The 144,179-nt window shown below is 40.8% G+C and overlaps 6 protein-coding genes across 12 annotated transcripts; 2 read left to right on the forward strand and 4 right to left on the reverse strand.

Moving 5' to 3' along the window:
• Positions 1-11,615: 11,615 nt before the first annotated feature.
• Positions 11,616-16,459, reverse strand: rapsn (receptor associated protein of the synapse). Of its 2 annotated transcripts, XM_022754699.1 has the most exons (8): positions 16,192-16,459; positions 15,136-15,474; positions 14,252-14,410; positions 13,302-13,400; positions 12,975-13,097; positions 12,717-12,770; positions 12,422-12,621; positions 11,616-12,149 (listed from the first exon to the last, which is right to left on the reverse strand). In XM_022754699.1, the coding sequence occupies exons 1-8, from the start codon at positions 16,414-16,416 to the stop codon at positions 12,077-12,079; spliced, it is 1,272 nt and encodes a 423-aa protein (XP_022610420.1). In that variant the 5' UTR covers positions 16,417-16,459; the 3' UTR covers positions 11,616-12,076. The 2 variants fall into 2 exon arrangements, with proteins under 2 accessions (XP_022610420.1, XP_022610421.1); XM_022754700.1 differs by lacking the exons at positions 12,717-12,770; positions 12,975-13,097.
• A 1,249-nt stretch (positions 16,460-17,708) lies between these two features.
• kbtbd4 (kelch repeat and BTB domain containing 4) lies at positions 17,709-21,489 on the reverse strand. Its single transcript, XM_022754528.1, has 5 exons — positions 21,434-21,489; positions 19,974-20,448; positions 19,742-19,883; positions 19,274-19,380; positions 17,709-19,155 (listed from the first exon to the last, which is right to left on the reverse strand). Exons 2-5 carry the CDS (start codon positions 20,433-20,435, stop codon positions 18,295-18,297), a joined length of 1,572 nt encoding a protein of 523 aa, XP_022610249.1. The 5' UTR covers positions 20,436-20,448; positions 21,434-21,489; the 3' UTR covers positions 17,709-18,294.
• Positions 21,490-22,919: 1,430 nt separating this feature from the next.
• Positions 22,920-23,756, forward strand: fam180b (family with sequence similarity 180 member B). Its single transcript, XM_022754721.1, has 3 exons — positions 22,920-22,929; positions 23,241-23,314; positions 23,412-23,756. Exons 2-3 carry the CDS (start codon positions 23,273-23,275, stop codon positions 23,754-23,756), a joined length of 387 nt encoding a protein of 128 aa, XP_022610442.1. The 5' UTR covers positions 22,920-22,929; positions 23,241-23,272.
• A 124-nt stretch (positions 23,757-23,880) lies between these two features.
• On the reverse strand, positions 23,881-29,824 carry ddb2 (damage specific DNA binding protein 2). 2 transcript variants are annotated; one of them, XM_022754584.1, is made up of 11 exons: positions 29,733-29,824; positions 29,486-29,627; positions 29,280-29,389; positions 27,217-27,408; positions 26,508-26,674; positions 26,118-26,217; positions 25,793-25,970; positions 25,207-25,352; positions 24,592-24,747; positions 24,463-24,508; positions 23,881-24,346 (listed from the first exon to the last, which is right to left on the reverse strand). In XM_022754584.1, the coding sequence occupies exons 2-11, from the start codon at positions 29,616-29,618 to the stop codon at positions 24,084-24,086; spliced, it is 1,491 nt and encodes a 496-aa protein (XP_022610305.1). In that variant the 5' UTR covers positions 29,619-29,627; positions 29,733-29,824; the 3' UTR covers positions 23,881-24,083. The 2 variants fall into 2 exon arrangements, with proteins under 2 accessions (XP_022610305.1, XP_022610306.1); XM_022754585.1 differs by lacking the exon at positions 26,508-26,674 and adding an exon at positions 26,851-26,996.
• A 1,526-nt stretch (positions 29,825-31,350) lies between these two features.
• Positions 31,351-43,872, forward strand: kif23 (kinesin family member 23). 2 transcript variants are annotated; one of them, XM_022754478.1, is made up of 23 exons: positions 31,351-31,424; positions 32,157-32,223; positions 32,427-32,555; positions 33,570-33,675; positions 34,028-34,164; positions 34,281-34,393; positions 34,487-34,657; positions 34,841-34,885; positions 36,102-36,214; positions 37,051-37,172; positions 37,295-37,397; positions 37,479-37,558; positions 37,639-37,758; positions 38,010-38,169; positions 38,604-38,765; positions 38,869-39,035; positions 39,128-39,301; positions 39,485-39,700; positions 41,532-41,765; positions 42,189-42,277; positions 42,384-42,462; positions 42,997-43,067; positions 43,169-43,872. In XM_022754478.1, the coding sequence occupies exons 1-23, from the start codon at positions 31,411-31,413 to the stop codon at positions 43,182-43,184; spliced, it is 2,688 nt and encodes an 895-aa protein (XP_022610199.1). In that variant the 5' UTR covers positions 31,351-31,410; the 3' UTR covers positions 43,185-43,872. The 2 variants fall into 2 exon arrangements, with proteins under 2 accessions (XP_022610199.1, XP_022610200.1); XM_022754479.1 differs by lacking the exon at positions 34,841-34,885.
• A 61,454-nt stretch (positions 43,873-105,326) lies between these two features.
• Positions 105,327-124,445, reverse strand: LOC111228389 (protein groucho-2). 4 transcript variants are annotated; one of them, XM_022754227.1, is made up of 21 exons: positions 124,425-124,445; positions 123,347-123,494; positions 122,683-122,783; positions 122,396-122,459; positions 120,975-121,019; positions 116,807-116,869; positions 116,418-116,522; positions 112,579-112,783; positions 112,147-112,154; positions 110,463-110,585; positions 110,256-110,306; positions 110,001-110,153; positions 109,392-109,524; positions 109,106-109,281; positions 108,899-108,972; positions 108,560-108,809; positions 107,852-108,099; positions 107,574-107,721; positions 107,319-107,469; positions 107,005-107,081; positions 105,327-106,702 (listed from the first exon to the last, which is right to left on the reverse strand). In XM_022754227.1, exons 2-21 carry the CDS (start codon positions 123,368-123,370, stop codon positions 106,595-106,597), a joined length of 2,307 nt encoding a protein of 768 aa, XP_022609948.1. In that variant the 5' UTR covers positions 123,371-123,494; positions 124,425-124,445; the 3' UTR covers positions 105,327-106,594. The 4 variants fall into 4 exon arrangements, with proteins under 4 accessions (XP_022609948.1, XP_022609950.1, XP_022609949.1 ...); XM_022754229.1 differs by lacking the exon at positions 124,425-124,445 and adding an exon at positions 124,004-124,379 and having other exon boundaries at positions 116,481-116,522; XM_022754228.1 differs by lacking the exon at positions 124,425-124,445 and adding an exon at positions 124,004-124,379 and having other exon boundaries at positions 116,448-116,522.
• Between the last annotated feature and the right edge of the window lie 19,734 nt (positions 124,446-144,179).

A 144,179-nucleotide genomic window follows, 5' to 3' on the forward strand; every position in this document is an offset into this window, starting at 1 on the left:
TTTTTTATGCCTTATCATACTATGACTTTTTCATGCCTTACTATATTATGACATTTCATGCCTTACTATAGTGTGAGTTTGTGATACCTTACTATACTATGACATTTTTAAGCCTTACTATACTATGACAGTTTTATGCCTTACTATACTATGATATTTTTACTACGTACTGTACTATAACTTTTTGATGCCTTATCATACTATGACTTTTTCATGCCTTACTATATTATGGCATTTCATGCCTTTCTATACTATGATATTTTTACTACGTACTGTACTATAACTTTTTGATGCCTTATCATACTATGACTTTTTCATGCCTTACTATATTATGGCATTTCATGCCTTTCTATACTATGATATTTTTACTACGTACTGTACTATAACTTTTTGATGCCTTATCATACTATGACTTTTTCATGCCTTACTATATTATGGCATTTCATGCCTTTCTATACTATGATATTTTTACTACGTACTGTACTATAACTTTTTGATGCCTTATCATACTATGACTTTTTCATGCCTTACTATATTATGGCATTTCATGCCTTTCTATACTATGATATTTTTACTACGTACTGTACTATAACTTTTTGATGCCTTATCATACTATGACTTTTTCATGCCTTACTATATTATGGCATTTCATGCCTTTCTATACTATGATATTTTTACTACGTACTGTACTATAACTTTTTGATGCCTTATCATACTATGACTTTTTCATGCCTTACTATATTATGGCATTTCATGCCTTTCTATACTATGATATTTTTACTACGTACTGTACTATAACTTTTTGATGCCTTATCATACTATGACTTTTTCATGCCTTACTATATTATGGCATTTCATGCCTTTCTATACTATGATATTTTTACTACGTACTGTACTATAACTTTTTGATGCCTTATCATACTATGACTTTTTCATGCCTTACTATATTATGGCATTTCATGCCTTTCTATACTATGATATTTTTACTACGTACTGTACTATAACTTTTTGATGCCTTATCATACTATGACTTTTTCATGCCTTACTATATTATGGCATTTCATGCCTTTCTATACTATGATATTTTTACTACGTACTGTACTATAACTTTTTGATGCCTTATCATACTATGACTTTTTCATGCCTTACTATATTATGGCATTTCATGCCTTTCTATACTATGATATTTTTACTACGTACTGTACTATAACTTTTTGATGCCTTATCATACTATGACTTTTTCATGCCTTACTATATTATGGCATTTCATGCCTTTCTATACTATGATATTTTTACTACGTACTGTACTATAACTTTTTGATGCCTTATCATACTATGACTTTTTCATGCCTTACTATATTATGGCATTTCATGCCTTTCTATACTATGATATTTTTACTACGTACTGTACTATAACTTTTTGATGCCTTATCATACTATGACTTTTTCATGCCTTACTATATTATGGCATTTCATGCCTTTCTATACTATGATATTTTTACTACGTACTGTACTATAACTTTTTGATGCCTTATCATACTATGACTTTTTCATGCCTTACTATATTATGGCATTTCATGCCTTTCTATACTATGATATTTTTACTACGTACTGTACTATAACTTTTTGATGCCTTATCATACTATGACTTTTTCATGCCTTACTATATTATGGCATTTCATGCCTTTCTATACTATGATATTTTTACTACGTACTGTACTATAACTTTTTGATGCCTTATCATACTATGACTTTTTCATGCCTTACTATATTATGGCATTTCATGCCTTTCTATACTATGATATTTTTACTACGTACTGTACTATAACTTTTTGATGCCTTATCATACTATGACTTTTTCATGCCTTACTATATTATGGCATTTCATGCCTTTCTATACTATGATATTTTTACTACGTACTGTACTATAACTTTTTGATGCCTTATCATACTATGACTTTTTCATGCCTTACTATATTATGGCATTTCATGCCTTTCTATACTATGATATTTTTACTACGTACTGTACTATAACTTTTTGATGCCTTATCATACTATGACTTTTTCATGCCTTACTATATTATGGCATTTCATGCCTTTCTATACTATGATATTTTTACTACGTACTGTACTATAACTTTTTGATGCCTTATCATACTATGACTTTTTCATGCCTTACTATATTATGGCATTTCATGCCTTTCTATACTATGATATTTTTACTACGTACTGTACTATAACTTTTTGATGCCTTATCATACTATGACTTTTTCATGCCTTACTATATTATGGCATTTCATGCCTTTCTATACTATGATATTTTTACTACGTACTGTACTATAACTTTTTGATGCCTTATCATACTATGACTTTTTCATGCCTTACTATATTATGGCATTTCATGCCTTTCTATACTATGATATTTTTACTACGTACTGTACTATAACTTTTTGATGCCTTATCATACTATGACTTTTTCATGCCTTACTATATTATGGCATTTCATGCCTTTCTATACTATGATATTTTTACTACGTACTGTACTATAACTTTTTGATGCCTTATCATACTATGACTTTTTCATGCCTTACTATATTATGGCATTTCATGCCTTTCTATACTATGATATTTTTACTACGTACTGTACTATAACTTTTTGATGCCTTATCATACTATGACTTTTTCATGCCTTACTATATTATGGCATTTCATGCCTTTCTATACTATGATATTTTTACTACGTACTGTACTATAACTTTTTGATGCCTTATCATACTATGACTTTTTCATGCCTTACTATATTATGGCATTTCATGCCTTACTATACTGTGAGTTTGTGATACCTTACTATACTATGACGTTATAATGCCTTACTATACTGTGACAATTTTATTACGTACTGTACTATAACTTTTTTATGCCTTATCATACTATGACTTTTTTTGCCTTACTATACTATGACTTATTTTGCCTTACTATACTTTGACTTTTTCATGCCTTGCTATACTGTGAGTTTGTGATGCCTTACTTTACTATGACAGTTTTATTCCTTACTATACTATGACGTTATAATGCCTTACTATACTATGATATTTTTATTATCTCCTGTACTATAACTTTTTTATGCCTTATCATACTATGACTTTTTTGCCTTACTATATTATGACATTTTTTTGCCTTACTATACTATGACTTATTTTGCCTTACTATACTATGACTTTTTCATGCCTTGCTATATTATGACATTTCATGCCTTACTATACGGTGAGTTTGTGATGCCTTACTATACTATGACAGTTTTATGCCTTACTATACTGTGACGTTATAATGCCTTACTATACTGTGATATTTTTATTACGTATTGTACTATAACTTTTTTATGCCATATCATACTATGACTTTTTTTGCCTTACTATACTATGACTTTTTCATGCCTTGCTATATTATGGCATTTCATGCCTTACTATACTGTGAGTATGTTATGCCTTACTATACTATGACACTTTTATGCCTTACTATACTATGACGTTATAATGCCTTACTATACTATGATATTTTTATTACCTCCTGTACTATAACTTTTTTATGCCTTATCATACTATGACTTTTTTGCCTTACTATATTATGACATTTTTTAGCCTTACTATACTATGACATTTTTATACCTTACTATACTATGACGTTATAATGCCTTACTATACTATGATATTTTTATTACCTACTGTACTATAACTTTTTTATGCCTTATCATACTATGACTTTTTTGCCTTACTATATTATGACATTTTTAAGCCTTACTATACTATGACATTTTTATACCTTACTATACTATGACGTTATAATGCCTTACTATACTATTATATTTTTATTACCTACTGTACTATAACTTTTTTATGCCTTATCATACTATGACTTTTTTGCCTTACTATATTATGACATTTTTTTGCCTTACTATACTATGACTTATTTTGCCTTACTATACTATGATTTTTTCATGCCTTGCTATATTATGACATTTCATGCCTTACTATACCGTGAGTTTGTGATGCCTTACTATACTATGACAGTTTTATGCCTTACTATACTATGACATTATAATGCCTTACTATACTGTGATATTTTTATTACGTACTGTACTATAACTTTTTTATGCCTTATCATACTATGACTTTTTTTGCCTTACTATACTATGACTTATTTTGCCTTACTATACTATGACTTTTTCATGCCTTGCTATATTATGACATTTCATGCCTTACTATACTGTGAGTTTGTGATGCCTTACTATACTATGACAGTTTTATGCCTTACTATACTATGACTTATTTTGCCTTACTATACTATGACTTTTTCATGCCTTGCTATATCATGACATTTCATGCCTTGCTATACTGTGAGTTTGTGATGCCTTACTATACTATGACAGTTTCATACCTCACTATATTATGATGTTTTTAATGCTTTACTTTACTATGAAGTTTTTAATCCTCACTTTACTATGAAATTCTTATACCTTACTATGTCTTTTTATGCCTTACTTTAATGTGACTTTTTATGTCTTATCATACTATGATGTTTTTATGCCTTACTATACTATGACATGATAATGCCTTACTATACTATGACATTTTTATTACCTACTGTACTATAACTTTTTTATGCCTTATCATACTATGACTTTTTTTTGACTTACTATACTATGACTTATTTTGCCTTACTATACTATGACTTTTTCATGCCTTGCTATATTATGACATTTCATGCCTTACTATACTGTGAGTTTGTGATGCCTTACTATACTATGATGGTTTTAATCTTCACTATACTATGATGTTATAATGCCTTACTATACTATGATATTTTTATTACCTACTGTACTATATATTTTTCATGCCATACTTTACTATGACTTGATGCCTTAATGTAATATGACGTTGTGATGCTTTCCTATACTATGACATTTTTATACCTTGCTATATTATGACATTTCATGCCTTACTGTACTGTGACGTTGTGATGCCTTATTATACTATGATGTTTTTAATCCACACTATACTATGATGTTTTTATGCCTTACTATACTATGACGTTATAATGCCATACTATACTATGACATTTTTATTACCTACTGCACTATAACTTTTTGATGCTTTATCAAACTAAGACTTTTTTTGACATACTATACTATGACTTTTTCATGCCTTGCTATATTATGACATTTCATGCCTAACTATACTGTGACGTTGTGATGCCTTACTATACTATGACAGTTTTATGCCTTGCTATACTATGACGTTATAATGCCTTACTATACTATGATACTTTTATTACGTACTGTACTATAATTTTTTTATGACAGTTTTATGCCTTACTATACTATGACGTTATAATGCCTTACTATAGTATGATGTTTTTAATCTTCACTATACTATGATGTTTTTATGCCTTACTATACTATGACATTTTTATTACTTACTGTACTATAACTTTTTTATGCCTTACTTTAATGTGACTTTTTATGCCTTATCATACTTTGATGTTTTTATGCCTTACTATACTATGACGTTATAATGCCTTACTATACTATGACATTTTTATACCTTACTATACTATAACGTTATAATGTCTTACTATACTATGATATTTTTATTACCTGCTGTACTATAACTTTTTTATGCCTTATCATACTATGACTTTTTTGCCTTACTATATTATGACATTTTTTTTGCCTTACTATACTATGACTTGATGTCTTGCTATATTTTGACATTTCATGCCTTACTATACTGTGAGTTTGTGATGCCTTACTATACTATGATATTTTTATTACGTACTGTACTATAACTTTTTTATGCCTTATCATACTATGACTTTTTTTTGCCTTACTATACTATGACTTGATGTCTTGCTATATTTTGACATTTCATGCCTTACTATACTGTGAGTTTGTGATGCCTTACTATACTATGACAGTTTTATGCCTTACTATACTATGATGTTTTTAATCTTCACTATACTATGATGTTTTTATGCCTTACTATACTATGACATTTTTATTACTTACTGTACTATATATTTTTTATGCCATACTATACTATGACTTGATGCCTTAATGTAATATGACTTGATGCTTTCCTATACTATGACATTTTTATACCTTGCTATATTATGACATTTCATGCCTTACTGTACTGTGACGTTGTGATGCCTTACTATACTATGATGTTTTTAATCCACACTTGATGCTTTCCTATACTATGACATTTTTATACCTTGCTATATTATGACATTTCATGCCTTACTGTACTGTGACGTTGTGATGCCTTACTATACTATGATGTTTTTAATCCACACTATACTATGATGTTTTTATGCCTTACTATACTATGACGCTATAATGCCTTATTATACTATGACATTTTTATTACCCACTGTACTATATATTTTTTATGGCTTACTATACTATGGCTTTTTATGTCTTATCATACTATCACGTTTTTATGCCTTACTATACTATACTTTTTTATGACTTACTATACTATACTTTTTTATGCCTTACTATACTCTGACTTTATAACTTACTACACTATGACCTTTTATGACTTACTATACTATGACTTTTTTCATGGTGTGGCACGGTGACACAGTGAGTAGAACTGTTCCCTCACAGTAAGAAGGTTCTGGGTTCAATCCTCAGGCCTGGCACTTTTCTGTGTTTGCATGTGCCTCCATGGGTCTTTCTAGGTACTCTGACTTCGTCCCACAATCCAAAGACATGCACATTACATTAATTGCTGACTCTAATGACTTTTATACTGTGACCTTTTTATGCCTTACTCTACTATGACTTTTCATGCCTTACTTTACGCTGACTTCTTATGACTTACTTTACTATGTCGTTTGTCAGCCTTACCTTACTATGGCATTTTCATACCTTACTATAATATGACTTTTCCTGCCTTACTATACTATGACAATTTTATGCTTTGCTATACTAGGACTTTTTACACCTCTCTATTCTATGACATTTTATACCATACTATACAATGACATTATGCCTTAATATACTATGACTTGATCCCTTAATATGATATGACGCTGTGATTCTTTTCTATATATTATGACATTTTTATACCTTACTATACTATGATGTTTTTATGCCTACTATACTATGACTTTAAGCCTTACTATACTATGATCTTTTATGCCTTACTATACTATGACGTTGTGATGCTTACTTTACTATGACGTTTTTTAATCCTTACTATACTATGACTTGATGTCTTAATATACTATGACATTGTGATGCTTTCCTAAACTATGACTTTTTATTCCTTACTCTACTATGACTTTTTCATGACTTACAATACTATGACAGTTTTATGCCTTACTTTACTATGATGTTTTTAATCCTCACTATACTATGACGTTTTTATGCTTGACTATACTATGACGCTATAATGCCTTACGATACTATGACTTTTTAATTCCTTGCTATATTATGACATTTCATGCCTTAATATACTATGACAATTTTATGCCTTACTTTACTATGACGTTCTTAATCCTTACTATACTATGACATTTATATACCTTACTATAGTATGACTTTTTCATGCCTAGCTATATTATGACATTTCATGCCTTACTATTCTAGGACTTTTAATGCCTCACTATGCTGTGACATTTTATACCATACTATACAATGACATTATGCCTTACTATACTATGACTTGACGCCTTATTATACTATGACGTTGTGATGCTTTCCTATATTATGACATTTTTATGCCTTACTTTACTATGATGTTTTTAATCCTCACTATACTATGACGTTATAATGCCTTGCTATAATATGACTTTTCATGCTTTACTATACTATGACATTTAACCATACATTCCTATCTTTTACATTTAAATACAAACTGAATATATACTGACATATAATACAGTATAAACAGACATAATGAAATACGTTTCCCATAGCTAGACATATATGTCAATAAATGATATTGTTCCAATTTCTAAAAGGTTTCATATGTAATGTTTTACATATATAAGCTATACTGTATATACTTATATGGTTTTATTTTCTATGTACATATATTTCATATATTGAAATCTAACACATATTACATTTGCATATGGGCATTTCTGAATATTAATTCAGATCTTATATGTTAATAAACCGTTTGGCTGAGGGCATTCAAAAGTCACTCTCTTAGTTTTGGAGGGGTTGTTGCATCCCTACTAATAATGAGGCCAAACCTATGCCTTTGGTTGGCGTAGTGACCATTTTCAACCTTTTGACCTTAGAAAGAGCAGACTGGGACTGAAGCATTATCCACACCATAAGTTTGTGGTCTAGAGTCAGTGTTCAAGCGTTTATCTTTTCACAAAGATTTAGGGAAATGGCCATAATGTTGTGTTATTAACGACTGTAAATGTACCTGTAGAAATGGTAAATCCTTTGCTCTGAGGGCTGTCTCAATATCATTGATGGTGGAAGAGAGAGTTTCAATCTGGCCCTTGATGTTTTCCAGCTTTTCACACATCACCTGGGTCTTAATCTCCTCTTCCTGTTTGAGCACCTTCAGTTTAGTGTTTTCCTCCTCCCAGAGGAACAGGTGCAGCTTCTGAAACTCCTCCTTGATCGCTTTCTCATTTTGATTTGCTTGTGTCTACAATATTGAGAAAGCTAGTTGTTTATAGCAGTAAACAAAAGGAATGTTTGTGTACTGTTCCAAGTGAATCTATGAATCACTCTTCAACATTAAAGCAGTTAATATCCACAAATCCTGAAACATAAGTGCAATAAGATGTACTACTATGTTCAGAATGATACAAATTTTTACCTGTATATAGGTTTTTGTTTCCTCCCAGTGCTCCTTTGTCTTGTTCAGTATTTTGAGATTTTTCCTTAAAGCCTCCAGCATGGCTGAAATTTCTGTCTGTCACAGAAAAATCAAGACTGTTTGAAGATCCCTTATGACTTATGTGAAATTATGATGGACATTTGTAGCTATTTTCTGACATTTATATAGACTAAACGATGAATCGATTAATTGAGAAAACAACTGGCATACTTTTTCATAAAGATAATAAAGGAAAGAATTGTTAATTGCAGTCATATCAAATATTCTTTCACCCCAAAAACTAAAAACCACAGCAGCAGCAAATCTCTTGCTCTCACAGATAACCAACTGAATCCTGTGTTTCTTGTGTTGCCGTGTACACTTTTCTATTTTTACTCTACCTTTTTCTGCTGTGCAGCCTCCTCCACTGGGCAGCACTCATGAACCTTATGTTGCTTTGATGTCTGGCAGACGAGACAAATGGCCTCTTCGTCATTCTGACAAAAAATCTTCAACTTCTCATTGTGAAGAAAACAAATCTCTCGATTCCTGCTGGCCTGTAGCACTTGATGTTTATCTGCAGCTATCTTTAGTGCCAAATTGATAGGAGGCCTCCCAGGGACGGACACAGTGCGACACACAGGACATTCCCGACATCCTTTCCATTCCCAGAATTTCTGTAAACAAACTCTGCAAATGTTGTGGCCACATTTCAAAAGAATGGGAACACAATAAATCTCAGAGCACTGTGGACAAAGTAAGTCCTCTTCAGAGAATGAGCTCGTTGCTGCCATCAGTTTTAAGTTTTCCTATAAAGTGAGGTTACAGGAAAACTTCCTTCCTGCTTCTCAGGTGTTGTGACCGTAGGCGGTACGACCCCGAAGGCCCGGCTGAAATTTCAGTTGAAGTTGGCAAACTGGTATGACTGGTTAAATCGGCATAAAGTATTCCACATAGCCAACTGTGCATTTATGGAATACTTATGTCATTGCTAAAGCATTGTACGTTAAATCACAATTATATCAGCTTACAGACATTCACTTTTGTTTTGAAAATTAGCAACAAAACTAATTTAAAAACATTTATGAATATAGCATGTTATAAAAAAAACAAACAATACACATAGTAAATAGCACTAAAATCACAAAATAGCAACACTTAAATTCACTTTCAGTGTACTTTATTTTGTCTCCATATTCGACACAGTACCATGGATCGACTCAATGCATAAATATATTAACAATGCATTTTAGTCAGACTTAGTATCATTTAAATCACGGTTATATCAACATGATGTCTAGAAAAACATAATAATTCTACATGTATTTAAATGTTGTGTTATTACTGCATTAATCCTCTGAGGAGGAGTCAAAAACAGAGGTAGTTTAAACCATTAAAGATGAGTGGCTGTACTGTCAGTAAAATCTTTTCTATGCCCCACACGACAAGAATAAACAGTGTAGATAATATCTGTGCTTTACAAGAGTTTTACATTGACTGTACGACAGGTAAACAGACAGTTAATTAACATTAGTTTGGATGGAGGGACCTTAAACAAGAGCCAGGAGCTGTTGTGTTCTTACAGTGAGAAACATAAGTGCTTGTGCAGTAAAGGTAAATGTGTTGGTCTCTCTCCTCTCATGCTGTCAACCGACTCACATGAGGTAACAAAGAGAGAAAACAAAATAGCTAAAGGTTTTGTGTGTATTCTTCAAGTTCGTCTGATGAAATAAGTTTGTCACCTCTTTGTTTTCACAATAAATGTTTCAAAAAGGGTTCATATAATATAATTATTTAATGTTCAGCATACAATTGAACTTATCGATGTTTTAAAAGAGAACTATAAAGAAATTTAGTGTGATGAGCTCACCGCTTTTGAGGAAAACCTACTGTTTATGAAAAACCTTGTGTAAGCTGTGATAATTTTGATTGATGTGGCTTTTTTTTTCCAAATCACAAAATTAAATGTTTAAAATGAGCTAAAGAAATATAAGTAATATTAATGATAAAAGCCATTGTATATTAAGAAATACTATAACAAACAATTATGAAATAAGTAAATACGCAGTTACATGGATACATAATTTGATGTAATCCAACCTTGTTGCTTGGTATTGTAAATAAAACATGCAACAATTGACATTTCGCCCTCAAAATCACCTTGAAATTACAATACCTTTGCAAGAAAATAATCTCAATTTGACTATTGAGATTTTACCAATTGATTCATATTTACATATGACTACAAATATGAAAAAACTACATTAAAACAGACTGTATGCATCTCCTCTAAATAATTATTTGACAAGTGTGTGATTGGTCAAAGAAGATCCTTTCCCAATAGGTTTCCTTCTCAACAATAATTATCAATATCTGCAACAAAACTATGTTGATGTCAGAGTTAAGAGTAAAACATTTCCAGAAAAGGAATTTCTATGAACACAATGTGTGTTGAGTCTGCTCCTTAATCTTTGTGAAGAAGGAAAAAAAACAGCTGCATGTACCTGTTTTGTAAAGACATACTAGTTTTTGAATGGTTAAGAGATTTTAGTTAGTTTTAGGTTTTACAAAACACCACAAATAAATCAAACTTTTAAAACAAATGAATATGAGAATAGTATGTACATTAATACAATAATAAATATACCAAGTATGAAATCAGTTGAATTCAGAAATGGCTCTGTGTTCTGATTAAAAAAAAAAAATCAGAAAACTGTTGAGCAAAGAACAAGCAGATGTGGTGTAAAAAGTAATGTTGAATTTGAAAGACAAACCCTGTGACTAAGATTACCGAGATTTCAATTCTCATTTTAACTAAACAATTCTAATGCACTAAATAACAAATACACCAAGTTATAACTGCTCTTTGGACGGTACATACTCCTCTCTGTTTAAATTCTGCAACAAATAGCCAGTCGACAGAGACACTATAGGTTCTTTCTTCTTCAGCTTATATTGAAATGTAACTCTGTCATTTATACCTCTTCAGTCGGCTTCAGTCAATCACAGACTGGTGTCTGTAAATAAGATGGACGCCTTAATTGCGTCCGCAGAGCCGCACTCTGAGACACTCTGGGTTCAGTTCAGCATCCTCTGCACAGAGCAGACTCCTCAAACATCTTCAGCACATCCTGAGGCTGCCTGCTTCTCTCAGATCAGTCAGGAGCCTGTGAGGCATCACGCTGTGTCTGCAGATCCAACGCACAAACACCGTCTCACAATCACACAAATCCAGGCTTCATGGAGGATTTGAAACATTTAGGGCAACCTTTTGTTCCGTTTGTTTGCAGACACCTGAAAGGATAAAACAGCGCAGTGTCACCAGCTTTATTTGTCAGCCTGTAAACGTGCGCTCAAATAATAATACGCTTATTTAAGTACATCTGTGACTGAATATCTTCAAGAAACCAGATGTGAAAGCCTACTGTAGTCACAGCGGATGCTTCTTTGGGAGGAAAATTTACAAAAAGCATTAAAATAAAAATCAAAGTCAACAATTTATGTTATTTCTGAAATGTACATGTCAAAAATAATAAAAGGCAAGAACACACTGCTCAAACACCCACCTGAGATGGAAAATGTGGGAACAGGGCAAGGCCTGCAGCTTTTGGTCCCTGTCCCCGATGGACTCTCCACACATGCCACAGTAGAGCTCCAGCTCCTCGACACACTGGAGGAACTTCACCACCTGCTCTGTGAGCTCCTCCTGCTGCCCCCGGCTTCGATAAATCCCCTCGCTCAGGCAGTGAACCTTCAGTGTGCACAGCTTCAGATACACACAGGAAAAAAACTGTCACCGTGATATCAGAAATAGATCTGAGCGATTTGTCCTGTAGGTTGTAATCAAAGGACATTGGATACCTTGTTTCCCATTCCATCGGCTAACTCCTGTGCTCGCTGCAAAGAATCAAGAGCCTGGAACAGTGAGGAAGAGTGTGTCAGAATGACTACATAAATACTAATTAAGAGAAGCAATAAAACAGCAATGGGCCTGACCATCAGACTGAATTTTCAGTTTTTCATCGATTCATTTCATTCATTATGTCGTGTATGAATCGCTGAACAAATCAGATATTTGAGAGGCAATTCTGAATTTTTTTTAAATATAATTATAGGTACCTTGTCAAATTCTTTCTGCAGAAGCCAACACTTTGCAACGCCCAGGTAGACATACGATTGTCCAAGACGGTTTCCAATCTCAGTCATGATAGCCAGTGCAGACTCGTAACGAGGGAATGCTTTCTGGATGAAAGAAGATAAACAGCACATAAAGCTAACCACACACTGTAGTAGTAGTAGTAGTAGTAGTAGAGTGACACAGATGATTGGATGGAAATACTAGAGACAAAACATTTGAGTTTCAAAAAGTTTAAAAAGCAAAGACAGCATTAGTAACAACCTATTCTGAAAGACGTAAACAAATTTGCACAAATGGTGGCACCTTACATCAGTGTCACGCCTGCAGCGGTGTATGTCTGCAAAGTTCAGTAAGCACAGAGCCTGCAGAGGACGGTCACCATGCTGCAGAGCAATCTTCATAGATTCCTGTTGAAGCAGGAGACAGAGCTAATGAAAAACTAAATAATTAAAGAGGAGTCCTACTGTGTCTCCTGTGACACCAACATACTGCTGAGGTGCAATTGGAAATTAAGGGAAACATGATTTTGAAGTATGGCAGTGGCAGTACAGCACTGTAAAGGACTATAATGTATAATATGTTTATAATGTACTTAATTTGGTGTAAAACCCAAACCTTTATGCTTTTCTTAAGCAGGGAATTGTTTACCATCACAAGACTAAAATGTAACTCCTCACACTGAATGCTGTCTTCTACAGTTACACATTTCATTCAGTCATTTTGTATTTTGCAGTTTCAGTATCACCATATTTTCAAATGAGGGTTACGGTGACAAGTGATGGGGAATGTGAGACATTGCTGTCTCACTCCTCTTGTACTCTGGTATTCTAATATGACAAGATGTGTAAATTATTTGGCTAAATGTGTTTGGCAAATGTAATAAATCTGAAATGCATCCGGCTGTCTTGTTACTATACTTTTACACTCCAAGGCAATGTCATCAAGTTATTTTTCACCCACAGTACATAATTAGAACAGAGTAAAGACCTAAGCCACCCTCTTCATTAACAGTGTTAAACCAGTGCCTCTGTGAGCATATTTTTGTCGAGGTCTGGGGCCTGGTACAACACAGCAACTGGCACTTGCACCTGTCAGCGGCACAACGTCTACTGTATCCGCAGCTCCGACATCCCAACAGCCAAAGGCACCGGGGGGAGAGCAAGTTGGTGAGGAAACCAAAACTGTGACATTCTCCATAAGTTATGTAAGTTTGTCTATGAGGACAGCGATCATGTGTTGGCCGGTTATAAAACAATACCTCACAGCACTCCATGGCGTCTGGCAGGCGCTCCAGTTTCCTGTAGGCTACAGACATGTGGTACTGGCTCATGGCTCGATACTTTAGGCTCCAGCCCTTGCCGTAGTCATTGACGAGCTCAGCTGCTTTGCAGGGGAAGAACAGGGCTTTCTCATAGTCCTGTTGGCAGACGTGGACAATGAGCAAGCACCTCTAATGTATGGCACTACATCCTATTTAGATACAACTGACTTGCAAAACTTGGTTTGCAATTCTTTAATGATGACAATTTAACTTTTGACAGTATTTGAATAAAGAATCTGACTAGAAACCGTTGTGTGTTTGTTGCCCTGTATGCCCCAGTGTCACTAAAAAGCAGATTATAATTTTTGTTTGATAATGTGACATATGAGTGCATTCTTCTAACACCACTTCATCACAATCCCATTGAAACCAATCCTCCCTGGGAAGCCGGGGGATTACTCTTACAAATCTCTGATGTCAAGGGTACTACATAAGCCCCCTGCCAGCCAGCCTACTCACTCTGCCCTTGTTTTACAATGCCCAGCACTACATGAGCTAACCATTGATGATGTTTGCTTGGATGCTCCGCAGTGTTATCATAGCCTGCAAATACGCTGGCAACATCAGTACTGATTGCGCAATCAAGTCGCACGTGCAGTCTGATGAATGTTTCACCCAAATAACATAGCTGAGATGTCTGCAACCATCTGAGTATTTCAGATTGTTTTTAGCAGGGTTTTATTCAGTCTGCTTATCGAAAATGTCTCATACAAGAACAAAGATTGGGATTGTATTTATTTAAACAGCATACATCAAAATGAGCTTACAGCCACATTTAGAACAATCAAATCTCATTTGAGTAAAAGCAGCATATTCTGTACCTTGAGGTGGACGTAGATGTTTCCCAGACTGCAGCAGACTCTGCACTCCAGCATCTTGTCATCATTGTTGTGTGCGTAGCGCAGGGCCTTCTCGTAGCTCTCCAAAGCTTTCTGGAAGACACTGAGGCCCAGGAAGGCGTTGCCCATGCTAAGACATACCTGTCCGTTGAGCTGCAGACTCACAGTGGTGCCCTGCATGTTTAAGCAGGTCTTACAGTAGGAAACCGTTTTCTGGAAGTCGCACAGCTTCTCGTTGCTGCGCGCCAAGTTCAGGTAGCCCTCCGTCAGGTAGTCTGGGTCCTCCATCTCTCTGGCTGTGTCGATTTGATCGAGGGCGTACTGCAGGGAGAGAGTGTCAGTGCAAGGTGATGGAAAACTTGCAGGTAATCAGTGGATAGTATTAGATTTAAATAAATACTGAATGAAAGAGAAATTATCTGATGAATTCAAAGACATGAGGCCCCTACTTCATAACGTCCTAAGGGTAAGAGTGGGTGCTGCTTGAGTAAAGATGATTATGTAAACAAGACACCCCACACTCATACTCAGGTTGCATGGCACTTATTTACTCTGCATCGTGTGGAAGCCACAAATTAACCCATGCTTCTCAAGATCACTGTAAATGGAACGAAAGCAAGTGACCTTTGACCTCTTCTCGATCAGTAATCATTTGGACATTGCTGAAATGTTAAAACGCTGCAGCAGCATGAAGCCAGCAGACATGATGACATAAAATTGACGAGTTATTCAGTGGTATTCACTCATTACGATTGCAACCTCTCACTCACTCACACATACACATCCTACTGCTCGTTGCACAACACAAAAAATGATCAGTATTAAAAATGTGACTTGACATGAAATATCTAAACCAAGTGATCACAATGTTTTTCAGAGTGTAAGAAACTAACATTGCATAGATTGACATTTTCCCATAATTAAAACTTTAAAGAAATGCAAGACTATACTCATCAGTATTTACGGATTGTATTTTACTTGGTCAATTAAATTGCATGAAGTTGTTGTATGTGGCACACTGCTGTTTCAGAGGCTTACCTTGAGCATATCTTTATATTTTCCCATCTCTGAGTGAGCTGTGATCAGGCACCCCAACACCCGAAACTTCCCTCCGGGATCTGAGGTCTTCTCCAGCACTTTTGTCCACACATGCAGGGCTTTGTCTGTCTGATTGGACTGATACAACCTCAGGCCCTTCTCTATCTGCTGCTTGGTTTGGTCCTGGCCCATCTCTGGTGCAAGGCGCCTCATAAAAATATTCATTCGTTTAGGCCATGCAATTTCAGTGAGGCAGCAAGAAAGTAGATCCTTGCCATGCACAGTACAACTCCAAAGAAGATCCCTTGAAGATGATCCTCTGAGAGGTTGGTGCCAGAAGGCCTACCAGATCCCGCTCTCTCAGCTCCGACTGTGCTGAGATGGAAAGGAAACTGGATCCACCAAAGTAAAACGGCGACACACCAAGACCATTATCACCAATCGCTTTGTGGAGAGCTGGAGGGCCAGGAAAATATCTTCCCCATTTAACCCTGCAATGATCCCCACTCACCATCAAGTGTTCAAAAATTCTCCCTCAGATTTCCGTTTGAAAAACGCCAAAGAAACACGTTTCCCGGTGGAGTGCTAGCAGTGATATCCCAGAATATCTGCTCCCTCCACACCCCAGCGAAAGGAATTCTCAGCACCCCCGTGTCCAACCCCCTCCACCTTCCTCCTACTGCTGGCGCTACAGCAGATGGCCTTGTCACTCTAGACCATGTGTCACTTCAGGAATTCTGTCCTGCCCTCAGCAAGCAGTCCCAAGGTCACTACAGCTCCTAGCGATCTGCCTTCACACTAAACCTCACTCACTGACCAGACACTGGATTACAAGGTTTTTCATCACAACCCTCTGGAGCATTAAAAACACTCATCCACAAATGGATCTGATCAGACTCTCACATGTGGGACTGTGAACTGTGATACGGGGGCTATAAACAGCCTTATTTCCCAACATTAAGGGACTGCATGTCAGATGGTGCTTGACGCGGCCGTCAGTTCCTATTGGGAGCTCTTATGGAGGCGCATATGTGGCCCCAGAAACCCCCCACCCCTCATCTCGGCGTCAGCAACTGATGCTTAGAATAGTTCACAAAGTCTGACATGTTACTGGGCTTGGGTTTCAGCTGCACAGCCTCCTGAAACACATCAATGGGATCAAAGTTTTGCCCTCTCTGTAGTAGCTTTCTACTTCCTCACCCCCCCCCCCCCCCCCCCCCCATAACCCCCCCCCCTTCCAAGGACACAAACAGGCACCTTTACCACCTCGCCATTCACAAGATGCATTACCAATCCAAAGATAAATATGGCTAGAGGTTATCTCTTTGTTGAGGCAAAGCTTTCAATAGCTACACAACAAAGGGTGCCCTTTCTTAATGCATTACTATTATTATAATTGATATAAGATATATATCCTAAATCCCTGTTAATAAACATAGTATTAATAGTAAGAGATAGTTAATGCATGAATGCTACAGAGCCATAAATATCAAAACAAACAGTGATAACTACAGCGATATATTTGACATGGATGCTAACAGTTTAACTTCAACATGTACATTGTACATCAAAAAAATACAATCTTAAGACAAGAAACTGTGAAAATTTGAAAAGTTAGAAAACATTCTTTGTTATCATGTTTATGCACATTGACTTCAAATATGACATCTGAGGATATTCAGCCTACATCATCATGATACACTTGTTCACATACAATATACTGAAGGATGTTTAATGTTAAGTAAAATTTTTTACGTTGAAGTTGCTCATGCGTGTCAATATACAAGCACGGGAAACAATGTTGATTAGTTCATCACTGGTTACAGCATCACCACTAACTTCTTTGACTTCTCAGCTAAGGGATGCACGATGAGACACACTGTACCACAAGCAGTTGACACACACCACTGAACTGTTTTTACTGGTCGGGTGGTGGAGTCTGAATGGAATGAGTGACACAGAAACGAGCTGAGTAAATACATATTTAGAGCAGGTCTCCTCACAGGATGTCTGAACAGTGAAGTCATGGTAAGTTATCCCACAGTCTTCCCTGATTCTCAGTGGCGAGTGTGTGGACCACAGTGTGAACATCCAGAGGACAGTTCAGGCCAAAACAAACTGCCAGTTTGTGAGGAGGATTTTTATACCCCTGATAACAGTCACAACAGATGTAGCCGGGTTAAACTTTAACGTGTTTGCGTCACCTTTTTTACATTTGTCCCTGAAGACGTATATGCAGCCATTACAGCTGGCCACCTTCCACAGCGAAGGGATGCAGCTCCACGCCTCAGGGAAGCGCAGACGGGTGAAGCTCTCCAGCAGAGGGTTGTAGCACACCAGGGAGTCTCCTTCTGCCACGATAAAGATCACGTCCATGTGGACAGCAGCGTGCATGCAGCCTGCGAATGGCAGCATGTAAGGTTTGATCTGACATTTCTGGGAGGAGGTGTCAAAGCACTGAATGAGACGGGATGGCTTTGTAAAGAAGTCCATGTCATTCTCCTCCCCTCCAAGCAGGTAGATGGTACCTCCCAGGTTAACACCAGCAGCCCCGGACACTGCAGTGTCCAGCTGGCTGGTCTCTGTCCACATGTTGTCCTTCACTGTGTAGTAGATGACGGCATTAGAGAGTGTGTCCTGCAACGTCTTACCTCCTAGTGAGTAAATGGCATCCTCAGTAGAGACAGAGACCATGGTGTGGTGGAGGCGGTCTCTGGGCAGTGGGGCACAGCGCTCCCAGTCCATGGTGTGCATGTTGCACTTCCACATGCGGCGAGGGATAGACCCCCCCACCACGTACAGGTCCCCTCCGTGTTTACAGGCTGCAGTGATCTGATGGCATAAACTGTTTTGGCCGCTCACGCTGATCGCATCGTCCTCGTCACAATGAAGTGACACAGCCAGGGAGTGAGTCCTCGTCTCCTCTTTACCGATCAGGTAGATGTGGACATTTTCACCAATTTCCTGTGGACATATAAGATAATAAAATATCATATATCACAGATACAAATCATTTCAACAGGCATAAAATGAAAACACCCTCTTGAAAACTATTTTTCAGCTCTAGATGAAAAAATGTTACCTTGAGATTTTCTTGGAGGATACAAGAAAACTCCTCTCTCTCCACCTTGTTGTGGTTTATCCACGACTCGATTGCCACTGTTGGATTCTGGGAGCTCGGAACACCATCTGACCACAAAAACAAGACCTTCATGAATCAAATTCATGGAGCCGCTCATTTTGAGATAATTGGGTACAGTAGTTTGTAGAGACATTACACTTAACTTGAGACAGACAACCCACCAGAGTGAACATAATTTCTACTTTGTAAAGAAAATGCTGGCACTTTAAACAGTCTTACTATTTAATACAACTCAGGCCGACATTTTCTTTATCTTGTTGACCCAGCCACGACCATGGACCCGATACAGTGCTCAGGATTTGGAGGATAACAGTAATGTTAAGTGTATGTGGCTTGTAGCAAACAGGCTTAATACAAAAAAACACTGGTTAGTCTGCCACATGGCAACAGAACAGGAAACATGAATACCTTTGATGATGTCCAAGAGCAGACAGAGAGGCAGATTGAGAAATTCTTCTGTCTGATGCAGCTGGGCCAAGTGGATTTTAGCACAGTGCTTGGCAGCAGTGTACAACTCCTGATCGCTGTGTCTGTCTGCAAGCCACATCACCTGGACAAAAAAAAGTAACTATGACACTGATCCTACATAATTATTGCTAAGTAGCAGACATGATTAGGTCTGTGAAAAACAGTGACTTACCTGCAGGCAGCTCTTGATCTCCACTGTCCGTGAGAGAAAGCGGGAGCATTCCTCAAACAGAGCAGTCAGCTGGTACATATCTGCCATCTCATAAGTGTCCTGCAGCTCCTCCACCCTCAGTTTAATTGTGCCGTGGTAGATGTAGTCAATCAGCAGCTGAAAGACAGTGGCACTGACATCTTTCAACTCAATAGCGCGGTTGTGGGACTCTTTGAGGTTAGAGGTGAACATGGAGCGGAAGAAACTGCTCTGTGCTGAGAGCACAAGTCGGTGCAGGTGAAACTCTTTGCTGTCCACAGTGATGGTGACATCGGCAAATAGGCCGTCCTCCAGGCACAGGTCCATGATGCTCTTCACCACACGGCTGGAATGGGAGCGGTCGGTGAAGGTGTATCCCAAGAAGTAGTTCTCCTCTCCCATAGAGCCCCCAACACTGAGGCCCCCCTCCTCACTGGACTCCATCTTTGCTGCTCACCTGACAAAGCCACCACACAGCATGTCAACCATTTACACTTAGATGCCGGTTTATTAGGTACACCTAGCTATAACTAATGTAGTCTAATGCCCGACTGATAACTATATGTTGGCCAATAATGTTTTTTTACAAATAAATAAATGACATATACAAACATTTTTATAAGCATTTCTCTTTTTTTCCTTGTGTCCAAGATTTGTACAGAAAACATTTTAGAGTTGAAAAAGATGCTTATCAGTAGTCTTGAATGAGCAAACTAAATGAGGACACTGTTTCTAAACTACGTCAGACCATTTTTAGCATTCTTATTTTTATATTTTTTGTTACTTGTCAGTTGATATATCAAAACATTACTTCTAAAATACGTCAATACTGGCGTGGTTGATTTATCCCTCTAACTTTGGTGTTGATTCACCATAATGGTGGTTTGGGAGGCGGCAGTTTGTGGTGTTAAAGTTTAGCTAGACTTATCTTCCAAACTCACAACTGAATGTATAACAGAATAACATGCAAAAACACAGAGAAAGCGTTTCAGACGTGTGTTCATACTGCCATTAAATTAACGGATCACACCTTTTTAGGGGAGTTAATGTCAGCGAATCATACACTCCGGGGTGTATTGTAATGACTGAGATGCTATTAGAAGACAGAATCGAGATTTCTGCAAGTTTTTTGATGTCCCCTCTAACCTGACTTTACTTCTTTAATACTACAGACAGCGGATAATCTGCAGACGCTAATTCACCACAGTCCACAGGCCTGTTCACATTCACCGACTGTTTATGATACGTTGTGTTTACGGTTAGGATTAGCTAGCTAGCGTTAGCGCCCACAGAAGCTAACTGGCTAACGCTCCTACTTGTTTGAAAATTTAACTGTGATATTAAGGAGGTAGAGTTTTTACTATAACTGTACACTAGGCACAATAGTCGTAATGTTTAAAAAAACTAATTATAATTATTATTATTAAAAGAAGTGTTGTTACCGTAGTCTTCACTATTTTATCATTCAGGTGCAAATGAACTCTTCACCGGAAGTACATAAATTCGACTCACTGAACTCAACTGCTGCTACTGCAACCACGTGGTGGAACTGTGTTACTACAGGCGCCAATTTACTATACAAATTACACTGTGTTTTTATTCTTCTTTCTTCCCCCAAATAGTTTTATTATAAAATATAGCACACCACAAATAAACAATAAAACAACAACAAAAAGACATATTTCCTTCACATATTCATCTCATAGTTCAGGTCCATCCGCCATTGTTTGTGTCACCTTTGACCCAGCCTTAGTCGTTGTGAACATGTATAATACCATTATTCTGTCCTGAATGTTTCCAGGTCAAGAAAGAGAGTCCCTTTGACAATAAAGGTATACTGTGTGTTGGAAGATAGTTCGTGTGTGGCCTCAAAATGTTCAGAAATGACAGAAACACAGACAGACCCGGTCTTCTCATGTGGTGACAGTTGTTCTTGATGTCAAATATGCTGTATGACACCCAAGTCTCAAGGGATAATATGTTAATTATACATCAGTAGTATATAAGTCAATTGAACTGAGAAGAGTCAGTTATGTAGGTTAGACAGATAGCTTTACTTAGCTACAAATCTGGTGGCTCCATGGCATGTTGTGGTAAAAATGATGCCTTTGTTACAGCATGTACTGAAAATGTTCTCCAACTAGATGAGCATTTAAGGGTTATTTTATATATTTGTCTAATCCAGAGACAAGACATATCTTAAACTATCAAATGACATTTATACATGCAATTCATTATTGCATGGAATATGTAATTGGGACAATAACACCTGGTGGATTCTGTGAGAAATATACAGTATCAAGACTGTAGAGGGAATTAGTGCAGGAATTCTATTTTCTTTCTTTTTAGATCTGGTTTCACAAACTGAATGTGGTGTCTGTCAAAGCTAGAGTATTTATGAAGGAGAAAAAAATGGATTATGTGATAAATAATCAGACTTTATTGATACAACATTTATTGTTGTAAATACTCCCTGAATAAACAAATGGAACTAAGCTTACTTGTAAAATCTTCTCATCTTCTCTTCTCATCTCTCATAAAGGACAAAAATGGTCAAAACTCTCTTTACTGGACTTATTTATAGTGATTTGTGAAAGACCTTTAGTCAATTTACATTAATTTAATGGATGATTGTTTTTGTTTGTTTTGTACTGTTGAACATGAATCTACTGGGGGAATCTATCATTGAAGTTAAGCTTTAAATCTCATTGCTTAAATTTTGTACAACAAAGGGTGAAAAGTGTTGGTTGCCTCTGTGAGTCCTAATAGCTCACAGGTTCGTACGGGATAAGAAGAACCAGTATTCTGAAATATTGCTGTCTGCTCTGCATCACAGCCAACTGGCTTTTGTTGCCTTTTTCCAACTTGGAAAAATGCACGGTATTCAGTCCGAGTTGCTGCTGCCTGGATTCACAAGAGAGAGCGAGGGAGAGCAGAGGTGAGAGGGATGCAGTGCATATCTGTCGGTAATAAACAAGAGAAGAATGACCGTGAAAATACAACTTAAAATCTGCTTCCAGCTCCTTTTGTGCCTTTGGTCTGAACAAATGGTGCAGGGTAAGTAGAAACAGAAGATCTTCTAAAGGAGTGGTGGACAGAAATTCTTAATGTTGTTACATAATGATGCTGCATGCAATATGCATAAAAACTAGCAAAAGGGATATTTTAGTTTTCAGAAGTACCGACACTTTACCTGCAGTAACTAATTTCATTTATGTCGCAGTTAAACTTTAGTCTTTTCTACTTTAGATGTGGCAGCAGGCATAAGTCCAACTTCTCAAATGACTGGCTCACCCATCTCTGATGCAAACCTGATGTTTGAGGTACTTTCTACAAAAGTCTTCATGCAGATATATTAAACATCTTGCCATGTTTTACTTGAGTAAGTGATGAACATTTCTTTTTCTCTCCTGTTTGCAGTTTTTGCTGGGCGGGGTAGAGCTCGACCAGGACAACAACATCGTCCTGCTTGACAAGGAGATGGCATCGATGAGGCAGGGGCGGGCGTTCATGTCTAAGATCAACGACGACATTCCCAAAAGTCTGAGCTCCATGGTGCAGATGGTGACCGCACTGGAGGGGCAGAGGAGGAGGCCGCTGGCTCAAGCAGAGTTTGAGAGTCTCATCCTGAGCATGGTGTACTCTGCCCACCAGGCCTGGCATCAGGAGAGAAAAGAGGAACAGGAGGCCTGGGGTGGGGTGCTCCTCCAGCTGGCCAATGTTACTGTCCATGAACTACGTGGAAATTATCTTTTCAGTTACTAATAATACACCGACTGCCAGTCTGTACGTAATAAAAGGAGGATGCAATAAATCAATTCCCTTAAATCTTCCTGTAATATGGATTTGTAACTTATTCTAAAAGATATCTAAATGAAGAACTCAATCATTAAGAAAACATGAACATTTTTATTACCATACAGTAGAAAAACAACTGTGAGAACGTACAGGAGTTCCAGTTCGAAAATGGTTTATAAAAGAATATGTGAAATTTTCTTTAACATTCAAACGATCCCTGCAGTTAGAGGCGCAACAAAAGGTAAACAAAGAAATATATACATGGACTTTTTTAAGACACTGACTTTTTACAGTTCACTTTTTCCTCATCTGCGCTTGTTTTTGTTTAGTACACCCAGTCTTGGTTTTTGTTTTGGTCTTGGTCTCAGATTCCTCCAGAGAGGCCAGTTTTTTCTTGAGCTTTGTATCCACAGCAGGACCTCTCCGTGCCCTGTTGGAGCGCTGCTGACTCCTCCTCTGCCCTCTCAGGTTGCCCACTGAGGTTGAGGTGTCCTCCTTCAGTGTGTGCCGATCACTGATCAATGACTCGTTTCTGTCCCAGACTAACACCGTCACACCTGTGAGTGAACGTGATGCAGCTTTAGTGAAACAATTTGACATTTTCTCTCAGAACTGATTTAAATCAAGTCAAGTGAGAGCACATATATTGATACTGTGCTTCAGAGAAACTCACCCATGCCAGATCCAATCACATCACCCATCGGATTGAATTTGTTGATCTGAATAAACAGAATTCCAGGTGTTAATAAGTTCCGCTTTAGTGTCTTTACATTTTTGGCTGGTGTTTTTAAAACATACTCACAGATTTAATCCCTGTAGCGGTGGGATCGTGCAGCTGACACACGAGCTCCGCTGTGTTGGAATCAAAGATGTCGATGGTCCTCTGATCGCCAGAGCAAACGCGGTCATCAGGGTAGCGGCCAGCCACAATCAGGTCGTACACCGGGTGCCATGTGGCCTACAAAACAATAACAAACAATATTATTTTGCCACAGATGGTATCCTACCACATTAGCCAAGCACATATAAGCGATAAGATATTGCTTCCCCCTAGCATGTCTCTTCAAATACCACCTGGTCCAGTATTATCTTAAAAATAAAAGTGAATTTTCAATCAGAGAAGAGCGACAATCCTCTCCGTGCTCGACAATGGAGATGTATCCTGTATATAAATGCTGCCCATTCCACTAAAAAAATTAAATGAATGCAGTCTATCACTGTGTCTGCAACAACATGGTCAGTATATAAAAAAAAAATTAAAAAAAACTATTCACAGCCCAACTGTGGACATATGTACTGATGCCTGCGTCTTATTCACAGGCTGTTCATGCATGTGTTTTTCGCTCCATCAGGTTGGTTGAAGTCATGATCCCCGCAGAAGTTACAAGACAACACACACACACCTAAAGAAACAAACCTTGATGGGTGTGAGATGCTGAAACTGTCTGTGTGGATGTTGGATGATATGTTGAGGCTTCGACCAATCAGGGGACGAGTAGACGCGGATCTGGTCATACTGATCTGTGGTGAGCAACTTGGTGCAGTCCAGCGGGTTGAAGTAGGCTGTGAGGAGACGGCAGTAACAGCTTTGTCAAACGGATCTCTTTACTACCTGCAGTCATAGCAACTGTATTACAAATCATGGCCGTAAACTTCTTTTAGTTTTTTTTTTTTTCAATCTAATCTCTACATTAATGCACCCAGAACTAAAAGACACACAAAGTTCAGACTTGGACTAAATGGAACAACAAAGAAATCACTCGCATCTTACACCAAAAATAACACTTTTAACTACTACTTCACAACTATTTATGATCTATATGAATGGGAAACAGATTATGAGAGGTCCCTTCAAAAGTCAGGACGTTACACTTAATATATTATTTATTTTTATACAAATTATATTGTACAAATATCATAATGACTGTAAACTGCAGAGTTTTTGAAAAACAGTGTATGTTGCAATGATTGAACTTAAAGGTTTTTCTAAAAGAGAGTGTTACCTGAGTTGACGGCCCTCTCATGAGGCATGTCATGCAGGAAACTATTCTTGTCTTTTATGTTTCTCAGGTCCCAAAGTTTCACCGTGTGGTCGACCGAGGCCGTCGCCAACAACCAATCACATCGGGAGTTGAACTCTGCATGGGTCACTTTGGCTTTGTGGAGTTTGTTGCTGAAAATCTACAATGTAGAAATGTAACCCATGATTCTTTTTGTTATTAAAATATGTTTTGGTTTGTATGAGAAATATAGACAATAGAAGGCCTCTGTTGGTTCATTCACATACAGACATATGATTCATCTCGACCTCACTGAGTGAACACACACCTTTTGTCCATCCAAGCCAAGGAGTAAGAGCTGTCCCATATTGTCTCCTGTCACAAGCATCTGTCGGCTCACAGACACATCGACACAGCAGTACCAATAACTGTGTAAGACAACAAGGAACAAAGTGAATTCACTGGATACAACAAAGGAAAAATTTATGAAGCTGAGGTTTTCATGGTTTAGAAAACTGATGGTACAACAGAGAAAATCTACTGATCAAAAATCATAAAAAATCTGGATTTTCTTTTGATAGTTTTTCAAAACTAATAAGAAAATAATAGAATAGCCTAAAATGTGATGACATTTTGGTGAAGTATTATTTTGGCATCAAATTAAGAGATCACAGCATCTCTCTTTGCTGAGCATCAGTCTTCTTTGCAGTTTTCTCACCAAACATTGTGGTGATCGTGACCACAGTCTTGAGTTCGGGACAGTATGGTGGGTGTGCGGCCCTCAAAGCTCTGCATGGTCAGTGTACCCTCACCAGAGGCCACATAGACTCTGGAGAGGTCTGTGGGGCAAAACTTCATCCCTCCGATAAAGTCTCCTGCACCATTCTGTGCACACAAACACAACAGCAGGCTGATCACAGGGCAGTTACTAGCAACACACTACCACTCACACATGCTTAGCATTAAACCAGCAGTGGGACCTGATAAGAAGACTGATGCTAGACTGATCATGCCTGAAAGCTAAAACCATTTTTTTTTATCTTTATTTTATTCAGTCTTACTTCAGTGTGTCAGTGTTGGCAAACACTGTTAGAGTTGTCCCATTGAAATCTCGCAGTGCTGTCGTACCCCGCATAGACGAGGTGAACAGCTGAGTGGGATTTAACTGGTTAAACTTCATGTCTGTAACTGAGTCTCCAGCCCCCATCTAAGCAGAAAACCAATTAAAAGTTTGAAGTCACATAAATCTAAATTGCACAGTTTGGAAATTAACTACAGACTCAAAATGTAATAGTCCTTGACCTCAAGTGTTACATAATTTAAAAAAAAAGAAAGAAAGAAAAAAAAAGATAATTTGTTGAACACCTCGCACTGTTGATCATTCAAGTATGAGGTAAAACAAGCATCACCATCATACAGGAACTCACCCCTTGAATAAAGGTTTTATTTGTGGGGACCTTAAAGTCCCACAGATAAATGTCTCCACCCTTGGATCCCACCGCCATAGTGGTGTGGTGAACGGGGTTCCACTCCAGACAGGTGATTCTGCGGTCGAAGGGGCTGGTGGCACTGTGGAAATGATAGGCTGACAGAGAACGAACGAAAGGCTCCTGGAGACACTGAAAGAGAGGCAAATGTACAACTCACCGTTATCAATGAAAACACATTTTCTGTGTAAAAAGATCAAATATTCACCCGACTGACTCCCTGACTTTGTACAGAACTAAGAACTAAGTGTAAGGGCTGAGCTGTGGTGTGAGTGATTTGACAGATCTATAGTGCTGTGAAAAAGTATTTTCCCCCTTACAGCTTTCTTTTGATTTTTTGTCACACTTACATGCTTCAGATCATCAAACAAATTTTAATATCAAAGATAACCTGAGAAAATAGAAAATGCAGTTTCTAAAATGATGATTTCATTTAAAAGCTATCCAAACCAACCTGGCCCTATGTGAAAAAGTAATTCCCCCCTAAACCTAATAACTGGTTGTGCCACCCTTGGCGGCAACAACTGCAATCAAGCGTTTGCGATAACTGGCAATGAGTCTTTCACATCACTGTGGAGGAATTTTGGCCCACTCTTCTTTGCAGAATTGTTTTAATTCAGCCACATTGGAGGGTATTCGAGCATGAACGGCCTGTTTAAGGTCATGCCACAGCATCTCAAATCGGATTTAAGTCCGGACTTTGACTAGGCCACTCCAAAACTTTCATTTTTGTTTTTTTTTTTGAGCCATTCAGAGGTGGACTTGCTGGTGTGCTTCAGATCACTGTCCTGCTGCATAACCCAAGTGCGCTTGAGCCTAAGGTCACGAACTGATTGCCGGACATTCTCCTTCAGGATTTTCTGGTAGAGAGCAGAATTCATGGTTCCATCAATTACGGCAAGTCGTCCAGGTCCTGAAGCAGCAAAGCAGCCCCAGACCATCACACTACCACCACCCTTAATAAATGAAATCATCATTTAAAAACTGCTTTTTGTATTTACTCAGGTCATCTTTGTCTGATATTAAAATTTGTTTGATGATCTGAAACATTTAAGTGTGACAAAAAAGCAAAAACAAAAAAATCTATAAGGGGGCAAATACTTTTTCACAGCACTATAAATGTTTCAGATACATGCTGCATATAAAAGACTAATTAATTCAACTTTTAGTCCATATAAAAACAGAAACTGACTGACTAAAAAAAATTAAAAAGGAAAACAGAAGACCGTAATGACTGGACAGAGCTGTAAATGACTTTTTCAATTGTCAGTCCAAACCCAAAGATGTCAAAGTTACAATATCAGAAAAGTGATAAGAGGAAAATGATGCTCACATTTGAAAGGCTGGCACATTGTTAAAATCTTTGACACATGACTTTAGCCACAAACTGATTTACACAACTGTCTGCAATTAGTTTTCTGCCAGTTGATTAATTGTAGTTGTGACAGAGCTTCTTCTGAACATGGGTGGAGAATTTATTTATTTATTTTTTTTAATTCCTCCGCATACATTCAGTGACCACTTTATTGAGCACACCTGTAATATCTAATCAAATCAAATACAAAAGGTTAGCCACAAATTCTACCTCTAGGATTATAATGTTTGGTTTTGACAGACACTGTCAGAGGGGTGTTCATTTAACCATATGTTTATTACTGAAGTTGTAGTTTGCAGTGGTGTTGAAGTGGACTGTATTATATTGCCCACCCCAAATACAAACATGAGGGAGGAAGAATACTGGAAACACATCAATATGACACAATCCAAAACAAATTCCAAACATCTAGAATTAGTGGCACATCTGTTGCATTAAATTGTATAGGTGAACCTGATAAAGTGGCCAGGAAGTGTATATTCCTATACAATACACAACTACATGATGCAGAGTCAGTCACTTGTATGACATATTGTAATTTAAGTTATGGCTTTATTTCAGTTCACATTAAATTAGTGTCAGAATTGAATTTAGTCTGTACAGCCTATGTGAATCCCAGCAGTCTTACCTGTCTCATCTGTGAGTGAAGACTTTGTCCCAGAGTGCTCTTGTAAATGTAGTGCAGGATGCTCCCATACCCGCCTCTCCTCTGGACTCCTGCAGACTTGAGTGGAGGCCCTGCGAGACACACACACACAGCAGTTAGTCAACTTAACTGTCATGACAGGAGTTTCATTCACGTGGGATTGTCGCTGTCTTGTCAGGGCTGCACACCTGGTTTAGAAGCTTCTCCATCTTTCTTGTCTCGTAGTTTTTTGGAGAGAGTCGGACCAGAGTTCTCCGCGGGTCTTTTCTTCACTTTACCCTTTGGTTCAGATGCCCCTGACTTCGTAGGTCTAGTTTTCATTTTCCCCAACTAAAAAAAAAAAAGACAACTCTTATTGCACAACACACTGCACGGAGCTTTTTACTCGATAACAGATCCGCTTGTTTGCATCAGTAAGGTTTAGACCTTACATACCTGTGGTGTTCAGTCTTCAGTGCAGCAGAGGAAAGGCAGGAACTAGTGTTTGCATAACGAAGCAGTACACGTGAGTGTATTACATCTGTTTTGTAATTTGTGTGCTACTTCTTCTTCGTGTGTATCAGCGGATCGCAAACCAGCTGGAAAGGTGTATACCGCCACCTACTGTGTCGGAGTGTTTAGAGTCATGGGATTAGAATAGAATACTGATAGGTCTCTAGAAGATGTCCTAACTCTGCCTGTGATATATAACCTGTCCTGTGCTCAGGAGTGATTTTATACTGCATTCCTGCCTTGTCTCATCCACTATATTTCTCTCTTTGAATTATATTTACTGTAATTTATGATCATGTGTTCTCCATACTCCAGAGTGTTTGTCTGACAGATTTGTTGACAAAATGTACATACCCAAGCCTTAGTCCTGTTATGATTACTTGCTTTCAGCAGTTACACTATCCTCCTTTAAACTGTTTAACATGAAATTCTGTATATTATAATAACGTTTGCCTTTATTGTCTGTTTTCCATTCCATCTGCCAGGCGTTAAGGTTAGTCCATTTAATGATTTCGACTCTCCCCTACCATAGGGTAGGCTACTGTTTTAATTTTGTTGTCATACACTTAAAGAGCGTTCTTTACCAACTGTTTGCCTTTTTTTTCTTCTTTCCTCTCTTATGATGCCTTACATTTATTTTTTTTACCTATTGGAGGGGCCAAACCCCCAGGTTGAGAACCACTGGACTAAATTATCTACCTCTATAGTTAAATTAGCTGCACATGGATTAGCTACAATGGTGCTACAACACTGTATACATATGGTTGCATCTATATTAGCAAATCTCATAAAGTAGACAAATGTAGTAATATATAAGTCACAGGGGACATTTTACAGTGAAACAAATACTTTTACTGACACTTTTCTATTTTGGTGTGGAGACAAGAATATTTTGGTGTGGATACTTTTGTACATTTATTGAAGTAAGATTATGAATGGAATATTTTACTTGTAATGGAGTATTTTTACATTATTGTATTGGTACTTTTACAAAGTAAGGGATCTGGGTACTTCTTCCAACTGAAATAAAGTAGCCTACTCTATCCATCAATCTATCTCTGTGTTTTTATTTAGTCTAACTTAATGTGTTTACAATAGTACAACCTTCACAAAAAATATTTATGCATGTATATATTATTTTCTTTCTCGGATTAGCTAGTTAAAACCTAAATCTGACCAATATTTTTACTAATCAAAATGTATAATCTCTACGACCCTATTAAATTACTTACTTATGTTGGCAGCATCTGAAATAAACCCCTAATCTAAAATGATAAAATATTCTGTCTGTCATTATCTTAAACAAAAAGAAATTCATTGTGAAAATTCCAGTTCTGCTTGTTGCTGTTTATTTTTGTTTGCCTGGTTTCTCAGGATCAGACTGTCTGCTGTCTCGTCTGCTGGTGCCAGAACAATCTCAGATAATCTGATGACTATTGACATATCCGACATTGTTTCCGTAAAAGGCTTGGAAGAGCCGGCGGAAACACGTGTTTGTTGTCCTGAAATCTCATTGGCTGTTGCCGGCTCGTTTTGAAAACGTCCTGTGATTTGAGGCGGAGGGAAAGTTCAAACCTGTAGCAACAGAAACGGTAAAAACCATAACAAGCAGCAGGCTACAATGATCAGACAAGCGTAAGTACTGTATCTTAGTATTTTCCATCCATCGTATTAAAAGTATACTGCCTACAGGTACGTTGCTGTTTGAACGTTTTACACTTTACGGGCTTGTGGAACGAAATCAAACAAGTTAACTAACTTTAGCAGTAACGTTAGCCGGAAGCTAACAGGCAGTCTAGCTAGTGGCTTTGAAAAATGCTAATTCTCACGGGGTATCCGCACGTATTAGAGTCTTAAAAAGCTTTTGTTCAGTTAGCTCAAACAGGCGTTAAGTATATTAAAAAGTTTTGAATTGGATTAAAGGTTTCCCCTTGCCTACTGTAGTTGGTTATAAAATGTCTCTGTGTAATTGCGGAAGACGTTAATAATGTAGTTATAAACTAAAATTGGGATTGCTGTGATAGTGGATTGTGCTGCAGGCAGCTGTTTAGAATAATTAATCTGTAATTGGTTTATCCATCCATCCACTTTCTGCGCTTATTTGGGTCCAGGTCACATTCATTCAATTCTATCATTAGTATTTCTGCGAAATACTGAAAACAAATGTCATATAATAATAAATAATCAATATCACCCCTTTTTATTTTCCCTCATACTTTCATAATTTTACCAGTGTGATCATGAAACACACAATAACTTGCATTTTATGTGGGTTGAAAAACGTTTTTACAAGTCTTAAATTTAATGTGGTGAACCCAGCAGACACCATTTGAACTGTATTAAAGGTTAATGATGTTTTTCTTTCAGGAAGGGTAAAACCCCCCGCAGGCCCCCTCCTAAAAAGCCTTCCAGCAACCAGAAAGACCCTGTTGGGGTGAGTTGTCAAAGAGTTAGCTAACAATACAAATGGTATTATTCATACTTTTGGGAGGTGATACGCAATTGTTTGGCAAGTTGTAGTTTTAAGGTAATGCTTGTTATTGATCTAATTTTTTCCAAACGTTACAATGATCAAAGAGTGTTAAATGAAGCAGTACATCCCTTTGGAACATATTTGACTGATATATTTTTACTTAGGTGTACTGCCGTGTACGTCCTCTGGGTGGAGAGGATGAAGAGTGCTGCATTGAGGTGATCAGCAGCACTACCATCCAGCTGCACGCCCCTGAAGGCTTCAAAACAAACCGCAATGGAGAGTACAAAGAGGTAACTAATGTAGTGAACCAGGAGTAGTTTTTGTGTTTGTTTTTTTTTACCCTATTTTCTCCAATACAGACAAAATTTTGAGGTATTTATCATCATTTACATTATCTATCCAATATAGATTTCAAGGATTAAACTGGCAATATTCAGCATTTTTCTTATTGCATGAAAAGACCAAAACCAACACTGAAATGATCCAAAGAGTATCGTCTGTGTAGCCAAAGCCTGATATAGCTTCTTCCTTTGTGCCACTGAGAGCAAACCATTGACCTGAAACTATTAAAGACAAATCAGTGAGCCACACTGTTGCTCTGGAGGACATGTTCCTTAATTACGATGAATACTTTCATTTTCATTAAATCAAAATAGCATCCACATACACCATCTCTCTTCTGTAAATACTCCCTTGAACACTCACTAGTGCATTAATCTGTGGTTGAACATGGTTCCCTAAAAATGCATTACTAAATAATGTTTTGAAACACGCTTGCAGAAAAACTGCAGTGCCCTGTTGTTTTCCTTCCAAGTCCATCCATCCACTTTCCGCCACTTGACCATTTCCAGGTCACGGTGGCAGCAGGCCAAGTAGGATAGCCCATATATCCTTCCCCCTATCCACATTCTTCAGCTCTTCTCAGGGGATCTCGATGTTTTCCCAGGCCTAATGGGATATCTAAGCATGGAGCTAAAACATTAAGAAGGAACTCAGAGTAAACGCACTCCTCTTTTCCATTGAAATACGCCAGTTGAAATGGTTTGGGTATCTCATAATATTGGGTGCCTCCCTGTGGAGCCATTACCAACACGTCCAAGTAGGAGACCCTGTAACAGCCACAAAGTGAAACTATATATTTACCACAGAACGTCTGGAGAAGTCAAAGTATTAAGAGACAAAATAGAAAAAAAGTTTGGTCTTTTTATGATTCACTGACAATGAGAAACGTATATAATGCTAGTCTCATCCTTTAATGTAATCAAATATGCTTCTAAATTTCAAATCCCTCTTTTGCTTCTCAGACACAGTGTTCCTTCAAAAAAGTCTTCGGGGTTTCAGTATCTCAGAGGGAGCTGTTTGAGTATGTGGCTAAACCTCTTGTTGACGACCTTATCCATGGAAAAAATGGTAAGAACACAGGCTAACTGATTTTATATTATTGTATTAATTTATTTTTGAAACAATAACAGTTCAGTGAGCTTCATACTCTGTCTGAACTACATATCAGATAGTCAGCGTAGGGTACCCAAGTTTTTAAACAGTATTGCGTTTCCCCTCTCTCTTCTTGGTTGGTATTTCAGTCTGCATTTGAGTGTGGCCTTTGGAACAAGTAAAAAAAACATTTTGTTTCTGACGTTGTCGGACAGAAGGTCTTTCCTCTTACTGCCACGTCTGAATTTTCCATGTGCAGGAGGCTATACAGAACTGTTTAGATTTGAGAGTAGTATTGGCTGTTGATTCTCTCTACTGATTGTTGCAGGCCTGCTCTTCACTTACGGGGTGACCGGAAGTGGAAAGACGTTCACTATGACTGGCTCTCCAGGCCAGGGTGGACTTCTGCCTCGCTCCCTTGACATGATCTTCAACACTATAGGCCCCTACCAGGCCAAAAGATATGTAAGGGAATAGTAATCAAGAACAGAGCTGATCATCTTTTGTACCCACATAATTTAATAATACTTTGTGAAATCTGTACATGTGTTTATCTAATTTAATTCCCCTGTTTTATTCAGGTTTTTAAGACGGATGATAAAAATGGTATGGATGTCCAGAGTGAAGTTGATGCTTTGTTGGAGCGCCAAAGGCGGGAAAACAACTTGCCTGCTCCTAAAGCGACCCCCTCAAGGTAAGTTTGAGTCCCGGAAAACGACTGATCTGTAATGTAATGTAATGTAATATAATTTGATATGTAACATGTAATTCGTGAATTTGATTTTAGACAAAAGCTTGATCCTGAAATTGCTGACATGATTAAGCCAGAGGAGGCTTACAAAGCAGACGGCATGGATGAGGACAGCAGCTACAGCATCTTTGTCTCCTACATAGAAATCTACAACAACTACATCTATGATCTCCTGGAGGAAAATCAGGAAGATGCAATCAAACCAAAGTGAGTTCAGAAAATGTAAATTGAAAGCAAGATGTTTCAGACATATGAAAGTGCACTCAGCATCATGTTTTAACTGTTAAGAGCAGTCAGTTATTAAAAATATTAAATGTAGTGGTTTTTAGAGCTAATTCTTTCAGGTCAGAGTAGCTGGAAGACAAAATTATTATGTTTTCTCTTTACTAGGTGGAATGGTGGAGGCACACCTGTGCGCCAGAACACTGAGTTCATGTATGTGACCAGTGGATACTCGTACATCAGACATCAGAGTAGTGGCCTGATTTAGATGAACTTTCCCTGTTACACACAAATACACAGATTATAAATGAAATGTCATCAACACTGGACACATCCTCTAAGTTACACAAATGCTTTGGTGTATGGATAAAGGAGCTATATCTAAGTTTTTGCTATTGCTACATAGCCAACATTAGCATTAACAACTGTGTTCTTACTAGTCTAGAAGAAATGTTGCTAGTTCAGTATCAAACTTCATTCATTCCTTTACTCGCCAAGAGCTGTCTCCAGTGGTGGAAAGCACTTCTTTTCTCCTACATGCCAACCAGTTACCCCCAGCCTGGCCGGACCACCTTGTCACTTTTTGATAGCATGTCACTGTAGAGTCCAGGATGCCCTGAACAAGTAGAGAACGTATTATAACTTCTTGTATTGGAAACACAACGATAGCTGAATCTCATGGCAAGCAGCCATTACCTCCACCCACTCCTGGCAAGAAACCATGTTTGGAAAAAAAGAGAACTTGCATATAGCCCCTTTTTTAAAATGTTTATTCATGGTAGTAAAAAAAAAAAGATCCAATCTAGAACCAGTTAGCACAACAACTAAAATTTACTGAAACAGAGGGCGGGGTATCATTTTAAATATTTTTTATGCCAGTGCTGACATGACACCAGAGTTTCAGTACAGATTTTATTTTATTTATGGATCAAAATTCATGGTATTATGCTAAAGTGACTAGATGGTCCCAGCTGATACTATTTTTTGAGAAATATTTTTTTTGACAAAAAAATAAAAATCTTTGTTAAAAACCCCCCCCTAAATTTAGCTAAAATGATTGCTGCTATACACACATTCAGTCGGTACCAAGAAAATATAGAGGTTCAATACCCAGCCCTACCCAAAAGCAAGACTAACAGCTGCACATGTTGGGTACACCTAGTGATGTCACCAGTGTTGATGAGTGTTTCTTCAATCCTAAAAATCATTAGATTACCCCCTGCTGCTTGTAGTGTTATGGCAAAGCTCCTGAATGTCTCTTCTCTTGCTCTGAATGTCGCTTCATGATTGTAGCTGTCTGATCACTTTCCATGGCTGTAATCAAGCAACATTAATACCCCCCCATTTCAAATGTTTCAACCTCACATCTGTTGCACGAAAAATGCCACTCTATGTCTTCAGTGACTAACGGTTTATTGTCTCAATGTAGACCACCCCAGTCTAAAATCCTCAGAGAGGATCAGAATCACAACATGTATGTGTCTGGTTGTATGGAAGTTGAAGTCAAGTCTGCCGAGGAGGCATTTCAAGTATTCTGGAGAGGTAAGTTGCTTTTGGATCAGCATTTAGAAATGAATGGGATGGGTCAAATTTAAGGGAGGGAAAAGCGGAAGGGAAAAACACTGCACTGATGACTGTAGATGTGACTGACCTGGTATTGCTGGCCTGTGGGTTGGCTCTGACTGGGTAATGACCTCAGTTAATCTTCTCTCTGAGCAGCTCATGGAAGAGTTTTGTGCCTAAAATAATTTAGAGACGCTGAAATTGCATGTTAAGATGCTCTGAGTGAAAAACAGGGCATCTGCATGTCTTGAAAAGTCTTAATGGCACATATTCACTTTAAAGGGTATTTAAGTCCTGAATATTTTACAGATGTCTTAAAAAAAAATTCTAGCATGCTTTAGGCAGTAATGTTAATTATAAAATATTTTTGTGAGTAATTTTAAGCAAAACCTAGCTGGAAATTCTCTAGTAGCATTATTCTAGACCTCTGGCGTTTATGTGGAATTCATATATTGACATCAAATGAATAGGTAGTTTTTAAAAATTGGTTAATTCTATTGTCCAGTCTGCCGCTTACCCAGCTCCAGATCTAAGTATTGATTAATGATATCTGGAATTATTAGTATATACAGCCTAAGGAGTGACAAAAATATGATAAATGTTAATATACTCATACACTTGGGAAATAATTCTTGGCCATATCGTTCCTGTTCCTGTGTCATTGATAGCCTTCAGACTTTTGCCAGAATTACTATGACACTGATGTTAAGCTGCATTCTGTGTGGTCTTAAAAAGTTTTTCATTTAACTTGGTAAATGCTGAATGAAACCCTCAGTTAACATGGTTGAAAAGTTGCCTATACTGTGTCGTTCCAGGTCAGAAGAAGAGGAAGATTGCGAACACCCGGCTGAACAGAGAGTCCAGCCGCTCCCACAGTGTGTTCATTATTAAACTGGCTCAGGCTCCTCTTGATGCAGATGGCGATAACATTCTCCAGGTCAGTTTAAATTGAAACCAGATTTCTGGTCCCAGAGTTGAGTGCAGCTCTATAATTCACATTTGGATGAATTATATGCACCAGTTTTGATATTTAACAGTTTTTTTGATGTGGTTTATCAGGATAAGAGCCAGGTGAATGTGAGTCAGCTGTGCCTCGTAGACTTGGCAGGAAGTGAGCGCACTGGTAGGACGGGGGCAGAAGGCACTCGTATACGTGAAGCAGGTTTGTTATCCGACCATCAAGATTTGGTTTTACCATTTACCCTTGAGGTTCATGTGGGATTTAACAGCCTCCCCTCTGCAGGTAACATTAATCAGTCTTTGCTGACTCTGCGGACATGCATTGAGATACTTCGAGAGAACCAGATGTGTGGCACAAACAAGGTATGAATTACAAAACTAAAGCTGAGCACTCATTCTATTCACTGATCAACCATGTAGTTGATGTGAGTTTTCTTTCACAGATGGTCCCCTACAGAGACTCTAAAGTAACCCATCTGTTCAAGAACTACTTTGATGGAGAGGGAAAAGTCAAAATGGTTGTTTGTGTCAATCCCAAAGCTGATGACTACGAGGAAACATTGGTAGGTTCATTCCACAGTTTTACCATAAAGGACCAGTGTGTAGGATTTGTACATTCTGGGCTACTGTAGAAACATGGTGGGGCAACATGATGGGCTCCATGGAAAAGGACCCGAAAACACTATGATTCTTAGTTTCAGGTGATTATACATGAATGAAAACACATATATCCCCTAAATCCTAAACACTGGTCCTTTAATGAACTTGTAAGTTGTTTGTTGTCTGACTCACAAGACGTGCTCTGCTTGTTCAGCTGGTGATGCGGTTCGCAGAGATGACCCAGGAGGTGGAGATAGCTCGGCCAGTGGACAGGCCCATCTGTGGCTTCACTCCTGGCCGCCGTAATAGAAACCAGGCCTTTAAAGAGGAACTGTCTCGCAAGCTGGAGGAGCGTGGCGGTCCAGTAGACAGGGGTAAGATTCGTACACCATATAAGCCAAATCTGCTAAACGAGACAGGTCAATTATGACACTTTTCTAAATTACCCTGTAAGATGAGCCTGATTTATATTTACACTCTAAACAGAGGCAGATATAATTAACATCTAAATACATTTTCACATTAAATAAATAAGGAACATGAAGATGAGTTATTTCATTAAAACATAGCAAACATGTCAAACCAACCTGCAGCTTAAATTAATACATAACATAAGTCCACAAATTTATTATGAAAATATACAGCATTGTGTTTTACATTTGGGTCAATACTGCCAATACTTATTTTGAACAATGTTTGTATTGAAAATGCGGCCAATACTTCATAAATGTTTCATTCATGGAATATTTTGTATGCTTATTAAAATACAAAATGGCTTTTTGGAGTTTTTAATTCTCCCTTTCTGCAGATGTGCCCTCTGTTATAACCCACCTGGTGCACAGCCTCCCACCGCTACCCTCCTCTGAGCTGACCGATCCTCACGATGACATCACCCTGCCCAGGCTGATCGAAACTCTGCAGAGCAGACACAGGATCAGGCAGATGATGATTGAGGAATACAACAAAGCAGGTGCCTCCTCATTTTAGCTCAACTCTCACCTTGTAGCTTTGACAGTAAAACTTGAATTTGATTTCTTATGTCTCACATTTTGTCTCCTTCATATGATTTTTAGCCAACATGATGAAGTCTATGCTTCAGGAACTGGACAGCAACCTCATTTCCAAAGACAACTTCATTCATGAACAAAATGGCAAACTGTTCGAGAAAGACAAAGTCATCCAGACCAACAAGGCAGAGATTGAACGCTTGGAGAAGAAAACCAAGATGCAAGAACACAAGGTGAGAAACGAAAACATCCAAACTTCCTCAAGAGTGCTGTATGTAGATATGATGTTTAGTTACTGAAATGGTCTCACATGGCCCTGTTCCAGATCGACATCCTGCAGAAAACAACTAAAATCTATGAGGATGACAAGCGCTCACTGCGGCAGGAGCTGGAAACCAGAGAGCAGAGGCTGCACAGGGAGCTGTCTGAGAAGAGACGCATGGAGCAGCGCATGCATGGTGTGGTCTCTGACACCCAGCATAAGTGGGAGAAAGAATGTGTGAGTTACCCCTCTTATAACACAGATGTTATTGAATTAGGTAGCCTTTTGTTTACTATAGCCTCTTTAAGTAGCACAATCTGTCTGCTGCCTTTGGCTATTTTTGTCATGGCTCAGCTTTGCCAGCAATCATTTATGCAGTCAGAGGTGTTTCACTTCAACATTATGCCTCTTGCTGTGCAGGAGAGACGCGTAAATGCGATGCAGCTGGAGATGCAGAACAAGCTCTGGGTGAAAGACGAGAAGCTGAAGCAGCTCAAGGCCATCGTGACAGAGAGCAAGACTCCAGGCCGTCCTGATCCTCCACCGCGTCAGACTCAGCCTCAGCCTCAGCCTCAGAGGCCTTCCAGAGAGGAACGCCTGCCTGCAAAGAGATCGGCCTCGCCCTCACCTGTCCCTGTATGTTTTGATGAAGCACATGTGGAATAGCCCAGTCCCTGATTAATTAACTTGTTACTAAACATTGTTAGACGACATGACAACTATAATGTAGTTTAACACTTTTCTGTCCCTTTAAGTGAACAGCTACTGTTCTGTACAAACCAATACACCACTGAGTGGACCAGCATTACAAATCCTACTGCAGTGGTAGTTAACACATTATCATCAACAGCTGCATGTTATAATATAATCCAATGCTTTAATCTGGTAGCAATAACTAACCCTGTGAAACAAAAAATTTTAATATTTCTGATGAGAATGTCACAGGAGTGTTGATTCAACCCTCCCGCAATGAATCTTTCAATGAACTTTATTAATCATTTAGTCTATAAGATGTAAGAAATGAACAAAACATGTCCATCACAACTATCCAGAGTCCAAGGTGACATCTTCAAATGTCATATTAATCTCTCAATTATATAAAACAGAAAAGCAGCATATCCTCAAAGAAGCAGGAACTGACTGATTTTTATCTGATAAATGACTTAAAATTTGCTAAAAACTTATTATACACATATACTAATTTAATTGATTAACAGAGTTGTTAATTATTTCAGCAATACACTGAAATTTATTTAAAGGTGTTGGTATTTTTTTAACTCACATTTACATACATTAGACATCAAAATAATTAGGTCTGTAACTAATGATTATTAATTTAATTCGATTTTTTGGTCTACATAACATTAGGCGCATCATGAGATGTCTGATTTAGTCCTAACAACAGTCCAACAGCAAAAAATACTCAATTTAATGTAATGTAATATTCAACCATTTGAGAAGGTGTATTCATCAAATGTTTGGTATTCTGACTTGAACAATAATTTAAATGATTGATTGACTGAATTGAATCATTGACTAATTGATTAATTGAGCTCTAAAAATAGCACCACTCTTTCACACGGTGTCTGTGAAAATGAAACATTTTATCTCCTCACAAAGGTAGAAAGCATTTCAGAGCTGTTGTAATTGATTACATTATTATATATTAGACAGTGACAGACAGACCTTACTCCACCTCCTACTGTAACATTTAATTGCCATGTGGTTTTTGTGTCTATTACTAACTGTATCTAACTATGTATTTGTGCAGACTTGGCACTTTGCTTCCCAGTGCCCTGTCGTCTCACCCCGTGTCGAGCCAGAGCCAGGGCCAGGGCCAGGGCCAGGGCCAGGGCCAGAGTCAGAGTCAGAGTCAGAGCCAGAGTCAGAGCCATTCAGCGTCACTAGAGTTGAGGAAGTTGAGACAAGCCTAAGGCCTGCCTGTCCAGTCCCCAGTACCAGTATCTCTTTGTCTGTGGCTAGCTGCATCTCTGCATGGGAGCAGCGGGCAGCTCAGGATAGTCAGCTGGGTCACCATTCACCTACTACGCCCACGAGAACTCAATCTCCAGCAGCACCTTCAGCCAGCCGGGCCAGGAGGAGAGCTCTGTGTTGGGCTAGAGAGGAGGAAGAAGCCCACTTCCCATCCCCTATGTTTGATCTAGACCTAATTGAGAGAATCTACAGGGTCAGTGAGTTAGCTATAGGCAGAAGCATGAAGTTGTAAAGTGAAAACTGGTCTCTCTGATCAGGGTATTTTTCCTTCCTATAATTAACTGGACTATCTGACACAGTTTTCCCCATATTTGGGTTCTACAAGTGAAAGTATCCTCAGCCAATTAGCAGTTTCATGACAGATATCTTTGTTAAGCTTTGGTGTAATCATTTGACCAAGTTTTTTTTTTTTTTTTTTTTGGTTTGTTTTCCCCTCTTTGCTGCTGCTTCCCCACTCTGCTGATCTGAGTAGACGGCGACACCCGTACGCCCGTTGCACCGTCGCTCCCGGTCTGCTGGCGGGGAGAAGTGGGTGGACCATAAACCCGCCTCCAGCCTGGACTTGGGTACAGTTTTGCAGCCTGTCATCCCCAATGCCATCCAGGTGTCTGCACCCAGCGAGAAGGCCCTGTCGAAATGTGACAGATATGTGTTGACACACCAGGAGGTCGCCTCTGATGGCGAGATACAGACCAAACTTATTAAGGTAAGTGAGCTATAACAGGGTATTAGACAAATTTAACGAATAGAAAATGCTTTGCCTGAATGAGTAATTAAATAAAATCAAACAGCAAATCACTCTGTCTGACATCATGTTTATGCTGTTTTCTTTTTGGGAAAGTAGCAAATGACATATTTGTCAAATCCAGGTTCAGTAGATACAGAAACTGATGCTAGAAGCCGTTGATGGTTTTTCACCTCTTTGTCTTTGTCCATAAAACACGGAGCTCGTCAGTGGCTGCATATGCAAGAGATCATGTTACTTCTGTTATAGACAAATGTCACATGCTGCACTTAACCTGACCTAACTCACCGTGTTTTATGTGGAAAAAATGAGTAACCAGATAATACCAGAATTTTCACTTTGGTTGATGTACTAATAAAAGTTTTTTTGTTGTTTTTTTTTTAGGGTGAGGTGATTAAAACCAGGGGAGGAGGACAAGCTGTCCAGTTCACTGACATCGAGACTCTGAAACAGGAGCTCACCACAGTTTCCAGGTAGCTGATCACTGCAGGTTAATAGGTGCTGGTAAACCAGCTGTTATAATATTTATATTATGATGATGATTAACATCTTTTTGTCACTACACATTTGTCTCTGAAGCCGCAAGAGGAAATCTTCAGAAGGCACTCCAGCCAGCGGAGATCGAACAGATGGAGCTTGGACTGATGTGGAGACAAGGGTAAAATTATAATATTATAAATTACCATTGCATGTGTCTTTAGAAAGGCGGATAATGCGATGAACTTGACTTTGCTTGAGTTTGGAAGGTAAAGGTGGCCAGCCTAAAACACACCCAAACATATGCCTCTTGTTGCAGTTTTAAAATCATAAGATTGGATAAAATGAGTCATATTTGAAAGTTTCTAATATTAATGGAGAAACAAATTTAGGTCAAAACATGAGAAACACCTTTAAGATACTTAAAGGGCTACAAACAACAATTAGTTTAATTATTTATTTTTTTCCTCCACAAATTAATTACGACTTTGGACTATAACATGTGATGTCATCAAATGCTTGTTTTGTTTGCATGCCACTTTATGTAGCACTCTTACCATTACACCGCCACTGACGGCATAAACAAATGTTAAACAACAAAGTGTTTATCGTCATTGTGTTATTGCTAAAATTGGCATTCTTATTCAGATTCATGTAGTTTTCCGACTCTTCAGAGAAGATTTGGGCCCCAATTTATCTTCTTTTTTTTTTTCAGTGCTCTGTGGCCGTGGAGATGAGAGCTGGATCAAACATGGGTCCAGGTTTTGAGCATCATGGAATCACCAAGTAAGCCAATGTCCTTACAGATTGTATCTGAGAATATTACATTTATTTTTCTCTGCTGTACACAGTTGGGAGTTTTTGATTGACTCTGTTATCTCTTACAGGCGGAGAAAACCTTAAAAGCAGTTGACAGCTGCTCCAGTGATCACTCCCCTTCTCACTATCCTCACCTGGCTGTTGTGCAATAGTCTAACTTTTTTATATTTAGCTCTAGTGATAATATTTAAACATTTTTCCACACTTTTTTTTATATATGCAGAAGTGTATATACATGGGTCACCAAAGCTATTTTGTAAAAATATTTTATATGTTGTATTTGAACCAATAGAAAAACAAGTGTTACTTGATTTAGTCGTGGATGTTGGCAAATATTTAGTTGCTGTGACCCTGCGGCTGAAAAGAGTCTTTGCACATTTGTGTGTAGTCACATTTGTTACCTGGCACATGCGGAGTCATTGTGAAGCTGCCACAAAACTGATTTTTGTCTTTCACATACTGTTTCTGTCTCTTGATCAGTGAGTTATATTCAGTTTCAAATAGAGTTTGAAAAATCCAGTTCTTTGTGAATTTCTGTCTTTACATATAAAACTGAGCTTCCCTGCTTTCAATGTACATGCAGGAATAAAATTCCTTTGAAGCACCACTTTGTTGTGAGTGTGTGTGTTTATACACAGAACACAACGCAAAACTGACAGTACAGTGCAGAAGATGAGATGACTATCGCCAGGATCATTTCTGAACACTAGATGGCAGCACAGGACAGCAGTACATTATAAATCTTGACCATGAGTTCAGTCTCACTGCATGAATAAGAGGCACTGGATGCCTGACGGTTATAAGAGTGCATCCCTCATACCCCACTAGTCTTTATGCATGTTAGCAATATGACGAGAAATGTTAATTCTCTGAAGCACAAAATTTAAGTGTTTGTTGCAACAACCAATTCTGCGATGCTTTAAACAATCACAAATCCTTAGCTGTCAACAACACTGTAGATGGGTTTGGAGAAACCCCCCTTTTATTTTAAAATGACGCTTGAAAGGAGATTTAATGTTGAGTTAGAGCTCTCCTGTGCCAAGAGTGTGGCAATATTCTCTGTCATATAAACAAAGTCTGCTTTCAATTACTTTGCTGAAATTGCTTTCCTGTACTCATGCTTGATTAGATATTCATTATGTTAAACAAGACACCTTGTATATAAATCCATATTAAATTAGGCTGGTTGGCTGCCTTGAGGCCGAGTCAGCTCCAAGAATTAAAATGCCTGAGTGTGTCCTGGCTTCCACTGTTTTGTGGTTGGTTCGTGACTTAGTTTGGTCATAACTGCTTGTTTTTTTTTATATCTATTGTTTTGACAGTTGTCTGCAAACAAAGGGATAAAGGTCAATGGTGGAATGTGAGAAAAAAAATATTGAGAACAAAGGTTCTCAATATTATTGTGAAAAGTAAAAGTAGCAATACTATCCTTAAAAACACTGCATTCATAATTTAGTAGAAGTAAAAGGAGGAAGTAAAATAAAAGTATTCATTAGGTGACAAAATATTAATGAAATGTTAATAATTGTTGTATCATTGGATTGTATTTAATGACAAATTACTGTGCAAGTAGCAATTTGTAGCTGGTGAAGGTGGGGCTACTTTTAATGTCGTATACTGATGTGGAGAATACATAATCTATAAAAAATATAGATGTAGAGGAAGGGGCGACTTGTGGTTCAACTGCTAGGGCATGTACCACAAAGGCTTAGTCCTAACCGCAGTGGCTCATGGATTTGAGTCTGACCCATTGCCCTTTGTTGTATGTCACCCACCCCCACCCACCCACCCACCCACCCAACCTTCCTGTCTATCTCTCACTGTCAGGAAACTGAAAAGAGAGATTGGATAGTGAAATCATTGATTTGAGAAATTTGTGAAATTGCAATTTGAAAATAAAATGTGACATTTAAATTAAATATATAAAATAGCATGAAATTGAGGTACTGAAATACCTCAAACTTGTACTTAATGTCAGTACTGGTGCACTTAATTACTTTCCACCACTGTATTTGTGTTTTTGATAATTTGGGTAATGATACTGAATATATTTCGCCTTTTAATCATATAGTACGACATAAAATGCTATTTTATTATACATATATAATGTAGCATTTTTATTGATTGAATCACAATCTGAAATGCATTTCAAACCACAGCAGACACGAGTGTGAGAGTCCTATTCTTGAAAACTAATCTAGCAGAACTCAAACTTACTAAAATGTCTATGTCCAGTTTCACTGTCTCTTATCAGCTGAGCATCAACAATGTAATGACCAGCTAAAGCTAGTGGTACAGTCATCCAGGCTTTGAGTAGACAGTTGAAATCTCATCTACTACCAGTCTGGCTGGCTTTCAATTGGAAAGCACTGGAGAGTGACTAACATGGAGCCTCTTGGAGAGGGTCAAGAGTCCAGAGCAACCAGTGGCCATTAAATTCACTCCTATGAGATATTGAGTGCTTTGCTTTTTGACCAGGCTCTGTTTGATGTGCTGCACCACACTATTATCCCCAGCTCCTCACTGCAAGCCCTCCACAACCAAGTGGCGCGAGCATTATAAAGATGTTATCATGAAACTCCAGTTGAGCCACTGATCAACATTACCAGTTTCAAAGAGACACTTGTGGAAAATAAACGAAAACTACACACAAAGGCGAGCAATAAGCATAAACCGGGTCTTAAAGACAACACTTCATCCAACTGTATGGTAAGAATACAACATTCTACATTTCAGGGCTTCAAGCTCATGATTATACAGCGTGCCGCTTATCAGTGTTATTAAACTTGCTGGAGGGAATTCTGATGTTCTACTTGAATACACACAGTCAATTAGACCATCTCACATTTTAAAAGAGCAAGCCTAATTGCAATGTTTTATTGACTCTTTGCTTGAATGACTCTGATAAAGAGGTCTTAAGCTGCCTTTTGGCACAGGCAGGATGAAATAATTTTCACACCAATCTATGATGCTGATGAGGGCCATTCATAATTCAGTGATTCAAAATATCATTGTAATATGTCATACGATCATTTCCTCAAGTTTTATCTGATCAAAATTATATTTTCTACACTATTTTAGTCACTGATAAGCCTATTTAAACCTGCAATAACTGATTTTGTGGTCACTTGGGGGCACAAAACAAGCTTTCAACACAAGCTTTCAACACACATATCACATGACGTCTGGTTGATATGGTGACCTGCCTATGTACGCATCCTGCAGACACTGAGTATTAATTTCGACTTGTATTTATGTCTATCTGATGCCTGTTACTTCAATATTCTTCTACTTTTAGCTCTGTTTTTGGCCTCTACCGACTCCTGAGCAAAATACCTTTATATATGCAGATCTGGATGATGATTTTCTTTAGGTTCGTCACTGTGAGTGACACTTTTCACATCATCATACAGTCATTTGATCCATTATTAATGTAAAAATATTGATTATAACAGCTTTAAAGTTGCCATTTTGTTTTGGTAAATTTGACTTGAGCAGTCGGTTCATGACCTCTTTCTGCTTACATGATTAACATGCTGTACTGAATCAGGCTGTGAAAACTGGGCATGAGTTTAAATAGGTGTGATGAACGTGTAACCCTATCCAGCGGCACTCTATACTTGGCTGTGTGGGGCATCTGAGGTATGATGGCGGTTTCAGTTGCCTCCAAAGCTGTATCATAACAACTGAATGGTTACTGATTTGAAGGGCATGTTGAAGCAAGTACCTCAATCACAGCCACAGCTGTCCTTTAAACCAGAACTCATTACAAGGTTTTCTGCCTTCATTTAGTGTAGACGATAACAATCCTTGACAATGCAAGTCAATTAGTGGGAAAGACAAGTACATACTGCATGAAAGCAGAGCGTTCCAAAGTAAAGCTCTGAGCAGGGTCTGTACACTACATCTTCGTATGTCAAGGCCGTGGCTGTCTGCCAGCTAAATGTGTCGGGCCAGAGAGATATGCGAATATAGATGAGTGTTGACAGCCAGTCAATTGTCATTCAGCCCATCTCCCAGCCTTTTGGGACTCATCTGGCTTTTTTTTTTCTTTTTTTCTTTTTTTTTTTTGCAGGGCTCCTCTTCACTGCTTGCTCACCTCACGCTCCTCTGCCTTAATGCATACTAACATGCACAGCGGAGGCAGCGTGTTCAGTGTTAATAAGAGGTAAAAGCTCCCACGCTCTCTTTTCTGCCAGTGCGGCTGTGACGAGCAGATGGGTCAAAGAGTCACAAACTCGCAGAGGCACCCGGAGGTAAAGTTTGGTTTTTTCAGCTGTTTAGAAGCACATTGGATGAGAATTGCTCTGACCCTTAAGCGCATGTGGTTAGTGGTTCAGAACACCTCATCCCATCTGCTGCCTCCTCCTCCTCCACCTCCTCGTCCTCCTGCTCTGCTTTTATGTCACTTAGCTGTTCCACTCAGAGTCTGTCAGACAGGATACATCTCGCCAATCTGATTTCTTACTTTACGCAGTTGATAAATTTTTCCCAAAGATGACTACAACAGATGTTAAATCTGTCTCTGTCCATTTCATTTCCTCGCATCCAAGTTATCATTTCGAGCTCAAGTTGTAATGAGGAATCCATTTGTCCTTGTGCTTGTTGTGGTTACACATCAACACAGAGAGAGCTGACCTCTGACAAACGCAATTCAATTCATGACTGACTTCTTATTGAAAATATTGGACGCCATTGTTGTGTAGGCTCATTATATCCAAATTGGGCTGAATAGTGTTTTTTCCTGCCTGTCTTTGTTCTTGGCAGCCCACTAAGTGCTTGCAGCTGTCAGTTGAGTGTATTCTCCTTGCCCAGTATATGTGGCTTGGCTGCACGTTTAGCTGGCTGTGTCCTCACTCAGATGACAGTATGCCATGACTGATTTCCGTTGACTCACTTTCATTGTAACCACAATGTGTCCCTCATAGAAAAATCTGACTGCTTTTTTACAAGTGGTTGATCTCATCTAGTTAACGCTGCGGCGTAACCAGGCTTTGCGTGCAGTTGGCTGATTATTTAAGCGGCGCTCCAAGCAGTTTGCTGATGAAATGAAAGGAGAAGAGATGCCAGAAATGGTTGTACTGACAATGTTACAATGCCACGTGATGTACAATGACTAAATGGTTATTGAATGTGGGGGATATTGACTCAACTTTCTCACATCACATGAATCTTCTAGCTTCACTTCTGCAAGTGCAAAGAATAAATGAGCTTCAATAACACCTTTTATTAATCTGCTAAACTGATATCCTGAGTCCGTGTTCGCTACAGAGAGAAGGAGAATGGCATTTCAAACCTTTGTCCTGCCAATGCTTTCATGCAAATTACTCACACTGGAACTGGCTTATCTGTGAACAATCATAGGTGGCATTTGGAAGAGGGTGAAATAGCACCCCATGATTTTCATATCCGCATAACGCTCAGTCAGGTCTCTACACAAAAACCCCCACGCAAAAACAAACACAAAAGCCTCTTTGAATGCACACATCAGCTGTTTATCTTAAAATAGTCTGCCACACTACTTCTCTGATCCAGTGCCTTGCACGTTGCACTTTGTAAATGGTGGGCGATTACTCATGGTGCATTAAGGAGTTGTTATTTAATTCATTAGATATGGCTAAGTTGCAAAGTTCATTCATTCTAATAAAGCAGCAACTTTTATCACACAAGCCCAGGTATGAGTATCAAGGGTGAGATTACAGCCTCCATGTGCACAAATAAGATTAGAGTGCTGGCTGCGAGTGGTGTTGACAGGGTGAACGGGACAGTTGTTGCAAGAAGCAAAAACACTGGATGATTGTGGGTTCATATAATTCACAGAGCATGCTATTTTCATGGTGCATTTATCCACATGATGAATGGCCGTTCAGATGTGCATTTGAACATTACCTGAGGAACACATCTGCATCGGCCTTACTGGATACTAATGATCCAGCGCATGCCTAATAAACTTAAGTGAGAATTCAAATGAGGCTCAACCTGCCTGCGAGGCTAGCTTAAGCAAACACCAGGACAGCTGGCAGAGAAATCATTGTGACTAATGGTCTCAGTGTGAGACAGGAGCAGGGCTGTGGGTGGTTGTTTTACCATGCTAAGAAGAACAGACTTTGTTTGTCTTTCTATAGCATACAGCGTAACTGTGTGATGCTGGAAGTGTTGGCTTTGTTTTTGTTTGCTTTGCCTGTCTTGCCACTGTATTGCAACACCGGGAACTAGCCATAAATTTGCGTTTTCATACTTGTTTTCCTCCTGACAATGAGGCGAACTTATGCATTAATGGCATGCATTAACGCTTTTTCGAGGTGATTAGACAAATCTCAGACTGTGTATACCGTCACCTGGAGGTGTGGTGCTCTTCTCTGTCAACTCATGTTTTGACTTTATTTGGATTCTGCTTGGGCTCCTCCACTGTGGTAAACATAATGTGCTGTGACCTGTCCTCAGGGCAAATGATCTGATTTACTCTTCCCTTGTCTTTTACTCCTAATCGCATCTACCTCAGAGCCAGAAAATGGTTGTGCAGCTGTCATAACTGAAACACAGCGCGGAGTGATGGGAGTGCATGTTTTTGCTATTATCTATTCTATCTGAGCCAGAACAGAATACTAAACCTCCACTGCATCCCTCTTTCTCACAGACCGCTGCATGATCAATACCCACATCAAAGGCTCTGTGGAGATAGCAGGATTCTTTGAAGCATGTTTGTGGAGCTGGATTTGCTGAGCTAACACGGTCCACACAGAACCCCCTTGAATAAGCTTGTTTGGCTAGCATCCTTTCTGTTTGTGGAAGAACTGAGTGGATTCTAATGGAGAACAGACAAGGCCTCTCCCTTGTCTTTTTCCTCCCTTTGAGCAGCTAAATGCATCCATAGTGCCAGTGCTTTTTGCTCATCTGACATACGCTTCATTGCATGCCAGCTCAAATATTTATCTAATATCAAATTGGCTGTAACATTTTGGAAGCAGTGAAATGCCAGAAAATATTTCTCATCGAGGACACAAAATAACTTGCATCATGTTTCGCCGTGCCAAGTGCAAATATGCCGGGTAATTACTGATTGAAATGAGATGGAGTGCAGACAGCAGCAGTGCTGTTATGTGGTTACCTTGTGTTGTGACCTGAACAGGCAGACAAGAATTTCCAACAGTAATTATTCTGCACTCAAAACACAACCTGTGTGCTTTCTGTCTGCTAAATGGAAAACAGTGCATTTGGGACTTTTTGTGGGACAAGGGGGGTAGAAGAAGTGGGGCTGGAGGTTCAACCACAATAAACACTAAAGCACATTACTCCTGCCAGCCAGTCAGGGAGAGTCAGCAACTCTGTAAATGATGGAGCAGGGACTGTTGAATCATCTCTCTTCATGCACATCCAAGACAAGGATGAGAAGCCCTTTCATATAAATTACAGAATAAACCACATTTGAGATGCTTTTGACTTTTTTAATTCACGCATTGTTGAATCTTTTGCTAAGTAATTACACTCTTTGGTATATGCAGTGCCAAGGTTTGACTCCAGTCAGCTGTGGCTCATTTGAAAGTGAAATGTGGGAAAACGCTGACATCTCTTTCTCTTCCCTTCCAACACCAGGGGCACTACTGCATTTGCATCCCTGTCTTTCTCTCAATCTCCCTCTTTCTTTCTCATTTACATTATGGATGGTTCATTTAGCTTACATGACCAAGTGAATACATAACCCAGGGCAATTCAAAATACCATAAGGACCTGTAGGGATAAAATGAAACCACATAAGCAGAAAAGACTGCTGTACTGCCATCTGCAGCAGCCTTCTATTCAGCTCTTCCTCTTTCATGTGGTTGACAAACATGCACTGCCGACGCCCCACATGGCTGGGCACAACAAGGTGCATCAGTTAAACACAGTGAGATATGATTCACGGGAAAATGATGAAAATTTGTTGCAGAATTGACTTCTGCTTTCATTTGCTAAAACCACTCCCTCAGACAGTTACAGTCCCATCATAGCTTAGCAAATGTTAACAAGGTTGCTAAGATATAACTTGTATTCAAAGTTCAGAGGATCTAAACCAAAAACATAAGAGCAAAAATGTAAGCAGTGGATTAAACACTGTTTTTAACTGCCCTAATGTAAGCCACAAAACTAAATCCAGCTAAGCTAAGTCCAGCTATCTAGCTTACCTACTGCAGTAACTGAGCATTACCTCCAACACCAAGGAACACATTACTGACTAATTGCATTAGTTTGCAGGTTTACAGGTTAACAACTACCACATCTGCTGTGTAGTATTCCCCTCTGTGTAGAAGCTGGTCCTGGATGCTATCAGAGAACCCCAGCCAACGTTACCAGAAACAGTGTTAGGTTCACCAAACTCATTGGTTAGTCCTCATCCTAAAAGCCTATGTAATGTTAAAAGTGGAAGCGTGCTGTCTGAAAGTACGTCAGCTAAGAGGCTGAACAGCTTTATATTTAAATAAAAAAACTTCAATTTATAATTTTGGGACTAACTGGTTCAACACTGCAATATAAAAAAATGGTGAAAAAAATTCCATGTCTTTTACATGGATCACCAGCTGGTGACAACAATGACTTTTGCCTCTGACCTGCTAGTTTTAGCCTCAGTCTTTTAGGACAATATCATAACGCTGTCAAGTGCATATTTAAGATTCTCATTTTAAAGAAATCGGTTGGAAATACAATCAGTTGGAAACATTAGAAACTCCGCTGAAGACAGCACTTTCAGCCAACACATGGAAGTAACATTAGCTTACTTAGCAAGCTAGCCACAGCTAATAAATTCTGTTACGTCAGTCGGCAAAATCAACACTATTTTTGTCTCCCTCTTTTTGAAATCATTTTCATTGTAAACTTTGTAAGGTTGTTAGCTAACAGTCAATTTAGCCACAGTCTAAAATATGTAATAGTCTTATCTCAGTCACCTCTCCCTACGTTGTAGACCCACAGGTGTTTACTCTTTAGTGAGCAGTAAATCAAGGTTTCAGACTCTAACCAATCTTTGTCCTTTTGCGTCATCATCACTAACAGGTGTCAAGTTGCAAAACTGTAACTTCTGCATACATAAAATGAGACATAGTAGTTTACATGCCATTGATGCCAATATGGTCGTTCCACTAGGTTACTTAGTATATAGTGGATCAGGATTTTGACACTTGTCAAAGGCAGAGGGTAAATATAGTGCACTATATAGTAAATAGGGAGGTGATTTCAGACAGAACCAAAGTCTGAAATGCGAGAGTCATAGAGATAAAGTCAGTGAGTAGGCCTGCATGTGGTGAGTAGTCAAGTAGGTTTTTTCTTATCTGTGTGTTCTTTATATGTGTGTATTTTATGCTTGGCTAGAGCTGTTAACATTATAGCAGCAATGTGTAACCGAAGATAAGAATTTAATACCTGCATTCAGATTAAAAACGTGCTTTGGCACACATCGCAGGCTTTTATTCGTGCTGCCAACAAGTTTGACAGCATTTTGTGTCATCACAGAAACACAAACGACACAATGGCCCCACTGACAAGCCTGTTTTACCACCTAGAGGACTCAATGAGCTTAATGACAGAACACTGTGTGCGATTTCACAAGAAGACATTTCACAAGTGGCTGTTATTGTGCATCGGTGATAAAAGTCGCAGAGTGAGAAAACATTTGTGTAGGGACCAGATTGCGACGTCCACCTCTGCAGCTTCAGCCTGCTCGGTGACAATCATCAGCAGCAGCAGTTCTCCTACTCTGCTTTACATTAGCACCAACGCTCCAGCCTGGACAGGTCCATGGCTGTTATCTCAATGATGTTCTAATTCTAGTCAAACAGTTCTGTGTTTGACTCAATAGAGGCAGTGTTAGTCAGGAGAGTCAATATTAGCAGAGCACACAGAGCAGGACTGGTGTTGGTAGAGAGACAGAGAGTTATGTGTGTGTGTGTCGTGGTAGGTAGGTGAGAGCGTGTGTGACAGGATACATGGTTAAGTGTGCTCTGTTAGTGAACCTTGACTGCCCGGTGCAGTAATAACAATAAAGATAATAAGAAAAAGGAAGAAAGCAAACTCCAGCTTGCTATTGCCTTAGTGGCTTCCATGTTTGAGTGAGTGACATTTCTTTTATCACTTGTCTTTTGTGTGGATGTTATTGTTAGACGTCACAGTTCCTGCGGTCAGCCTCTCTCACTCCTCACTCTTCTGGCCGAGGGTGCTCCGATTTGCTGACAGTCCCACATGAACAGCTCAACACTTCAGCTGAATTTTTCAGTCCTGAAGGAGAGTTTGTTTCAGTTTATTCAAGCTCAAACAGCTGCCAATATCAACAGCCTGATTATGATATTGTCACTATCAGATTGCACAGCTACAACATTCATTCTTCCATTCAATAAATGTGGTGTGGATGAATAAACTCAAAGCAAAAGTCAGCACTAAAGGCCATTAACTGTGATTTCTCCATATAAAACATGCCGTGGCATAAAGCACATTTGTGGCTGAATAAAGCTTTAATTACAGAGGGCAGCTGAATAATGTTTGAGTTTTGCCTCATTTGCAATTATGAAGTAAGAGGAAATTATAAACCCATCAGCTAACAGAACCTTCTGTTTGTTCAGCACAGTTTATTCTACAGGAGATTCTGGAAAACAAACAAAAAATACTGAGCTTCTGCATCTGCCAATCTCAGGAAAATAATAAGAATAAAGATGTGGACAAACAATATTCTGTTATTGATCAGCATGCTGGTGTTTTGATTATTCCTCTTTCATACTTTACTTGTAATGATGTTCTCCGGGCCCTGATAGCCAACGTTTTACTCTAACTCAGTAGTTTCCAACCTGTGGATCTGTAACCCCCCCCATGGGGTTGCAATAGTAAATCTGAGGGGGGTCAGAATATGATCAACAAAACAGCAAGAAGGAAAAAAAAATACTGTTACACAAAATGTGTTTATTCGCAGACAATGTTACATGACTCAGCTCGTCTAGAGCTCGTCTCAGCATGAAACTCTCCCAGTTCAATCATCAGTCCAAAACATAAAAAAATGACTTATGAGTTAGAAAATATCTGGTTCTGGAAGTAGAAGGCACAAGCTTGTGTAAATAAACATTTTGGGGGTGAAGTTGACTATGACACCCAAGGTGCATTTCAGCAAGAAACATCCAATCCCTGATTTTAAAATACTGTCACATGTGATTCTAACAGTGATGGAAACTAAAGATTTTGGTGTTGACTTTTTTAATCTGCAGCTTAAGTGAGTTACTTTTGATTTTGGGGTCAACTTTGGTTGAATTCAGCAACTATGATGTTTATCACATTTTCCTCAAATGCAACAATGGAGCATTTTGAATTTGCTACTGCTCTGATTCATCTGAAGCTCATGGGTACTGTAGCATTTAGATCCATCTGCCAAGATTTACCAGAAGCAGTTGAAATAACTGAAGCTGGTTGTCCTAACATAAACCTGTATGATCCTTATAGAGTCTTGTCTTCCCATGTTAAGCTGTTTTTGAACAAGGACACTGCTGAAAGAAAATGGAAATACAGAGTGGAGAAAAACACTTCCAGAACCAGCGGCCCTTCCCATTTCACAACTCTATTATCAATTCTGCAGTTTCCCTTCACCCTACCGAGCTTTACAGCTTCTTTCAATTCATTGTTTTGGTTTTCTGGCCTGAAACTTTACTGTTTTTATACTCTCTTACTGCTCTCATCTGTCCTGTTTCCAGCCACAGCAGGCAGATATTTTCAGAAGGAAAAAAAAAAAAATCTAAAAAACCCACTGTGCACCACCTGCAGAGCATCAAACAGGAGTTAGCAGCAGCTACCTAGTGAACAGAGTGGAGCATTTAGCTGCTAGAAAGCCAGATATTTCCCATAGGAGACTGAAGACCAAAACACTGCTAAAAGAGACTAAATATTTAATATCTTGTAATAATAATGAATAATGTTATTATTAAGGGACTGTTGAGTGATTATATGACAATTTTAAATAAATTATATTCAGCTTTTACCAAAAATGATATCCATAGTGGCAAAAATCACAAAAACAAAAACCTGACAGGAATAGAAAAAACTTTTTTTAACAGGACAGACACAGAAAGTAAAGTTTTGTGAAACACATTATACTGTAGATCACAAGTCTGATAATTACACCTGAAAGGCCTTTTCTTTTTATGTCCATTATTGACTATCTGTATCTGAGATGTGAGCAGCTATTCAGTGGTGTAGAATCAAGCTCATAGATCACATGGGAAGCTACATTTCATCCGCACCCATCAAGCAAGTCAACATAACAAACGTGAAAACAGTGTGATGGCTGTCATACAGTCAACTGAGCTCCCGCAGCAGCTGTGATGGTAGCAAACAGTCAGTCATGTTTGACTGAGCCTGTGGCCTTGTTAGCGGTAATAACTAGTGTAAACAAACAGCAGCAGTGTATTTTAAGGTCATCACAAACATCAACCAAAACCTCCCAGTCAGCACAAAGCAGAGGCTCTGATGTGGCAGTGCACCCCTCCTATTTAAATCTGCTGACATGAGAAAAAGCAACATTAGCTAATGCACTACTTAAAGACCATAATCGCTCTTTCCCCTACTGTTAATGAATGCTAATTAGAAGTCTGGAGCAGTTTCTGGCGTGTGCTGGCTGCTCCTCTAATGTGCCGTATTGTTCCTCTCCTCGCTCCAGCTCAGCACTAATGCTGCTGCGCCAGCTATTAAAGTCAGATAAGCTATCCATCTTTAGCATTGCCAGCCAAAAAGCCACTAATAGCGTAGCCACAAAATTGTTAATTTCCATGGTTTCCTTTTCTTGTTTGAGAGTTCTCTTTCTGTGTATAAAATGGACAGATATTCCTCCTCATCTCCACAGTGTCATTCTGTCAGCCTGCTGTGCTGCACATGATCAATTTTCTTGCCCACATTTAACAGCCCCATCACCCCAAAACACTCGGTCAGGGAAACAGGCTGCTACAATTGTGGGTGCCCCATTTCAAAGCCTGTTTCAGCACGACATGTCATGGACACTGCCGTGAAAGCCTACAGCTACAGTACACAGTGCTCCATGCATGATAAATGTGTCTGTTACTCTTGAAAACTAATAGGAGTGCATTTTAGGAAGCCATCTTAGAATGTGGGCTGTAATAATGTGATCTAATCCATGAAACGACTTGGCTGTAATAAGGTTAATCATAACCACACTTTTAACGGGGATTAGGAGACATATTAGCTGCCACATTATCCTCATTCCACATTCCTGTTAATTTTACAACTGATTTTAAGATCTGGCAGTTATCCATTAGCCAATTTAGGCTACATAGGCCACAGAGGATTTGAAGTGAAAGTTGGGAGTAGGCCTATGACAAAAATAATACACTGTCTTATGCATATATGCTACTGTGGCACACATTTTTAATGTTTGTAGTTAATAAATTGATTAAAATAACTTTAGCAATTGCTTATTTTAAACAGCTAAGGGCTAAGGAAACTTTTAAATTAAATGTTCAGTGGATAAGTTTTACAGCACAATGAGTTTTACCCTAATTTCTTTTATTCTATTTTATCCCCATATGAGTTTAAACATAGGCAGAGATCCAGATCCAGTCTTAAAACTAAAGTTAAAGGACAATGTAGAATTAGTCTGATAACTCCTACTGACAGGTTTTATCACTTTTTAAAACGCCTTCTGCAAACCCTGTTGTTTTGCTTTACTCTTTATGGCTTTAATTCCCTTATTCGTCCATTTTGGCTGTTTTTATTTGACTTTTTTAATTCTTCTAGGCTATGACTAAAATTGAATGCCTTAATTTTATTTTTGCCTTTTTATAATTTTTTTTTGTAATTTTATTACCATTTCTTCTCGTCTCTGAAAAGTTCAGGGAAACTTTGACAAAACAATGTCAACCCAAGGTTCGTTTAGTAGATGTTCTGGAGCTTTTGACCATATCACATGATTTTTGTCAACAGAGTGTTTCTAGTTGTCATGGCATTGTAAATGTTGAAGTTGTTTAAATTTCCATTTTTCTGAGTGTGACTTTGCAAGCTTAGAAGTTGAGCTTCAAAATGTTAGCTTCAACCTAATGTGATGATATAATCTGTTATTTCAAAATGTTATTAAACTATTTACATGATACATGAACATGGCTATCATTTAACATTGGTCCTCTAATAAACTTGACATGACCCTAATGATGCTCCACCATTCACATCACATGGAGAGTGAACAATCCAGTGTGTCACTGAATAAATCGATGACCTACATTTTGTTCTGGTGAGTGAATGACAAAAGAGTTGGTCCGTGTTTGTGAGACACACTTTTCAAAATCACTTCATCACATCATCATTTTGGTGTTTCTATGGAAGACAAGGTCTGTGAGGTCAAACACATCCACTTCAACAAATAATGTCCTGAGCTGAAACAACCTTATGAGGCCTGGATGCAATTTGTGAGGTGCTCATTCAATCACAGTGATCCAAAATGTGAATTTCAATGTGAGTTTATGGAAAGATTAAAGCAGTTGTTACTCAGGCCAGTCTTTTTGAGAAAGTGCCCTTTAACAGCTGCTTTTCCTCTGGAGACCTGAGCTGAAACAACTTCCCAGCCACCCAGATGTTCAGTTTTGACACCTACGGACACCCTTGTCTAGGTCACACCCAGACACAGGCGTCTTATTTCATGAATCTGAAACTAAATCCATAAAAGTGCACAGAAGAACAGTGCCTCTGTGAATGTAACAGCTCCCTTATGAAATGTCCTTTCTTTGTCCACAGAGTATTCAAGAATCGGCTTATATGTGAGCGAGTGTAAATTTCACAACCCCAGATTTTTCATCTGCACACAGATGAAACGGTCTCAGAAACCCAGCAAGTGATTAGTTTATAGAGCGTGCATGAGTTATGGTCTTGTGGTTCTGCAGACATGCCTTACACTGTGGCAGCGCGACGTGGGAAAAGTGAACTTTTAATGCTGTGTGACTTCATGGCTGTTCATCATGGGGTTTTTTTTGACATGTACAAAAGTGAGGTTTACCATTTCCCCTGATAGTCTGGGGTTACACTCACAAAGGTTGATGGATTTAGCAGATCTTAGCATCGCTTATATTTGCTCTGGAGAAGAATCTGTGACTCAATTAACAAAGAAATACATGTCCTTTCTATATTATGCCTGTAAGAGATTTATTGTATATTTTATGGAACAATACAGAAGCTAATTTCTTATATATATATATATATAATTAGAAAAAAATGTCATTTTACCCAATCCTGACATAAATCAGTGTTCGTGTTACAAGTAGAGACTAATTATTATTAGTAGGGCTGCTGCTAACAGTTACTTTCATTATTGATCGATCTACTGATTATTTTTTGCGATTGTTTAATCTATGAAATGTCAGAAAATAGTGATTTTTATGTAATTTCTAGAGACATTGCTTGTTTCCACTGACCAACAAATCTAAAACCCAAATAAATCCCATTTACTGTCACACAGGACAATGAAATGCAGCCAATCCTCACATTTTAGAAGCTGGAAGCAGAGAATATTTAAAGTTTTTGCTTGAAATTTGACTAAAATGATAAATCGATCATCAAAAATGTTGCTGATTTGTGTTCTCTTTATCAATTAATCAATTAAATAACTAATCGTTTCAGCTGTAATCATCACTCATCCACTAAAAGTTTTTTAAGAGAGAACAAAAACAAGATGTAATGGCTAAATATTGGCTTTCAAGGTCAACAACACAAAGAAAGTTGTTGTTTTTTAATTCATTACAGTTACATACTGTAACACCCACTGTTTGATTAGTGTAATGCATCCATTTGATTAATCTAAATTGTTTCACGTGTTTCTGTTCCTGTTCAGCTTTTGTTGTGCCTTAAAATAAATGTCTTTGAAATAGCACCTTTCTGTCAGCTTCATATGTTTAGGCAGAATGAGTTTAGTTAATGTTTTACAGTTGACATTTGTAGGAGCTGCTTTACTCTCTGAACAGACTGAAATTAATCAATTGTATTCACTCTCATCAAATCTAACCAAATAGAGATTTTATGACACATGGAATCTTTGCTTGAAGAGACGAATCAAATAGTTTTTGGATTAAATCATTAGTTTTGTCTCAGATATCTCAACAATTATTGGATGGGTCTTCAATAATTTTGGTATAGACATCCATGTTCCCCAAAGGATGAACTGGTGATGGTGGGGGGTGTGTGACTATATTATACCTGCTAAACACCAGCATGTTAGCATTGTCATTGTGAGCATGTTAGCATACTGACATTAGCCTTCTAACTCGAAGCACCTCTATGCCTAAGTAGTACAGCCTAACAGAGCTAGTAGTCATCAACATGTCAATATTAATTCAACCGTCAATGTGTAATCATCAGATATTCATGACGCAAATGAATAAGACAGTGATGTTCACTATTTGTCTGAGCACAGGCCAGAGGAAAGCACACAGTACTGACTGTGTAGGCATGGAGACAAACAAAGGAAAAGTTCACCACATTCAGAGAACTTGCAGTGAGTGTGAAGTGCACCACCCCCCCCGAGCTGCCTCAGGCTCTGTGGCCTTCTGTCACATCACTCTCCCCTTTCATCTCTTCACACATGTGATCATGTTACAGGCCTGACGGTGATTACACCACAAACAAGAAGGAAAATGCAAACCAGGAAACTTCACACACTTATATTTGTTACATATCAATAATCAGTCAAATTGATTGACAACGAATGACAACTATCCACTTGCTGAACTAATACATGAAACTAGATCTAATGCTTTTCTCTAACATGTGGATGAGCGTGCCCTCAGGCTCCTGCAACCCTTTGTTGAACTGTTCAGCTTTGACTGTCTTGTGCAAACATGAGGGATGTTAATAACCCCAAGCTGCTGCAATATTATCTTAAAGAAAACCTCTCAAATCTGGATTTGAGTTCATCTGCTTCTACTTCTTGTCCTGTCACTCTCCAGCCAGGGGGAGATGACTCCTCGGGCATGAGCCTGACGCAATAGCACTTAAATCATAAAGCTGACACTGTGAGTCAAATACCACAGAATACTTTAAGGTCTGTTCACGCCACCTCATAGCGAAACAGTATCTACAGCATCCTGTAATTGTCAGTGGTTTCCCAGTGATGTGCCTACAGGGCAGGGTGGTAACAGTGTGTGGATTGACAGGTGGTTAAGCGGTTAGCTGTATTTCATACAGCTCTTTCCTCCATCTCAGATCAGTGGAGCTGTTGACTCACACATATCCCTTTCTCCAACCTCCGCTGCACCGACCCAGCCACTAACAAACAACTTAACATGCTGTGGAATGTGGCTCAACACTAAAGCAGACAGAGAGAACAAGTCTTAATGAACCACAAACAGCCGTAGGACTCTGGGGCGCCAGCACCTCATATAACAGTGACTATTATTATTATTATTGTTATTATCATTCCTTCTTTTGCTCTATCATTTCTCAGATAGTCTGGCTGTTGCCAAAACAACAGCTTGTTATCTGAGGAGTGATCATGTGCTAGCAGAAGGTTTGCCCGGCTGAATTCTCACAACAGACTTCACATTTGGGTGAAGTGCTACAGGTGTGAACATTCCTTTGCAGACTGGGGAGGGATGGAAAGATTGTCCTGTGAATGAGGGTAGGAAACAGCCGCACCTTTGAGGCTTGAGATTCCTGAGATAAGGATTACCTGTGAACCAAAGGTCAGACAAAAACATAATCCCCGACAATCTCCACTCCATCTATTTTATCCTTCTATAGCAACTCACAAATAGCAGAGATGCTGTGCCTTGCTATGATCTCTGACAAGGATAATCCGGGACTTTGTCACACCTCTTTTAGACTTAATTGCTACCTGTCACAGGACAGGAATCTTCCCTCTTTTACAAGGCCCATAATAGCCGAGAGCATCGATCTTCTTTGTGGTGTAACTCATCAACCTAAATGGGTGGATAAGTAATCTCGCAGATGAAAGATAAGAGGGAGTCAATGCAACTGGCTAGAGAAGTAGCTTGTGGTAAAATTCTTTGTGTTTATCTGGGTGGTGCCGCACCACACCGTTTTGCCTTAAGTGCAAAAGGAAGCAGTGGTGCAGCAAGCTTGAGAGGTGGTGTCATGTCCTGGGTGTCAGCCGCTCCCCGCCCCGAATCTCTCCTCTCTTCACCCACAGAGTGACGGTGAGGGCGGCGAGCTAATCACAGCATTTCAAAAGGTGAGTGATTTATATGGCAGCTGTTCCCCAGTGTGCCGTTCTGAATGCCCATGCACCATGTTTAACAGCTGACAAACACATGCTTTTTCTGTCATGGTCGCATTTATGGCCTCACACACAATTCTATTAGTGCAACCTCGACCATACAAGGATATAAAGAAGTTTTTATGATGCTGTTATCTCAGTCAGTCAAGCAGGATGACTACTTCAGCAATGCACACACTGACATGACGACGCAGGCATCAGCATGATAACAATGACTTGAAGAGCAAACTGTTCCAACAGCTGAACTGTTCTCAAGGACAAAACTTTCATTTGTTGTTTTATTATTGTTAACATTCACCAATCACAAAACTTTATCTTTATATGATGTCTGAGCTCCTTACAATGAGAGAAGGCTTTGAAGTAGTTTGTACAATTGTCTGATATTTGAGACCTCTCCATTAACCCACAGCAGCACACTGGGAGAGTGTAACCTTATTTCACGCTGGCTCTCAAATAGTGCTGAGAATTTGTGAGGCAGTTAGTGGCCGTCATTAATAACGGCCTAGGCTGGGTTGACAGCTGCTGATTGGAATGAAGAGCTGCGCTACAGCAGACAGCTACAAATTTCCCTGACAGCCAGGTCTCCATTACTGGGCGTCAGCTGCCAAAACAGCAGTAATAAGAGAAGGAGAGAGGAGAGAAAACACGCTTTCTCGCCACAGGCACCTTCCTTTTCCCTCTACTGTTAGACAACATGTACACACAAACATGTTTGTACACATATGAGTTACTCTGTCGTTGCACCAGACAAACTGCTCAAACAACTGCCAAACATCTGACGCGTTCATCTGTTTCTGGAGGCCATTATCAAAGTACCAGTCTATTCTAATTTTGACTTCTTGCCTTTACTGGAGATTGTCCCTGTCAGTTAAATTAATGAGGCACACGTCAGTCTCCATAAATGCCAGTCATTGAGATTTCTGTGTCATCCGGTTACATTCCAACATGAAACAGCTCTCTTGGAAATCATGTTTACATACTACAAATGTGCATCAGCAAGTATGTTTTGAGGGAAGTGTAGTGCTGCAATAATGTAATGACGAAATGTATTAATTGAATGTATTAAAACTATGGCGTTTTGACCACTAGTGGTTTTTATGAATGGGTCTCCTCGCAGGTGACATGATACACGTTCCTACCAATGGTTTCACACCATTGGTAGGAACCATCTCAGGTGGCAGTTCACAATATTAAATTATGTCAGAATTAGTGTATGGATTCTTGAGAGGTGAGACCAAAAAACGTGTTTTGTGAGTTTACAGTGACCTTTGACCTTTGACCACTTAAAATCTAATCAGTACATCTTTGAGTCCAAGTGAACGAGAATGGGACGGACAGACAACCGGAAAACATAATTAAAACAGCTTTGCAAATGTTTAGGAGGAAGAAAATGCATTACATGTGTTTGTGAGAGCCAAAAATATTCTCCCAATATTTTCTCATATTGATGTTTGATGATCAATAACTATTTATATATACATTTAATGCTATTATTGAGGCAGGAAAAAACTTCAGCATATAGACCTGAAGGATACACACAGTTATGGTGTTATGGTGAGTGAAACTGAAGGTTAACATTGTTAACAAGAGAGCTCCACAGGGTACCTTTTCATTTGAATTTCAAGGGGTTTAATTCAGTTTAGGACTGAATCCTGCATGAGTCATAAATTGTTATAGCTCTAAACAATCATTCATTTTTCAATCAATAATTTGATACTCTCCACAACTAACACGGTGTAACATTTATGCTTATTAGGCTCATGTAAGGAACTGCTGTTTGGCTAGACCACACATCAGTAGCATAACACTGAGTCAACACTGTTTTCCTGTCCTGGGACTTTATACCCAGAGTCAACTACTTTCATTTGCTTTTGAAACCCGATTCTTCCACCATTCTAACTGGCATCATGTCATGTCTCGCTGTGTCCCTGCTGTGTTTTGAGCTCTTATCATATCGGGTAATGATTGAAAGGACGGACAGGGATGACTGCTGCTGGGGTTTGAACTAATGTTACCACAAGAGGATTGTGTGTGTGAGCTTGGGTGCTAGTGCTAGCAGTTTGGGAGCGCAGATTCTGGCTTGCTCTACACTCAGTGGGATGGAACCTTCCCAAATGGTGGAAAAGGTTTGTTGTGTTTCTCGTCTTCCTCAGCACAGGCCGCCTGCGTATTTTACGATGGATATTGCTCTGCTGTTTACGCAGCTTTAGGAATCTTAACCATTTCCACATCACAGATGTCGTACGAACTCTCTTTGCCGCAATTTCATCACCCTGTGCGGACATCTAACTCCCTCAAGGTCTCCCATTTTTTCCGTTTACAACAACGTGTATCTTGACCTGACACATTCATCTACGTAGCCCTATTGTTGGAGCCGAATAGAGTGATTGTGCTGATGAGGGCTAACCTGAATGCAGACCAGATACATTAATCAAAAATTACTCCTCAGATTATCATCGTTATCATGGCAATTGTTTTCATTATATAATATACAATATAATTATTGAGATTGTTTTATCACCAAGCAATTACACAGCAATACAGCATTACTAATGTCATTTATGGTTATGTTTAGACTCTCAAAGAACTTGCGAGCGGTTATACAAAGCTTGTGGTCTGTGGTTAAACATAGAAAAATTCAACGCTGATTTGAAGGACGAGCCACACTGCTGTATAATTTTACAATACCGAACCAAACCCCAATGTTTCAGAGGCCGAAACATAACCACACATGGTGCTAAAGACAAGATGTGAACCATAGTCTCTTGTGTCCGTCATCCATCTCCGCATGACTTCTGTGTGATGCAAAAATGTTGCACTTCCTTCACAAAAAAAAACGTTGCCAGTGTACATAACCCAGGCAGCAATTGTACTCCATTCACATCCTATTTGGCAAAAAAAATAGTAACATGTAAATGTAATTTATATCAAACAGGGCTTTAGAAGACATTTAGGGAACGTACATTGTTCTCCTCTGTCTTTATTTTCTTGCAGAGAATGTTCAGAGACGTTTTGCCACCGGCGATGCAGCCAAGGAAGAAAATTCATTTCTTGGAAGCATAAAAGTAGAAAAGATTTAATATCTATGTGCAAACCGTCAACAAGTTGCTGCAGAGTAATACAGTATTTTAATCAAAAATAAGCATCTGTATAATTTTCACAAGGGCAAGTTTCAAGCCTCACAAAGTGTTTTCCACATGAATGGCGGAGGCTGAGATCTACTATAGCATGCGTCGTGTACACTTATTCACACACAATTTACTGGAAACAGGGACCATCTACAGTAATGGCAAGAATTACACCAACGTGGTTCTTGAACCGTCTGATCATATAACTCTACTTGTGTACATGAGGAGGGCAGGCACAGCATTTTTTCAGTGGGAGGAGTAAAAGTGAAAGTCTGTGGCCTTGAACAGTTTGATCCCTGTAATGACAGAGGGCTTTGGTATGGGTCAACCTGTCAGCGCTCTGCCTCCACTGATCCCTGCTGCTCCCCACTGCAAGGCATGTGAACATGGTCACCCACCCACACACACACACACACACACACACACACACACACACACACACACACACTCACAGAGAGCTTAAATATGTCCATGGGTGTGTCCTACTGTTCACCAGGGAAGCTGTATCTACTGATCCTGATGTTTTGGACGAACTGAGATATGAGGTGAAAAGCAAACACACTTCTTCACTGATCACTAAAACACACCACACTGCTGAAATGTTGTTTTATGGATGAGGCCATTAGCTCATTGTGAGCTCTGGAAAAAATATTTGGGAGACTTTAGCCATTTTAGCCAAACCTCTGTCAGCCCATAAACAGACACAGCAGCACATTAAAATTAATCATTTCTCAAACTTCCTCCTGATGCTGTTCAACACATAAAATTATGTGTGCACTCTGTGTTTGGAGTAGAGGACTGATTAGATATCAGAGCCACATAGATTACAATGACATGAGTAATCAATGATGCCTTATTTATTCTCGAAACTCAGCTTCTCATCTTATACCAAATGAGCAAACAAAACAAGCTCTCAATGCACATCAGTCCCCTGCAAGCACACACAGAGCACATGAACATGCAGACTGCAGAGCTTTCACAGGAGGTGGCAGACAACCAAGAATGAGAGGCTTCATTTTATAGCTGCCTCTTCCTTGTCAGCTTTACTCCTGGCAGCAATAAAACACTCCATAATAAAAGGCAGTATCCAAGAGAAGCAGCAGGACTGCAGCTATAGATAATCCACTCAGCTCACACGGCTCGCACAGCGTTTGCATTTCTCGCCCTAGAATTCATTTTGTAGGTTTACTTCAGTGTCCTCCGGTTTTGAGCATAATGGAAAGCAGAGAGCTTTGGCTTAGCTGCTGGATCAACACGAACAAAGCAATATCGTGACCTTAGCTATAAGTGGGAGAGCAAGCTAGTTAATTAGCACCCTCTACATTATCTAAACAAGACCTTTAGAGAGAAGACATAATTAAACCACCAGATAAAAACTAATAAGTGAGAAAAGCTGTCAGTAGTAAATTACTATGTGCATTTTTGTTTCCTGTAGACACTAGTTATTGCTGTTATTCTGTAACGTAATGAGAAAAGAAAACGTGCATGTACTTCTATATACTATACACCTATGTAGCAAGGCTTGGCCGCAGAGAAGAAATTAAAAATAATATGTCACTCACAGGGCATAACACATTGTCCACGTGTTTCACTGAATACTCTCGCCACCTCTAAATCATTCGCCGCAATTTATGTCTGTACTTGTAAATCGGCAGTCAAGGTTACTCGGAGGCATAGCAGAAATAGGCATGTGCCATTATAGCCACTACAATTCACACAATATTTATGACACAGGATGTCCCATCTGGAGATGTTTCCTGTCTGCTGGCCCCCCGAGGTTGGGCTGCCTGGAGCTCGTAGCACTTCTCTGGGACATCTGCTCTTCTCCTCTGGGTGTAATGCAATACAGTCGCCCGCAGCAGAAAACAGTTTGTCACCAGAGATGTTGATATGATGTTTTGTCGCAGCCATCGATTATTTGCATCGACGACCACTTCATCTAGAGCTGAAATGATTAGTTAATCACTTAATCTATCAACAGAAAAATAATGAACAAATATTTTGTTAACTGATTAATTGTTAAGTCATTTGCTACTGCAAGGATCTGTTGCTCTTTCTCTCCGTTAAAAAGTATTTTTATTAAAAAACTCTCACCAACACCTCTAAAGCTCATTAACATGATATATCTCATTAGTTTAGAAGTATAGAAACGACTGGTCCTGGTCAAGAAAAGGTCCAGCGCAACAAAGTGAATAAGCTCACAGATGAATAATCACACAATTAATTTTCATTAATGCTTAATGTGCAGATTTCTAAATTCATCATTTAGTCTGTAAAATGTCAGAAAGTGGTAAAAAAAAAAATGACCATCACATGTTTCCAGCTACCCAGAATGATGTGCTCAAATTGATTCGTCCGACCAACAACCAAAGATATTTAGTCAACGATCACAGCAGATAAATGAAACCAGCAAGTGTTCACATTCGAGAAGCTGGAGCCAGGAGTTTTTGCCATATTTCATTTTATTATAAATGTTGCTGATTACGTTTCTGTTGGACTAATAATTTCAGCTCTATAATACTGTTCTACTCCCGACCAGTGCACAGGGTTCACGGTGGCAGAATTGGCAGGTGTCAAGCTGGATCACTATGATGAAACATCAAGGGACAGTGGATTATTTGTGCCATTGTGGGGATGTGTGTGGATGACGCTGTGGGTAAAAATATCTGTACATTTGTCACCTTATGATAACCATCTTTTTATGTCCTAATGCATGGGATTTGGAGGCCTCAGTATCAGATGATAAAGGTAGGTGTGGCCTGAGGGAGCACATTCAAACAAGGCAGCGGCCCTGATTTAACACAGCGTGAAACTGCTGTTAGTCATAGATCGCCATGACAGCAGCTCTCATTATCACTACCTGGATATGCATGGCATGGTTGTCAGAGCGACGCAGGCACAGGGGACGGCTACACATGATCACCACAAATCAGCCGAGAAATGGGATGTCTGATCACTCTCACCAAACCTGATAGAAGTAGAGGAAATTCAGCTCTGGCTGTTCGACTTTATGGGTATTACAAATGGAACTGCAGATGCCTTATTACGGTGCAAATTGAGAGGCAGAGACCTTCAATTGAGTTTATTTTCCTGTTTCTCTTTTAAACACGCAGAATAAAGGTGAGATAATTCACAAATTTCAACGTGACAACACTAAGAACAGGGAGCTGTCCTTAGTTTCCCACCTTCCAGCCACTCACAATCAGACCAGCCTTTCATCCCTGTGCCCTTCTGTCAAGTGTTGCAGGGTTGCCAGTTCCTCTATTCCCTACCGCTGTGTGTGCTGAGGGCTCCAGGACTGCAGGTGCACAGCCTGTCTGCCCACTACAGGTGGGCCCAAGAGACAGCTCACATCTCACCCTCCTCTTGGCTCATTAAAACCTTCAGCTGTTCCCCTCCCCCCTCCTCCTCCTCCTCCTCCTCCCTCCTTCAACCTCATACGGCTGCTCACACCACGCTGATCACACCAATCAAGCTTTGATTTACAGTATTTACACCATCCTCCTGTCCCCATTGTGGCAACAGGGAATCTGAGGAATGCCCCTCCCCTCCCTGCCCTCAGTGCAGCCAGCATGCTGCTCAATGTGAGCCAATCAGTGGTGGTGGGTGGAGTGCCAAGCCACAGAGCACTTCTTCCCGTTGGCAGCCTTCCCTGTGGTGGCTCTGATCACAGCACAGTGTTAACAACACGTGACCTGGCCCCGCAGCCCACAGTAATTGAGGTTACATCCCAGGCAATACCTTGATGAATAATTAAAAGGCCAGAAACAGAACTCAGAGTGACTTAGCCAGCGCCCTGGGGTCTAATAACGTGCTTGGACTGTATTAGGTAATCTATCCACCGGTGCCAGTTAGTGTCGCGCACACACACACACACACACACACACACACACACACACACACACACACACACACACACAATTGGGCCCAGATAAAGGCAACACAAAAGTATCAGTCATTGTCAGGGCAGAGTGCTGGTTATGGCTCTGCAGAAACAACATGAGGAATTATTTCAGGGTGAGTGGTTGGAACTTATCTCACCAGTGACGGAGAGGTAAACTGAAAATTCAGCAAAAATGCTGTTTGGTATTATGTGATATAGAAAGTGTGAAAAACTGTATAATTGTCAGGATGTTTTCAAATCAGATTACACTCAAATAAAATAAAACCTACCCCAGACATTATTATCATTTCCCCTTAGAAACACAGAGCAAAATAAAGACATCTGAAATGTGCATGTGTGTACTGTGTAATATGTGTGTGTTGGTGTTGTGTGTACGTGCATGAGTAACAGGAACTAGTTTGTGACCTTGACTACACTGAAACCTGAGTGCGGAAACACTAGCCCCATTTATAAGTTGCCATTAAGCCTGCAAAGGTGATAAAGATGTACCTCCATGCCAGTACCAGCCGTTAAAGCCACTAGCGTCATTCACAGGGTAACAGAGGTCATTCACACTATGCTAAAATATGACTTGTTTTATGGACTGCAACCCTGAGTATAAGATTAGAAACTGCACATCAAACTGAATCATTTCTGTGGTGACATCTCTACAAACAAAACTTGTCTTGTAAGAGCGAATAAAATGGGTGTAATCATAAATAATGTGTTGTGTAGAAATAAAAAGAGAGGGTACAAAGAATATGTAATTGCAATATCAGAGCACAGCTGAAGTTTTAGATCCACCAAAGTAATTGTGAGCAAAAACATGACAAATTGTGTTTATCAGCATGCAGTAAGTACAAAATAATCACAGGATAAATGGCGTCAGGCTGCAAAAAAGCGTGCTTAATACTAATTTAAATGACAGGTGTGTAAAGAGAGCACTGTGCATATATATACTGAACCAAACTACTGTTTACATGTTCTGTGGGTGCAGTATGTTAGAGAGAACAGTGTGGGCCTTTCCTCTGACAGGCCCCTGTGTGTCACAGCTTCAGCAGTGAGCAGAGGGGAGCTGCCAGTGCAGAATAATTAAGACCTCTGTGAAAGTGACAGGGTCACTAGGAGGTATGCAGCATAGCAAAGCTCCTCTTCTCAGCTGCTTCCTCTGTGAGCTGTCACGGCTGCTGTGTATTTATAGAAGCATGGCGTAGCACTCTCCTCTCCTCTCCTCTCCCCTCTACCTCCCAGACAGATGTCACCTTCAAGCCACCATCTCTAGGGCTAAACACAATGCTTTCAGCAGCCTAACAAGCTGCACACACAAGGCAATCAGCAAAACAACATGAGTCTGAGGACAACATCAACGTCGCCTCATTCACGCTGACTTTACCAGGCGGGAAAGCAGCAGTCCGCCTCTCCCATTGGACTAGGCTTCTTTACATAACAGCATAAGCCCGAGCTAGTCAGTTACTGTTAGTCTGCAGCACGAGGGCCTGGGGCTAGTGACACAATAACACACTGAGTCAGGAAAGAAAGTTACAATGTCTGCCACTTCAGAACAATACTGCAGCCTGTACACAACCCCAAAAACTTATTTTAATAATTTAATGCTGATGCTTTTGGGTACAAGTATGAGACTTTTAATTTGATTCCATCAATAAATAATATCTTTCAGTGCTTTCTAATCTTTGTGCGTTGTAAACAAGGCAAACATGTCCTCACGGCAGACAATAGAAAGATTTCCAAACTCATTTAAATTTCAACACAAAAATCTATTTAGAGAATAAACACGCGGGAAAGTGGAATATCTTATGTGTGTGTGTGGAGTGTGGTGTGTGTGTGTGTGTGTGTGTGTGTGTGTGTGTGTGTGTGTGTGTGTGTGTGTGTGTATAATGTAGCTGACTGTATGTCTGTGCCTCAGATAAGAGACGACTGGGTGCCTCTGTAATGTAAGCCTGGCTGACTGAATGTGTTGACATAGCTTTAATTCAGCTTGATACCAGACACCAGTAGTCTGTCTGAGCCTCTGAGCACAGGGGGTGTTAACCTCTCAGAGATTCTCAAAATACACAAACACCAAGCACGACTGGCCAGGAGGGATTAAAATAACTTTTACGAGTGCCATGCTCATATACTGCTGTTTCCACACTTGCCTTCGGTCAGCAATATAACTTATTCAAACATAGCAAAGGACCAATTTAATGATGAGTAAACCTTTCAGTTTAATGATCTTTTAGACATGTTTTTGTAGATATGATTAGAATCACATTTAGCTGGGGACAATCGCTCTGCTCTGTGTATCAAAGAGGCAATAAAGTTCAATTACAGCGTACAAACACATAAACATCTTGTACGGGTAACAGATGCAATTTATGACCGTGGCTATGATTTGATCCTTTAACCTTAAACAGATTGCTAATGTGTCAGACTATCTGCCCAGTAGTATGTTCTCAAGGCTAGGGTGACACAGCCTGAGCCTCTGGATGAAGTGTTGGTTACTCAATATGAGCATGTCTTGCAGGTCATAAGCCTGTCACTGCCAAAGTGGGTTTCTTTTACTGCCACAGTGGCGATAATCAGCTGATGCTGGCTGTCAGTCGACATGGCTATGGGACAGACAGGGGACAGACTCAGAGGACACACGATCGCCCTGCTGACAAGTATCCCTAACCCCAGCTGCTCCGGCGGCTCCTCTGTCATGTGGGAGTAGCGGGAGGAGGAGGGGCAGGCTGAGGGGGAGGTGGCAACAGGGCCCCGCTGAGAAGGGGAAAGGGAGAGAGTCTTATGACAGCACAAATTTCAGCACCCCTACACTGCTGTGCTCTCCACCCCTCTCAGAAGGCATTTCCCCATTCCCTGCCCTGCCATAGTGCTTCACTAAAGCCCCATGAGAGCAGGGAATCGGCTGGGCGACAGTAACCACAGGCCCCATGATAAGCCAACAATCAGGTGCTACATTGTTTAAGAGCCTTAGCTCAGATTAGACTGCTATTGTGAAATGTCACAGTATGCTTCCATATATGCGTACATACAGTATAAACTGGGAATGGTGGAAAGTACATTTACTTTATGCCACTATAATACCAACATTTTTTAATATAAACATAAACTCTGTCTACAAGTGAATGCATGAATAATAATATTAATAATATCTGCACCTTTCCAAGTATATTCTGCCAATATTGCTATACTTTTACTAAAGTAAAATCTTGTATATATCTTTACACAGGAAAAAAAAAATCAAGACTCCCAATCTGTGCACTCAGGTGGCAGTTTTCATTTGGAATCAGCAAAATGAGGTGTTGGATAATGTTCCCAGCTGTAAATAACCCTGCTGCATCTAAGATTTAAATATAGAATTGTGTCCTGCTGCTTGGAAAGCTATGCATTGCCTTGAAAAGTTCAGCCCCATTAATTAGTGTAAACTCAACTGAGGCCCCTTATAGACACTGTGTACTCTCTGAGCGCTGGCCTACACAACGACATGCTCAAATGATCCTACATCAACACGGCATGGTTCATGTGGAGACCCACAGTGCATGACGAGCTGGGGCTGTGAGAGCGTGCTGTCCCCGGCGGGGTTGACCCCTTCAGATTTGATTGGCATGTAAATGGCTCAACCAGAATCTTCTTTCCAAGGAATGTGCTCATGTCTGTCAGAGCAAAGAGCAGCTGGCAGGAGTAAAGACAGAAGATCAAGTCAGCTTTAAGTGTTAGAATAAGATCCTCACAGCTCTCCCCGCCATTTAACAGCAACACCAGACTGTCTCACTTTAGACTCTCATTAGCAAACCAAGAACTTGTTATTGCAGTGCAGAGGGAATGCCTGCTTATGAACAAGACATACTTTATTCAGTACGACCTAATGCTGTGATTACACTGATAGACCTGCTGCTTAAAAGAGCCTCTTACTGACACGCGATGAGGCATGAAACACATTTTCATAAACAGACGTAATTGCAATTTTGATTCCTCAACTCTCGACATCAGATATCATTCGCATAGTAAAGGACTGAAATGTTATTCTGATGGCTCCTTGTGCGGATTCAATGCCAATACTCTTCGGAGCTGCAGAAAGACGCACACATACACTCGCACATTCCCTCAGTCCGTGCCAATTGCGAGTGTTGAGGTGTTGAGTGTTGATGTATGCATGTCCTCTCACATACAGCAGTTAAATTACCAGTGAAGAGGCCTGAAGTGCACTGCTCTCAGGCTCTTACTGCCTCACTTTCCCAGCTGAATGAATTAACACTCACATCACCTCTGATTATGAAGGGAAAAAAAAAATCATTTAAGGAAGGTTTAGCGTCATTTCTTCATAATGAATTTGAAAAGGGCACTCCCTGTATTAACACCTGCGTATTACCACTCACAGTGTCATTCCCATTTTACAAAGGAAGAGAGGTAGCTTAAGTGCATTCTGTAGTCTGTGGCCTTTATCTGTCTGTTTATGAACACACAGCACTGACACAGCTCATCAAGTCAAAATATCACATTAGTTATGATGACTCAAGAGAATTGGTCTCAGTGATGAATAAGTAAATTCACTGCATGAAAATCTACGGAAACCCTGATCCAGCCTCCTGGGCAGATGACCGTTGGCTGCAGCGCCAGACTAACCCCGAATAAACCCTTTTATCTTCAAATCCCCAAACTTTCCTTTAACCCTAATCTATCACCTCAGTTACCCTGCATGATTAATCAGGGGCCTTAAATAACCAAGGCAGGCTTGATTAATCGAAAGGGGTGAGGTGTTGAGATCTGGCCCTACAGTGAATGTGCAGAGCCAGCACACGCCTCGTACTTCTGTGGCCACTGCCATCTGTCTCCCACTGGGACTTGCTCCTCCACAGCGCCCCTCGTGATTATTCAGCTACATAACTAACATATTTCCGACACATATATAACAGAGACGTCCTTCTGCCACAGGAAGTCCTGCATCGTAGAGACTTAGCGGACTGTTTGAAGTGGCAATTGGAAAGCTTGAACAGCAATATAATGCTTCACTGACAGCTGCTGACTCCCTGACATCATCAAAATGTTTAGGCAGCACGGCAACATATAAATTTATATCTCACTTCATAATGAGTACTAACCTAAAAGGCAAAGTAGATGATATGTAATATTACCTGAGCCAGCACATGTTAACTGCCCTGCCCAGTGAGAGCTGAGACAGTGGCAGAGAGGTCTACTAATGGTTCCTCTTGGGCAGCAGTCCTGGTGGCAGACAGACAGGTCAGACAGGTGGCACACATTTGGTTGTGGTAAATCTCTGCTCTGCTGGCAGAGAGCACGCTTCCCTCCATGCTGCAGTAAATGTGAACTCATACTGTACGTCTTTCACTTTGAAGGTGAGATGAGAAATCGCTCCCTGGAGGAGCTGAGAGGGGGTTTGTTCAAAAGAGGAGTGTGTGTGTGTCTGAGTCTGAGTCTGTGTGTGGATGTGTATTCACATACTGTATGCACATGCATGTGCACATTTCAGCGACTGTGCAAACCCTTATCTACTTTACTGCAGTCAGTCCAGCAGTAAAAGAAACCGACCCAGGCTGATCTTGTCAGAAGTTGCTGTTTACAGGCTCATGAAGTGTGAATGCTGGGACTGTTGTGCTTTACTCAGTTGAGCCAAAACACACAGAGTAACCCAGTATAATAAGTATCTGTGGTGTTTATCTAGGTTCCCAAATGTTTCTGCTTGGGAGCCATTATTATGAAGACACACTGTACTCAGAAACCCTTGTCATATAGGTTGCACATCTATGGTTTGTAAACAGTTCAATATCAGAGTAGTTTTCCTTTTTCAAAGTGTTTGATTTGAATATTTTCAGAGGCTTGCAGAGAAAGAGTATTCCATAAGAGAAAACAAAGATTAGAGAAAAGTCAGAAATATGAACAAAACAATGAAACCCCGCAGCTGGCAGCCACCGCTGTAGATTACATGTTCTTGCACTTTTTTTGGCCGACACGCACTGGCTACAAGGACACTGCTAAAACTATGACTGGTTTTGCTTTCAACCACTAATAGTTTTTAGGTAAATAAGAGTCATGCAGCAGGTTGAAGAAGGCCTGTCATTTTTTATGATGCTGTTGAACAATGAATTGGCAAAACTATGATCATTCTCTGTACTGTATGGGATCCAATGGAATTACAGCAACATGCTAACGCAGTCGCTACCTGCTTGTTACATTTGGCCAAATTCCCAAACACAGCTATATATGGTCAATAAGTGTACAAAGGGAGTTAATGTATACATTTCCCAGTTAATGAGAGTGAAAAATGCTTGACACAGAAGTATGAAGTTTTCTCTGTATCAAGGATCTCATGTGATCAAGGACTTTGGGGATTTAGGGAAGATCAATTTTCCATTATAAGGTCAGACAGACTATAACATAGTCAAAGTGAAAGTTGTATAACAATCACAGTGTCTTCTGTCTCTCATGACTGTCAAATATACCGAATATATGGTATTTTTATTGTATCATTGTTTGGAAATGGTTTGTCCTGTGCGGTTCTATATGTATTTTATTTTTGAGTTTTATGTATTTTATAGGCGCACCACATTTGAAGGTCATGTAAGCCATAAAATAGGAGATACAGACATGTAATCACTGAACTGCAGCTGTTTTTGGTCTTAGTGCTGTATTCATATCTTGTATTTATATAACTGGCTAACCAGAGTAGACAGCAAGGGTGTGAAGCTACAGTATGGTGCCGTCTTATATGCTTGCATAAGCCGGAAAACAACACCCCAATTTAATTAATATCACAGACAAAACAACTAAGAATAGCAAATCAGGGCTACAATGAATTCCATGTAATAATTATGGCTTGTTTCACACTAGACTTAAACCTCTCTGTATTATTTTAGTGTTACATTTTCCACCCATCTGATAATGACACCACATACTGGCCTAATGATATCATAAATGCTGCTGTTTAATGCAGCTATTAATACAAGAGGAGCTTTTTCAGCCTGTCTTATTAATTACACAGTGATGAAATCTGACAGGGATGCTCCTAGGCTGGACAATAGCACATTACTGCCACTGCCTTTCACATTCCAAGACAGTAAACACAAGCTAATGCAACGCACTGAGACGTCCTCTCTGTCTCAACAGTTGCCATTTTGCCTTTTCTGCATGACTAGCCATGTAAGGTTTTCTGACGCAGAGGTTTTTTTTTTTTTGTCTTCCTCACAGGCTATGACAAGGTCAGTTTCATTTTCTGTCTAATCTTAGGTCCCTCACAACGCCAATTATGAGATGAGCCTGAGTAGATACATAACTCGGCGCCCACACCACAGAGAAGAGCTCAATTACTGTCAGAAAAGCAGATATGAACTGTTGATTTATGAGAAGTCGTACCAAACTGACTAAGATACTGATTTTACTCATATATTGCTTCAGTTGACACAAGATATAGATATATCGTATAGTATCTAATCTGTCGCTTTAATTATGATAAAAACATAGCAGGTGTTTGCTAATAACATCTCACTTGTGCTAGCAATTAAATGTCTATATCAGGAAATCATATAATTACAATGGTATCCTCTTCCTTGCGCAGATACAATAAAAACGTAATGTTCCCACTGCTATTATCTTATCATTTCACCGATGAGGAGTGCAGCAGCTTAACACAGTTTTACTGGTCAGTGTCTTATTTTCCACTGCAGGGGGAGGGGAGGAAGTGAGAGGAACATTCTGTTAATTGGACATCGAGTGAGGCTGACAATAAGCTATGCGTGGTGAGATTTGCCTCGGAGAGCTGGGGTAAGGATTTGGAAGAAGAGGAGTTATAATTGGCCGTAAGATGAGGAGCTCAAGCCAGCTGTACACGTTCAAACTGTGACAGTGGACTCTTATTCCCCTCTTCTCTGTGAAAATGAGCTCAAGATTCGGAGCCTCAGGAGACATAATACATGTCACAGCCTACAATAATGGTTAATTTGAAATCATGTAGCACCACTCTCTCTTGCTGTCTCCCTCGTCTCCTCCTTTTTATTTCACTTCCTCTCTCTCTCTCTCTCTCTCTCTCACTCTCACTCTCTCCCTGAAATAACCCATTCATCCTAAAAATGGTTTTCATCATTTTTGGCCTCCACCCCCAGCCCACCCCCCTACGCCATTAGTCCCATCCTTCCATGCTCTAACGACCAAATGCATTTCCTAGATTTTCTCTATAGCAACCCTTATTATCCTGGAGCTAATGTTTTAAATTCAATTGCAACAATCCATATCCAGGCCAATTTACTGTCTCCTTTTTAAAGGCGGCCCTCCCAACACAAGCTTTAGAGAGCACGTCTGTGGAGCGAAGATAAAAGCAGCTGGCTCACTGTATATACAAGCTTCCCATCCCAAAACAACACTACGTTTGTTGGTAATGTATTCACACAGAATGTCTCGGCAATACACAGCCTCCTCCTCCACATTTATAAAACACTAAAGCAAATGGGTTCAAAACATGCATGCATATCTGGACATCCTGCATATACATTCATAAATGTGCTCTCACACCCATGCACAAGCTCTCTCTCTCTCTCTTGCTCTCTCTCTCTCTCTCATACACACACACACACACACGCACTCACATGACCTGCATTGCTCTCTTTTCAGCTGTAGGCAAACTGCAGCAGTGGCTATTAATGTTTCACAACATAGTGTATCTGTGTCTCTGTCTCAGTTTTTTTTTTTTTTTTTTTTTTCAAGGGCACACTGCCAGAGGGAACGTGTGGGAGGGGTTTGGTGGAGGGTTGGGTGTTCAGACACAGACAATATTTCCCCCATCTCTTGTGCCTCAATGCTTCACTGCTCACCAGACTCAATCACATGTGCGGTGTGCTTTCATGAATTAATAACGGGCACTTTGGAGGCCTGGCAGGAACATGGTGACCACACGCTGATGGAAGTTTAATGAGCAGCACGGGGACCTCGCTGCCATGGCACCGCCGGGTCTCTCAGCGCACTAGCCCATGTCCCTGGCCCTCCCCACAGAGCCACACTGTTTGGGCTCTCATTACCTAGATAAATATATCTGCCCTCTGGATCAGCCCACAGGCCCTGCTTCCTCCCTACTCACCCCCCCACCTCCCACCCCACCCCCACCCCACCCCACCCACCCACCCCAAGAGATGCTATCACGGCCCTGATTACACTTCCCTGCCCTTGGGACAATAGCTGGGCTGGAATCACAAGAACACAAACATCAGTCTCAATTCACTCCTCTGCTAAATATCAGGCCTTAGCACAGTAGCAGCTCAGCCACAGCACGACATAGGTTCAGGATTGTCCAGGCAGAGATCACTGAGAGCTGTGACTGCAGTGAGGCTCAATGGTGTTTCCAATAGGCAATTATCTCAATCGGATCACATTTGGATTCAGGCAATAGCACAGGGTAATTACGGAGGTCAGTAGCTAAGAGTGTACCCCCTCCCTCCTCCTCTTTCCCAATGTCTATCTCCCTCTCTTCGTCTTCCTCACTGTCTTCTTCGCTACCCATTCTCTCGGGGGACTGTCCACTGATGAGTCTCTGAGATGCAACACACTCATTGATTTAAAACCCGCCACAGGCATTGATTTGAAATGGCTGAGGTACCGGGGTGCAGAGCACCCTGCCCGTCCTAATGACTAGATCAAATGCATCGCACCTCCCCAACTGGCCGATCCAATACTGACTACATTCCAGACCAAATACAATCACACAACTAATTCCCTTTTAGACTCTCGAATTTATTTTTTGCTCCTTCTTTACTTTAATCCATAGGAAGTGATTTGATCATTGATAATTCACCGTGAATGAAACCCAGGTGAGACTGCTACAAGAAAACGCCTCAAAACCAGTTGTGGAGGGGCGCTCATGTGGCTTAGGGGTTAAGACGCCAACCATGAACCAGCAGAGGACCTATGTTACATCTCCCTTTCCTTCATTTTTGCCAATGTCTGTAATAACGGCACAAACTTACCCAAAAAAATACTTATAAAAGAAAAATTATCTTAATAAAAGAGAAAATCCAGCTGTTTAACATAGCTAAGTACAATTTCTTACTGCTCCTTTATGCTTCCACTCCATAGAGAGAAGTAGTTTATTTTTTATTTCTATACTATACTATACTATTATAAGTTGTTAAAAACATAAATAATATTTTCAATGCAGAAAATTTCCTTGTAAGAGTATTTTACACGGTGGTATTGATACTTTTACTTTCATGTCAAGCATCTGAATACGTTTTCCACCACCGCTCAAAACAAGACATGCACAGTGCACATTAATATATCATAGTGGTCTGTTGGTGCAATTTGTATTCAAAGAGTAACTGATGGCTTTGAAGGCAGATGTAATATGCACTTGTAATGAAATGGAAGGGCCTCCTTGAATTCCCCGGTGTGGAGGGGTCTCTTCGTTTTCTTGCCTCTTGCACCTCTTGCTCTCATGTTTATATAACAGTATAGTCTCAATCATTCTCTCCATCTGGTTGAAGGTTACCAGGGGCAAGAGGGGTAACAAATGGGCTCTGCGCACCATCTGAGAGCTAGCAGGCTGAAGGCTGGATAATGGCCTGTCATAATGGACAATATAGGCAGAACCCTCCTGAGACCAGGAAACCAAAGAACAAGTAGGCTGAATTATTCATGGTTACCATGGCGGCCCACACAGCTGCATTACATTAGGCTCTTCATTAGCCGTGCCGTATTCTACAAAAAGCTTGAAACTAAAATATGACCAATATTTCCCATTGAGGGAAGACATTATCATAAGCTCTCAAGGGGGTTTATTCCTGCTTAAATGTGCCTGAGTGCTGACCTTCCTCACCACAGTAATAATGTGGTGGGGATTAAAATGTGATTCCATCCACGACAAGAGCTTCTCATGCTTATTCTAATGATGGGTGCACTGTGACAGCTTGGGCTCGTCTGACACTGCAGTCATTTCCCACTAATAAGACACTTAACACAGGGCCTCTCGCTCCTCTCCTCTTGTCTCTCTGAACACTGCAATGAGGTAGACACAAGTAGCAGAGGGAAAATTGCACTCTGGGTTATATTTGCTCTTCACCTATATGTACAAATCCAACTGTCATTCACATTACTATTAGAAGATAATACGGAGAGTGCTATAACATTTTCTATAATACAAAAGGTTGTATGCTTTCTGTATACATACACAGAGGGAATGAAATTGGGTTTTTGCTATAATTTTCAGAGGGAACAGGTTCAGAAAAAAAAATCCTCTCCAAATTTGTAAATGAGATTAGGCAGTGTATTTTCAATCCTAGACAGTAATTTATACCAAGAATTAGTTTATTTGTCAAGAAAATTCAGAGCTTCTCAAACAATGCCTGAACTGTGTTGTCACATTAAAATCTGAAGGGTCATTGCTCAACTTACGAATTCTTCTCTGTCTTCAAAATGCCAACCCTCAAAGTTGTGACAGCAGTGTTAGTGACAGGTGGATAGCTACTTGTGGCTAGTGAACGGAGCAGCACTACCAATGTACCTCTTTCAAAAATTTAACGTTTTGATTTCCATGCAAATATACCACCACTGCCTCAAGACACCAGATTTCCCCCACACAGCGATGAGGAAAATAGAGAGAGGCATTTATGTAATTTAGTAATTAATCTTTCGAAAGGTACAGTAATTTCTTTTGCATGCGGCCACTGGGCTTGTAGTTGTAGCTCTAAGCCACATAATGAAGTCACACTAATACTTATGTGTTCATGAGTTAGCCTCAAGTAACATGTGGATGTGATACACAAAAACCAAAATAAAGGTGCAAAAAAATGCAGTTTCTGACCATTCAATAAATAGTAGTATAAATAAATAGTACAGTAGTAGAATGTGATGATAGCATGTTTAAATTGTTATCTCTCTCAATATGCATATATATATATATATATATATTATTATTATGTTTAACAGGTACAGTGTTTACCATGTTCACCATCTTAGTTTAGTATGTTAGCATGCTAACAATTAGCAAAAAACTAAAAACACAGTACAGGTATAGCAGATATTTAGTCATAAACAAAAACACTGGGCAAATAAAAATTCTTGACCTTATGGTGGAGCTGGATGAAAAGTGAAAGGACTATCAAAGTTTTTACAATTCATCCTGAGCAACACACCCATCCAATGGGTCCATCCAATAGTTGTCAGATATTTCACTCAACGCCACAAACGTGAACCTCATGGTGGCACGAGAGTTAAAGTCAGAGGATCACCAATTTCAGTAGGCTTCATCGTCTGGGACTATGAATGCCCGTTCTAAATTCTGTGCCAATCTATGAAGTTGATTTTTTATATATTTCAAAGAATGAGTGAAAAATCACCAAATGTCCCCAAAATTTCATGGCAAACCATCCAATTGTTGTTGAGATGTTTCAGTGTGAACCAAAGCTGTGGACTGACCGACCAACTGACTACCAGAAGAACCCTCCAATACCTAAAGAAATGATGCTAGCGTGGTTAAACATGACTTACAGCTGAATTTCTGCTGGAAAAAATACTATGCTTTTTTCTGTTTTTTAAGTGAAGCAAAGCAGAAAAAGAAGACGTTAGACTTTAATTGATAACATATGTCACACTGTTGTGTAAACTGTTACACAAAATTCTCACAAATTATCTTGTTTAGGTAAAACTGTGTGAACAGCCTGCACCTCCCAGCTGTTGAAACTGCAGAGAGATGAATGCAGTATCACGTCAGCAGAGCTGCTATTACAGTCATTGACCGTTGCACACACAGTCCATCATTTATTCATAGAGGGCAGTCTATCAGAACAAGATGGCTCATGTTGGCCACTATACCTCCAAACCTGCAGCTCAGGACCGATGAATAGCCGGACAGATGGACCTGACCTGGACCTATGACCTTGACAGTCCAAGAGGCTCCTGATTACCAGAAATGTCACAAAAACCTGCTTTCATTTAAACAGCTGGTGAGATATTCGACAGCAAGACTGGGGCAATCAGCCAGCTCATGTTTGATTTAATTCCATAAATGGGACCCAGACACATGTTGATACACATGTACACACACATATTTCTTCCTCCACCCTCAAGCAGTCAGCATATGGAAACACAATGCACACACATGCTACGTGCAGCCAGTTATACATGCATGAACTTTCATACATAAACAAATGCGCACACACACAGACGCCACCCATTCAATCACATACATTACATCATGCGCACACACACACACACACACACACACACACACACACACACACACACACACACACACTGAGTTAAGGATCCATTTTCAGGGGGAAGCAAAATGATTAGTACTGCTGAAACACGAGCGGTTATTAAAAAGTCAATACATTGTCATTATAAGTGAAGATTGTTCCCTCAGAGTGAAGATATTGATCCATTCATGTGCTTACTGGTCATCGACCCGGCCAGTAATTTGCTACCAAACAGATTTGAGATATGAGGTTTCCATGATGGTTGGTATGCTACACCCACAGAGCTGAAGGTTTCAACACACGGTTTCAGTGATTCAATACTATTCAAATATACCTCAGGCCACAATCTCACATCTTAATGAGCAAAAAGATAATGCAGTCATCGTATGACACATTATACTTTTTATATATATTTTACAGTATATATAATTACTTATTAGTTAGTGAGAAAACAATCTCACCACAAGGTCAATCTAGTGGCTATTATAGAGATTTCAATCATACCACATGATTCTTAACAGCAAATGTTGTTTGCCCAGTTGTGATGGAATTGTAGATGTTACAATTAATATTCCCAATTTACTAATTTACAACTTTATAGAAAATGATTTCATTTATTTACAGTTTATAAAACTAATTTACAAATTTATATCTACAATTCCATGACAAAAGGGCAAACTCCACCTGCTGATGAAGATCATGTAATATTTTACTGTTCTATCAAATGGTTAGTTAGTCAGTTAGTTAGTTAGGTAGCTAGTCAGTTAGTCAGTTAGTTAGTTAGTTAGTTACCACAAATTAACAAAAAAAAACTACACACTATATCTATGAATATGTGTGAAATATGAAGTTAGAGCCAGCAGCAAACATCTTAGCTAAGTATGAAGACAAGCAGCAAAACAAAACAAAAAATGTAATTATTTCTTTAACTCTCCATTAATACATACATGACCAGTCAGGATTTGAAAGATATAACAGAATACAGCTTGCTGCGCCAGAGGAGAGTATTCAACATAAAAGGTCTAGCTGTAAAAACATTAACAATGGCTCCGTTCCATATAAGTGTCCCAGGAAGCCACGCACAGTATGAGCTGGGCCCAGAGAGTGGCCAGACAATATGGGACGCAGACAGTAATGTTGTTACTTACACCTGTGCTTTTCTTTCTATGGCCTGTCAAAAAGTCCACCTTCAAAAAAAAGGTGTCAGCAGGACAAATACACATACTGTATAAGCTCATATGGTTACATGGTTATACATGGGGCGTTATTAATTATACCTCTGCTTCTCCAGGTACAAAATGTCTGCCATGGAGAGGGTCTGTCGCTGAACACAGCAAAGTCAAAGCGAATTAATTCGAATAAAGTCCCTCATCTACTGGAGCTTCCATTTATACTTTCATGTGTTTATGCCAATGTTAAAATATCTAACAGTGCACATGTATAAGCATACTGTACATACTGCAGCACCTACCCATATGTTTTGCTTACTTGACAATTTTGTTTGCTTTTGTTTTGTTTTGTACTAAGATGATGGTCCCTTGAAAATCATTTTAATAAAGACTGTGGTAAAGAAATAACACACCACATTTTGCTCACACTGATGGGTGATCAGAAAAGTGACGCGTACTGTTTGAGGAAACAACAGTTGTGCTGTCTTTTCAAACTCAGCAAAAAGCTCCCAAACTGTTTGATCAAATCATGCCCACTACAAATCAAAGCACAGTGATTATCTGTGGACTTCCTGTGCTTTCACTCAGCCTCTGTGACAGGCCTGTTTGTCTGAGAAACAATGCATTATTTAATTGGATATTATTCAGAGGTAATTCAAATGCAGACCTAGTCATAAGAGAGACCTTGGAGATTTATGTTTGCCTAATCCTTTGAATTTGTGAATGCTATGTGATTCAGCAATGCACTGAAGCAAAACCCAATCATTTGAAAAGAAAAAAAAGCCCTCTTTAATATTTATAATCCCTTTTGAACTGTAAACTCCATCTGTAGTTTAAAGTGATGACTCATTCAAAGCATAATCTTAATCCTTTTTTACGCAGCTTAGTTCTGAAACCAAAGGGAACTGGGGGAAATTGAAAGCTGCCATCAATGCAATAAACCAGAATCAAATACAACCAGAAGGGCACAATCTAATTCTCATACAAGGGCACTAATGCTGTTCATCTGTGTCCCTCACTGCAAAGCAATGTATTGTTACACAAGCTGAGAAAAAAGAAAAAAAACATTAGAAAACTAGATTCTGTTGAATTGTGAATAATGTAAAAATCCAGCAGACAGAAAGCACAAAAGTTTCCAGCAATAAGTCATTATATCTTTACTTTCCCATAGTTCGGATTTTCCTCTGACTTCATTGAGTTCTCTGTTGCTTCTTTGTGAGTCAAATGTAGACCACGAAAATGCACTACACTGTTATTATCATTGCTATCATTTAAAACTTGTAAAACAATAAACACCAACAGCCTCTCCATTTTGCCCAGATTCCCTCGGAATTAAGTTCATATTGGTCAATTCTGCAACTGATGATTCATGTCCCATGCCAACGTTTAGTGCCAATGCAAAAAGTAACATGCCCTTTATGTAGCGAGGAGGAGAGTAAAGGTGTAGAGGCTGGTGTGCACGTTGAACTTCTGTGTAGCAGACTGGTGTTCGCCTCCTGTCACAGTTACTGTAACAACAATCTTTCCCTAACTTTAACCAAGTGTTTCTGCAGCCTAACTGTAACCATACTTTATATTGACTCGACAATCAAACAGCTCCTATGAACTCCAGCTAGGGAATTCTGGTTTCTATGAACGATTTGATGCGTCAATCAAACAATTGATTTAATCTAATTGCTCACAGTAATTTGTGAGCATGTAAATGTACTAATTAATATGAGTGTTCACAGCACAAGCATTGGCTATGCTAAAACTGGGGTTAACACCTCTTCCAACAGAGGATTGAGGACTGGATTATGAGTGAAAGTAACAGTAATAGCCAGAGTCAACACAAGGCTTGACAAGTTGCTACTTCTTATATAAGAAATGTGCAGAGTGATTTGTTGTATGTATAAACGCAAACAACCAGAAGAAGCAAAATTAACTGACTTTGTGAAGGTAAAGTATCGATTTTTCGGCCCTCTACAGACCCAGTGTCTCACATCCAGGTTGTTATGACAACTCTTCTGCTGAACATGCAAACACCCAATCACACGATTTCTTTTTTCCAAAGATCAAAGCTAACACAGAAACTGTGACGGACACACCCACATTCACTTCCTCATTGGGTCATATCAGTCACAACGTATCACTCCCTGATTCATCACGCTCCTATCACTTCACCATTTTACGGAAGAAAACACACAACATCAGCCTTGATTACCAGTGGTGAATACAACATGGATAACGATTCCCAACCTGTGTTTTCCGCTGCCACGACCGCCTTATACTCATGTGTTACTGTTTAACAGTTGTGTGTAACAGTTCCACCTTGTCGTTGGCCCAAGCAAAGGTCTTACTTTTCGCCATTACCGTTCCTCGTTCATCATATTTTCTGCAACTAAGTCACCAACTGCAGATTGACAAACAGGATATTTATTGCAGGGCTGCTGTACTGGATCCCATTATTTACAGTACATATGCTGTTTGGAAGTGATATTGTTGCCGTCACCTGACCTGAACTGTCCCTTTTGTGTTTTGGATTCGATTGCACTGGTATTTTGAATTCCCTACTTGTGATGAGAACACCCTTAACTAATTTTTGTATGAGGTATGAACACGTGACTTTAAAACAGTAATGACTCCTCTGCTAAATAATGTAAACAACTTGTTTTCCATGAGCTCATCTCACTTTGTTCTGACTGATCTGCAGAGACATTACGCAGGTCTAAACATTTTGTTGTCCTTATCTGTATCTGTTTTCATTAAACTTTGTGTGGTGATGAATGGAGCACTGGGAGTTATAGATGGGTTAATTAGCAGTGAGAGCTCATCTCATTAGACAGTGAATGGCATCAGTGCTGTGTCTACAACATGCCGTCACATTCCTCCACAGACCTGCTTCATGTTTCCTGGTCTGTTTATAGTCGCTGACCACCTCATTGCTGAGACGCATCATCGTGCCCCTGCCTCTGTGTCACATTTCACGAAACGTACAAAATGTTGTCACAGTGAATATTTGTATATTCCTGATGGATTTGATCATCTTACTGATCAACACTGATTTTGCTGAGCGACTCATCAACAGACTTCAAACTCATTTTTCTCTTCCTTAATTATTACAAACATATCAACAAAACTTTAAAGAAATAATCATAATGCATGACATTGAACAGCAGCAGAAAATTTCCCATTTAGTTATAGAGTACAAGAAAAGAAAAGAAAAGAAAATATACTTTGTAAAGTTTATTGTTTTCCATATTTAGTTTCATTTAATTGGTATCAGGAGATGTGTTTTTTTTTTTTAAATCAACAAAAAATAAGACTAGTAAGTAACAAATATCCCTTTTTGTACAAACTTGAATAAGAAAAAAGTACATCAGTAACTACAATTAACTCATGTTATGAAATACAAGGCCATATAATCCCTGCAAATCAAAAGGAACACTTCATAGATTCTCAGCCTCTTTTGTCTACAGGTAGCTTTGATACAGAGCTGTCATCTGTAATTTCAATTATAACTCTGTGTGCAGAGGAATGACCAAAACACAGACAGGTCGGAACAGGGGCACCACTGTATCCTTGATAAACCACACTGTGATTGTGTTGTAAAATGAGTTTCATAGTAGGTTCTTATGATGCGTCTTAAATAAAAATTCACCGGAGAAACTGCTGGGGTGGTCTCGTGTTTCAAGTGGTATCTTGGCTCCTCTAAACATACAGTGTGAACTGAAAAATCATTTCACAAAATGAGGGTCATATGAATAAGGTAAAGAGTGTTTTTTTAGAAGCAAAATGCATAATAACCTAAATTCTTTTGATTCTGTAAAGCGTATCTTCTGTTAATAACAAATTAAGGACCAGAGAGTATTCCAGTTTCCAGCAAAGAAAAATACTTTGAATATTTTGAATATTTTTTTTCCTTGAGGGAAGTGAATAGCTCAAATCTGAGTGTGAATGTCTGGATCTCACTCCAAGTACTTTGAGTCCCAAAGTCTGAATGAAAACACTTCTTCAAATGAAATTATAAAATGAAGCAATTTGACCATTTTCTTTTTTTCTTGCTGGGTAATGTTTGTTAATCTAACATATACCTACTAAACAATGTGTCAAAAGTAATTTTTTTAGAGTCACTTAACAGAGTTCAGTAACATTTAATTAAGGTGAAGATTTCTTAGTCACTCTTCATGTCTGCAATATCATACACTGACAGTGACTTTGGAAACTCAGCTTCCTGAATTTTGCAGCCTGTTTCAGGCAGTAATACATCAAATTAAAGTCTGGCAAGACAAGAAATTTTCATTTTTCTGTACAAAAGGAAAAGCTGTTTCTCATTGCATACGACATGACAAGCATAAATGTTGTGTGGACTATGAATGTTTACATTCATGTTAAGTAAACGCAACTAAAATATTATTCTTACCTACTAAAACTTGCCCTAATGACAACTAAAATATTGTAACTTTAATCCCTGAAAAGCTAAAATGAAATCGAATCAAACAGGTGTGACAATTCTCGGCATTTAAAAAAAAATATTTTGAAACATATGTATCACTTCATTGGATATACAAATTAAAAAAAGGTTATTATTAACTGTAATTAGTCTAATTTATCACTTACCCAAAGAGCACTGAGTGTGATGATCCACTGGAAACCTCCGTTTTTAGTGACTGGTTTTATTTCCACAGATAGATTCCTGCATAAATGTTTTGATATCAGAGGCAAAGATTCTCCAATTTTGAACCTAATTAAGTTTGATCTAACTGAGTCATGGAGCAGGTGTGAACGCCTCTCCCTCCACACTGTCTGCTTATCTTTTGACACGGGAAGCAATCCAGCACCAAGCCGCAGTCACTTTTCTGTAGCACCTTGCTAACAATTTACACATCTTAATAATTTAATGATTCTTGCAATTGGACATTAAATTTCTTATTTTCTAATCATGAAAACCACAGGAGCTTTCTTTATATTGGTCAAATACAGATCATTTGACAAATCATCCCCCCTAGCAGGCTTAATGTCTCGTGCATATTCATAGCTTTTTCAGATTTCCAATCAAAGTAGCTGGCAGGTCTCTGGTGTGAGCCGTGCCTCGCACTCCTCTATGAATCATTCATGCTGTTTAGCTCACAGTTGTTTGGGTGCATCTGGCTCGGGGAGGTATGGGGTTGGCCAAATGGAGAGGCCACATGGCGGCTCCAGATGTTTTGCTTTTGTATATGTACAGCTCATCAAAAACAACAAGCAGTGCCACCCTAGAGTCTCTGCCATCTGGGGGAGACCAGACAACAGCTTCTCCTGTTCCCTGGTGAATTATTTGAGGGCTGTTTTGAAAAGACACGAGTTATTTTCAGGCAACCTTCTAATGCCATAATCAGCAACTATGAAGACAGCAGCCTACTGTTGTTAAATTTTGGGCAGCAGGCTGCTAATCTGAAGACAGTCATTTAGCTGGAGGGGCTTGATTTAAGAGAAAGCAAGCATCCGCACAGATGAAGTGTCCTTGAGCAAGACAGGAAATCCCTGCAGCTATGGAAGATGTTTTGTAGCTGCCATGTGTCTGACCTGCCTGTGTAAAAAGGGATAAAGCAAATAGAGTTCTCTCTTAAGGGATCAATAGAAAAAATGATTAGCTATGCTGTTCTAACGCTGACTTGTCTTTTAGTTTTTATTGAATTGCATCACAACATAAATCAATCAAAGTAATGAGAGAAATCTTTGAGAGTTGAAGTTCACTTTTCACACAAAGTTTTTGAATATCTGTCAGGTCACATTATTCTGACTGCTGTGTGCTCTGTTCTCTGCAGGCCCTTTGTGTCCAGCCCCCTGTGCACATCACAACCATCCCCAGATCCCTGCCACTCTCAGTAAAATCATTATTTAGTCCTTTTGTAAGCAAGCAGGGTCCCAGATCACAAATTAATCTTTCATATGTTTCCAAGATCTAGCCTTCTGTAATCCCATCTGTATGAGACACAACAAAGCACAGCGAGAGAGCGCCTATGAATTATTCATTCATTTCTCATGAAAGGCTTTCGTTATGTCTGTCATGTTTCACTCTTGCAAGGAAAATCCATTGATCCTTGCCTTTTCTCTGACAACAAGAACAAACAAGCGACATCACATGGCTGTACATTTTCTCACACTCCGACAAATAGATCTGAGAAAAATTCCTCGGCAATAAGGCAATGTATAATATGCATATGTGCATAACGTGTACACACATTACAAATGCTCACTCACACATGCCGTATGCACACCACATTAAACACATCACCATGCTCTTAACTAATAGCTGCGAGTGCAACCTCAGGGAAAATGTTTGAACTAGAACACAGCAAGACACAGTGGATTAAGTCACATGTGCCTTGCCAGTAATCATTTATCGCCGGTAGTATTATAATCTAATGGGCATGTCTTCTTTCTGACAAGTTGCCTTCATAATTCAGTGCAACAGAATAGAGAAAACAGCATTGTTAACAAGAAAAGGCTTTAAATCACAAGCATGGAGTACATTTCCTGTGAAATATTAATGTGGAAAGTGTGTTTGTGTACAAGGAACAAAGGGCAGAGTGTTGTACATCAATGGGCTGACAGTGCTGCAGGCTCCACAGACCGGGCTCTGCTTACTTCAGCTATGGCACACTGTGTATGTATAGGGGGTTGGTGCATGGGGGGGAAAGAGAGAGGGTCATTTATAATGTATAGGCCTGCTGGAGCGTGAGGTGTTGGGTCTGCTTAGGTTAGTGTGCATAGCTCTGTGTGGCTGGTCTTCACCTCGCTCTGAGCACTTGCCTTATTTACTTTAAAAGCTTCCCTCCGGAGCCTTGTTTGGAAACTCGGGAGGCTGGATGGATAAGACAGATCCAATTCACTAATACTTCCATTTTTACAATGATGAGCCTATCGCCTTACAAGATTGGGAGTAGGCACAAGTCTCCCTTTGAAAGTCACACAGCCTTGTAAGTCCACATTAGTGTCTTGTTACCTGCAATGTAATGAAGTTTGTCGGACGGTTGTCTGCAGGGTGCTCCAGTAATGCTCTTGGCTCTCAGGTCGGAGGAATCTGACTGGATCCTATTAAGAACAACACAGTGGCTTTATCTCCATTCACAGCAATGAAAAACTAAACATCAGACACATTAAAAAAAAAACTGTGCATTAACTGTACAATTACCGCTAATCCTAGTGCACCTGTAGCTTGTTCTACTCGTGTCACTCATGCTTATTTTATAGTACGCTGCAAGCTCTGATATGACAAGTTGCTCATGCTGATTGTGTGTACTTGACTATGTAGATTACGCAGCAGCTTGCAGGATAAGAGTGCTGTTGTTGGCCCAGGCTGCCTCCTCCCTGCCTGTCAGCGCCAAGCGGAGATGAGCTTGTGGCCCGTTCTGTCTGCTGTTAATCCTGCCTGTTCTGCTTTGACAAAGCTGCTGTTTGAACAATGGAGCTGTCTTCTTGTCTGCTAATTTAGGAACAAACATTTGCCTGCGTAGCAAACAAGCTCTCCCAGGAAGTGCTATTAATAGGATAATTAAGCAGACGGTAATGAGCAGGATTACTGCTAATTATGACAAGATTTGTTTTGGCATTTGCCTGAGAGGCAGCGGAGTGTTAAAGTCTGCACAGGAGTTCATCACTGCACCGAGCGAGCAGGCACCTGAATAAACAGACTGGGACTCACTGGGGGTATGGGTGTGTGGCGCGCACGTGTGCGTGTGTTTGTGGGTGGATAGGTGGGGGGTGCTGGGATAAACAGAGGGGAGATAATAGCAAAGGCACAGCAATGCCAGAGGTACTGCCAGACCAGTCTATCACTTTGAAACAAGGTCTATCCAACCTGCCTCTACTGTGTATTATATGACTTCATGGCTGTGAGGGGCTGCCAACTGACCCTGTACACAGTATCCATATCCTGAAGCTGGTGGGAAAATGCTCATCATAGTTTCCCAGAGTGCAAAGGGGAGTTTTTAAATGTCTTTGTCTTGTCTGACCAACAGTCCAAAATAAATTTATGACTATATAGAAACAGAGGAAAGCAGCAGATCCTCACATTTGAGAAGCTTGAACCAGCGAGTGTTTGACATTCATCTGTCATCAGAGACTTAGAGAATGAATCAATTATCAAAGTGCCTGTAAATGGAATAATTGATAAAACAACAAATAGTTTCAGCCTGATTTCTCATATTGTTTTGATTGATAAAATAATGCTCCATTAACTTAATAGGTTGAAGACATTAGAACTTTTTCTGGGCTTTACTGTGATTATTCACACACACAACCATCTCCTCTAAATGAGGAGCGGTGAGAACAGTAACATATTATGATAATGAAATGTGATAATATTTGACATACGGCAGATTAAAACAGACAACATATTTGACGAACTCATTAGGCACAGTTGTGGAACATCTGTTTCAGTTTTCCTTGTTTGTCAGGACAGCGTCTGACTATTAAGGACGCTTCTAATTAAAAATGGCTGCCATATATTGAAAGTAATGTGTACTGGGCACACTCACTTTAGAGATCATATTATCACTGTCCTCTGGTAAAGGCCTGAATTAAGTTAGATGACTTTGCTACCTGTACAGCCACCGTGTGAATACTCCATGTCAATATTTTTAGCTCTGTGTGTATATTTTTACCGCGTGTGTCCTATGTGTTTTTACTAGTGAGCTACAATAAAGACAAATTTTCATTGCCTTGTGATGGACAGTAACTTTTTTCTAGTTCTAGGTGGACTGGTGACATGAACACATCAGGTGACTGGTTGTATAAAGATACTGTCTCAGACTTTTCTTTCATCAGAATAAAATGTCTCACTTTGCAGGTCAAAGGAAAACTTTGAGCGAAGAAGCAAATGCCTTTTTTCAAAAATATTCTGCTTTCTGAGTCTGATTTTTAAAAAAGGTTTGTTAAATATCCATTTTTTTCTGCCATTAGACGCTTAGAGGAGTGATTGTTTTGTTTGAAGTAAAACACGACTTTGTTCCATGAGTATAAAATGTGTGATCATTTCTTTGTACTTAAGGTTTTGCTCTCTTGCAGCTGAAGAGGAGAGTAAAAAGGCAAATCTTTTGTTTTCCACTAGATTAAAAGTTTGATTATTTTTCAGCGTATTAGTGTATTATTAGCTGTAGTGTTCTTGTCATTCTCTCACACGATAAGAGATTAAATTAGACTGTTCCTTACTGGGAACACAGTAGTCAGAAGAATTAAACCGTGGGGTGACTTTAACCAAGATGAAACCTTAATTCACAAGATTCAATCAAAAACTGACAACAAACAAGCCTGGTGTAGGTGAAGGGGAATCTTAATGCGATTGTAGCTAAAGCTCAGACAGTGAGCCGCCTCCATTAAAGCATGCCACACGGCCCAGCAGCTCCAGATAAGACAACTGAGTCTGGGATTTAGAGCTTTGGCTTATCGTCATCTTCACACCACTGTCTCACCAAGAGCAGAGAACATGGCCCCCAAATCCTCTCCAACAGGGAACCAAGTTCGCCTTTGGGCTATAGGTGCACTCCAAGTTGGGCACAGGTACATTAATGGGTTATAACTCTCAATTAGGACCTTGATCTCTAAGCCTCCTCAAAACACACAGCTGCTCTGGCACGCCAACAAGACTTTTCATTCTGTAGCAGAAGCTGTGATAAGATTATAGAGAGGGAGAGCTGTGTGGAGTACTGTTTCAGAAATAAAATTGCTTTTATTCCACCCAACATGTGTTCAGTGAGATTAAGGCATAATCTTACAACGTTTAATAAGAGCCCGTTTGTGGCCTTCCGGCTGAGGCAGAAAAAGTGGAGCATGCCTGCTCTACTTTAAATCCTGTTTATTGAATTATAAAGAACCTTAAAGGATCAGGAATGTGACTCATACATTTAAATATTTTATGGCATTTTCACGTCAAAGCACATCATCAAGTAAAGTATGCACCGCAGTGTTTACAAAACTTTTTATATCCAGCAATTTAATTTCCTAAATATAGCTCCACTGCATTAACATAAGAGGGGCTGTATATGGAATACTTTAGGGTAAAGAATAGGACTTATTTTATGTAAATTCATGCAAAGGGCACAATATCAATTACCAAAAGATATTGGGTAGGACATGAGTAATGATCCTTCCATTAAAGATTCAACATTGAAGAGACAAAATGATAAAATGCTGAAGATTTTCCATCACAACCTACATACAAATCCTGCTCTATTCTCAAACATAAGGCCATATTGGAAATCCCTAACCTCAATTTATGTAATCCAAAGCCCTTGCATGAACTTCAGCTTGAGCTCTGGCTTTCAAGAGGTATTTGGAAGTTAAAGTCTCAGATCAGATTTGGACAGATTAGAATTAAGAGTTGGAAGTCTGGGAGGGGTGGATATGAGGATTTGCACTGCTCCACGAGACGGCCTTGTCAGTGATAAGTTATACTGAGCCACGGGTAAGAGGATTGCCCAGACTAATCCGAATCAAAAGACATACCATGTGAATTACATCCCGAAACAGGTTCGCTTACAGAGATTAGGAGCCTGCATGTAAATCCTGTCATACTCTACTTGGCGCTGGAAGATGAGCCAGAAAGAACAAACACAAACATGTGCTTTGTGCCCCGCTGCAACTGCTGGCACCAGGTCGGCTACCAAAAAACGGTTGGTTTCCTTGATTACAGCTTTCTTTTTCGTATTCTTCAGAAGATTAGATGTCCATTGATGAGGCTATCTAGGCCAGGCACACTAATTATTCACACCACATCTAAGAAAGTGCTTATACCGAGGGTTGAGAATAACCCTCCCCAAGTGAGCTGACACCCACAGACACCCACATGGCAGACCGCTCACCCCTCCCTTTCTCTCCCTCGTCATTCCTCCCTCCCACCATCACGAAGCTAAGCTCTAGTTCAATGAAGCATTTATTTCTCTTCCTGTTTGACATGGGTGATTCTATCAAGGCATCTGGCAGCAAGTGCTGTAATACAAGGCTTTCTGTTGAGACGTCAAAGAATGTTACTCTCTGCCATAGTGAAAGAAAAAAATAGCTTACATTTTTCTCTTTTTTTTTTCTCTCTCTCTCCAGAAGTACTGAACAAACAAGACTTGTATCCCTGGCCCAGAAATGCTTCAAAGAGCACATGTCTGCTGGGACTGGCTGTGAAATGTAGAGCAGTGCTGGCTGCTTAGCTTTGCATTTCAGCCAGAGCAAGCTCATAAGAGCACTGCAGAAATTTGGTCAGATCTGTAAACCAAGGAGAGCAGAGTACGAGGCACAACCTCTCTCCCTCTCTCTCTCTCTCTCTCCTCTCTCTCTCTCTCTCTCTCTCTCTCTCTCTGCAACTTCGTCAGACAGTGGAAACATGTTACTGCAATAAAAAACAACTACAGTTTCATAACTTATCCTCTACTCACATATTTCATACTCTCTGAACTGCACGCTCGTTGCTGTGGGTAATAAGANCTCTCTCTCTCTCTCTCTGCAACTTCGTCAGACAGTGGAAACATGTTACTGCAATAAAAAACAACTACAGTTTCATAACTTATCCTCTACTCACATATTTCATACTCTCTGAACTGCACGCTCGTTGCTGTGGGTAATAAGACACAGTGATCCCAGAAGCCTCTGAGTTACACAGAGTCATAGGTACATGCTACTGATAAAAACTGATGAATAATATCACAGCTTAAAGATGGAATGAATCTGTTGTGCTCTCATGTGTACAAGGGAGATATACTATGGTAATTACCCTACACATCAAGGCTTGTGAAAAATGCAGCAAAGCAAAGCTATTTTGTTGTAGATTGAATGGATGTAAATGCTTTAGGGCACAGTGTAAATGGAAAGCACTGAGACGAAAGCAGTAGGAGCCAGCATAAGAAAAACCATCAAGCGGTGGTGCAAAACTCTCTGCAGCGCTATGAAGCATGCCGAATAGAGGTCTCTCGCTGCAGTATAACGGCTCATAAAGCCGCAAATGGTATTTCCACTTCATTCAGTCTCAGGGCCAGGTTCCAAGCAGCTCCTCAACGATGGAACTGAACCCATTAGCAATCGATTAAAGAACCAGCAGGCAGTCACCACTCTGCCTGCGGGGAGGATGGGATCTGGCGGGGTGGGGGCCTGTCGGCCAGCAGAGGCTCCTGGGGATTGAGGTTCAAATCTTTGTTTATGTAGAAATAGTGGCGAGCACTTTAACCTCGGATCCCGCCCCTGTGGAGCAGATTAAGACGGTCAGATTGTGAGCGGGATGTGCTCAGAGATGCAGAGCATGGCGGCGTTTGATTGACACATTGCGTCACTAATGCAAAAGGTACAACACCTCTCTGAGATAAGACAGCACCCAAAGGACACTTGCTACTCGTCGAGAGATGAATTTGATGAGCATATTCATAAGTCTTATCGAATGTTTGAGCCGTGGATGTTTACCTAGATCCTGAGATATGAATGATGAACAATTTGACCTTTGGAAACAGATTAGAATTTCAATCAAGTGACCACAAACCAATCCATAAAACTATATGAAAACGGAGAGTGGAGTCATGTAATTACCTCAGGCTTAAAACATCTTAAATTGATCTCGCTTCATACAAGTCCTTTTGGCAGTGAGCATACATGTGATAAGAAAATTATACAAGTTTATAAGTCAGAATTTATTCCACTAGTGATCCTACTCTCCTTCATCCCTACACTATATATGCTCCATACATAGCAGCCTGTCAGCTTTTATTCTTGGGGCCGACCTTTGTCTGCATGGGCCTCATAACTGACATTTTCAATTACACTGCAAACAACTTATCAATATGCATGGATTTCCCAGCCAATATCAGAGCAAACAGAGTCGTTTGGAGAGCTGAGTCTGTCAGGGGAGAGAAACAGGGCAGACATGTCAAGGTCAGGATTTTGTTAATGAGGGACGGGCCGCTGAATAATTGAATGGGCTGAGCAGTATCGACTGTTGAAGCAGAAGCGTTTAAAGCGTTGGCGATCGTTAAGGAAAATCCTCCCAGCACTTTATGTTCCATGGCAGTAATTTATGCACGGGCATCCAAGCGGGTGCCCTATGGTTCACAGCACTGAATGCACAAAGCAATGAGTGGATTAGCCAAGCACACTTTAGAAACAGCAGCCAAGCGTGCAAGTCATTCCTGTGGATGAAGTGATGGCTCTGGCAGTGCAATTATTCAGCTGTGCATTTTAAATACGCAGACAAATGGCAACGAGAGAAGCGTTGAATATCTGCTCTGTATACCTAGCAGAAACACGGAAAAATAGCTGTGTGAACAGAATGTCAAGGCTGAAAGTGATCAATTTGTAAATTATGTATCCCAGAGAGCACACTCAAATGAAGAATAGCTGCAGCAGTGACAGAGGGTGAACCAGGATAAGGGAAACATACCATGTGATTTTATGCTGTGTGCTCCGTAAACAGGTTCCTAGAAAAAAACGATCTGGTGGACGACTAAACTGATGACATCAGCTCATGCTGCCGGATTCCCTGGAAGACAAAACTGTGACATTTGGCCACAGAAAACAAATTCTAATAATTGTGGGATCAAAGGCAGTAGATGTAAATGCATGTAAACAAGCTAAGTAACACTACTTTAGCCAAATTCCCCCTTTGTTTTGAGCGCTATCTGAGCCATTTTTAATCTGCACCAAGAACTGCTCAAGCTGTTGTTGTTGCGGCAACATACTCGAGCAGTTCTCAGGCCTTTAAGCCTCCACCCCTCTCTCCTCTCTGCAGGTTGGGAGCTTTGGGGGGCTTCTAATCCCTCTATGTAATTACTGCTCCCTGCAATGGCCAGACCATCTCTGTGTAAATCAGATTAGCTGACCTAAATCGCTCTCGTTTCTCTCTACCCCATCAAACAATTCCTTATCTACACCCAGAGAGCTAAACAACACACAGACACCACTCCTCCAACCTCCCGCCCCCAAAGACATGGCCTGTTTATTTGATCAGTGCAGGAAAGCAAACAGTTTCTCCATGATACACAAACAGGCTGGGCTGGGTCGGCCCTGCTGGGTGGCCAGAGAGCAAGGGTAGGGCTGAGCCGCTGGCTGGGCTGAAGACGTGCAGATAACCACCTCCATCACGTCCGCAACTTCCACACCGGGCCATTAAAAGCAGAGGAAGCGCGGCAGACGCATAACACGGACAACGATGTTGCTCAATGCGCGGTAAATAAAGGTCACCGAACATGATAGAGATGTATTACTCCTCTCTGTGCTGCCTCCTCGCCTCCTTCCCATCCAATTTATTCCTCAGGTCATACATTTACAACTTTGAGAGAGGAGGTGGGGGTGGGTGAGGGGTGTGGGGTGTATAGAGAGGAAATGCTGCTCTTCAGTGGGAATAGAGACAGGCTAAAGGAAAGAGGGGGAACAAATGAGGTCTGTGATCCTGCCTGTCCCCTCCTCTCGCCTCCTCCCTCACACCCCCCCACCCGAGCCCCAATCAGGCTGAACCGCTGCTCTCAGCGCGACAGCCAGGCCTTTGTTGCTGTCTGAATGGAGGTTAAATATCCCTCGAAATCAGAGCTCTTTGGCTTTCTGGACGCATAGTCAGAGACCCAATGCCTTTCACATGCTAATGCCCGTGTTTTTTATTTCCTTTGTAACCATGGTTAGACAGCAGCATCATGCTAAAGGGCGATGAATAAAGCGGGTGAATTTGTTTTTTTTCTCAGCTTTTTTTCCTCTCTCTCTCTCTCTTTCTCTTTTCTCCTATCCCTCCCCCCTTTCCCTCTCTTCCTCTTTTATCACCATCTCTTCGAGCCAGACCACATTCCATCCCCCTCCTGCAGGGGTTTAAAAAAGCACAGATGGTCTCTCCTGACCTGCTATTCATCATTGTGTCAAAAGCTTTGTCAGAATAATGCTCCCCAACAACAAGCTGAAGGATTTTATTTGTTTCTATTGATGAGGCCCGTTAATTTCACAGACGTCTCATTAGGCTTAAACCACCAATTAATTTCTTTTGTTCTCATTAAATGGCTAATTCTAAACATGAACCGCACTGACAATGAGTGCTGCTCAGAGCCAAAGCCAGACAGCGCTGCTCCCGCCACGGAGCTACTAGAGCGTGAAGCAGGCAGGTAGAGGGAGAAAATTGAAGAGCAGGAGGGAGCACGAGATTGGGGGTGGGGTGTGTGTGCGTGGGGGGGGCATGACAGAGAAAGTGGTGGCAAGAGCAGAAAAGAGCGAGGGAGCAAAGGAGAGCCCTGACAAAAGCCTCTGTTAATTTGTAGACACCCTTAACACTAGGCATGGATGGCAACTCATTAACTGCTTGCAGATTTTTTTTTTCCCTGTCAGGGGATCAAGTGGCCCTCAGGAGTAAAGGTTGCAATCATCTGTTGGTGGCAGCAGCCAGCACTCATGCTCCGAATAAAAAACGAAAATAAAAACGATAGCAGAATAAATCAAAATACAAATGGGAACAAAAGAAAAAAAATGAAAAGCGTAGACTGGGAACCAAGGTAGTAATTTTTCTATTGGAAGTGAGCTCACAAAAGCTATCTTGTGCCTGCACTCCATTAAAGCAGTGCAAGCTGTCATTATGGCCAAGGATATATGGAAGCCTCATAATATCCAGAGATTGGTAGTTTGTTAGACAGCACTGTACAATTTGCTGCAGCCTTGAAGGATCCTTGAGCCTCTCTTGACAATTTACCAAGGGAATTGCCGGAGCGTTGCCTTTTGTCTGCTGGAGACACAGGGGCAATTATCCAGCCTCCTGTAATGTTTCCCTGACTTTAATCTCCTGGCTGAGAGCATAAAGCAGAATGGGTAAGGTTTCAGAGTGCCTCTGGGTTCTATTAACACACAACTGCTGTTTCTGTTCAGGCCAGGCAGCCAAGAGAGGACTGCAATCTGACAGACAGGCCTCCCTTGGGCTTTTAGGGAGAAAACATGATTATGTCATAATATATTTTCGAAAAGAGATCCATTTGAAAGATTGCCCCTCTGTCTTTTCAATCTAACATGGCTCTGCTTTTGTCAGGCACAATGGGAGCACTAGGAATGACAGATGCTTCAATGAACTAAACAGGAATAGAAATAAAGTGTTTTACCAGGAAGAAAAAAAAAAATCACCAGAGACCGGAAGCTGGGGCAAGAAAATCCAGTTTCACTAACGATTTCATCAAACCAATCTTATTAGTCTGGTGTCAAGATTTTCCTAGGTTTATTTAAATGTATTTTCTTTAAGTTAATACCATGCAGAGCTGTCTTATTCATAAAAGCATGTCTGTGGTTTTAGTCACATAAAGTACATTTCAGAAAACCAATAGCAAAAGAAAATTAATTGGCAACTATATTAATAAATCAATTAATCATTTTAGTTTCAAGTGACACTTCCTGGCTCAAGCTTCTCAAATGTGAGGAGTTAATGCTTTTCTTTGTCATATATTATATTAAACTCAATATCTTTGGATTTTATGCCACTGGTTGAGTAAAACGAGAGATCTGAATACATCTCATTGGATTATTGGAAATTATAACAGACATTTTTCATTACTTTCAGACATGTAGAGACCAAACGAGTCATTGATTAATCAAGAAAATAATTAGCAGATTAATCTATGAACAAAAATAATCCTTAGATCCTAATCCTTAATCCAAAAACAAATTACTGACCGCTGGATTTTATATAGATTACTGCAGACTGAAACTTGGAACTGTTTAAAAAAGAAAGGCAGGTGTGTCTGTCCACTCCACTTAATGATAGCAAACACATCACTTTGCGGCTGAGAAGAACACTTGAGCATCACAACAGAGTATTTGGACGGGGCTGAGCTCTCCAGAATAGAGATCATGCAGCCACTTCATGACTTATATGTATAAGGGCTTTCCAAAAAGCACAGAGACAAGGATGGGCAATCTTGTGATCAAAGTATATATGCCTTTTAGAGTGCAGGCTGCTCTCTGCACCTCTCCAGTTATGACTATGAGCTACAGCAACAGTGAAATGAGAGCATCTGCACTGAGGAAAGCAAAAGGTCTAGTGTCTAGTTATATGCTGCCTAATACAACAGTCCTGCAATAAATCCTACCTTCATAACATTTTTTGTTGAAAGTGTTATAGGGATGTGTAAACTCAACCATATGGTCATTTTGGAGGATATAGTTCGTTCAACTGTATCACGTTATACTGCCTGGTGTTTCTATTCCTTTGTCCACCCCATTTATATCAATGAGGGTATGTCACATAATTGTTTACAGTACAGTGCAGTTAACAGTGTGCTTTCTCTGCAGAAAATCAAAATGATGTATGAGGTTATGACGAGATTCTCATCATTATAGTCAGAGTGAAATTCATCTTAAACCAGTTCTGGTGAATTTTGATTTAAAAAAAATTATAATTTTTTAACTAAAAATAAAGCGATTAAGGGTGTATTTAACTTCCTGAGGCCCCTGAGTTATTTAACTACTTGATAAAGACATCACTTTGTGATGAAGGTGATGTTAGAGAGGTGTCAGTGCTGTCTTAAATTGAAGTTATCTGTCATGGGGGCTCACCTCTTAGCTAAGTGAATTAGCTTGATTGATTGTTGATTGATTTGACATTAGTCTAGATATGTTCAGTTCTTCAAAGTTGGATTAAAACGATTCTGGAGCTGTCACATGAAGTGATAATAGAAACTCACCGGCTAGTTGGTGGAAGTTAGATGTTAGGTCTATAGTTTCCTTCTCAGTGAGAGGTGCAGCTGTAGTTAGCTTGAAGTCGGTGTATCCTAGCGGTACTTTTCACGACGGAAAAAGAGCAGCAAAACCTCCACAGAAATGATTCAAAGCTTCCCTGCAGAAAAATCCACTTCGCCACTGCTCATCGGTGTGAAAAGTGTGTTGACAGCGGTCATTATTTTTGTCACGATAAAGCCAAATAAACCACTTCCGCCGTCGATTCAACGCATGCAGGTGAGATGTAGCTAACGGTTAGCACGACACGGCTAATCCATAATGTCAACAATACGTACAAGGTATGCCAGATAAATAACATTACTGTGTTGTATGCTGAAATCTCAGCTACCAGCAGGAGTGCAGTGGCCGATATGTTGCATTTAAACAACAGAAGAGCAGAGCACAGCTACAGTAAACCAGCAGGAAGAGTTAACAGGTGCGCAACTGCACTGGGATATTAGAAACGATATTTACATATATATTTAGTTTTATTTCATTAGATAAGAATATGATTGATATGTGATTGACGATTGATAGCTAATCTTGAGCTATTTGATTAATATTTACACTAATGAGGAGTGCATGGCTGCATTTGCAGTTGGCTGTTATTTACTGTGTGTATGCCCCTGTCTCAGACATTACCAAACAACATTATTGCAGCATCTTTATTATAGCTATTAAAGGACTATGGTTATATTAAAGTTGAATTGATCAAAAAGGTATCAACAAACATTTTACTTTGTACAACCACTAAAAAAAAGTTAGATTACAAATGGAATATTAGCTTTAAAGTGTAGTTTAACTTAAAGGATAAGGCTGGTAATCTTTGTTTTACGGTCAACAAGTACATGAAAAGACCAAAATTAAACAGAGAATTTCTCCTACTCACAAATATTACTTGTGTAATCAAAGCCTGATGTATCATATTCCTCTGCCATAGAGCGCCATTGTTGTTCAAAAACTATTACAAACACATCAATGATGGGCAGGGGCACTTTACTTTGAGTCAATCCCACATACACAGCGGATTTTGTCCCCAGCAAATGGACTATTTACTCCTCTTTGAATTACATTTGCTAAAATCCACAGTGCCCAGCTGTTATAGGAAATCATTTGACATTTTTTTTTTTTTAAAAAATAGGGAAATCAGAAAGTTATGAGAGATACATTAACACACTGTTGGGTTTGTATTTTTCGTGGAACTTGCTTGTATTAGGAAAAATGAAGAACAAAACCAGACTCATCCTTTTAAGTAAAAAAGATGGATGATTGCATGTTTTTTTCCCATGAGTTAATCCATAAAGCTGGAGGAACCACCCCGTAATATTCCATAAATATGTCCCGCATTACATGGAGATGTTAAATATCACTGTGATACTTGAAGTTAACATGGTTATTCCATCTTATCCAACAATAACAACAGACAGAAAGCATCATGAAGCTGAAGAAGTGAAGAGTCACATGTGCAGTGAGTAATATTATGGTTAACTGTAATCCGTATCTATGACAGTGTGTATTATTGACACAAACTGAGAAAAATCATAGTAACAATGTTGGAAATATAGGCCTACAAACCCTTGATATTAAGTGGACAGTCTCCCTTTTTAACTTTGTGGTATGCGATCAAACTGTTAATCAGCTTTATAAAAACTAAAGGATATCTTAGAAGTAAACACAGGCAGAAGAAGGGGCCAAAGGGAAATCGAGCTCCCACCACTTTACCTCAATACCACCATTTCCTCTGTAATTACTCATGTAGCTTATACACCTCCAGCTGTGCCTTAATCAAAGAATGTGTGTGGAAATATAATTAGTATGTTAGCATAATGCACATAATAAAGAAGTACTTGTAGTTGTTTTGATCTCAACATCAAAGAGCATGTTGGGTCCTTCTCAGGGCATTAGTATCATACAAATCTAATTACACTGGGTATTGAATTACTGGATTTTAGTGGATACTTGGAACAAATACAAGGGAATGTCCCGACAGTCCTCCGGCCTTCCAGTGGAAAACAGCCATTACAAAAGGGCATACGTGAGAAGATGGTGAAACAACATACTGATAATGTGTGCTTCTCTGCTCCTCAGGACACATCAGGAGGAATTTAGGTTTTCCTCCAGCTGTGGTGACACAAACCTGCCCAGTGCAGACAGTCCCTTGACCTCAATATCTAAAATAGCATCCAGTCCATTACTGTCCTCTGACTAAGCTCTGAGACTCCACACGGTGAAGTGCAACATCAAGTTCTCATGTAGAAAGTCCTGCCAACATCAGTAGTCTGAACACAGCCACGGCAGCAAAAGCAGCAGCAGAGGTGGCGGCGGTGGCAGCAGCAGCAACAATTCAGCCTAATCCAAATGAATCTGGGTCTCCCAGGTTTGTTCATCCTGGTTGGAGGGTGATGACTGCTCTGCTCTGCTGGGGTGCTTATCTGCTGTCAGTGGTCGGTGGCTGTACAGGCCTCATGTTATCAGGGCTCAGCCTGCTCAGGGATTGGAGGGCCCATGGAAAGTAAACATAGAACCTGTCCTTTGCTTATCTATATCCCAGGAGAGAGAGTGTGTGTGTGTGTGTATGTGTGTCTGTGTGAGGGAGAGAGAGATGCACAGAGAGAGGGAGGGAGAGAGAGAGAAGCTTGTTTCCATGGCAACCTCCTTCTTTAACCCCCCACCCCCACCCCTCCCCTCTAGAGGAGAACCCTGGTGGTCTTTGTGTAATGCGATTCCACTAGAATGCACTGTGGATTAGAGCTGCACTGCCTTCGGGCCCTAGGCAGGGCAACAGTGAAGACATTATTACCCAGATCAAATGCTGTAATCACTAGGCACTGGGGGCTTTCACATCCATTGCAGATAAAACCTAGGACTGGCAATACTCAGGTGATTAGGGGATTATTATTCTGCATTTCAGCACGGTGCCAGTTCCTCGCTGTTGGAAAAAAAAAAGAAAAAAGAAAAACCCTGATTCTCTGTGTGATGGATGGGGGAGGGCGAAAAACAGAATGCCAGCTAAAAGAAGCAGCCAGGATTCTGGTGGACTGTGATCAATGCCTGGCAGCTAAAACTAGGAAGAAAAAAAAAAAACAACAAAAAACATTCACAGTGGTTTGCATGTGCAATCCCACATATTGGCATTACAGACCCCCTTTGATTTTCTGTAGGGTCTTGGCTCGAACAATTAGAGCAGAAGTAGAGAATTGGACTATTCTCTTATGTTTAGAGCTGCTGTAAAACACTTAGGCCACTCTAGTTTCTTAGTCTGCACTGTAGCCCTCCTCTAAATAGAACAGGGCAGCATGGGCTTTCGCATGAGAACCTGCTGAAAGCCCTCCATTGAGAGGTAGATCAGTGGAAGGCGAGACAATGACCCCTCAGTGTCCAGCAATAGGCACTCAGAGGTACAACCTTTCATCTGCAGATATTCTACTGTTTGATTAAGTGAGGAAGAAAATTCTACTTGAGCAAGGAGCTTAAGCTACAAATGCACACAGGAAGTACACACTTCAGCGACGTGGGAAAAGAAAGACTATAGCCTTTAACAAATGAGCCTGTGAGAGCGGAGCATGGCGGCTGGCTCCATGCTGAAAGCATCCGGCCCTGCTTTTGTAATCTAACAACAACATCTCTGAAGAGGCAGCCATATGAAGAGCTCACAGCGTCACACACAGAGTCCTAGAAGAGCCTTGCTCTGGAGTGGAAGGACTGGGCCATTCACCTCATCCTGCCCTAAACTACTCAACTACCAAAAGACCACTCAAGAGAACTCAAGAGCAGAGTTTCGTCATATTTCTGAAGTGGTACTGCATAAAACCTCCACCTTATTGAGTTGGCTGTGCAGTTTCAGTGCTAACAACGTAGAAAGATACAACCCTAAATGAGGTGGTAGATGACAGTGACCACAGTCAGTTACAGTACACCATGACTTTGAAAACAGTACCAAGTTGATCCCTTAAATATTAATGCAAGCTCAGTCATTTTCTGAGTTACAGCCATCGCCAGAGGTCCCGAGCAGCCTCTCTAACAGCACCCAGAATGTATTCCTCTCATGGCTGCGGTTCTCCTGAGGCAGTTGTCAACTCCTATCTGGATGCATTTAGAGCCATTTACTGATGGACGTCCATTTACAGTCAAGGAGAGCCTGTGAGTAAGTCTGTATATCCTGCAGATGCAGACTAGAGCGAGGGAGAGCCCTCACTAGCAGCGCACAGGGCAATGAAGACTTTAAAGATACAATTTCTGGTTTTCACACGAGGAAAGTAGAGTCAGGCCAGCACTAGCCAGGTACTGGTGCACTCTCAGTTGCTGCTTTACGCTCCCACAAATATTAAACTGCATCTTTGAATCTAAAACCGCCTTACATAAAGAAATCGTTTGACCTTTTGGGAAATGTGCTTATTTGCTTTCTTGTCGAGAGTTAGATGAGAAGATCAAGACTTGTGTCATATCTGTGTAGTGAATATGATGCTGCAGATAACAGCCAGCTAGCGTACCTTAGCACACAGACTGAAAACAATGGGAAAAAGCTAGCATGGCTCTATCCAAAGGTAACAAAGTCCACCTACTATCACGTCTAATGTACACCACTAAACACATTATTGTTGTTTGTTTTACTTGGACAAAAACCAAAGTGTAAAAACAACACATTGTGGTTTTACAGCAACAGTTATTTGTCAGAGAAAGCAGGAGGTTCCTGCACCATGCCAAAAATATCAGTAATAATAGTTCATACTAACGAGATACAACGTGTTAATTTGTGAGTTGCTGGTGTTTTTACTGCGATTGGACTGAGCTCGACTAGCTGCTTCCTTTTGGCACAGACACGAGAGCAGTATTGATCTTCTCATCTACCTCTTGACAAAAACGCAAAAGCATGATTTCCAAAATGTCAAACTTTCTTTAAAACGTGCAACAGCAGTTAGGCACCAGCACTATAGAAATTCAGTCAAGATGATTTTATATAAAAACAGTTTATTGATTTATCAACAACTGTCAACTGTACAATCCTTTTGGGATGATGACACGTGTATGCTACACAGTCTAACGTGTGTTTCTGCAGAGAACAGTCTTGTCTATGAGAAGACTGTGGTGGAATATTATGAATTACTGAAGAAAGCAAACAGAGCATACCCAAAATGTCAAATGTGGTAATGGCTTTGCCCGCCACCACCTAAGTAACCATGTAAGTCTTGCATATCAGTCACAGAGTCAAACAAGAGAGGCAATAATTAACTCTTACAGACTGATGACTAAACTTTGCTGAGTGGGCAAAAAATGAAGATTCATACAATAGTCAAGTCACCAGACTGAACTCAAGTCACAGCTGCTTCTCCATAAAACCCATCAGTCCTCCAATTGATAATTATCCATTTTAATGTTACTGAAAGCAGCCAGTGTTCAGGAATAGGTCTTCATTTCAGAGCTGACTTTCTGCTGATCAGGGCCAAAGGGTAGACGTAACTGGAAACCATGATTTTCTCCATCATCCAGTTTGAAAAAAGGGCATTTCCAGAATTCTCCACTGCTAAAATCCATTGGACAAACGTCTGTGTTCTGTGTTACAGCAAATAGCGAAGAAGAAAAAAAAAATCGTTGTCAAGGAGAAAAAAAAATCCAAATTAGATTTCCGAAAAGGTCATTCTGGACAACGAACATGAAAAAAAAAGCAGAGGAGGGAAAAACTGAAATAGAATATCCTCTTACAAAGTCCTAATCTAATTTCCATCCCCAGAGGGGACAGAAAATCACGGAGAGAACAAGAAAGAACCATCACAAGCGTAACTGGACACCAAAATATAAATCTATAAAAGGCCTTTTATTACTCCATTATGTACACTTTTCACAGGACCTCCAAGGAGAAGCTCCAAAGTGAAGCGCCGCTTCTAGTTGTGTCATGGAACTTTATCTCCACATTAAAAAGGACGAATAAAAAAAGAAATATCCAACAAACAGAAAAACAGCAAGACATTATTTTCTTCTTAGTGCCTTGAGGAACTGCACTCACTGTACAAGTGTTAGCTGTATGAGTGAGGAGGGGCAGAGCCGAAAGACACGGCATCCAGGGCCACAACAGCACCAACGTCCATTTCAGTCTGGCACTGCCAAACTTCCTGCCCATCCACCCCGGGGCTGCAGGCAACATCCATGCTGTCTGTGTGAGGGAAGGTAGATGGAGGAAGAGTCTGTTGTTCATGAGCATGAACGTGCTCCGATCCAAAGCAGTCCGCTCTAGTAGATCACTTCATATACAGTGGCCTTCTTGTCACCAGAGCCTGTCACAATGTACTTGTCGTCTGTCGAGATGTCACAGCTCAGGACAGATGAGGATTCCTTGGACTGTTTCGAGAAAAGAAGATAAAAAAACAAAAACATTTTAGTCTAGGAGGGAGTTAACATGCTCAACTACATTTGAGGTTAAGTGGAGAAGATTAGCTGACTACAGGGCAAGATTAGATTGCAGTGACATCAAGTTCTGGCCTGATGCCCCTCAAAAAGACTTCTTTGTCAGGTCAATAATTCAGGTTCAGTTTTCACTGATAGGAGAGTCCTGTCAGGCAGCGGTCGCTATGCCCTTCCTCCCAGAGACAACTGTGCATACTTTTGGACTGGCTGCAGACACAGTGTATTGATCTGCATACCTGGAATATGCTGGCGCCATAAGGAGTCCTCCAAGCATTCAACAGATTGTCCTTCCCAGTGCTTACGAACCATTTACCTGCAAAGAAAACAACAGTGCAATCAGGCCTCCTTGAGCTAAGAAGCGGAGGGAAAACTACCTACAAATGAAGAGTTGCCAGGTCTGTAACCTTCAGAACACAATAGACATTCAGACTGTAAAAAGGGCACTGCGGTTTTAGCACTAAATAAAATAGGTGAGACTAAGACCACTCTGCGGTTAAGTACAGTACAGTCAGCATTATCTCCCCCTCAATTTATGTGCGTGTGTTCATACCACAGTAGGCGAACTTGAGAGAGAGGACGCAGCTCTCGTGCAGGTGGAGCTGATATTTGTCAGGCTTTGAGTGGTGGAGCACCTCCACATTGCTGCTCTCCATGCCCACAGCAAGCCACTCTCCAGTTGGACAGTAGCCCAAGGAGAAGATCTGGAAACGGGACAGAACAGTAATTACTGACAGTTCTGGGGCTAAAAAGGAAACCACCCTCTACAGTAGGTCTGTGGGTGTTATTTATCTCTTCTGTGTTGTACCTGTGAAGTGAAGTCATGCTGCTGCAGCTGTCGACCCTCCCTCAGATCCCAGGAGCGAACAGTGTTGTCAAGACCGCCTGTCCACAGCTTAGTGCCGTCATGGGATATGTCAATACAGCTAGCACCATCCGTATGACCCTGGAACTGCCTACAATCAAAGTCAGATGGCGCACAAACAATTATTGACATCCCCTTTTAAAATTACTCACACACACACAGCAGCAAATTCTGTTGTGGGGCCAAAGCCCACACAGAGTGAAAAAGTGTTTTCTTCCAACCTAACAAGAGTCTGGTTGTGCAGGTCCCACACGGCGATGTTTCCATCGCTGCAGCAGGAGAAGCAGACTTTGGCGTCGGGGCTGATGGCCAAGGCGTAACACGCCGGGGCTGAGGAGGTGAGCTCAGCCTTGATGCGTGGTGTCTGAGAGGCCAGATCCCAGATGGTCAATGTGCTGGCCTCGCCTCCGACAATCAATGTGCGGCCATCAGGCAGTAGCTTACAGGAGCGGATGTAGTTATCCCTGTTCTGTTGCACAGAGGACAAAGGGAATCAATTCATGTTCAGGGCAGTGGAGCTAGAGATATATCTGGGGAAAGAAGATGACATAATAAACCAACCTAAGGGTATTCTACAAACCTGCTCAAGTTTTTATTTCATTGCATTTATTCGGTTAGTTTAACATTTCAAGTGTAATTTTTTAGGAATGGTTGTTTGATGTTTATCGTTTTCTTCCTTGGTCGGTGCCAAAAACTTTCTTCTATTTAACATAAACACTGAGTAAAAGCATCAGCTGCATTTGTGTACCAGTACATTTCCTATCAAACTGTCACTGGGATGTGAGTCTGTTTTGGTCCTTATGTATAACAAAGGCTTATCCCATCGTTAATGGTATGACGTTGTACATAAACAGTTTCTAACCTTTAAAACAGCTGCACAAAAGTGTAAGTGTAAAAAAGAGTCAAATGTGAATCAGCAGCCTCCTCACCAGACAGTCCAGTTGGGACACAGGACTTTTGCTGCCGGGTTGGCTTATGTCCCAGATTTTAACGCAGCCTTTGCCACCAGTGTAGACATGACGTGTGGGGTTGCTAATTGTAACAGCGCAGACCACCTCGCCGTGGCTCAGTGTGTTGATCTGACGTGCGTGGCGGGGAATACCGGGGCCAATCAGGGCATCGGGTGGGAAGGGCACAGGCTGCATCTGACCATCTGCGCTGACATGGAAGGAGTAGGCGCTGTAGGAAGAGATGGAGGCGTGTTAGTGTCTTACATCTATGCTGTTTTTAAAAATGCATGAGCATAGCACCTTTGGTGAGACACTTACGGTTTGCCTCCAGAAATGGATGTGAGGCTTGCTGGAAGGCCTGGGGCTCTCATGTGGGTGTGAGGATCAAACCCCTGAAAGGTGACAAGAAAGATTTGAATAATGGATCTGTAACTGACCAGTCATCACAGCAAAATCCACACTGCACTCTATGTGGTAGGTGATCCCCAAATATAGCTAAATAAAAAGGGCAGGAAAGGGTGTTACCATAGGGGAGCGTCCGTAGGCTGCAGCTGCTGCAGCGCTCATCTGAGGGGAGATGTGCAGACCAGCATACACACCAGGACTAGTCAGGCCTCCATTCATTTCATGATGACCCATCATTGCAAAGGGGGTAGGGTAAGAGCCTGCGATGGACAGAGGGGTACGCAAAGCTGGGGCTGCTACAGACAAAGACAGGAGAAGGATATCGGTATGTTAGCATAACAGTACATTGGGAAAGGATGGAAAAAGATTATCTCAGTTGCCATAGACGAAAGAGAATGGTACCAACCAAGAGCCTCCATGCCTGGTGGTTTGCCCAGGATGGGTCTGAGCCCGGGAGTGGAGCTGGTGCCAGGGGTGGGGGCATCGTTGCGGGGGGTGGGGGTGTTGGACTTGAGGCCAGGCGTGGAGGATTTGTCATTCTGCAAAGGGAACGAGAGAGCAAGCACATTCACAATCCCGGAAACCAGGCCCTGTGCAGACTGACAATTTGAGAGCAAACTGAACTTAATCCAATCTAATTCTGACAACCCTCATAGTCCTGCAGAGCCATAAACTGCTATTTATTCTAAAACCTATTATGGCCACAATGGAGATGGGGCCGTTTTTATCCCCTTACTGCTTTGGCTTTAATCTTTTAGTGAAGCAGAGGGGGGGAAAAAAAATCCTGGAATAGTTAAATACATTGAGCTATTAACAGAGAAGACCTAACTGATCCTGATGCGGGACAATATTATCCCTGACGTTTAGTCATGCACTTAAAGCACCGACAGCCATTCCTAATCCACTGCAGAAAACGTCCTAGATTTATTTGCACATATCCCTTTGCTCTCTCTCTGCAATTCTCATTTAAACCCCTTTCTGTCCTAGTTTGTTGGTAACTCTCTTGGTGTCTTACATGACTGAGCTCCTTGGCCTTGGAGGATGGGGTGCTTCCAGAGGACGCCACTGATGCAGGGCTGTTGGGTGTGTCCTTCTTTGGAGGGCGGGGCTTATCAATGCCATTTTCAGGTGGCGAGTGGGCTGGGCTTGCGCGTGGAGTGGCAGGGTCCTGGAGAAACGCAACAATAGAGTTTCACATTGATGCAACAGCTTCATCTCACCACACGTCAATATTATTATCAATATCACGATCTCATGCTGCTTCGCTCACCTCATTAGACACATCTACCACAAGGTCATCACTTTTCTCTCCATCACTGTCCTGTAAAAATACAAATAGTGGCAAGTTAGTCACCTCAGCAAATCTTTTTTTTTTTTTTTTTTTTCCTTAAACGAAAGCTTTGAAAAACCAAAGGAGGGCTGCTGGAATACTTGAGCGTATTTCCAAAAATGTCGAACAATCCCTTTAAAGACTCACATATCTGCTCATGCTGTCCTTCTCTTCCACTTTGCGTTTCTTTGAGTCCAAACTGTAGTCAGAGGAGCTGCGATGCTTCTCACTGGCTGTGCGTAAGCTTTCTGATGGGGATATAGAGTTATTCTGCAAAGAGAAAACCCAAACACTTTATTAAGGGTTCCTCTTTCAATGTAAAAGAGAGCAGTGAGTCATTCATCCATTACAAATTCACAGAGAACACACTGTGCCAATCCAAACACTAAAAATGCCTCATTCACAAAACTATGGATGCGACAGACTCTTAAAATGCAGCTGTAGGCCAGCTCCAAACAGTACCCTGACACCAGCCAAGCCCAATCTCACACACAAGCCTGTCCCTGGCCACACAACAGAATGGGCCGTTATCTGAACTGAAAGGAGGAAGGCTTGTTTTCTGAGCTGGGCTCCCTCCTCCTCATAACTGGACAACAAACAGCCTCACAGGGACATGAGCAGTGTGTTGTGGCTGAACAGAGGGCCTTTTCTCTGGAGTCAGTCAGGCTAAGTACGAGAGAGAGAGAGAGAGAGAGAGAGAGGTGAGGAGAGACAGGGAGAAAGAAAGAGAGAGGGAGAGAAAGTGTATGTTGTGGGCATTGGGCATTGATTGCCGCAGCGCGCTTAGGCACCATGTCAGCTCAGGCTTTGAGCTCTGATAAAGCAAGAGAATCTATATCCTGCCAGTGGGCACGGCAGCGTGGGACTGACTGGTGCTTCTTCATGGAGCCCGCCTGCCCACACAAGCTGGGATAGCTCACTCCAGACGCCAGCAGAAAGGGAGGAACTAGGCAGGTGTCCAGCAGCTTTCACAGGAGTTTGCCATTTGCCTATAACCTGCCAAGTTCTCCTGATTCTCTCTGTCCCTTCCTCTGAGGACCAAAGCAACAACATGGACTAAGTCAGCAGCAGCCCAGAGAGGTGGACAATGGCCGATGGACTAGCAGTCCGGGCAAAGAGCCACTGTCTGCATAATGGCTGACTTTTAAAGAGATGCTTAGCGTGACTCATTAACCAAAGTCACCACTCTGCTATCAGATGACCTGGGACAAGAGCACAGAAACAAAACAGGCCTGCTAATCGCCCCAGGAGTTCCATTTCTTCAGACATGACTGCACCCATTCAGCTGGCCCGGCCTACAGAAACACAATCTCACAGTCCCATCACAAGCCATCAGAGATCGCAGCCATTCAAATAAAATGCTTTAGCAGTTCCAGCCAGACGGGGTGGAGAGAAAGAAAACAAAACAATCCTCCATTTTTGTTCATAAATATTCATCACATGCCAAGGAGGAGAAAGAGTGAGATGGTAAACAAGGGAGACAGTAGAAGGGATCAAACAAATCCTTTAAGAAGGGGAAGTCCAAGTCTTTCTTTAAATGTGATGAAATTACAAGGCCTCTAATCTCTCCAGCATGATACCAGTCATTTCCCTTCTGGATTAAACACACAGGACTTATATTTCAAACTCTCTCTCTAATTAATAATTTTACTGAAAGCAGATTAAAACAGGCCATGAAAATAACACACTGGCATGCAGTTAGCAAGAACTTTGACTTGACATTTGCAGTGGAGACAAAAATGTGATGAATTAGAAAATGAATTATAAAACCACGAAGCCCTGCAAAAAAGAAAATAAATAAATAAAAATAGTTGCAATTTTGGACACTCACCGTGTTCTCTGTATTGCAGACATAACAATAGTGGCCAAGGTGATGATGAAACCAAGTGGAGCAAGAAGAGAAAAACAAGTCAGTTAGCATATCATAACAGATGCTTCTGGCTGAACGTGTGAGAATCAACTGCAGGGCACAAGGCCCCTCTTATCACCGTGTGTTGGAGCTGTTGAATAGCTTATACAGTCATGGGCTGGGAATGTACCAGCTCATTACCCAGACAGAATGTGAACAGACAGGATGTGCTCCTCACCTAAGGGCCCCAGGATTCTGCTCTAGAGAGTGAGAAGCACTCCGCACTAAATTGGTTTTTCCCTGTTTAACATCCATGTGATGTTAAAATTAATACACTTTTCAATTCTTCTAAACAAACTGGTTAAGCAGCTAACGCCTAATCGGACAGCCATATGTCTGAGTTGAACTCCTCACCTCTGTGTTCGAGATCATGATGGTTTTTCTCATCCTTCACTGGGAGGTGGGCTTGGCTGCCCAGGGCACCGAGCGCCAGCAGGCCTGATCCAGAGCCCGTCACAGGGGGGATGCCAGGCGGCTGCAGGCCTGAGGGGTGAGGTGGCAGCTGAACCGGAGGCCCGTGAGCTGCATGGGAGAGGTGCTGTGCCTGGAGCTGCTGTTGCTGTAAGCAGACAGGGAGATAGACAGACAGACACCGAGTGGGTCAGAGGGAAAAGGCAAGGCGAAACCACACACACTAAACATGAGGCTGATCAGTTAAACCCTAGATGATATTAGCACATTCACACATCTATTACTGTCAGGATCAGACAGCAATCCCCCTCAGTGCTATTTCCATACCAGGCCAGGGTGGCATAAGCCCTAGATCTGTGCTGAGGAGAGTAGACTAACAATCAACTGCTCAGCGCGTCTAACGCATGAGACGCAGGGCTCGAGACACTCAGTCACACAGCGTTAGTGGTGCATGATGAGCGGAAAACAAAATAAAAAATATTTTTCATTCTACATGTACGGAAAGGAGCAAAGCAAAGTCTGATTCGACCGCAGCTTAACGCAGAGGAAATATTTCACTTCAGGTAAACTAGCACATTTCATACTGCAGCACCACAGCACTCCAATGCCATCAGTGAGTTGAGCAATTCTCTGAAGGAACATGAAGCTGTGTAGGAATCTGTCAGCCTGTGGGCTAAACAACTACCTGCTTTTTAAACACTTCAAAAAACACAACCAGCGTCTATTTACTCCTCTCATATTCACGTTCCTGGATTAACAGAACATGAATCATTTGCACACCCAAACTTTAAGAGACGGAGGGAACACTAAGTGCTGGGAGCTGGCAATCCTTCCCTCTCACTCTGAGCATTCGAGTGTGTGTTTGTGTGTGCGTCCGGAAGGCTGCTCCGGGAGCCAGGACCAGGGGTCCCATGCTGGCACTCAGTCAACCCTCCAATATTCACCATCAATATTTGAAAGGCACAGGGAAATGGATGGGAGTTAAAAGGCACTCAGCATGGGAGTAAGCAGTTTAAAGCAAGGTTAAATAATACTTAGCTGAGACACCAATAAAAACATCAGCAATTTATTACCCGTCTACAAGCCAGCTGAATAATTCAGCAGCTGTTACAGCATGCACCTCCTCTCTTTTACAAGACAGACTTCAATCAGTGACCATTTATGGCCATTTCAGGCATATTAGGCACTTTGTAATGACTGGGTAGCGGTAGTGGTGCAACACATAAGCACTTCAACTACATTTTTCTAACACGTAGTTAGAAATACTTTAACTCAGTAGGAATTTGCTTTTAAATTCATTTTTTTTAAAACCTAGATATTCAATCACGGGTGTTACAAAGGGCACATACTGCTCAAATATGTCTCCAAAAATCATATCTGCAGGGCGTTTTTAATTGCTTCTTGCTTTCTACATGATCTACCCTAGGGGTGGAGAGGACTAGATTGAAAACTAGTGAGGTTTTTAACTTGCAACCTTGTCCTTTGCTCCACAGGACAGATGTCAATCCAATTACAAAATATACCCAGGGCAGAAAGAGTGAGGGAGAGAGAATGGAGAGCAAGAGCGAAAGTGAGTGTGTTATAATATTGTGTCCATGAGGGAAATTAAGGAGCCAGTTCATTGGCAGGGGAGAGCCATCCTTGCTCATTGTGTTTAATGAGGCACTGATGGGTAATATGCATGGTTGATCAGCAAGAGCCCTCATTAGAGGGCCATAAATGAAGACAATAATAAATAAAGAAAGGAGTCTGGCCTATTTCCTCTAATTTAATATTCCATGATAAAGACCGACTCTTTGCCCCTTTTTTCTCAGGCTGAATGTAGCTACAGGAGAAAAAAAAAAAACACACACACACAGGCAAAACTGAGCAAATGTGTTATGGTAGTCTCTAGTGTACTAACTAAACTAACTTGACTGAAATGCATAGCACTTGGGCAGGAGAAGTGCCATGCAACATGCACAAGCCCGTCAAGCCCAGATGTATGCGCAAACCAAGTCCATTAACACCAGCATGGCACACACGATTATTTGTGGATGCCACTGACCATGAGAGCAGGGTAGGCAGCCTGCTGCTGCTGAAAAGGAGGACAGAAAATGGTCAGGGCTTCAGCTGCTCTAGATGCGCTCTCTCCATTATTGTAAACTGAAATTGATTGGGTCACAGACAAAAGTCTTTTTTTACTCATTGTCCAATGCCCCTTTAAAACAAAGCCATAGAGTGGGTTTATCCAGGTGGCCACTTGCTGGGAGAAAGGTGGGCTTATCTGAATATTTTTGTGTGTTTTCTAGTCAAACAGGAAGCACCACCAGTCAGGTTCATCTCAACGCAAGCAGCTGCCCTAGTTGCATCCTATTAATGGCCCTCAGCCCCATCAATAAGGCATGCAGCTGGCTCCTGGATGCTGCCTGTCTGCCTGGCACGCTCTTTCACCCCACCTTGCTTTACAATATGCATGAGGATTTTGGCATGCCTACAGAGCTTCTCCTCAATGAATAACTAATGGAAGGGTATTCGTAAAACATACAGTAGCTACATTTCCACCTCCTCTGACATGAGCAACCAGCGTGACTTGGGTGGCTGGACTGTTTCATAAAATAGGCCGAGCGCCAAATAGGACCATATACTAAAATCATGAATGGGCTCATCCAATACTTTATATAATGTAGATTTTTAATGCTATTAATTTGAAATTATGGACGAGGACCAACAGACTGCCACAGTGAAAGGATCGCAGCTACCAATTCAAAAGTACAGCAATATTCCCATATTATATTGTTCCAAATGTGAAAACACACACAAGGAGGAGCCACAAATCAAATTTGCTTTTCTTAGGGAACAACTGCCGCTTGCAGCTGCTCTGCTTTGGTGAAAGTGTAATAAAGCATCTGCTTCAGTCCAGCAGATAAAAAACAAACAGCTCTCCATCACCTCAAGACACCTACTCAGACAAATTCTAGGGAGCAATTATCCTGAAACAAAAGGTCACCAAGGGGGCATTAATTGAATTCCAATATGTGCCTCTAGTCATCAAGTCAGCGTTTTGGGCCGGCCTCTTATGCATGCTAAAGACTCTGCAAGATTCAACTGTAGTAACGAGATCACTGATAGCTTTAACTTTGTATTGAGAGTCAAACCAATCACTTCTCTTTTAAAAGGGCAGGGTGAGAACAGCTGATCAATGAGGAGCAGATGGTGTTTGGAAGCAGTGATGAACGCCATGCATTACTGCTCAGTGCTGTGGTGTGCGAATAGAACTGTGCAGCGGAGCTGTGACTGCTGACTGCTGTCTGTACTGTCTCAGCGAGCTTGCAGCGCTGGCTGTGTTCTGCTCACCCTCAGCCTCCTAATTCCCACAGCTATCCAGGTCAGCAGTGAGGGATGAGGCTCCTCGTTAAAACCTTAGCCAATTAAAGCAATACAGGCCGCGAAGGGGATCTCAAGAGCTCTCAGGCTCGCATTTATAAACACACAACAAGGCAGTGAAGATGCCACCGAGACCAATGCTGGAGCAACGGAGCAGCTCTTGAGGGCTACACTTGTTGTGTAAATATATTGGTGAAGAATATAGTTCTAAACTGGAAAAAATATATTAACACATTTAATTCAAGAAGAGGCAAATCTGCACTATAAATTTAGCAGGTGATGTATTAGATTAAATTACAGTTCAGACTACTTGGTGAATGAACAAGACGTGGCTGCGGAAAAGTATCTTGATCATCTTATGTGCAGGTTTGCCCCTAGCCAAGGTCAAATAAAGGAATAAAAGGGGGTATACACACGGTGAGAGGCAGATTGGGAAGTCCACGTACCCCGATGATAGCATTCAGCTCGGTCATAGTCACCTGCTTAGCCCGCTCCACTGCCTGAGCAACCTGCTGTTGGTGCTGTGGGAAGACATTTACAAAAAAAAAAAAAGGTTATTGGGACAAGCTTACATCTATCACACACCCACACTCACTCATCCCACCACACTTATATGGGAATTTCACACTTCATTTTCATAGTGCTGCTGCAATTTAAAATTGAGGGCAAATGCTACACACAATTACTCCAAATTGCTTAACCTGAAAATGATTTGAAGTAGTATCTTTAGAATACAGGCAACAATAAGTAACTTTATTTTAGGACTCAACTGTGACACTGGTTCGGAGCCACATTCAAAACTCACCTCTTGTGACAGGAAAGGCATAATTTGAGCTAAAATTGCGTTGAGCCGCTTGGCAATCTCCGTCTGCAAAACAAAAGAGGAGCAAAATGAGACGGTAAAGTATGAAACAGACAGTGACTTCATATAACCCCGCCTTTAATGTTTACACCGATTAAGTCAATTGCTGCGGCAATCAGAACTGCTTGACTCAACATCCTCTAAACAGCGTGATATTGACATTTGAAATATTTAAAACATTAGGAGAGCCCAGGGGGATGGAGCACAGCTGTGCTGAGAGTGCACTCCATGCTAAACGGATATGAGCAGGCAGAGTGCTGCTGTGTTGAGAGGATCCTCTCTCACTCTGCCTTCCTTCCCCTCATCTGCAACTGCGCTGTCCTGCAGTTAACCTCCGAGTTAAACCATACAACCACACCCCAGGAAGTGAGGCCCACTAACCAGACTGCACTGTTTACTTACATGTGACAGTGTGGGCAATTTACATTAGGGGTTATAACTGCAAGTTGAGCAAAGACTACAAACCATAATGACCTCAAGGGCAACACACCTCAAATCTATGATCAATACCATTAGAAAACAACTACCAGCCTGTAAGTGTTAAGAGTGCAGTGCTAGACCTCTGCCTTTCCAAGACTGAAGGCCAGGCCATTTCTCATTGCAATCAGATGCCCAGCCCACCACCCTCCCAACCTCCCATCCATCCACAGAGCCCTGCCTCCATTCTTCTGCTTGTCTACCAACTGCCATGGCAACGGCTGCAACCCTATCTTGCTGGGATCATTATGCAAATGGCACCTCTGCTTGACCGTAACAGGCTTTAAAATCATATTACGTGCTTGGAGGCAGGTCATTAAATTGAATTTTCAGCCTGTCGATCACATGAACGTAGCAAATGAATGGTGGATAAAAAGAGCAATGGGAGGAGGTGTGCAGAGGGCGGTGTGATCCACCCCCCGTAAAAACACTGCACAGCCAGCTTGCTCTGCCTCCTTCTTCTTCCAGGGATGGGAGATGAGACTCTCAGGTTCAAGCTCAGCACTGGGAGCAGAAAAATAACAGTGCCAAAGCTACATCATCTATGGAATTTATGAGCTGCAGTTCAACCCAGGGCCACTGCGGAACACAAACACATCACAGGGATTTTCTCCGATTTTTCATTTGGAGCAGCACACACAATGTACTTTGCAGACTGCCAGCTTATTTATTACACATGGCAGAAATGCCAGGCAGTTTTGGCAGCCAGACATATTACCTCTGAACAGAGCCAGAGAGATTGGAGAGTAATGTCCAACAGAACGAGACCTGCTGACCCGAGCTGCAACATGGATAGCCACTTAGCTGGGCAAGCCAGCAGGACAAACAACAGGCTAAAGATGAAATATCAGATGAAACAAAGTAAACCCTGGGATCAGAGGCAATAATGTGAGACAAATATGTAGCATGTGTTACAGAAAGTACAACAGTCCATAAGATAATACTGATTATAACTTGATTACTGTTTGCAGAAAACTCCAGTCTTCTCTGACACACAATAAATGAGATCTACAACCAGTGAAGCAATGAAAGGGTTAGATAAAGGTTTTATGGGCATTAGTATTAATGCAATGTAGTAAGTGCTCTAGCAAGAGCTCAAGAAGGCCCACAGAAATAGTCGAAAAGCTACAGAGCCAGTATAATCCATGTTTGTTGAGATAAGCCATGTCAATAGCAGTCGAACATTTGACAGGATTTGTGGAAGCGCACAGTCCATTCCTATGTAGCTTAGTGTCATGGTGACAGCTGGCTAGGAAAGGTCAGGAGGTGCCTGATCCACTGTGCCCTAAACAACTGGCACACTCTACAGTCTCACAACACAACATGTAAATACATGGAAAAGGCATCAACTCAGCTCGCCACTGCTGTCAAAATAGATACAGTGCAGTGCTGGGAGTACTTTTTTTTGTTCTGCTGGCAGATAAAAATGGGGCTGTTGCCACTTTAAGTAGATGACAGCTTGGCCCTTGAGAGGCCAGCTTTGCGCTGCTGCTACACAATTACAGGTACTCGGACCTGTGTAGCACCACTTTAAGAGCACTCTCAGGCTGGCTTGTCAATGGTGTGCAGAAAGGTATTCGCCTGTTGCTATCAGCAGTGGTAAAATGGAGTCGAGACACTGATGAGTATTAAATACGGAGGGAAACAACGGGTGGCTCTGGTCACATGATCCATCTATAAACAATACTTGACTAGCCAGATTTAAAGGGCCTCCCAATTGTCCAAGATGACAGCAACTCATGTTTCCACTAAACTGAGATGTTGCAAACAGCCTTCGAGCCGTTGTTAATGTGAAGAAAATCCAGAATAAATTTCTATTTGGCATTTAACGTTATCAGTATTGATCTCAGTCATGCCGAAGGCCTGCCTAAATGGATGCATGAGTCATTAGCATGATTAACCTTGTCAGCTGCAGCAGTCGGTCAGCTGATTTCGTGTCCAAAAGATGACTTCAATCTTAAAACAATAAACTTTCTAACAAAAACAGCATAAAACCAGAACCTTCTTCATTGTGCCACATCTTCAAATGTAATAGCTTCATGTTTATATAAGTGGATCTGACACCCAACAGTTCACACCCTGTAATTATTAAAGTCCAGTCCAGTCCAGTCCCACATGACAGACTGGGGATATGGGAGCGTTGATGGTTTGGAGAGCCACAAGTTTCTCCAACTACTTTTCACTGCACGCCTCTTTTGTATGAGCACTGCTGACAGTCCGCTGGCTGACCATGTTTGCTTTGACCCTGACTATGGCAGATAGTTTGCTACTTAGCAAATGCTTCCCACAGCCATGGGTCTCATGTCTGCGTTACGACTACAGATAACAGCCAGATTCTGATTGAGCCTCACCGACACCCAGGCCCATAAACCCCGTTCAGCTCTTGGAAACAAGCACCAGATGATGGTAATTACTAGCTGACATCACGCAGTAGAAATTAGCTGTTTGCATCTACAGACTGTCACGTCTGATAGAGAGGGATCAGATAACACCGCCACATCAGTCCATTTGAGCTGTGTCAGTGTGTGAATTCTGAAATGTGAATTATGTCCCTGCACAGTAATGAAAAAGGCACATTTAGAGGAATGGATTTCCCCACTATGGAATAAATCTCCTGGCAGGAAAATAATATGCCTATGTGCATCCAATAATCCATCCCAACCCTGCCTGTTAACCACTCCCCGTCCTCTCCTCCTCCCCCGCCTGAGCCGTAAGCTGGGGGAGTCTGCATGGACGGGCCCACACTGTTTGCTCACAAACACTCCGTTCAGCAGGTTAGGGCCCCACTGATGAATTATTCAAGCGCTTCCATCAGCTCTGTTGAGGTTCCTGATAAAAGTCAGGCGCTAAAATGGATCAGTCGATTAACCTGTTTACACAGAGCTGGGCTGTTGCCCCTCCCCCAGCTCTATTCTCCAACTTGTCTCCGGCTCCCACCCCCTCCTCTTCCCTCTGGTTGGCGATAAGTGCCTGACAGAAGCTATCAGAGCGACCCGAGCCCTGACAGACATGTGGCAGTGTGACACACAGCCCAGACACTGATAGATCACCCTACCACACCAATCCGCCATGCCTCCAATGCTGTCATTAACCAAGCAAGGCTGTGGCAAGAGTGGGGACAGCCTTGCTGTTTTAAGAGCATGAGAATCTCAGGATTACACATTCATACCATCTTTATCTCTTCAGGCATCAGTGTGATTGATCAGTGGAGCAATACGTGATAGGATCTTTTGATGAAGATAAGGGCACAATAAATGACAAAAGGACTTTTGCCCCCGTCTTGTAATTACAGTTCCTCTTAAAAAGAAATACTGACCTTTCAGCAATCCTCTCCTTTTAATCATTATAAGTCAAAGGCCGAGCCTGCCAAAGTCTACCTTTAATCTTATCAAAAGGCTGAGACAAATCCTGTCTTTACACCACTTGTAAATTTCAAAAAAGTGTCACAGCAATTATGCAAGTTGTGATACAAGTTTGCTGCCTTGTTTGTTTGCAATAGATCCATCTGTTTACAGCCTATTACCGTTACTCAGTTCAGTTCACAGCCTATAAGCGGTTCCTCCTGGGTCTGACATCCCCTGACATTGTGGAAAACCACTGAGCTGAAAAATATGAGGAACATGACGGTACCTACCTGTTTGTGCATCTCTATGTTCAGCCCGTAGGACATCTCATAATACTGGAATGAAAGCAAAGATTTAGATTCTGATTAATGACACTGATAAAGTTGCATTTACAATCAAGCTGTGCTAAATGTTAAAAAAGTAATTCTTATATAAGTAGCTTTTGTTTTGTTTTTTTGAGTCATAATCATGATTTCAGAATAATATAGACACAGTATATAGCTACTGTACTAATTACACCATCACATGGTTTTGAACAGTATGACTGAAACCAAACACAATCCAGCTTCTGTGGGTAAATGTGATGAACTACAATCCAAAAAAAAAAAAAAAAAAGTTCTTTGAGCAGCTGACAGCAAATATCCGATAAATCAATATTTTGTTGTTTATAGTGTGGGCACAGAGAAGAGAGGGTTAGATTTATTGATCACCATCTGAAGCTCTCAGATCTCGAGAATGTCTGTTTACTTAGCGTAACGTGATTGCTCAACACTCTTGATATTTCAAGCCAGGTCAGTCTATCTGGTTGAAATGTAATCCGTGGAGCCCACAAGTGGCAGCCAGGGCAGAAATGGCTTTCCAGTCAGCGTCTATTTGATGAGGCCAATGCATTATTCAGTCCATTAGCTTCTTTGAAAATTACTCTCAAACAAGAGAGCCATTCTGTCTGAGATCAGAGCCCCACAGCCGTAGCGTAACCTGACACCCAGTGCTGGCTGTGGTATACTTCTCTACATGTTTACCTAACCTCCTCCCTGTCAGGCTGACATGTTGTTTTCCTGTGAAAAGAATGTTTAACTTAAGCCTGCATGTATTGGTTTAAGTCATCCCCGGTGTGTTTACCTGGGACAACAGAGTACACTTCCACAGAAGAACCTTCAGATTGTGTCACGTCTCAACTAAATTCCCGCATCATAGGTACACCTGTGTTTTTCCAAATGGTTGCTAAATTAAAAGCCAATAATTAAGGTTTACACAAAACTAAGATCGACTTATTGCGAAGTCAACTGCAGCATGTTCCACGTCCTCCATTTTGTTTGCCGTGGTGCGGTTTCCCACACACAGCTCTGGCCCTCCACCATCAGCTCACACCTAATTTATGGCCATGCATATGTCTGAGCGTGGAGTCTCCTAGGAGAATAATCAGATCAGCACACACAGAGGGCAACGCTGCAGTCGACCCTTGGAGATCAGGGGCGCTCTATAATGGAGCCTCAGCGCACTGCCGCCTGCCTGTCAGGAAGAGCTCCTCCGTAACAACCAGCTACATCAAACCCCCCTGGGGGCTTTCACAGGCCTGTACCTGACACTCAACCCGCCCTAACCACCACACAGGTGATCACAATAGCCTGTCTCGCTCCACCCCAACTAGATCTTCAACAAGCCTTGCAATTTGGAACCATAATTGCTCCCTATTGTAACATAATCTTACCATGACATAGTGGCGCTGCATCTCTGTCTTCTCATTGGCCAGTTTGTCATACTCCACCTTAAGACTAAAATAGAAGACAAGGTGTCAATTTCAGGCGTCTCTATCACTTCAATAACACACTCACACTTAACCAGTTGACAGCAGTGTATGGAGGATAAAAAAAAAACTGCTTTCCTTTTTCATTCCTGCAGGAGTCAACAACCAAATATTATCCTTAACCTTTACTATTCAATAGAGAGTAAATGTTGACTCTGCCATACTTTGGTGATATTCTTTGTATTCATTACCTGTGATATTGGGCTTGCAGGAACTGAAATTCATCTTTAATCCTGTCACAAGACTCTGCTACGGTGAATTTGAAGCCAGGCTGACCGGGCTGATGTGGAGGCTGAAAGAAGGTTGTCAAAAAGAAATCACATCAGTCTAGTAACAGTAACAGTGGAAGGATTTATTCATCATTTTCTGCATTATGTCCCATCCTGCCTAATAGTTCTCACATTAGAATACTTTCAAGATCATATCTCCTCTGCAGTAAAGTAACACAAGTAACACATTACCAGACTAAGCAGGTGGGTCTGCTTTACACCCCCAGAAGCTAATAAAAATAACATAAAAAAAGCTTCCACACTGAAAATGAAATCCAGTTTCAAAAATGAATAAAAACCACCACCTGTCCTCATATTCAGCAGAGTCATATGTTAGTGCATGGCTGAGTAAACATCTCCAGGCATGCAAACCATCTGCATCCATTTACCACTAAGTGCACATTCTGATGTAGCATAAATGCATTGTAATATGACCATAAAGAAATTTGATGAGCTGCAATTATAAGGTGGAAAACGCTTTGCGGGGCAGATTCAGTGGGAATCAGCACAGTCAGGAACCATGTCAACATCAGTGTTGTCACATAAATATGTGAGCTATAGTAAGTATAGAGGAAGCGCTTCTTACCGGATGTCGGCCTTGTGGATACATCTTGAAATGTATCCTTTGTTTATCTCTCCAGTGTGCAGGTCCTTTGGCAAAATGGTTCAAATTTGCTCACAGCCACGCCAGCCTCAGCAGACAGGGGTGGGGGGTAGGGGAGGTCGTGAAAACCCTGTGTTGAAAAATGACGCGGTTTAATCTATAGACGAAAAAAAACCCCAACACAATACAGTTCACGTTGTTTGCCAATAAGTAGTCAGAACACCAAAGTAGTCCCAGTTATTGTAGGCAGGTACAGCAATTTAAAAAAGCAGCACTAGTCCCGCGCTTCTGTCTTCTTGATGACCTTATTCGGTCAGTGGTCAGCGATACAGTCAATATACAAAAATATCTCAATTTATAATTTAAACTGATGCAAACACAACACGGGTCAAACAACGAGGCTACTTTTCCTCCGTGGAATTTACATGTTCGCATCAAATCCGCTTGTTGTTGACTCTAATCTTGACCGATGTTCGTCAAATGATCAAAACCCCGCTCTAGGACGTCTACAGGCCGGTCAGAGCCGACAGCAGCTGGCTTCTACCTACTGTTTGACTCCGCGGAAAGCAGTGGAAGCCGTGCGCTGTTGAGCGTACGCCCCAAAAAAAAACTGAAAAAGAAACAGCTCTAAATACATACCCGTGCGTGCGTGCTAACCGTCCGTCCGACTTTTGTTCCTGAAGAAAAAACAGAGCAGGCTGTAATTCATGCGTTTAATCCCTCGTAATGTAAGCGTGGTGGACGCAGATCTCGACAAGCATCCTCTCTCTCTTTCTCTCTCTCTCTCTCCGGAGCGCACCCAGCCAGACTGGGGGAGCAGTTGGGAGAAAATTTGGTGCGGTCGGGCTCGATTAAACTACTTTATTCTCCGCCGCGAACCTCCGAGGAATGTGCGCCTTTTGTGGCTGGTTAATCCCAAAAAGAGAAAAAAATATATGGGCTATATATATATAAATATGCTTCCAAAATCTGTCTTCCGACTCGAGTAGGTTGGAGATTCTTTAAAAGCGTAACATGGTACTCTCCACAATCTCGCATTTCCCCCAGTTGTCCAGCTTACCCCGGTTGCCACACACAGGCAGCAGGGCTGAACTGCCGTGAAAGCGCCTATCTGTCCAATCGGATTACTCGGAAGGAATACGGTCACATCTGCCTATCGGAGAGCGACAGCCCCCACGTGGGGTGCAACGATACATGACATCATCCCGCGGATCCACAAGGCATCATCCGTCCGTCCCACCGTGTACAACAACAACAGCAGGCATTGATGTGCCGACGGTGATATCCAAATTTGACAGAGACAGCACAAATTCCACATCCGCGCTTCATTAGGCCTGTTTTTTTTGCCGCCCAAATAAAGTTGATGAATTTGTTGGGTGAGACCACCACCACGGCAGCGGGACCTGGGGGGGGGGGCAAGGGGGGAGGGAGGGAGGTGTTGCGGTGCAACGAAGCATACTTGAATTTTTATCCCCATACAAGGAAACGGGATGGGGGGGTAGGGGGTGGGGGGGTTGTTTGTATAACACGATTATAAAATGTGAAGCGATGTTAGTGTGAAATATCTGAAGTATCCACCAAAAGTAGAAATGTTCGGGTTTAATTCCCCCCGACTCGCACACGGACACCGTGAAGGACACAATAATGACCAATCGATCGACGATACCCACCGAACTGAAACAACGGGGGCGACTCGACATTCATTTTTAAGTTTCTCGTGATTCTTGCACAACACATCCGCGCGCCTACCTATCAGCATTTGGGTGATAGTTGCACTGCGGGGAGAGAGGAGATGATTGCCTTTGTCTGATATGAGCATCAGCCATGTCTGAGCGCTGCGCCTCTCCGCCTTGTTTTGAAGGTTCAACTCTGCCCCACGTGGGACTCCTCTGCGGCTTTAAGGCCTCTCGTCCAATGGTGGCGCGGTGCACTTACTCACCGGCTTCCCATTGGTCCAGCAGCGTGGAGTCTGTCATTCACGGAGCAGCATTGTCAATCAATACCACGCGGGGTCAAGCGCTGACAAATGCCTGTGCTCCTCGGTCCTCTGCCGGTGAATAGAGCCGGGAATGGCTGCTTAATTAGCTCCGAATGGCTTTTCTCTCCAGTTCAAACAATCTGTTACCACCACGTGGTAATGAGAGCCTACATTAAACAAAGGAAGAAAGGAAGCATGCAAACAGTTGTAACATTACAACCTGTAGTTTTCCTTTACATATGGGCCTATGCAACGAGCACACAAAAGGATCTTGTGTACCTTTATCACAGGCCAATCGACTTGTTATAACATTAAACACGAACCTAATGTTAATGACATGCTGTATGAATCAATTTAATGCTTCCATAATAAAGAAATAACCAAAAATAAGACACTTGTCTTCTTGTTTTTTATGATGGGCACAAAAGAAACTATTTAAATTAGTTGTATGTTCTTTGTCAGCAGTGACAGCAAGGCTGTGAAATGAAGAAAAACAACACCAGATGCAAAAAAATGGCAGACCAATTATACTATCTCCAGTCTTTTAATATATAACACAGTCAAAGCTGACAAATTAAAAAAAGACAAGACATGTGGAGTCTTTAGGCTACACATGTATAACTTGTAATCTTATACAATACTCAACCTAATTATAGTCAATTATAGCTAATTTAAATCAATGATAGTCTGATCTGTGTATGATCTGTACAATATAATCAAACAGCCTGCATATGTACAAATTACACAAAATACAATAATTTGTTATGTCTTTGATTGTAAGGAACACATTTAAGTAAAGGACACTGAAATCATCAGAACATTTCAAACAGCGTTCAGTATTTAGCAGAAAGTCATGTTTATCAATGTCTATGACTGACTACCCACAGATGTTTGAGAGTACTAGAGGCTGGCATAAGTACTGTACTAGGTTTTGTCAAAATCAAAGATATAGTGCTTTTGGATCCAAATCTTTTCAGTGCATAGAGAATAAAATTTGAAAAAGCATCAATTTTATGAAAAACTATTTGCTTTGTTTTGTATTGTCTTTCTTATGCTTATGCTTCGTCTTGTATTGAATTCATGTTTTTCTCTCTTTTTTTCACTTTTGAATATTTGTGTTTGTGAATCGGGTCGTCTTATGATAAAATAAAACTCAACCAATAAAGTGACTAAAACAACCAGCCATGTCTCATACTGAGTGGAGCAGTAGCTTTTTGGGAATGCTAAGGTCACTTTGTCATGTTAAGGTCTGAGATTGCCCAGCAGTCGTCTTACTTGTCATTCTTGTCAGCCACCTTGAGGATGTGGGATAACTGTGTTATTTCCAAAAGTATGGAGGCAGTCTGTGAGAAACTCAAGCACACACAAGAGCTGGCGGGCTAATCTCAGCCAGGCACCCCCTCATGCTTTTCAATAGAGAGTGCTTGGATTAAAGGCAACAAAAGGCCAGGCCAAACCCCAGGGAGAGGGGGCCCTCCGCCCACTGAGACCCCCATACTGTTTATTTACACGGAAACCCCAGCCTCAGTGAAACTCCCACCCTCAGGCATTACACACTGGCCTATTTGCAGAGGTGGCTCTAATTCTTGACAGAGCAGGGATTGTCCTCCTCCTGCCACTTTGAACGGAGTAGCAACTCACTTTCCACATAGCTCAGATACAGCTAGTGAGCAAATATTTTGCTTCTACCACATAACAATTACTTTAGGGTCATATTGTCCAAAGGTAACTATAACTCTGCCATACACTGTGTGCATTTCTGTGGAAAAATTGGTGTTACTCCACTAAGGTATACTGTTTGAAATCATGGTTTTGCAGCCGGAGAGCGAGGAGTGAGGCGAAGATCAGCGTTATGGTGGAACTATTTATCCTGAACCTATATTGGATGTATTTGGAGATCACACAGTATTGACTCATTAATGTGACTTCCAGTTAATAAATGACTTGGGTATTTTTCTCTCTCATGCAGCCTTACTTTCCTGTTCATGAAGCAGAAAATGAGGGCCCTGTTACTGCAAAGGCTCGAGTTTGTGTTGCAACGACTTACACATCACTGTGCTGGCATGCTACATGTATGGAGATGCACAAAGACTTACATACTGCACATCCACAAACAAACACACACACACACACACACACGCACGCACGCACGCACGCACGCACGCACGCACACACGGACGCACACACGCACACACACACACACACACACACACATGCACACACATTCCATGCAACAAAGGGCCTAGTGTGTGGTGGAAAGATGAATTGCTGGTACTGTATTATCAGGATGACTCATCAGACAGTAATCAATGCAAACAGGATGAAAGTCCTTATCAAAGGAGAAAAATGTCTCAAAACAAAAAGACGAGGTTTTCGGCAGGAATCTGGAGTTGTTCTTCGCTCTGAGGAGGACGTAGAGCCAAACACTACTCTAAAATTAATATTCTCTGCTATCAGCAGTCCCTCACTGATAGAAATAAGCACAGACATTAATAATAATACACAGAAGTTCGCCTGGTAGAGGATTCTTAATGTGTTGGTGATTTTGCTTTAAGAATCAAGAAGGCCAAGAATTGGTAAAACATACATGTTACTCAGGAGAATGTAAATCAAAACATTTGCTCAGAGTTTTTATATACTCACGTTTTTAATGGGGTTTGAAATCTGGAAACAACGACGTGTGATAGCAGATCAAATACAACACAACATACAACAAAAACTTGGGGTGTTCAGATATGCAGTACATTGTCATTCTAATTACCCACTTTAATTCTCAAAAGATAGCTCAACCTTTCCATCAGATTTTCCAAACAGTATGAAGGCCACTGCTCTTTTCCTGGAGGATCAGTTTCATACTAATTTCTAGTCGTATCAAAAAACTGTCTTACTGTCTTAAACTCTGAGTTATTTTCATTTCCACAACATATTCCAGGGTCTTATTGCAAGCCACTGAAATTCACAGTTAATCACATTCTGCCAGTTAAATAATAATACACTAAAATTAGATGCATTGTACAGAATCTTGAAAAATAATGATAAAAAAATATACATGTACTGTCAGTTCCTCTGCCAAGCTCTTATGTGATAATATTTGCCAAGATTTTTCTCTTCTGTGGCTTCATACGAGGTGTAAATTCTGTCATATTCAAATTTATTCAGAGAAAAAAATAATTTGGTTCGTAGAAAAACAACTCAGTCAGTGCTTTAACATGCTAACATACATACTAAGCAATCCACATCCATCAAACCACAAGTGTATTCATGTGACACAACTGTCAGAAAACCCGTTGATGAAATCGACAACAGATTGTTAATATCCCGAAAGTTCACAAGGCAATTAAAAAAGAAAAGTCTCAGGATAACAATAAAACTGTCTTTAGCATTCACCTGCTGTGTTTATTAACCTATGCAACTAGAAACCGTGACATCCTCATCTTTCAATTAAAGTTCAGTCATATAAATCACAGTGTTATAATTCAGCACACCGCTCTTAATATTCACTAATCTTCATCTTTACAACCCGAGTCCATACAGATATACAGTGGAACTAAAAATACAGAAAACCCCAGAAATCCTGTTCTGCATCCAATCTGTAACACATCTCATTGCTGAACCAGCAGGACACACATGGCTGGTAAGTGAACACTTCCTCACGGCCTCATCCTCGCACACAAAGCTGTTGCCTTGCCATGTTATTGTATGTTATTGTTGTTCTGTGTCCACAGCACACAGCAGAGCTGGAGCTTTGCCACATATATTCTTATCCACTTCAATTCAGCAGCCTACTTTCAGAGAGGTGATGGCGGCACACAGTAGCTCTTCTGAACTTCTTCTCTCCTTTTTTTTTTGCCTAATCAAGAATCAGAGATTGTTCAACATACCCTTAGCTCCGGAAATGCGTAGCTGCATTATTTTTATGTTGACAACAAACAGCAGATTACACGAGTCACAGAGGCTCACAGCTAGTCTGCGTACTGAATTATTTCCCGCTGACAATCTCCCTCTGGAAGTGCGCCATAATTCAGGACACAAGTACTATGAAAAGAGTCAACATTAAACTGATCAGAGGATCAAGTGGTACCAGTTGATTGAAAAGGCCTTGAGCTGCTCAACAAAGATTTTGTTACTCTAATCCAGTTTGCTAAATGGCTAATGTGATTAAAAAGATTCTTTGGGCCTAAATTCAGTTATGGTTCGTGATTACATTCACATGGCATGGGAATGACTTCACATGACTGTCTCGAAAGAAAATATGTTGTCAAGGTAACAGCCCATGCAAGAAAAGTGCAATTGCTCCTGAGGTCAGAGTCTGTGAATTGTTTGACTGAGTGTCTCATGAGGGTGAACACTACATTCACTTACATCAAACAGAGGTGTACCAGTGTACGGCAGGGTGAAATCTCAACAGTGAGAAATGTGATGAAGCAACTTTATAGAAGTAAGTGCTGAGCTGAATATATCACAGAAGGTAAGGAATGGTAAACAGAGCCTTTTAACTGGTTCCATAATGACAATATGAGCTGTCTAGTATCTCAGAAATGTCCTTAGAAGACCGCAGACTTCTGTCCTCATATACTGCATTTCACCACTTCTGCCCCACTGTGGAGCATTTCATATTCCCTGGCACATAGTAATATAGCTCTACTCCTCCATGCCAAATTGACTCCACAAGTGCTCCTATACCTGCTGACTGACACATGCTCGCTGAAAATGATTCCTCCACCAGCAGCCAGCATTTCTGCTTGCTCTGGAGGGGTACTTGATTCCATTATTAAGTTGAAAAAGAGAGACAGAGCGAGGGGATGGTGGGGAGAAAAAAAGCTCGACTGGGTAGAGGAGAATAATAGAGAGCTGAGGAAGTTATCAGGGCAGGGGAGGGTGAGCCTGCTGTCTGACAGCAGATCAGAGAGCTCCTCCAGCTGGAACCCCTGCTCATGAGCCTGGCAGAGCAGAGCCCAGCAGTCGACCGGGATGATGAGCTCTGCTGTACAGGACAGGTCAGAACAGATGCACCTATGTACTGTAGCAAATATCAACTCCACATCTACACCACAACACATCACTTCACCATCAGCGGTGGAGGAATAGAGGTGTTCAAACCCTTTACTTAAACAACCGTGAGAGGTATGTCTTCTCAAGTACAATTTTGTTACTTACTTGAGTATATGGATTTTATGCTACTTTACACGACTCTACTGCGTGTGTTTGACAGCTTTACTTACTTCATTTGTAGGTTCGGGTTTTACATGGAAACAATATGGACGAGTCTTATAAAATACAACCCATTGTTAAATATCAAACCAGTCGCTCTTTTTGGCCCTTTACAAATGATCGGTGCCTGGTTGGAGTTCCTTGTCATGTTGCAGATGTCTATGAATTGTTTACACTTCCACCAGAGAGTGATGTCTCCTCTAAACTTCTAAGATTGTTTCATGTAAATAACTGTTTAAGGTAAAGTTATATATGCCACAAAATAAAACCTACCTAACACTATATAAAGTACTTAAAAGCTCCACCTACAGTACATCTGTAAATGGTTATGTATTGATCCATCAGTGTGGAGAGTCAGTCTGCCATCTTTCTGCAGTTTGAGGAGTTTTTACTTTTATATTTTTCCTTTATGTACTTGTTGCTGATGATTCTTCTGTACTTTTACTTATATAAAGGATCAGAATACTTCTTTCATCACTGTACTTAAGGAAAAGTATCAGTACTACACTGAAAATGTCACTCAAATAGTTAAAAAAGTATTTGAGTATTATCAGCAAAATATAGTACTTGCTTACTTACTTACACTGTATCATATAATATTATCATTACAATATACAATATAATATATTTTCATTGCTGATGCATTAACCCTTAAGCAGCATTGTTGCTACTTCATATACTGTTGGCTAGTTTAATCTATAACTGTGCATCATATCTTATAACCTATAAATCGTATATCTATAAACTGATCACTTTGTGTGTAAATTCTGAATCGACAAGTAATTCCATTCCAATCAAGCAGATGTAGCGGTAGTGGCCAAGTACAAGAATCTCAAATTTGCATTTAAGTAAAATAAATGTACTTAGTTACATTCCACCATTAATCAGTTTTCATACCAGTAAATAGTTTGGGAATAATCAGGGGATAATCAGGGTGATTGATTTTATAGGTGTGTGTCCAGAATATTGCACTCAGTGTATTTTTGTGCCCTAAACAAGGGCAGAGAAGGGTTAAAGAATTATGGAGACAGAAGCCCTGAGAGAGAAAGCGAGACCAAATCAACAAATTAATGCCTGTCCTATGAGAGGCTAAGCCTCTTATTTTTATTTCAAATGAGGATAGAAATTGACTTCCTTATTAAATCTAATTATTAGCCGGTGCCCTCCAAAAGTCTTCTGAAATCGCCTGGAGCGGCCAGGCTATTAGCATAAACACCACCACTGGCAAGCTTAAAACAAATGGTATATTTAGTCAGTGTTAATGGGATTAAAGTGTGCTGGATTCAGGAGCCGTTCTACTAACAGTGAGCATCACATCTTCATTATGGATGCCCTGACTTCTCCATTTCCACTCTCGTTGTTTGCATTTCATTCCACTCTGCTGCCTCCCGCTCCTCTCAGTTATTCAACAGATTGTGTTCAATCTTGATCCAAAAATCCCAGACAATCATAAATAATAAAGGATTACACCAATCTCTGAAAAGCTGGTGGCTCGCCAGTGGCAATGCGCACACAGAGAAATAATTGTTGGCCATCTGTGCACCAGATTGGTAAGAGAAAGGGTAAACAAAGAGCACAGTGTACCTGCTGAAGCTTTCTCCCCTCGCCTGTCTCTCCCTTTAGCCAGGGAACATGAAAGGCTTTGATGACGCTCACGCCTGCAGAATCCACTGGCTCACTCCAAAAGATTTTTTGATTAGGGAGGTTTCAGAACCACAGACTGACAAGCCGCGCCTGTCAGGAATCTAACAAGGCTTGGGGTTATCTCTCTATCAGCAGCCAAACAGTGCTGAAACACTGCACAGTGCCAGCCAAATAGCATTAGGATAGAGGATAATTGACCAGGCAAATGATCACATTTACATGTCACATACACAGCTCTCCGGAAAAGAAAGTGAAGTCATGAAAGCTTACCCTGTGCAGTCTCATAAATCACTCCTCTGTGGGCTGAGATTGGATTTACTGGCCCAGTTTTGCTTCACTATTACACTGCCAGAACCACCTTTGGGGATGCATATACCTACACAGAGCATCACAGATCCTTATTAGGGAAAATTGATCTTGTTGCTAAAGATTGTGCAGGGGTCAGTCAATGCATTTTGATGCGAGCTGTGAAGTTAATAGTGGTATGGTTTAGATTTATGGGTCAGAGAATAAATCAATATGAGATGGGTTTCACACACATGATGGATTTCCACTATCTATTCAACAGCCTGATTGACTCCAATTTACTGTATCATGATTAAGACTCATTTGATATGAACCATCACATTTACTGTTTGGATAATAACTGCCAAATGTTGGGTTTTCCGACCGGAGCACACACCAAATCACAGCTGTTTCCACCTTTTAATGGGAAACTAAAACAAAAGCCTGTGTTTTGCATGCTTTTGCTGCTCCAGTCTGTGCAGGGAGTGAAAAATGACCTCACGACTCACCATCCATCCCAACTGGAGGACCCTCATTATGGTGTGAGATTTATATATGTATATGAAGAGACAGATAGATAGAGATAAATAGTGTTGGATTCTGGAGCAGGGCGGAGACAAAAGATAGGGCAGAGTCATAATGAGCTGTGTTTATGTGCAGCGTTGCTTGGCCTGTTGACAGCGGTTAATGAAGTTAGTGGGGGGATCTGCTGGCACTAATTAAACTCACTGTCATTAGCAGTGTTGGAAAGAGGAGGCGCTGCAGCAGGAATGGGAGGAGCAGACACAGGCAAATCCATCAGAGCAGCAGCACACACACAAACACAAACTATATGTGACGGGGGGATTAGATATAACTTTATTGTGCACCGGGAACTCCTGACTTCGCATTTAAGTTTTATACGATGATACAAACCCTTTTAAAAGCTGACTTAGTCAAAAACAGAGGCTACTTTCATTTAAAGCAAAAGATTAACAATATTTCTACTTCTACAGGAAAAAACTGCAATATGAGGGTATGAGGTTTAGGATTAAACATAGTATATAGTACTCTATTAAGTGTATAAAGAAATAAAGTCAACACAGTTTATATTAAACAGCAGATGCAGGAAACATTTTACACCTAACTGAGCCTACAGTGTGGATTGGCTCCTGTAGAAGCCACAGCTCTGACATCTGGAAATGCTGCAGTCACCACTGAACTGTTAGAAAGTGGGAGAGAGCTCGATTGACTGTCACAGAGTCTGAGTGGAGCTCAGTGTGTGCCATCTTAACCACAGCTCCATCGTAGCCTGTAATCCAACTCACCACCAAAGCCACCGCTGTTGGCTGCCTGCGCAGACCAAGCCTCACTGTTTGTTTATGCAGCATGTAGACCCGGCCATTAAAAGTGGGAAGCCTGTCAAAAATAAAAAGAGACTTTTCATGTTTGAGGGCTGCAATTGTGGCTCTTGTGTGATGTTTTTCCTCCACACTGACCCCTTGCTTTGAGGTCAGGAAGCTGCTTAACCCTGGGCAGTGGAGCCAGCCGATTGGCTGGGCCAAACGCAGTATTTTTGAATGTGGTGGCGTAGTGGTTGCCTCAGGCAGAGGTACTGTGGTTGCGTGCAGTGACTATGGCTGTGTAACCAAGACAGCCTACACATCATTATAATGGCTCCTCAGGCAAAGAAGCCAAAGATCCTTCATAAATGTGCACATCATTTCCCTCATTATGTCCTAGTTACCTTTTCTCGTGTTCCCAAAACCTCACTACAAGGTGAAGTTAACATGCAACAAGCTGAGCAAAGGCGATGGATCGTACCATTGCCAAAATAAAGGTACAGCAACATTCTTGTACTGAAACACTTAAAAAATCTGTATAAATACCTGTCAACAACATGACCATCACCCCTCCCCACCCTCCCCCCCACATATACAGAAGCTGCTTACAAATGATACGAGCTGTTTAAAATAGTTATTCCCAGCTCACAGCCATTCAAATACTAAAGCAGCACAGGGAGAATGTGGAAATTTGCTATGTAGTTAACTTGCGACAGCCACCAATTAGGTTTACGATTCGGGCGCCTTTGGGCCACTGTCGCCAGGCCTCAGTCTCCCTCTGATGTCATTACACAAATCTGCTGCAGTCTGACAGAGCAACAGGGCTGTAGGACACAGGGGGAGAAGGAGAAGGAAAGTTGGCTCGGCTCCTCTCCTCTGATAGCAGCAGATAAGCCGGCCTTGGGGCCTCTTATCTCATCTGTGGATCCTGTGTAAATGTAAGTTTTAGTCTGGCAGATTACATCAGCAGAGCCTGCTGGGGACAGAGGCCGGCCGCCGGAGGACCATGATGACTCCCCTCATGCGACAAATGCATCCTCTCCACCCTTCATGGACTAACAAAGCAGGACCGGGGTGTACTGTGGGAGACGGCTCCTCTCAGCGAGTTAAAGTGAGTCCCGAGAGATACTGGAATTAAAACTGTCAACTTCCATTTAGTGCAAAACATTCACCCCATAGCATTTGTTTTCACTGTCAGCTGCACACTGTGTGCACTGATAGTGATATTAGTGGACAGCATGCTTCACTTTGGATAAACAGTTGTGTGGAGGTGTGTGTCCTGACAGGAGAAGAACAGACCAGCTGACGTGGGACAGGCCCTCTGTGGTCCAGAGGCCACAAAGGTGCCATGTGACTGTGAGAGGTTCATTTTAGGATACATAAACACACCCTCCCTGTTTGTCTAAATGCCTCTCTATCCATCTACTGTATGTACAGTACATTCCAGCTAGACAGACAGGCCACATCTGGGGAGCAACCAATGGAAGGCCATCCCCCTCCCTTCTTCTCTCCCTGCTCTCTGCTCCCTGCTCCCTGCGTCTGTCATCCCACCCAGAGAGGGGAAGTGGTGAGGTTGGAGTGGTTGGCCAGACAGGGCCAGCTGTGTGACCACAGACCTCTGAGTGTGTGTATGTGGGAGGGAGGGAGGGATCCACAGGCCTTATTACAGACCCAACTACACACTGGGCCTCACAAACAGCTACTTTACAGCCAGCAGCAGTAACACTGCAGGATTTGTACTGTGACAGCATGGGAGTGAATGTCTGTGTGTGACTATCAATCACAAGCATATCGAGTATCTAATGTTTTTAATGCATACTTAACTGCACGGCTGGTTCATTTCTACATGGGAACAGAAAAATAAACTTTAACTTTGCTGTTTCATAGACAAATTAAACAGATTAAGTCACTGAAATGACAAACTTACTAAGACGATACAGATGTTAAATAACCCTGGAAGTTTTGCGTGGAATGTGTTTTACCACAGTCTGCTGCCAGCTCATATCAGCTGAAAGCGGCTGTTGTTGACTGCACGGTCAGCTGGATCACAGGACAGAGGGTCTCAGAGTGATGATGTCACTGTTTTGCCTTCGTCCCCAGGGCAGTGATTTATGAGCTAATCTGGGTCTGTCTCCCCAGATTCCAGGTCTTTGTCTCCCTGGGGAGCTGCTAATGGGACAGTGGGACGGAGCCACCATGCAGCAGAAGTCCTCTCAGCTCACAGGACCTGACATCCATCTTCATGATCACACACCAAAGGAAAGAAAAAAAATAGAACAACGTTGACTTCATTTTGCTGCGCACACCCATGTACACATACACTTGCAGGCATGTACACAGACCAAAACACACACACACACACACACACACACACACACACACATACACACACATATCATCACACACACAGAGAAGCAAATACAGAATAAATTAAGTATTGCATATATAACCTTGGCTATTTGCAATTTGTCATGCAGCCCATGAAAGATAATTGAGGCAACCTCCCAGTATGCAAATAGAATGATAATCAGCCAGCTCCACTCTACCAAACACATATGCACAGAAAAAAAACAGTTACATTGTTAGCAATTTCTAATAGAGGACACCTATTGACCCATTTTCTCTTGGAAAGCAATTTGTCCCTCCAAAATAAAACTAATAGGTGGCAAGATGAATGGATTAGAGTGGGCTAGACTGGGTGCACCGTGCCACGAGGCACTAAATCACCAGATTATTAGTTTTATGAGCCAAGCCCATGAGAGAATAATTGCTAATGTTCCCAGAGTAACCAAGGGAAATAAAGGTAATGGAGCAATTTATAAATTCTGATTGGTATACATAGGGAACTTCCAGCCCATCTCCTTTGTTATTTTACTGCTCTCGATAAAATACGCCCCAAGCCACACAAACACTAGGGCCGGCTATCAAAATCAATACAATCACAGAACCGCAAGTGCTGCTTCTGCTCCTTTGTTATTTTTAGTGCAATGCAGCCTGACTTGCAGTTATAAATCAAAATAATGTGGAAAGAAAAAAAACCCACCGACATCAACTTCCATTTCTTAACTTCATTTAGCCTGTCTGGGAGACATACGGATGATGATTCACCCCAGCGCTCTCAGCATAGGTGTGTGTTACTGATGACGAAGACAAGCTATGTCTAAAATCATACATTGTTAAGACTGTTGTAGAGACAGACAGAAGAAAGACAGGCTGCTGACGTGGGCAGGTGTTCTGTTTAATCCACCCAGGTCAGATGAATACCCGTCCCTCACCCATCCTGTCTTTGTAAACACACAACTTTCCATCATACGGACCCAAATCCCTAATTTCCACCTCTTCACAGCTCTCTGATGTTTAAATTGTAAGTTGCACTAAGTCCAAACGTAGTCTGAAATGTTCTGCAGATGTAGAACCTTCTCATGTGGTTCATGAAAGCAGAGATTTATCTGGTTAGACAGGGCTCGTTGCTTTGCGGCCACAGACTGACTGCCTCATATTCAGGTCGAGGTGGGTGGTCTCAGCGTCTTCTCACGTCCATTTCTGGGGAGGATAAACAGCATGTATCCTGCAACAATCAACTCCTGTTGTTATGTTTTAAACAAACCTCCCAATTATAATTTCATTAAAATCGAAACAAGCCAGTTTGCTTTTTAAACTAGACATGCAGCCATAGTCTCTATTGTAATTTGACCCACTGCTGTATTGGATTACACATTGGAGTCAAGGTGAGACATGGTAAAACAGATTATGTGGAGACAACAATACAGCTATATGGAGGCAGGGTTAGACAGCCACATCATCTCCCCACCCTGAGCTGCTTGTCTGTTGGTGCATCTGAGATAGATTTGCTCTACTGGAGTGTTTGCAGCCGAGAGGAGCTGATGTCTTACCATATGCACATATGCAGACACAGTACACACACACACACACATACACCCTACTTGACCTTTCAACAGCTTAGCAACAGCAGTTATGACAGCTCACAAACTCCTCTTGTAACTGAAAATCTCATCATATATTTTCCACCCACTTCTTGTTTTTTTTTTTTTGTGGTGAAACTGTGTTGCTCACTTGTGTTTTCACTTCCTTGTCTTACAGGTATGAAGTAACACTGTGAACTGCAACAGCACTATCTGTTCAGACTTGTTGACTTAAGGTAAGTATCCTTTTTGTGGATTTAACATTCATTCCTAAGAGGGTGATTCAGTGGAGACAATTCACCGCTGTCCTCAGGCCAATATGTATAAATTTCTCAAATCCAGACTCCCACATATCTGCACTTTGTCATCCCATCTGTACTACTGTAGTCCCACAGAGAGGGTGTTTGTGGGTCAGATCGTTGGTTCATCATCACCTCACATTTCCTGTTATGAAATAGCATGACACTCGGCACAGTGTAAAACACATCTTAACAAACCGTGAGAGTGGAAACTATGTAGGAAGGAAGTTTATCTCAAAAGTGTGAAGATTCAACTGAAGTGCATTTCATTTTCTTTTCTTTTTTTCATGCTGACACTAAGGCATTTCATTCCAGCTTTATGGTATCATTTGAATCGAAGCAGGTTTTAAAGTAATTCACTATCAACCTCAAATGTCAATTTAATTCCACACACAGCTTTCAAGAACCACTGACAGCAGGACGCAAGCTCAGACATGGAAATTGATTTTCCAAGGGATTGATTCCACCCCGGATCTTGTGCCACAGAGAAAGAAGCCGTAATGACACATTCTGTGATCCCACAATTTCTATACGATGTGGTTAGGTTTTATCCAAATGCGACAAGGCCTGTAATAAATCTTGTCTTCTTTCCATCAGCTTGCCAGCAGCTGGGAGCCGTCAAGGGAAGCCACCCCAAGGAAAATGTTATTCCAGCTTGTTAGTGTTTGAAGTCACAGCAAGCTGGTCTGCAGAAGCTGCTGCCTGCGGTTTATGGCTTGTAGGGTTGCTCAAGATATGGAGTCTCACTTTCCAAGTCAGGATGTCTCACAGCCATTGAAGCCACAACTGTAGCTGTGAGATAACGCAGGCACGTTGAGAAGAAAGGACTTTAGAGCAGACATGTGGTCTTGACTCAGTGAGTGACAACACTACAGTGTGTGTGTACGTGTGTGTGTGTGTGTGTGTACGTGTACGTGTGTGTGTGTGTGTGTATGTGTGTGTGTGTGTGTGTGTGTGTGTGTGTGTGTGTGTGTGCGTGCGTGCATGCATGTGTCTTAGTTCATGTTGTTTTTCCACATCCGCCCACTGATGCAGTACTGCAACCTCTTGCTGAAACATTATTGCTTCCTCTTCTTTCTACTTGTTTTTATACAAAAACATGCTGGTTTCTATGGGTTGATAGACTTGCCAGGTTCTTGTATTGCAAAACATTCTTTTATTCTCCATTTCCTTGTGACAAAAAATGAATTAGGCAGTACTGACAAAGTGGGGAAATGCATTTTTTATACTTGCACAAACACAATAATAATGAATGTAAAAATGGATATGCAATTGTGCTTCTGTGCAACAGATGAGGAAAAATTCATATTCCACTACAAAGCCACTAAGCCTCACATCTCCTTTGATTTCTAAAATTCAGTAATGTCTTGAAAATCTTGGTTCAGATCAGCGTTTCACTGATTAGTGGTTGTGTTTCAACCACAACAGGTCAAAGGTCGTCAGACAGCCACCCAGTGTATCCACTGCTCCAGTAAGATATTTTTTTCTATAATCCCTCATTGTTGCACTGTTGGGACTAATCCCTTAGATCCCCTCACAGTCACAGCAAGGACCCTCAGAGACTGTATATGATCAAACAAACAACTAGTGCTTAACACTTTACAACCCGAAGCACTCCTTCCCACACACACACACACACACACACACACACACACACACACACACACACACACACACACACCACACCACACAAAAACAGCAATCCACCAACATCCTGCATTCAAACTTATACTAAGTATTATGAGCAAAATAAGTAAATGTACTAATGTACTAATTATGCTGAAGTTCCCTTTCAGCATACTATGGAACTCATTTGAACTACTTTACAGATTTTTAGGTTGTTAAATCTCCATCAGCGCATCATATTTTATAAGATGAAAAAAGCTAAATTTAATTTCCCTGAACCCACGGTGACCCCAACCCTTCTTATTATCAGCCGTCCAAAACCCCAAAAACATTCAGTTCACTGTCAAAAAAGATTTGAAAAGCAGCAAAACTACATCTGTGAGGCTGCAACCAGAGAATATTTGGCATTTTTGGATTAAAAAAAATGACTGAATTGATTATTCGATTATCAAAACAGTTTAATTATCAATAAACTGACTAATTACTTCAGCTCTAGCTCTAATAGGTAAGAGCAGCAATCACCCACCTGTGGACCCTGGACTCATTGGGATGAATTCTCCAAAGGGAGGAGGAGTGTAGGACAAAGGCAGCTGGAAGAAAGTATGCTCTGTGAGAATGACAGGGGAGGATGTGAAAATGTCTCCCATGTACTACTATGAATAAACCATTAGAGCTTAAGTGAAGGACATGCAGATACTAATTTAATATGCTTGGTTGATTCTATTACACTATGAAGATAAGGTTAGGCAGAAAGGTCAAGAGGGCAATGTGATGCTCCATCTGATTCAGTGATAGTTTTCTCCCAAACCTGTCTCTGCCGCCATCGCACTCACACACACACACACACACACACACACACACACACACACACACACACACACACACACACACACACACACACACACACACACAGAAACACAAACATACACACGCGCACACACACACGCACACGCACACACATACACACATAGACACGTGACCTGGGGGTCAGCTGTTGTGGCTGCTGCTCCTGCTTGTCCCTTAGGGACAGCAGGCGGACAGGCTATTGATCAGCCAGACTATTATCAGAGCTGAAGCTGTTTATCATGCTGTCTGCCCTCAGGAGGGAGCCTCCGTCTCTAATGGACCATGGTACGGCGCTCCCCTGCACCTGTCCTTGTCACCCCCACACCTTAAGCACCATCGATCCCCCCGCATCACCCGTCCTTGTCCCACTGGTGCCCTGCTCTCTAAGGTGGGGGGGTGACTCCTCCTGTCTCTGCTCTGTCCTTTTAGTAATTACCCTGGTAACTTGGAGACAATGATGAGCATATCATCATACTCTGACCTATGACATATTCATATTAATCATACTCTGGTAAGGGACATAAACCAACAAGAAAGGGCTACTCCAGCAATTTACTTTGTCACATAAAGTTTGAGGGCTTTGGAAAGGCAGCATTTAAAAAAGAATGGTCAAAATCAAAGCAGCACAGGCAAAAATCCTTTTACTTTTACTTGCTTGTATAGATCAAGATACAAAAACAAGCCCAAGATGGAAGACTTTGAATTGCTCTCTCCAGATCCTCAAAATACATTATTCAACTGTTCTCACAGGGTGAGTAGAACTATCTATTACCAGTAAGCTGATCTTGATGTGTAAAATCTATTTAGTGTCCCTTTAAATTTAGCAAAAATTCTGTAGTCTAAGCAGACTAGTGTTCAATAAGCTTGTAATCTATTTTCAACTTTTGCCCTGATAACAAATAGAGAGATACAGCTCATGTTTGCTGACAAAGTTTTAGTGCATTTTGTGTTGACGGTGGGTCACCCACCCACTTTATGTGCTCACTTGATGGGTTAAAACCGTGTCCAGTCACATGCTTGGAAGCAGTGGTCAATATCAGTTGTGTGTACAGCAGAGCTGTTACACTGGCCTATTAAAAAAGAGGCAGTAAATGTCTGCTACCAGAAGCCGCGACCATAAACAAGCCAGTGGACAGTTGTTATTCAGAGGTCACGCAGAGTGCTCAGTCATGTGTGGCGGCTGGCCGAGGGAAACAAAGTGATGAGGATTTAATGATATCCAGCTTTGTGGCTATTGATAGCAGAGTCAATGGGCTGCACTGTGGGTGTCTTTCTGATACACAGCAGATTAGCAGCTCTGTGCCAGATGAAAACGTCAGAGATCAATAGGACACAGGGGAGAATCAATAATCGTCCCACTGCTCTGTGGCTTTCATTTGGTGGATTGCTCTGGTCCTTTATGGCCTGCCGTGCTGTCACCGTGCCATTAACTGCATTCATAAAACATGCATCACATATCTGTCACGGGCATCATATGTTAATGCCTGCTGCTAATGAATATGAATGCTCTGTTCATAAGCCAAGTCTCTCTCTCATTACATTGCTTTACACCTCACTGAGCCCAGAGAGCTTGCCTTGGATGAAATGTAAATCACTGCTTTATTGAGGTAAAATGCATGACTATCATACTAAAACGCAGTGCAGGTGAGAGCAAAATACAGTCACTTCGCAGTAGCTCGAATGCTTTGACACCAATAGTCTTGTAAAAGTGTGAGGAATGAGTGGGCTAATTGCAGCATCATCACTGTGCCCAGGAAGAGGAAATAACAGAGAATGTTCAGTCATGTCCTAAATACTATAATCAGCATTACCTGGCTTGTCGCGCTTCATTATAGTCCAGAGATCTTAGATTAATTAGCATTATTGTGCACAGTGAGTGAGAGAATTGGACAGTAATTACATTAACCTTCGGGATCACACCTTGTCTTTTTACAAGACGTGTCTGAGCAATAAAAGATTGCTACTGCATAGATGATTACTCTTATCCTTGACAGTGTCTGCCTTCCAAATTGATCCAATTAGCCATTCAGGGCTAATTTAATTACTTGGGGCTGCTATAGCCTCTCTATCTTTCTGTCCTTGCCACCAGGATAATCATAACTCTGAGCACTGGAACAGATTACCTTTAGCACATGCATGAAAAAAGCAAATTTAATCTGATATGGGAAAACATGAATTAACAGTCCCTCTTACGGAAACTGAATGCAAGCAAAAACGCCTCTCTTTGTCCTGAGTTCTCATGTTATTAATGTGCTCTGTAGCGGCCTTATTCTTCAGTACTGACAGACTGAGGCAGGAGAAGATAGTGAGTCTAGCTTTGTCACAGTTATCAGTCTCAGAAGTCTCTCACTTGGTAAACTCCTCCAGAATATCAATCACGTAAAAAACAAAGTATGTTTCATTTTAGACACTAATGAAGGTGAGAGCTAGCTCGTATAAAAGAACGTACCCATGTGATTAGTATGCATGGGGCAGGCTCACAGTTGATATTAGGTGAAACCATCTTAATGCACACAGAGTAATCTCATCTGCTTCATTGTGAGCACAGCAGCGGGACACCGGGCACGTACCAATCTTCTCTGCTCCGGGGACAATATGGGTTTGAGAAATGAGAGGTGGAAGCCACTGCGTTGCCAGCCACATCCATAATTGGCAGACTGAACAAGATGAGAATGAACTCTGGGCTTGGCTCGTCTTTGTTGTAATTAAGATGAAATTCGCCAATCATTTAAACTCACAAATGGAGGTTTGACAGGAGGCCAAGAGCCCACTGAAATGCCATTGGCTTGCAGTTTAGGTATTTATCTGCCGCTGCAGAGCGGAGAAGCCAGTATTTAAGTTTCTTCAATCAGCATTCAGGATTGGGATTCCAGTAAACCTTTGAGTAAAGGTCAAGCAGTAATACATCAGAGAAAGCAGAAAACATGTACGCTATAATTGAATTTGAAATTAGATGCAGGAAAAGATATGCAGTTGTACGAATGTAAGATAAGCACTTGTCTTCCTGCACTGTACATGCGAAAAGAAACTAATTTACAGACTATATCTTGTATCATCTGTTGAACAGTTTGCATACAGTATGAAAAAGACGACATGAAGATCCACAGGAAACAAATCTGTTGAATATCTCGGAGAATGTTTCATTCTATTTTTGTTTCTGTTCTATCTCCTCATCTCTCTGTGGATTCGATTCATAAGCATGACATGTTAGATTCAGGCCAAGTTTGGGAGCTAATGAGTTGAAACAGATCCAGAGACTTGGTGTTCACAATAGCCAGTGGGAGCCACATTAAAGACTGTGTGTTCGCAGCTCTGCTCATCCTACAGGGGCTCTCTTCAATGCCTGTGTGTGAATCTCACTTGGTCATGAGCGGAGCGTATAAACAGAGCTTAAATCAGGGAATTGTTTGGGGAGAGTTCTTTTAATCTGTGATTAGAACACCAGATCAATGAGGATTCCTGCTTTGAGCCGTGTCAACGATAAAAAGGAGGATTTACATTAAATATTCATAGCCCAGCTTTCCCAGAGGATTCACCACCACAGACAACCACTGACTTTTATTCTATACAGAGCAGATGGAAAACAAAACCACCGAGTGAATTCTCTGTAAAGAGTGAGCTGTTCCAAATTGGGTCTTATGTAAGGAAAGTTGCAAACTGCAGTAATTATCTACAAAGTGC

The sequence above is a fragment of the Seriola dumerili genome, unplaced genomic scaffold (genome assembly GCF_002260705.1).
Source record: "Seriola dumerili isolate Sdu_G_001 unplaced genomic scaffold, Sdu_1.0 BDQW01000219.1, whole genome shotgun sequence".
Taxonomy (NCBI): Eukaryota; Metazoa; Chordata; class Actinopteri; order Carangiformes; family Carangidae; genus Seriola; species Seriola dumerili.

Bases quoted from the DNA above. Each gene is read 5' to 3' on its own strand.
- ddb2 (XM_022754584.1), bottom strand. From the start codon at position 29,618: ATGAAAACTAGACCTACGAAGTCAGGGGCATCTGAACCAAAGGGTAAA. The intron at 27,409-29,279 runs GTAAGACTGCTG...CCTCTCTTTCAG, and splicing joins TTCACTCACAGATGAGACAG to TGTCTCCAGGAGCCTTTCGT. The intron at 26,675-27,216 runs GTGAGTTCCTGT...TTGTGTGCACAG, and splicing joins ATAAAACCTTTATTCAAGGG to AATGGTGCAGGAGACTTTAT.
- kbtbd4 (XM_022754528.1), bottom strand. From the start codon at position 20,435: ATGGAGTCCAGTGAGGAGGGGGGCCTCAGTGTTGGGGGCTCTATGGGA. The intron at 19,884-19,973 runs GTAAGTCACTGT...TTTTTTGTCCAG, and splicing joins AGATCAAGAGCTGCCTGCAG to GTGATGTGGCTTGCAGACAG. The intron at 19,156-19,273 runs GTAACATTTTTT...ATATGTCCACAG, and splicing joins TCCTCCAAGAAAATCTCAAG to GAAATTGGTGAAAATGTCCA.
- rapsn (XM_022754699.1), bottom strand. From the start codon at position 16,416: ATGAATATTTTTATGAGGCGCCTTGCACCAGAGATGGGCCAGGACCAA. The intron at 15,475-16,191 runs GTAAGCCTCTGA...CTCTCCCTGCAG, and splicing joins AATATAAAGATATGCTCAAG to TACGCCCTCGATCAAATCGA. The intron at 12,150-12,421 runs GTGGGTGTTTGA...TTATCCTTTCAG, and splicing joins TCCCACATTTTCCATCTCAG to GTGTCTGCAAACAAACGGAA.
- fam180b (XM_022754721.1), top strand. From the start codon at position 23,273: ATGACTGGCTCACCCATCTCTGATGCAAACCTGATGTTTGAG. The intron at 23,315-23,411 runs GTACTTTCTACA...TCCTGTTTGCAG, and splicing joins ATGCAAACCTGATGTTTGAG to TTTTTGCTGGGCGGGGTAGA.
- kif23 (XM_022754478.1), top strand. The intron at 42,278-42,383 runs GTAGCTGATCAC...TTGTCTCTGAAG, and splicing joins GAGCTCACCACAGTTTCCAG to CCGCAAGAGGAAATCTTCAG. The intron at 42,463-42,996 runs GTAAAATTATAA...TTTTTTTTTCAG, and splicing joins GGACTGATGTGGAGACAAGG to TGCTCTGTGGCCGTGGAGAT.
- LOC111228389 (XM_022754227.1), bottom strand. From the start codon at position 123,370: ATGTATCCACAAGGCCGACATCCG. The intron at 108,810-108,898 runs GTAAGTGTCTCA...CTCTTCCTACAG, and splicing joins TCCATTTCTGGAGGCAAACC to CGCCTACTCCTTCCATGTCA. The intron at 108,100-108,559 runs GTGAGGAGGCTG...TCTGTGCAACAG, and splicing joins TGTCCCAACTGGACTGTCTG to AACAGGGATAACTACATCCG.